The sequence below is a fragment of the Pinus tabuliformis genome, chromosome 6 (genome assembly GCF_031772625.1).
Source record: "Pinus tabuliformis cultivar Carrire ecotype Pingquan chromosome 6, CPIR1, whole genome shotgun sequence".
Classification (NCBI taxonomy): Eukaryota; Viridiplantae; Streptophyta; class Pinopsida; order Pinales; family Pinaceae; genus Pinus; species Pinus tabuliformis.
In genome coordinates, this window is record NC_142292.1 from 2,027,106,539 (window position 1) to 2,027,250,717 (window position 144,179).

The 144,179-nt window shown below is 38.2% G+C and overlaps 2 protein-coding genes and 1 pseudogene across 2 annotated transcripts; all 3 read right to left on the minus strand.

Annotated features, from left to right (window-relative positions):
* Window positions 1–26,869: 26,869 nt before the first annotated feature.
* LOC149267384 (peptide methionine sulfoxide reductase A1-like) lies at window positions 26,870–107,735 on the minus strand. Its single transcript, XM_089432437.1, has 2 exons — window positions 107,044–107,735; window positions 26,870–27,461 (listed from the first exon to the last, which is right to left on the minus strand). The coding sequence occupies exons 1-2, from the start codon at window positions 107,626–107,628 to the stop codon at window positions 27,210–27,212; spliced, it is 837 nt and encodes a 278-aa protein (XP_089288563.1). The 5' UTR covers window positions 107,629–107,735; the 3' UTR covers window positions 26,870–27,209.
* LOC149267385 (uncharacterized) lies at window positions 66,279–68,825 on the minus strand. Its single transcript, XM_089398659.1, has 2 exons — window positions 66,526–68,825; window positions 66,279–66,404 (listed from the first exon to the last, which is right to left on the minus strand). The coding sequence occupies exon 1, from the start codon at window positions 68,728–68,730 to the stop codon at window positions 66,556–66,558; it is 2,175 nt and encodes a 724-aa protein (XP_089254785.1). The 5' UTR covers window positions 68,731–68,825; the 3' UTR covers window positions 66,279–66,404; window positions 66,526–66,555.
* Window positions 107,736–123,033: 15,298 nt separating the features above from the next.
* LOC149267386 (uncharacterized) lies at window positions 123,034–123,551 on the minus strand (annotated as a pseudogene).
* Window positions 123,552–144,179: the final 20,628 nt, after the last annotated feature.

Below are 144,179 nucleotides of genomic sequence, written 5' to 3' on the forward strand. Positions count from 1 at the left end.
TGGTATCACTCTGGTATTTTTACAAGAGTAATATACTTCTGGTATTCTGGATTTCTCGCAAGTCAAGAGTATAACAAGTGGTATCAGAGCACTTTCCAGAGCCAGTTGTACCTCCATTTTTCATAGAATATTATTTTAGGCTAGAGACGTGTTCCGACATCATTAAACCACGAGATCTGTCATTGAGAGCATAAACCTACGGATTTGGGAAGGCATGCATGCAAGAACTACAAGAGGTGGTCACACTTGTTGGACTCCCTTGTAATCCCTGTGGGTACCCCTTCGATTAGTAGCACATTAGATAGAATTGCACGCATACTGCACTTCCACGTACCCTTGGGTATATCGGAAGCCCCCTATGAGACCCTGAAACCTAACCTTAGATAAGTCATCGGTCGTCGTGCTACTATAGTACATTGAGAACAACACTCAGGGAGATTACTCGCGCATACAATCAGGTAGTCGGGTATTATGGCTAAGGGTATAGTCGATCCTCCTTAGTTAGTTCCCTGGAAGATTGGGCCAAGTACTATTGTTGGACCCCTGCATATATTGCAATATGTAGCACTTGAAACTCCTTTGTGACCATAGTTCCCTTCGCTATCTGAAGATCACCCTATAGCTTGTCTACATATCAGATCTAGTTGTTGGGGTTCGACTGCCACTATCAAGATCAGATCTAGCAGTTAAGGTTCTTCTGTTGTTGTAGAGATCAGATTCAGTAGTTGGGTTTTTCACAGCACATATCAGACTCTTTGTGCAGTGATGTTTTTGGCTGCCATAGTCCACATCAAATTGTCGCAGCACATTCTGCAATACCAAGACCTTGGGGTTTCAACTACTACATTCCAAGCCCAATTTTCGCAGGAAATTTGGTAGTATCAAGATTTCTGGAATTTGGCCACTACAGTATTGATCAGTTGGACCATCCTGGGATCCTTTCAATAGACTTATCCCATAAGCTTCAAGACGGTGAGCTCTTCGCAGTGGTACCATTCACTTGTAAGCCCCCAATTTTCTGGCAGTCCCAAAAAAATTCCCGACGCGGCTTCAAGTGACCCACCCCATTAGAATCTCGATCTTGCCCTCTTTCCAAGCAAACTACTCTTAAGTGAGCTTAAAATTTTGACCAGGGATGGTGTATGCTAGGTACCACATCTCAAGTTATGTCTACGGAAAAATTCAAGAACCTTGAGAAAAAATTTGACGCATTAGAGGCGACAATTACCAGCAAGATCTCACAACTAGCAACCCTTATACAAACATCTCATAGGGAGGAGTCTAGTGTTGATGCACATAAAGAAGGAGAATCCAGCCATCACATTCACTTCCATGGAAATCACCACTCTTCGAGCCATGGGACACCCAAGTTGTACATGTACAAATTCGATGGCTCTAATCCTGCAGTATGGGTCGCACAAATGGAACAGTATTTCTGCCTTCATGGTATCGTCAAAGATGGAACTAGACTACATGTGGGATCCCTTTACTTGGACCAAGAGAGATGGCAGTGGTGGCAGTGGTGGCAGTGGCATCAGAAATGTTATCTAAGGAGAGAAACTTGGAACATGTTCTCAAAATCCGTATGTGCTTGCTTTGACCGAGAATCTAATTTTTTTGGTTGTATCACTAAGCACTGGAAAACAGGTATAGTAAAGGACAACATTGCAGCCTTTGAAAAATTGGCCATCAGAACTGACGACCTAGGAGATGACTTCTACTTGGAATATTTCATCAGTGGCCTAAAAGAAGCCATCCAAGCCCATGTCTGAATGCACCACCTAGCTACTTGGTTGGACACATGCCGCAAAGCCTTAGATGTGGAAATTACCTTAAATTCCCAGTCCAATCATCCAAATTTCGTCACTAACGCACGTCCCACCCAAGATTAGGGCCCCACCCAAACACTTAAGGTTCAAAAGGTGTCACCGGCCGAAATGGTTGAAAGAAGGAAACAAGTACTTTTCTACTATTATGATGACAAGTACTCCCCTGGACATAAATGCAAGGAACCAAAATTCCTTCACATTAATGCTACTGATAACAACTCAGTAGATGAAGCTCCATCCCTTGAGGTTCCTAAGGAAGAAGCGGGTGAAACCCAAAACGACAGTGATCTCACAGCTATGCCCGATGATCTGGTTATATCACTACATTCCTTGGCTGGTATTTCTTCACCTTAGACTCTCAAAATATAAGGAATTTATTAAAAATCAGCCAGTAGTGATATCGATTGATAGTGAAAGCACTCATAACTTTATCCATAAGAGATTTAGAGAATCAGTTCATTTCTTTGTATGATTGGTATCTAATTTCCAAGTCCTTATCGTTGATGGGGGGACCATGAAATGTGAAGGCCGCTGCAAAAATATTAAGCTTCATATGGGAGACTACCACCTAAAGACCCACATGTTTTCCATTGAAATGGGTGGTTGTGGCATTGTCCTTAGTGTTGAATGGCTTTGCACATCAGGCCTTATCACAATGGATTTCGAGGAGTTATATATGAGCTTTAAGCAAAATTCCCACATTCATACATTGAGGGGACTTCAGGCAGGTGCTCCTACTATCGTCAACTTGCATTGAATGGAAAAACTTTTTAAAAAGGGCCATCATGGAGTAGTCACCCAATTTAATGTCATCTAAGCCATTGAATCCACTACTCCGCATATTTATCTAAGATGCAACAGGTATTAGATTGCCACCAACAGGTCTTTGAAAAACTGAAAGAGCTTCCACCCTCTAGGGGTGAACATGATCATAGCATCCCTTTGGTCCCGGGTGCTCAGCCGCTTAATGTCCACCCATATCGATATCCTTTTGCCCAAAAGAATGAAATTGAAAAAATCATCAAGGAACTCCTCGAAGTCAATGTTATCCATCCCAGCATCAACCCTTATTCATCTCCAGTGGTCATGGTTCTAAAGAAAGATGGAGAATGGTGCATGTGTCCAGAATTTCGGGCCCTTAACAAGCTCACTATCAAGGAAAAATTTCCTATTCTAATTGTTGATGATCTGCTTGATGAACTACATGGTGCTAAATTCTTTACCAAGCTATACCTCCACTCGGGCTATCACCAAATACGCATGAAGGAAGTAGACATTCCCAAGACCGCCTTCCGAACTCATGAAGGCCATTATGAATTCTTGGTCATGCCATTTGGTCTCTGTAATGCACCATCTACTTTTCAAAGCCTCATGAACCATCTTCTGAAAAAATATCTCGGAAAATTTGTCCTGGTCTTCTTCGATGACATTCTCATCTACAACATAACCTGGGACATAAATCTTCAGCATGTTGACCAGATATTGCAACTACTCAAATATCACAAATTATTTGTCAAATTATCTAAGTGCTCCTTTGGCGTGGAAAAATTAGAGTATTTGGGACACATTGTGGGTCATGAAAGAGTGAAGGTTGATCTAAACGAAAATTCAAGCAATGTAAGATTGGCCCCAACCAAAAACCTTGAAGAGTTTGAGGGGATTCTTAGGTCTTACTAACTATTGTCGGAAATTTGTCTGCAATTATTGATGCATTTCTAGACCCATCACTAATCTTCTCACAAAAAAATCATTTCTTTTGATTGATGCATCTCAGTAGGCCTTCTTAGCTCTCAAACAAGCCATGTGTTACACACCCGTATTGACCTTACCCAAGTTCACCAAATCTTTTGTGATTGAATGTGATTCTTTAGATATGGGTATTGATGTTGTATTAATGCAGGAAGGTAGACCATTGGCTTTCACCAATCAACAACTCAGTGGAAAACATCTGGCTCAATCTACTTTTGAGAAAGAAATTACAGCTATCTTACATGTAGTAAACACCTGGCAGTCATACTTATTGAGGCAATGTTTCCAAATCTACACGAACCATCATAGCCTAAAATATTTTCTATAGCAATGTTTATTGTCGTCATGTTATGCTCCACAATATCCCAAGGTTGAGAAAGGAGATCGAAGGAGGTAACCTCAGACCACTTAGGGTTTAGCAGCGAGCCCTAACAAACTAGAGAGGGCTCTCTCTATGAGCTCACAGCCAATGATGACTGGAGTGGGAAAAATATATTAGGCTAGGTATGTTCAGCTTTAGGGTTTGAAGATTTTAGGGTTTTGCTGGATCAGGAGTAGAGGTCAGGGAACTAGGTCAGGTCTCAAGGGTTCAGTTGCAAGAGATAAAGAGGAGTAGGATAGTTATGCTTTTGTGATACTTTGAGGCTTTTTCAATGTAGTGTAGGGTGTAAAATCAAAGATTCAAAATGTGCATGGCAAGCATGAATTCATTTATCAGAAGATAGGTAACATAAACATGAAATTCCTAACAAAACAGAGCTTAAATTTAAGAATTTTGTTTAAAACCTCTTAGGAAAATCACTAAAGAGCATAGATATGGAAAGGAGATGAAATTATCATTCACATAAGCTATTAACAAAAGTAAAACATTATCACAAACTCATACCACAAGAATTCCTAGATAATAGTTGCAAATGGCCTTTGATTTCTTGTAAAAGATGATAAGTACAAGCTCCAAGCCTTTCACTCTCTGATGTCCAACCTACAATACTTCAAAATATGAAATATGTATACAATTATTTGCAAAAAAATATCTTGAAACAAAAATCACAAGGGACTTTTACCATGTTCCATAGTGCTTTACCGATGAACCAGACCTGATAGCCCATTAAGTCGTAATATATAAAATATTGCATCTGGCGGGACTTAACCACAAACTCAGACCTAAAGCTTTTCAAAATCCAATTAATAATCCCAGCAGGTCCAGAAAGGGGGTCATGTATTGTATCGCAATCGCAACTGGGAGAAGGATAATATGGGGGGGGGACTTAACATTGGTGCGATCACCGATTGCGGGGGAAATCGGAAGGGACTTCATCAGCAAGCGAGGCCAATTGCAGGATGAGGGGCTGATTGCAGGATGGGGGGGCAATTGCGGGATGGGGGGCCGATTGCGAGATATCATAATCGCAATCAGGAAGGGGTGAGGAGCATTGTTTTATTGTTCATGTAATATGTGTTGATTGTGGGCTCCGGCCTTTAAAGGGACTTCAACATAGTTTAAATGGGTGCAGTTAGAGTTAATACCAAATGGACTTTCGACTAGAGTTGGAATTTTAAAAGGGATTTCAGCTAGAGTTTCAATGTATAACAATGGAAATGTGGCTAGAGGAATATACAATGGGACTTTGGGATAAGGCTAGAGTTTGGGAATTTCAATATGGAATATGAGTTTTTTTTTCCAAGGAAAAATGGGTTTTGGCTTAGGATTTAAGGATCTTCTAAAAAAAAGGGGTTTTAGATGAAATGAGGGGATTTATGAGGAAAGTTTGAGGGGGTATATGGAGTATGAATGATGATGTTGAAACAAGCTGAAATCTCCTTGAACACATTTTTTCCCCTAATTACTACTTCCATAATGATTAACCATAAGTGATGTCATGACTCTTTTTGACCATTTTGATGACTTGATGTATTGATGACATCTAATGGAGTATGAAACCGACCATGAGATGAGATTGAGATGGTGATCAAGACATTTTACTGATGACTCTTCATAATGAGTGATGACACAACCAATAAGCAATTGGACCATGAAACAGAGGGAGTAGTAACATACCTAGACATAATAACTAGTGACCCAATTTTTGTTTGAAATCCTTTTGAAACCATAAAAATTTGACGTAGGGACCTATCAAAAAAACTTTGAAAGGGCACATTTGATCAATGGTGACTGGTAGGACTGACAGACACTAACACGCCACAAAAAAATAAATGGCTTTCCAAAATGTTGGGATATGATTATGAGATAATTTACAAGAAGGGGCATGATAATGTAGTGGTTGATGCTTTATCACACCAATTTGAGGATAAGAGCACCCTTCTATCACTCTCGCTACCCATATCGGATTGGATTGAAGAGTCTTACAAGGAATGGTTCTCCCATCCCTCTCTGTCCCAACTCATTAATAACTTATGAGAAGATCCAAATTCCTCAGCAGACTACTCTTGGAAGGATGAGATTCTTTGCTACAAGGACCGAGTGGTGTTATCCCCGACCTCCACCCTCAAAACCTGTAACTTGGATGGGTTTCACTTATCTCCAGTTGCAAGACATTCATGCTTTCAAAATACTTATGCTAACGCATGTCGTTATTTCTTTTGGACTGGCATAAAGAACAAAATTCTTACTTTTGTAGTTGAATGTGATGTGCGCCAACGCAATAAATGTGAAACAGTCAATTTATTGGGAACCTTACAACCATTTCCACTCCCTGCCTCTGTCTGGACAGATGTTTCATGGATTTCATAACTGGTCTCCCAAAATTAGGAAACAAATTATTCATCATGGTGGTTGTTGACATACTTTCTAAATATGCTCATTTTTGCACTCTACCACACCCATTTATCCCCACTTTGGTGGCTCAATTTTTCTTGGACCAGATCTTCAAATTGCATGGCATACTGACTTCCATTGTGTTTGATCATGACCCAACTTTAACTAACAAATTTTGGCAAGAACTTTTCAAGCTCCAGAGCACGCAACTCCAACTAAGTACCGCCTATCATCCCCAAATTGACGGTCAAACATAAGCGGTCAATAAATGTTTGGAGACCTATCTGAGGTGCTTCACTTCAGAAAAGAGGCATCAATGGGTATAGTGGCTACCTTTAGCTGAATGGTGGTATAATACTAACTATCATGAAGCCACCAAGATGGCTCCATATGAGGCATTGTATGGCCAAATCCCACCTTCACCAGTTTCTTATATCCTTGGATGTTCTAAAGTACAGGAAATTGACCAAATCCTCCAAAACCATGCCGCCATGATCGCTCATCTCAAATATAATCTACATCAAGCTCAGAACAGAATGAAGCAATAGGATGACCAACATCATTCTGAGCGCTCATTTCAAGAAGGGGATCAGGTATTCCTGCGACTCCAACCATATAAGAAAACATCTCTCAAAGAAAAGGGATTCCAGAAACTAACACAAAAATTCTATAGGCCTTATTAGATACTTCAGCACATAGTAGAAGTCGCTTACAAACTAGCCTTGCCACCTATTTCAAAAATCCATCTGGCCTTCCATGTATCATGCCTCAAGAAAGTGGTGGAGAACAATTGCAAGGTTCAAACAAGTCTACCCGAATTGGATGAGGAAGGCTCTCTTTGGCTCCGACCATAACAGGCCCTCAATACTCGCAAAATACATCTCCGCGGTCGCATGATCAAGGAAGTCCCCATCAAGTGGAAAGACACCTCTCCAGAAGATGTGACCTGGAACCAACCACTATTCTTCAGCAGTTTCCGCAACTTCACCCTTGAGGAAAAGGCTTATTTTGATAGGGGAGGGCATGTTAGGGTCCAACACTAACCCCTTTATTTATGTAAGTTAAAGTATCAATAGAGCCTGCATTAATAATTGTAATTGGTTGGCCCACATTATAGAAAAGGGACCACAATTAGTTGTAAACAGGCCATAGTTAATAAATAAAGTGGTTAACCCGTGCTATGCAAGGGACCACTAGTAGTTATGGTTTTGGATGTCATTTAGCTATAAATAGTCTTAGTTAGCAAGGAAAAGATCAGGGAATCTTATTGTAATTGAGATGTGTTATGTTGGAGGTTGACCGCTCGAAGAGGCAAGTGAGAATTGAATGTGCTTCTGAATAATAAAATACCTTGCAATTTTTCTCATTTCATGATCTGAAAATGAGATCTTAAATCAATATTAAGGTATTACAGACTCATGTGCAGGAATGCCTATATTACTTAGTGCAACGGATCGAAAAGATTGCAAATAACATAAATAATGAGCAGTTAGAAAACATAACAGACACACACATCAACACAGCAAATAATCAAGGAGTTCACCAGACTTCCTGGCTACGTCTCCTGGTCTAGCTTTCAGTGTCAACCTCTATATTATGTCTTCAAGAACAGAGTTTACAGGTGTGAACTCAATCAGAGCCATAACACAACAACAGTGATATTACACAGGTATTTCACTCAAAAACCTCGAGTCTAAATAGTGCACAGACTCTCCCTCTTAGTGCCTCTGATCAATTGTTCGTAACTGTGCGTTTCTCTGACTCTCTATCTTCCCTCTATCTCTTAAATTCGGCTTGTTTCTGTTCTGTTATGGGATGGCCTTTTAAGCCTATCAGCCCTGTCTGTTCGCCTTCCCTCTTCAGCATCTCTGTCTTCCTCTTCTGTCCGTTCACCTTCCTTTTGACATTGGACACATTTTGTTAAAAATGCTTAAGGCATAAGAACAGTTTCTTTTAGAAACGGAAGGATCAGCGGGCGCGGTGAAACTGACTATTCAGTCTTCCTTCGCACAAATCCCCCGATATAATACATATTTGGGCCTTATTTCATTTTATCGAAAATACAAAGAAATACATGAAAAACCCGTCCGAAAACATTTTATCAGAACTCAAAAAATATAAAGCCACATCTATAATCCTCTCAGGTCCGTAAAACAGCTCGCTCATCGTCCACCATCCGATCAGTGATCGATAATCCATGGCTGACGATCATTTCGGGTGGCCCACTTGCACGGAGATTACCCGCCTAAAAAAGTCGTTTTCTCTCTCCTGCAGTGTGCTACGTGTCAACCGGTGTATGGAATTGGGTGGAGCCTCTCCAATATTGTTTACCGCCTGAAGCCCGCCCGAAATACCACTTACCATGGAACTCAAACCTTCGTTGTTTTATTTCATAACTCCTTCGGGTCTGCCTGCGTTAAGTCCTCCCTTTGGTTCCATGCGATGCGATATTGGTAGTTGATCTGGACCGTTGATCTCCATGCTCGATCAATGGTTCATGTTGTTTCGCTGGATCACGATCACAATTCCCATGAGGCTGCCTCCGATACACTCTATTGACCTGTTCCGATGTGATATCCCGATTTAATTCGGGTTGTTGATCTGGCCGATTCGACGGCTTCAGTGCAACGAGACTTCATTCTTTGTTTAACTATGTTTTCCGCCATTCCTTCAATGTTTCCCTGTGATACTTTGTTTCTGATATTTAACATATATGAAGACTTAGAGGTTTCAAGATCCATTTTGGATCACGCCTTCCCACTGAAAAGCTTTTGGACCACCAAAAGTTGGTTTTAGGCATCAATCAAGTGAGGATACAGTTCCCTCACTTGTCCAATTTCTATCCATCATGCCTTGCCTGGATTTGAACCTTTAAGTCCCACTCTCAGGTACTCAACATCCCCTTGACACTTAGTTCTTACCTTCCTATCCAGAACTGTGTCTTCCTGTAACTCATTGAGATACTCAAGCAATAGATCCTCAGTAGAAGGCAACTGACTTTGCTCTTCAAGATCTTCAATCAATGAAGGTTCATACAATCTCAAGTTTTCTGCATTAACAACTGAATAGAGCTGCATATAAGCTAGCAAATCAAGGTGAAAAGCATTTTCACTAATTTTATCAAGTATCTTGAAAGGTCCATACCTATTGGTTTTAGCTTCTTGCCTTCACCTTGCATTTTGTCTTTGCTGATGTACAGCTAGACTTGATCACCAACTTGAAAATTATGCTCAACTTGATGCTTGTCATGTCTTGCCTTGTACTTGACTTGACTTCTTTCTAGTTGTTCATGTACTGCCTAGTGAATTTCTTGGATTTGTTCAATGAACTTGGTTGCTTTGTCTACATCATTGTGTCCATCAACTACTATGTCTTTACCAAAGGCAAACTCCAAGGGAGACTTTGGTATAAAACCAAAACAAGTCTCAAAAGGAGATCTCTGAGTAGAAGAGTGCTTGGCATGGTTGTAAGCATGCTACACATAACACAAATGCTCATCCCAAAGCTTGGGATGCTTGCTGCAATAGCCTTTGAGCAACTGGATCATTGTCATGTTGACCACTTCTATCTGACCATCTGTTTGTGGATGAAATGTTGTGCTCTTCTTCGATCTGGTGTTCATCAACTCCCATAGATTTGACCAAAACTTCCCAACAAATCGAGAATATCGATCAAATATAATAGAAGTGGGTAAACCAAAATGAACCCATACATTCTGAAAGAACAAATTTGTTGTTTGTTCGGTTGTAACCTGCTTGTTACAAGGTATCAAAATACACATTTTACTGAGCCTATCCACAACAACATACAAATAATCATGACCTTTTCTAGATTTTGGCAATCTCCCAACAAAGTCCATGGAAACAATTTCCCAAGGATGAGAAGGAATTGGAAGTGGAGTGTACAAGCCTAATTTTCTATTACTGGCCTTTTTGATAGCACACATAGTACACCCTTTGATATATCTAGAAACTATCTCATGCATTCTCGGCCAATAACAAAACCTTTGCAATTGTGCAACTGTTTTACTTACACCAAAATGACCTGATATTAGAGAAGTATGTGCTTCTGGGATTATGTTAACTCTTTCAGTTTGTGGAATGCATAACTTTTCCAAATGATATAAGAGTTGGTCCTTTACATAATAATCCAAATCTTATACTTGCTTGCCATGACTTAAAGTTGCATATACATCTTTAAAATCTACATCTTGAGCATATTGTTCAATGTAACTTTCATGCATTACTGAGTTACGCTTAAGTATAGTAGATGCATTTATGATTGGGCTTGACAACATGTCTGCAACCTTATTATGTATGCCCTTCTTATATCTAATGACAAGATGGAATTGTTGTAGAAAACCCATCCACCTATAATGTCTTGATTGCTGTAATTTAGTTTGTGAGTGCAAATATTGAAGTGGTTGATTATCTGTATGTATGATTGTTTCTTTACCCATTAATTAATGTTTCCACTTTTTCACACTTTGTACTAATGCATACAACTCTTTATCATATGTGGGATAATTAACTACTACAGAATTAAATGTCTCAGAATGATAGCATATGGGTTTTCTGTGTTGCAGCAACACTGCTCCCATGGCATAGTCTCTGGTATCTATCTCAATCTCAAATGGATGTTGAAGATCTGGCAGTGCTAGTATTGGTGTTGTACTGATTTTCTCTTTTAAGGTGTCGAAGGCTTTATGTTGTTTTCCTCCCCACTGAAACACATGTTTCAATCCTGTTAAAGCATTTAATGGAGCTGCAATCAAAGAAAATTTAGCAATAAACTTTCTCCAGTATTGTGCTGCCCCTAGGAAACTCCTAACCTCTGTAGCAGATTTGGGTTTATGCCAATTCACAATGACTTCAACCTTAGAGTGATATGTCTTCAATTCACCACCCCCTACAATATAACCCAAATAATTTAAAGATTTTCTGCCAAATTCACATTTTTACAGTTTTACATAGAGATTTTCTCTTTTTAAAACATCTAAAGTCTTCTTTACATGCTTTACATGGTCTTCCCATGTCTTACTAAAAACAAGAATGTCATCTAAGTAAACAATTACAAAATCATCAATAAATGGTCTGAGTACATCATTCATAACTCTCATAAATGTAGCAGGAGCATTAGTTAAGCCAAAAGGCATAACCAACCATTCATACAGTCCTTGCTTTGTCTTGAAAGCAGTCTTCCATGCATCCTGTTCTACAACTCTGACCTGATGATAACCACTTCGCAAGTCTAACTTAGAAAATTAAACTGTTTCTTTCAATTGATCTAATAAATCATCAATACGAGGAAGAGGATAACGATTCTTGATCGTTATTTTATTTAGTGCTCTATAATCAATGCATATTCTCCACGAAAAATCTTTCTTTCTCACTAGCATGATTGGAGATCCACATGGTGATGTGCTTGGTCGTATAAACCCTTTATCAAGCAACTCCTATACCTGCTTCTTTATCTCTGCATTCTCTAAAGCTGACAACTTGTACATTCCAATTTTAGGTAATGAAGCATCTTGCTGCAAATAAATATCATGTACTATTTCTCGCTTGGGTAGCAGACCTTTTGGTTCTTGAAATAGAACATCATACTCTGAAACAACTTTAACTAAATCAGCTTTCTATTTAGAATCAGAACCTTCAAATGCATTAGATTTTTCAGGATCCTTTGCCTTTACAACTATTAGCAAAACCTGCTTACTTGAATTCACAATTCTTTTCATCTGTCTTGAATTTATTAGAGAATAGTTATCTTTGAGTTTATGAGCTCTTACAATGTATTCTATTCCATTTTTAGTGAGTTGATACTTATTTTCAGCTCTATAGAAAATAGCTTTCCTATCATACAAGTATGGACTTCCCAAAACAATACCACATATATCCAATGGAACTATATCTAACTCAACCTCATCTACATATGTTGATCCAATAGCAAACCTAAGTTTACATTGTCTCGTTACTTGTAGCTTTGTTTTATCACACACCCAACCTAATGGATATGGCTTCTAATGAGGTTTTGTTTCTAATCCCAACTTCTTTACAATTGTTTCAAAAATAAAATTTACTTGTGATCCACTATCAAACAAAGTATCAATCTTATTATGCTTGGAAATTACTCTAATACGAAAAAGCTCATTTCTTTCCCTCTCATTATTTTCATTATCAACAGATTCTGCAGAATTACTTGGGGATGCTTTAGAATCTTTACCTTTAATACATGTGGTTGTAACTGTTGTTTCATCGCCTGAATCTGATCCCAAGTCCTACTAAATAGCTACAGCATTCTTCTTCTTCTTTCCACCCAACTTCTTAGGTCTCCGTTCTGGATGCAAAAACTAGCAGTGTGCCTCATCGTCTCCTTCTTCCTTGCAATGAGTGCACGAAGGTTTATCCTTCTTTACAGTGTTTGCTTTCCTCTCCTTCCATTTTAGTTTCTTCTTTTCCTTGCTCTTGCTTACAGAATATTTAGATGATCCCCCAACCTCTGGGTTTACATTCTTACCTCTAGCTTCTAGATGTGTTGCCTGAACTAATACATTATCTAAGCTAGTGGGATTAAACATGAGAATAGTATGCTTTAAATAGCTATGAAGACCACCTATATACTTCAATAATCAGGTGAATCTAATGATATGCCTAGAGTTAAAGCTCTCTTTTTGAATTCCTGAGTATAACTTTGTACACTCTAACCCTTCAACTCACAAAGAGTTTTCCAACTCATCATTGTCTGCTGCATGTAAGCTAAAGGATAGAATTGCTTTTTGATAGCAAAAACAAATTCATTCCAGGTAGAAATGATTTTACCATGTTTTTGCAGATCAGCTTGTGTCTTGGCTTCCCACCATACTAGTGCAGTTCCTCCAAGTCGAAGGCTCGCCAACTGAATCTTCTTCCTTTCTAAATCAACGTTCTATACCCTGTAATATACATCAATTTGTCTTATCCAATTATCTAGCTTTTCTGCATTGAGTTCTCCATCATAAATTGGCAAATCAAACATCACATCTAATTTGATTAAGGAATTTTTCTTCTTTTTCTTAGAAGAGCTAGAAGATGATGAGGATGACGAAGGTGATGATGGAGGAGATGGTGGAGAAGGCATTTCTCCTTTTCCTTTGCCTTCTAGAGGGGCAACTAGAAAAGGTTCCTCTACACCTTTAATTGGTTTAGGTGTCGAAGTGCTTTCACCTCAACCCTTCTTAAATTCCAAATACATCTCTTCCACCATGGCTTGCATGGCCATAAAACTGTCCATGAACTGAGATTCTGATCCCAGTGGAGCTTCTTCTTCCATTCTCCTATGAGAATAGACTCTTCCAATCTTTGGATTAACCTCAATAAGTTCTCCTTCTCCTAGTCTGATCTTTAATCTAGTTAGCATTCAAAATCCAGCACAAGCTTGTCTATCCTTAACAAAACCAAATCCAAATGATCTGATACCACTTGATCTGAAAATGAGATCTTAAATCAATATTAAGGTGTTACAGACTCATGTGCAGGAATGCCTATATTACTTAGTGAAATGGATAATATACAAGGAAGATGTCTAACTCAGTCAAGGGTGAGAAAAATATTGAAGGAGCATCTAACTTCAGATCCTGGAAAAATGGGATTGATCTAATCCTCGAGAAGAACAAGGTATTAGATTTGGTAGAAGGAAATGTAAAGAATCCTACTGAAGAAGTCAGTGATGCCAAAAAAGAGAAATTCATGGATCTAGAATTGATGGCTATGACTCAAATGGTAGAAGGGATAAAAGACAATCTTGTCCCATTCATATCTAACATCGATCATTCTCAGGAGATGTATGAAGCCTTGTCGAAGCTGTTGACTATTAAGAATGAATGGTCAAGTAGTAAGTTTAAAGAATGAATTTACAGGTGTGAGCTCAGTTAGAGCCATAACACAACAGCAGTGATATTTCACAGGGATTTCACTCAAAAACCTCGAGTCTAAAGAGTGTACAGACTCTCCCTCTTAGTGCCTTTGATCAACTGTTCATAGTTGTGTGTTTCTCTGACTCTCTGTCAAGTCCCCTCTGTCTCTTAAATCTGGCTTGTTTTTGTTCTTTTATGGGATGGCCTTTTAAGCCTATCGACCCTGTCTCTTCGCCTTCCCTCTTCGGCCTCTCTGTCTTCCTCTTCTGTCCATTCACCTTCCTTTCGGCGTTGGACACGTTTTGTTAAAAACACTTAAGGCATAAGAACAGTTTCTTTTAGAAACAGAAGGATCGGCGGGCGCGGTGAAACCGACTATTCGGTCTTCCTTCGCACAAATCCCCCGATATAATACATATTTGGGCCTTATTTCATTTTATCATAAATACATGAAAAACTCGTCCAAAAACATTTTATCATAACTCAAAATATATAAAGCTGCATTTATAATCCTCTCAAGTCCATAAAACAGCTCGCTTATCGTCCACCGTCTGATCAGTGTTCAATAATCCACGGCTGACGATCATTTCGGGCGGCCCACTTGCAAGGAGATTACCCGCATGAAAAAGCGGTTTTCTCTCTCTTGTGATGTGCCACGTGTCGGCCGGTGTATGGAATCGAGTGGAGCCTCTCCAATACTGCTTACCGCCTAAAGCTCGCCCGAAATACTACTTACCACGAAACTCAAACCCTTCGTTGTTTTATTTCATAACTCCTTCAGGTCTTCCTGCGTTAAGTCCTCCCTTTGGTTCCATGCGATGTGATATTGGTAGGTGATCTAGACCGTTGATCTGCGTGATTGATCAACGGTTTACGTTGTTTCGCTGGATCGTGATCACAATTCCCATGAGGCTGCCCCGATACACTCCACTGGCCTGTTCCGATGCGATATCCTGATTTAATCCAGGCCGTTGATCTCGTTGATCCGATGGCTCCAGTGCAACAAGACTTCATTCTTTGTTTAGCTCTGTTTTCTGCCATTCCTTCAATGTTTCCCTGCGATAATTTGTTTCCGATATTTAACATATATGAAGACTTGGAGGTTTCAAGATCCATTTTGGATCATTTCATTTGATAATTTTGTGTTCTGGTCTATATTTCTTCGTATTTATGGTATTCTGGATTTCTCGCAGGTCAAGAGTATAACACGATAGCCTTTTTTAGCATGGTGTATTTTTCCTTCGTGTCAGCCTATATGGCTAGGATAGGGGACATAGTGTGATGTAGTTTCGACATCTCCTCATAAACCACTGCCATGGCTTCTCTTAGGGTCTCAACTTCTTCCTTGATTGATTTATGTAGTTATTTTGCGCTTGAGTGAGCAAGGAGTTGGAATTTAGTTTCTTCTTCGATCATTTTCTTGTATTCTTCCACCTTGGAAGCTCAATGCTCAGATGCGTAGAGATTTCCTTGAATTTTCGTAGTTTACTTGCTCATTCTTCCCACATTTAGCTCAGTCGCAGATACAAAGGCAGTTACAGTTGAAGCAATCATCTCAGGATTTATAGTAGTTCTAGGAAAATTTATTTCTGTGTGGTCACGGACAGAGGTTCTGGAGGGTTCCTCGCATAATACTTTATTCTTTCCTGCATAATCTTACGATTGACCTAGTCAAAATTAAGTCTGGTGAGATCCAATACTTCTTCCTCTCCTTCATCAGGAATGCCCAATTCCTTAATATATAAGTGCCCTCCAGTAATGGGGGTGGACGAAGCAACATCTAGTGGAGAAATTTTAGCTTATGCATCAGACTCTTGGTGTTGTTGTTGTTGTTGTTGTTGGAGATCTTGCTTGTTTTTCTCGTTGATCTCCTCATGTCTTTTCTTCAACTCCTCTTCTTCCTGTTTCATTTTTTCCTCATCAGCCTTTCTCCTTTGTTCCTCTTCTATCCTATTATTTTCTGACTCTTCTTGCTCCCACCTCCTCTTGTTGCTTCTTCCTTGCCATATCTTCTTTCTCTCGTCTCTCCTTTTCCTTTTCTTCTTGGACCCAGTGCTCCTCTTCCTCCATTTTCAGTTGCTCTTCCTCTTGGTTTTTCTTCCTTCTTTCTTCTTCAAGTTGCTTCTCCTGAAGGTCCTCGAGTTGTTGATCACCTAATTTCTATGACCTCCTTAGCTCTTCTTATCTTTTCCTTTTCAGCTCCTAATTTTTCCTAGCCAAGTTCGCATTTCTCTGTTCCAGAGCTTCACCATCTTTCTCTTGCTCTTGCTCACTTGGATGGTCTTCTGGTTCTTCACTTATATGTTTTTTAAGCTTCCCACATGTCTTTTATCGCTCCCCTTTTCTCTTGATCAAGGAGGACCTGGCCTGTAGGCTTATGTTCTCCTAGGAACGCTCAGCCTAATCATCTTCCTTTTCTTGTTGCTTTCTTAGGCTAAATTCTCTGGTCGCATTATACCAATTTTTGACATTATCTTCATGACTTTTCTTGGTATGTAGGTATGACCAGTTAAAATTAGCCTTCTTACAATGCACGGCTACCATCCTTTTTGGGTCATAAGTATGGTGACTTAAGGTCACAAAATGAAATCATTTTATCGCCTCAGCTTCTACCTCAACTTCATTCAAGATTTCAACAGTGTATGCTCCAATAGTGAGAGGGAAGGCGGGCTAAGGATTTTTCTTCCCCTTACTTAGCGTCTTTGAAAACCCTGTAGCCATCTGATAACATACCTCCTACAGCAGTAATTTTTAGTGACGAACCTAGGAAGTGCGTGAGGAGGTTTTTACGAGCCAAAGAATCTGATGAATGTGCCCTCCTGAATGGGGAACCAATCCACTAGTTTGGTAATAGTCTCCATAGCTCTCTTCAACATGCAAGGAGGATCTTCCCCGAAGAGCAACTGGTACAAATGGGCGATGAATTTCTCATAGGTGGACTCATGCGCACTTTTATAACCTAGGTCCCAAAGATCTTATAATGATGGTGCACGGGTTCTTCCATTGTCCAATTATAACTCCAATTGTCGAAATGGCATCTTGCACATACTGCACCTAATAGGTACGAGGCCATGTAGAATTATTGTGGTTGGTCTACCTCTGGATACTTCGATGCATGTATGTTGGTCTTTAATGTGGAAGCGAGGATGCTTTCCGAGCTAAAGATTGTGCCTCTGGTGGAAACAACGTACATGATAGGGACCCATGTCCCGAGAAATTTATTGATGTCAGGCCTCACGTACAATTGATTCATCATTGCGGCAATGAGTTGGTAAACTTTCTTCATGCATTTCGTCATGTACACTTGATCATTTTTCACCTAGAACTTAGATTGGTTTTGCCACCAAGACCTTAAAATGTCCTTCGTTGGAGCTGGGAAATCTAACATTCATTTGGTATTAAATGATTCTTCCTTATTTGGAAACCTGTAATAAGGATAAATGTCTGCTAAAGAGAGGGTTGTGAAGGCTTCACCTATATGGTTCCTTACTACCCTCTGATGTGTCAGTGTTCTATATAATCCAATTGATGGTCTCTGCACACGGAAATATAGGAGGATGTGAGGCCACTTTGTGGAGCCTAGACCTCTTGACATTGAGATATACTTGGAATTCTTCCTGGTCCTTAGGGATGTCCTACTTATAAATTTGGCATATATGTCGAACCAGGAGAGTTTGGTAGTCTTATTGATGTTGCATGCAATGTCCCTATAGATCAGAGGTGGTGGGCCTTGATAACTTTCTTGGATGTTTATTCTGGTGCTCTTGCGGGAAGGCTTGACTAAGGTGCCATTTCTCTAGAGAAAGAAGAAATAGAGATTCAATTGATGTCAACGTCACCTGGCATGTCAAAAAAAAAATCCCACGATGAGAGAGATGGCATGGATGATGTAAAATTGAAATTGAATCACAAATCAAGGATTTAGAGTATTGGGCAAAGTCTTAGGGATGAGTCTTGTTCAGAGAGATCATTGGGTTGCACAAGATAGGAGTCGGAAGAAATGAGGGTAAAATAAGCGACTTGGAAACTTAGGTTGTCTAGGTCACAGATTTAGGTAAGTCGCAAGTCGAGGGAGTCACACAAGTAGGCAGGTCACAAGAGTCACAATAGTCATGAGGTCGCATGGGTCACTGGGTCGCGTGATAAGGGAGGTCATGAGGTCAGTTCAGTCGCTAGGTCGCACTATTTGACCTATCGCGTCTTTTGATTGCACCACATGTTCTTGAGAGCGGCTCGAAGGAAGTGTCAAAGCTCAAAATGTGGCCCTAGGGCTTTACTGGATCTAGAAACCTAGGTTACTGAGAGGGAAAACACGAATGGGAGAGAGATGGGACTAGATAGCTAGGCAGAGAGGGGTTTAGATGGGAAAATGCTTAGTTAGAGGGTTTTAGGGAAGAAATGAGCTAAGAAGGGTTGTGAAAGGGCGAATAAAACCCTCCTATCAGGGGAGGTGCAAGTTCGAAAGGGAGAAGGGGGAAAATGGAAAAGGCTAATGGTTGCATGGGAGAGGAAAGCTCACCTACCTAGAGGGATTCGCACGCCTCTCTGAGTCGCAAAGCCTATATATCTCTTGAGCACTCCAATGAAAATGACAATGAACCAGTGAAGAAAATTGTTTATACAGAAAAGGTTGCACATGTGGGGTCTAAGGGGGTCGATGTGTCGCATAGGTTGCAAGATCGCGAGGGGTATGTCCTTGTCACTTTGTGACTTAGCGACCTAGCGACCCATCGACCTCCAAGGACGAGGTCACATAGTCCTTCGGGTTGCGAGGTCACAAGAATGGGTGAGAAGTTGTGTTGTGACCTAGAGACCTAGTCGCATGATCGCAAGGTGATGAAAGGTCACAAATTCTAAATCGCAACCTTGCGACTTCACTTGGTCAAAGCAAGTCGCAGGTCATGGTTTTTTAGTTCATTAAATCTCATTTTATGTGACCAGTGACTAAGGCAAAAGATGAACCTTAATTCCAAGAGAATTGGGCTTTTGGAGGGACCAAGGATCCTCGACTTACTGCCAAGATGTCGAGGCAAGATTTTAGAGGTAAGTGAAAGGTACAAACTTGGTGCAGAGGTTCCAAAATTTTGAAGGGGTGGAAATTTTGGGAGGGTTGTTGTAGCGGATACAATAGAACACCTAATAAGGGTTTTAAAAACTTTGTGGGAGCATAAATTTCAAGCTAATTTGAAGAAGTGTGAGTTTTTCAAAGTGGAGATTTTATAATTGGGGTTCATTATTGGTGGAGGTCAAATTCCCATTGGATCCTAGAATATCACTATGGGAAACCATGGGAATACTTATTTGATAGTGGTAAAGTGTATCTCCTTCTATATGGAACCATTGTTCGTAATGTCAATGTCCCTTCTACCTGTCTAAGTGGACAAAATTATGGATCAATGCCATACATATACATGAAATCTAAAGTGACATATGCGTTATGCTACATCAACTCTAACAATGGCACCATTGGAGGCCTTGACAAAAAAATTGCAATCTTACTCTAAGCACATTTCATGGTCTTGATCACCAAATTGAATTGTTGTAAGTACATCTACTTGAATTGTCGAATTGATGCAATATGCACTAAGTCTGTGGAAATTGTGATGGTTGATGCCCTAAGGTATCATTATTTCCTTATAAACCAAAGAATGTCTTGAATGTTTTAAGTTATTTAATGATTGCACACAAATCCTTATCGTAGGTTAGGTAATTAATAATTTCTCCCAAAAGTGTCTCTATGTAAAATACAACATTGGCTTACCTTATTGCAATAGCATTATAGTGCCTATAGCATGCCACAAGACGTCAACTTCAATCTCAAAATAAAGTTTCAAATTCAAGGGTTGTATGACATTTTAGTGTGCATAAGACATTGGTTAACCTACAAAAATATTTATATTTCCCAATTACATCAAGGAGTCCATAAGGGGATGTGTAATGTGTAGCATCTCTAAACCTAAAAATAGAAAACCTGGGTTGTATAATTTGCTTAATATACCTCCATGCCTTAGTATATTGTCTCAATGAATTCAATTATATGAGTTATACAAACAAAGCCACACTAGGCACATGGGACTAAGGACTCCTATTTGTCTCTACTTATTTTTTCCATGTAGGTTTCTGAGGTCAACTTTGTGTTCCAATCTATGTGGATTTATTATTTTATGTCTTGTATCATCCCCATGAACACACCTAGCTACATAATGGGTAACCATTAAATAGGGCTTAAAATTTCTGACCTTCGAATACTATCTCTCCATAATCACAATAACAAAAGTATCTCAAAGAGGCACAAAATTAAGTTAATGTATATGAAATGCAAAATAATAAAATGCAATGGAATTAAGAAGTACAGTTTAACATAAATCCATGTTAAACAAATTCTCATGACCATGTTTAATCACACACACAAAATATGCAAAACACAATGAAAAAAGTCTCTAGGAGAGGCCCAAAATTAAGTAAATGTATAAACAAATTCAAAACAATAAAATGCAATGGAATTTAACAAGTATAGTTCAACATAAATCCATGTTAACCAAATTCCCATTACCGTGTTCAATCTCTCTCTGTCTCTCTCACACACATACACACACAAAACATGAAATTTATTTTCCTAATCTAAAAATAATAATAATTGCATATTCATAAGCAAAGATGTGGCATTCACCTTTTCATGAAAAATAGTTTAGGAAATTAGTTGCAAACAAGCAATTTTCCACCCAACTACATGCATCCACTATAGATACCAACCGCAAGCCAAGCTATGAGACCAACAAGTTGAAGGAACCAAGCTATATGTTTCTAACTAACTTAACCCAACATTTTCCCTCTTAGCTAATCTATTCATCACAAAGCACTCTAGGCATCAAAGCATTGTGGGAATCTCATACAGTGATCAAATAGTGATGGAAATCTCTTCCACTACCCTCTCAATACAAGGAATATCCACTCTTTCTCTAGTCAATAGTCTCTCAGGGATATTTTCCCCTTCCAATGCTCTTTAGTGTATGCAAAATAGTTCAATCCATTATATGTTTTCTAAAATAAAATTCCAATCAGAAACAAATATATAGTGGGTGAAGGCTTTTGAACTTTCCCAGGCTGTATTCTCTCCTACAACCATCTACCTCTCATCCATGATTTGCAATTACCTCTTTATAGCGTTGATTTGGTCAATTTCTCAAATTAATTCTTCATTGCTAATGAACAATAGTGCATGAAAATTATCTAACATGAACATGAGAATGTTCCCCATGAATGAATGACATATGAAATAATTGAGGAAAATCATAGTTAACATTCCTCTTGATAAGAGAAATAAAGTTCTATAACACTTACCATAATGATTTTACTCAATCCATGCTTCCTTAACTATATGGTCAAACTTCCCCACCTGCTTCTACATTCATTAAATGATAAATCAATATAGGTGGATGGCTTCATTTAGGGCACATGGAAAAGAGAAGAGTTAATAGGCTAACACTTGGAAATAGAGGATTATTCTCCCATTGGCCCCGTTTCCTATTCCCCTCTAGTGGAGTTGCAGCTTGTCTCATGCTTTCCACAACCATTTTAGACCACAATATCTTTACTTCACTCTTAGTATATACATAGCTTGAGTTTGTCATAGCAAGCATGCCACATGATGCATAGAAGTATAATTGCATCATTTACATACCTAGATATTTGGCCTTGTGCTCCGCATTCGAGATCCATACTACCGTATTTACATCATTTACATACAAGGTCATTTACATACATTAACATGACTTGCCTCTCATCATTATAACCATGTAGTTACAATTTATACATAATTTGATCAAAACAATCCAGGAATCAAAATTGAGGAATTACAATTATGCTCTATGTCATAGTTGTTAAAGAACTCCATTGGTGTTTTATTTCTATTGAAGAAAAAAAGTATAAGATAGTTAAGTATAGGCTCATTATAGTAGTTTTAAATTAGATTTGCTTTGTCATCCAATCATTGGAACATTTAAGGAAATTTACAAAGCATCCAAACATATGTTCAGGGGAACATGAAGAAGCCCAAGCCCAAAAAGGATAGACCATTCAAAATTTTTGAGCAAGAGAGTGGCAATACATTCCACCTAGATTTGTTATTTTATACAGGTATTTATTCAGTGTTGAACATCAATTTGGTGAATTTTTTTGAAACACTAATGTTTGAAGCCAATACGGGTGTCAAGTTGATTATATCTAGCATGGATGAGTTGATTCTATACCAATTAGTGTTAGATACAAATCAACCACTATATAGCATGCTTCAAAGGAGTCAATGGGGTTATCTAAAATTGTAGATAATTTGTAAAAAGGGTGGGTTGCTCGAAGTATCAAAGTGGTATAGTGCACAACAAGGTCAACAATTGTTTTTGAACTTGTGGATATTTGAAATTGATGGAAACTATCAACCCCCTGACTAGGAGGTTTGACATAGCAAGTCTTGTTGAAACGGCCTTGGGAAATTAGTTCAAGTCACAACATAAAAGCATTGGTCCTAGATTGATCAAGCAAAACCAAAGTATGAAATTCAATTGGAGAAGGTCGACAAAAAGGACAATGATGAGGAAAAGCCAAGTGAAAGTTTCAAGAAAGGAGGGTTTGACAAGAAACTTGCCAACAATAACTTCAACTATGCCAAATTCATCAACAAACTTTCGATTGAAGGGGTGTTAAGGGCATACCTTTGAGAAATGAAAAATCTTATCCATTCCAATCTTATCAATGTCCAAGTTGCAAGCTTGTCAAACATGATCACATCAATTACTACCACATCGAACATTTTGACACAACCATACAGAACTTAGACTAGTTATCATTGTTATTGTAAGGGTTCAATGTTTAAACAAGTGCAAGATCGTGATGGGGGATTCTTCTACTTCTTCCCACATGATTCTTTTTGGGTACTTGCAGTCAATTTGGTAATCTAATCCAATGGTTTCAATATAGTGCACTTGTTTCTTTGCAACACTAAATTTTATTTGCTAGCAACATTAGCTCTCCAGTGACTTGAGGATTTAATGATAGTTCAATTGTGCAATGACTTATATACTAGGATTCATACCTCTATCATACCTAATTTTTATGGTAACTCCTTTTTATTAATGAAATCCTAAAGTTGTTATTACCAAAAAGCATGCTTTCCAATTCTAAATATATATTTGTATCTTTCATGTGATTCTTGTGTTTGTTGGTGAGGTATGATGGTTAATTGAGCATGTTGGGTTTATTTCTAGTGGTTTCCTAAAAATCCCTCTACTACCAGTGTTTCAGCCCATACTCCAAACAACCATGATGATCTCCCTCGTAATGTGGAAATTCTTATTGAGTATTTCATATGTTACACTTGACACCTTGTTCATATTTATCTTTTATTCTTGTGATTATTTGCTCTCAAGGATTTTGATGTAAACCAACAAGGTTGTTTAATTTTGTTTATTAATACTAGTGCTAATGGTGGTTATTTGTGTAGCCCACTCATTTTGTATTAAAATGGTGGTTTAAATTCCATGCTATTAATACCCAAAGAAACTTCAAGGTCAAAATGCTAGTAAATGTTCTTTCTATAGACATTACCAATGAATAGAACTCTATGATTCTCCCTTAGTTTGCGTGGTTAGCTACAAAAATAGAAATCCCTAAGTTGGATCATGTTGACTTATTTGGTTTGATTTCTCCTTTTTAACTCCACTTCCAATACTTTTAAACAAGTATTTTGTGAAACAAGAAAAATATTAACTACTTTGCATTTCATTTTCTTATTTAACAACTTTAATTAAGAAAGAATTGAGGATCTCAAAAGGTAATTAGCTTAAAAATACTTGATATTTTTTTTACGTAGTGAGAAAATATATCATAACTCAATTATCAAACCATTAGTGAGGACAATCATTCTTGACTTGCTATCTATGAATGCAAGATGATTCATCATCGTTATTCAAAGAAAATCACGCCATGACCCACTAGTGGCGAGTGTGAGGGAAAGCTTTCAGTCCTCTCATGCCTCTAGAGCTTCGGCATACTCCATACCCAGTTAAAAATACTTTATATTACATCCACACACACACACATATATATAAACAAAACTAAACAAAACTAAAAACATACACTAACTAAACTAAAGGATTTATTAATTTTATTTGCCTATATACTTTTTATAATCAAATCAATTTTATTATGTTATTTCCCATTCTTTATAATTAAACCAATTAATTAATACAACAAAAAAAAAATATATATATATATATATATTAGGCTGAAAATGCCACTCTCAAGTAAAGACAAATGAATTAATAAATTTGAATATATTTTTAAATAAATTATTTATTTTGATCTCTAAATAAATAATATGTCCAACACATTTTATAGGATGGTCTAATTCTTATATGTTTTAGTTTTTCACTAGAATTTTGTTATATAACTTTTGGCTAGATTATAGTTTTAGTTTTCTTATTGTTTAAAATATATTTGTAAATGCCTAAATAGATTTAGCGCACTAAAAAGCTCCTAAAATACATTGATTATGTAAATTTAAACTTATAGTTTTTATAATTCCTTGAACAAAATTAATCAGAAAATATAACCCAACCACAAAAAATAGAACAATTTGGGTTACAACCATTTCCATTTTATATATATAAAATGATACATCATAACCACCACAAGTAAAATCCCACACACAAGAATTAAATCGAAACACTTCTTTTAACTCCTAAATAAATAGTGCAAGATGCATATTTTATATATATAAAGAGTCAACATAACTCATTCACATCTCTAGTATAAAGTGTATCTATCTATGGAAACTAGCACAGCCACATGAACTAAATAGACTCTTAAATAAATAGTGCATGATGGATTTTTTATATATAAAAATGACTAGTCAACATAATGCATTCATATTCCCAATAACCCAAGCATAAAGGCGTAGTAATATAAATTAAACCGTGGGTAAAGGCAAATAGGCATCAATCCATGATGGTCATCAAAACACTTACCTTATCTCACATTGCCAAGATCTAAAAACGCAAATAGGCATCAATCTATGATGGTCATCAAAACACTTATCTTATCTCACATTGCCAAGATTTAAAAACCAGTGTATATTCATCTCAACTCAATCCATGATGCCTATGATGGTCATCAAAACACTTATCTTATCTCACATTGCCAAGATTTAAAAACCAGTGTATATTCATCTCAACTCAATCCATGATGGTCATCAAAACGCTTACCTTATCTCACATTGCCAAGATTCAAAAATCAGGGTATATTCATCTTAAATCTACATCTACCCGCTAAGAGGGATCAAATTTCTCAAAATGCAAACTTTTTTTTGAATTCAAAACTTTGAGAAAGATTGCACTAAATTAATTTTAGACCCAATATATATTAGTTCTTAATAATATATATATATATATAAAACATGTTTAAAATTTTTTTAATTTTATTTTTAAATTTGATATACATAGTTATATAAATAACTTCCAAAAAGAGTAGCTTTTATATATTTATTAATTAAAAGTAAATATTTTCTAAAATATAATAATTACTGGTATAAATATTTATTTCATGTGGTAAAATAGATCTTTATCTATAACTATTATTTATATTTTATATATTTTTTACATTAAAATAATTAAATTTTTATATGTATATTAGATATATGTTACAAAATATCATGATTATGAATATCAATTATTTTGATGTAGTATATATATATTATGCTTATTTTTAAAAAATATCCTAAATTACTACATATTATGATTATTTAAAAAAATGATCCTACATTAAATTAATATTATTATTTGTATTATATTTTACAAAAATTAAATTCCTACCATCTATCTAATTATTAATTATGGTTAATTAGAATAAAATTTTAAAAACTATTTATTAATTATTGTTAATTAAAATAAAATTATAAAATCTATATTTTAAAATAAAATGAAATAACAACTGGTATGGGATGGGATGGTTTGTAATTTTCTATCAATATAAATAACAATTGAGAAATAAAATTCATTTATCTATTAAACTACCAACTAAGAAACAACACTTGATGGTTTCTACTTTTCTGCCTCTTGCAGTATTATAAATTTTGGAGTGCCTTGTTAAGGTTGATAAATGGCCCCGAGAATGTGCACAATATACAACAACTTATGCATGTGCTCGCTGAAAAACATTTTTAAGAGCAATTATAATGGTAACAGTAACTCAGTAATTTTCCTGGCCTTGAGAAAAAAATATTTAATTCAAATTATTTATTTATTTTCCCAGAGAAACTAGAAATAATATAAAATCATGTCTAATAAATTAGTGCTGTTAATTACAAATAGGAGATAGTCAATCTGGCTGCTTTATGAATATTGTGAACTTCAATCTGACTGCCTTTATGAACAATGTCAACTTCAATATTGTGAACTTCAATCTGACTGCCTTTATGAACAATGTCAACTTCATTTAATATCCTCACCAAAACAAACATTTTATTAGGAACAATAAAAATAATATAGAACACTTTCATATGACTATAAATAGAAAACATAATACACATGGGAGCCATTATTATACTCATAAATCCAATGCACATGGGAGTCATTATTATACTCATAAATCCAATGCACATGGGAGTCACTATTATTATTATTATGGGTTTTCTCTTTCAGAGAAGGGAATGTCACTCCCAGTGAAGTGCATCAGAGAAGGGGATGTCACTCACAATGAAGCATGCACTTCATTGGCATGGAAAGCATAGAAAAGCACAGTTACAAACACCTGTAGTGAAAAGCATAGTAGGAAGTTAAATGCACCCTAGTTACAGACGAATATTTTCCTCATCCAATGACTCGGTTAATTGAAAGTATACCATAAGCTACCTGATATTGATATTGTATCCATGGACCTTATCAGATATGAAAAAGATTTACATCAAACACTTTTAACCATAGCATCGAATTGGATCATTGCACCCTTTCGCTGCTGATTGTTTATAGCCAGATCGACCTCCTTTTGCAAGGTATTGTTGATGGTACTCTTCCGCTCTATAAAATTTCTTTGCAGGCAAAATTTCAGTAACAATTTTTCTGTTCAGTGCCTTTTCTTGCTTTTCCATTGATTCACGTGCAGCTTCCTCCTGTTCTGGTGTATAGTAGTAAATTCCAGATCTGTATTGTGTACCTACATCATTTCCCTGCCAAACATTTTCAGAAATAGATCAGGTTCTATACACAACTGTTCCTTTTTGGAGATTGAATTTAGTATACCATGCTATGGGTTATCAGCCAAAAGGCGAGATATGAAATCTGTATAAATCTTCATGAAGCATACACACCAAGAACACTGTTTGCAGGTGGCCATACCTATCAACTATAACCTAGGCGTCTGTTTCTCTGACAAGATCCATCATAAAACAATATCTATCAATATTTCCATATTTCTTCAGAATTTGGAAGATAAGATAGAGACCACTTGTGGCCAAATATTTGGAGAGACTTAAAATTATAATAAATTATATTTCCCCTCAAGTCTAATTTAAGAAAGAAATCTAAATAGCATTTTAGCAAGTCGTAAAACACATTTTATTCAGTTCAAATTAGATAAAACAAAACAACAGCAATAGGTAAAAAGCCGATACTTTTACGGTTGGAAAAGGTTGGGGAAGGTTTGACACTCAAAAGAACCATAACAAACCTACATACGCTTCAAGACTTAGGGTTTTAGATATGCGATGGTGATAGGTGTTCCCAAGATCAAGACTACAAGTGATGGGGTAGGACCTCTTAAGGAAGTTCTATGTGCTGCTTTGACACTTGTAAAACACTCTTCACTCCCTTTAAGAGACCAATAAAGACTTTCACAAGACCTAGGGTTTTTATGATTAATCGTGGGAAGAAATACTTCCAAGGTGCTCACAAAGTCAAGGCAAGAAGGAGGAAGGGTTTCTTGAGATTTATTCCCCCGATTACTATCATCATACAACCCTCAAAGAAGTCCCTTTCTCAAGGAACCATAACGAACCTACATACGCTACTTGGCATACTTGCAAACTGAATTTCAGTATATTCAAAATGACAAAATGATATATATATATAAGAGAGAGAAATGTACTCCCTCCTCCCCTTTCCTACCCAGATCGAGAAAATATCAATAACTTGACATACAAGCAACATATCAATCAAAGAGGCTTTGTTACCACACAATCTAGCAAGGCCCTAAGGAGGGAAACCTATGGGACGTCTACTAGATTAAGTGACAACAATGGAACAATGATCCACTGTCACCACAGTCAATGTCCCCTGCGCTTTACGGACTTTCACCGATGGGAGGAGTCCCAGTAGAAATGGAATCACTTGGAATAAGTATATTGATCATTAGGTATGATGTGATTACACAAAGCCCATTCAAGGAGAGACAGAATAATGGCTCAGTACTCCAAAGAAGTTAAAATGTTCTCCAAGAAAAGCCTTATGATGAGGAGATCAAGACTTAGGGTTTGAGATATGCGATGGTGATAGGTGTTCCCAAGATCAAGACTCCAAGTGATGGGGTAGGACCTCTTAAGGAAGTTCTATGTGATGCTTTGACACTTCTAAAAGACTCTTCACTCCCTTGAAGAGACCCAATAAAGACTTACACAAGACCTAGGGTTTTTATGAATAATCGTGGGAAGAAATACTTCCAAGGTGCTCACAAGGTCAAAGCAAGAAGAAGGTTGGGTTTCTTGAGATTTATTCCCCCGACTACTATCATTATACAACCCTCAAAGAAGTCCCTTTCTCAAGGAGAAGAAAACTAAGTTTTTCCTTCTAGGGCACACCTAGGGCACTGTTACCCACCATTTTGTGGGTGCTATGCCTAGAAAAAAAATTCTAGAAGATAGTCCTCAACTGCCAACCCCTTGCAGCCACCAACTAGCCCGTTGTGCCACTTCTCTGCCACCTGAGCTAGCCATGTGGTCCCTCACCCATCTGTTATGATCATATGCTTGAAGGTGGGCCTCTCAAACCTAAAGGTATGCCTTGTCATTTGGTAATTCAGTATTGTAGTTTACTTATCATGGAAACTTTTGGGCATGGATTAATGGAGGGATTCAGCGGAAAGAGTGGGCTAGGTCCGTGCTCTTGTCCCCTAGACCTCTTTTGGATGTTAACCTTGGACCCTAGTCCCGTGGGATCTCTTTTACTAACCTTTGAGCCTTAGGGATGGTACTACATGGGAAACCCCAATTTTGGTTGCATGATCCCGCTCCGTCATTCACACATCACTCCCCTTCCGCTCATTATAACCCCATTCATCATTTCTCCCACCTCGGTCCATATTCCTCCACTGGGTCTTGCGCACACCTTGTGTCGAGCCTGGAACGATGCCCCAAAGGTTGATGCAGCTAAAAAGAAAAGTAAAAGCATAAATGGCCACATTCAACAGGAAAATGTACCACAAAATGCAAAAGATGGTCGGGACAAACACATTTAGCACGTGAGCAAAAGCTAATACATGAGCTCTACCCCATCATCATGGCCATCACCTTGGTTCCTGTAGACCCTAGATGAATCTCCTTTATCATTCAAGAACCCATGATTGTCCCAACCCTTGGTGGGCAATGAACTTCCCTACCTTAAGGGGGTATCCATTGCTATACCTTATGCATCATGCTCTTATCCCTTGAGCCCCAAGCAATTGATTAAAAAAAATAATCATAAAAGAAAAAAGGCAAAGAAGGGTGGAAAAATCAAGGTCGGGACACCTCATGCAACACAATTGCTCCCTCCCATGCATTATATACACAAGAGTGGGCTTCCCTTTTATTAGCTACCCTTGTACCCCAGCATGTGGCCCAGAGTTGCCCCTTTCATTCCCTACTCCATTCATCTCTTCATCACATGCCACCACCCTTTGAAGGATGTACCTTGGACATGTTATCCCCTTTCAAAGTAAAAAGCACCTAATAGGATACTTGGTTAACCCCATTTGGAGCTTGGAAACATTAGCACATGCCAAAGCCCATTATGAAAAAGCATGTCATTATAAAGTGCCCACCAATTGTCCATGGTTTGTAAGCTCTTTAACTTGATTTCCTTTAATGACTTGTTGTATTGGAAGGCTAAGGGATGCATTGGATCTTATGCAAGATTGCAGATGGTCTCCATTTTGGGTGGGTTGGTCTCCCTATACGAGGTCTTAACCCTTTAGTGGGCTACATTGACACATATAGGGTGTGTGTTGAGAGCCATGGGCCTCCATAGTAGTAGACAGCAATACATCGATCCCCAGAGATGTTCAGAGTTTGCTTGAGATTCACCTATTGGACTAGGGAGATGCACCTAGTTCACCATGCCCAACCGGCCCTACAGTTGTACCATGCACTTGGCAGATGACCCAGGACTTGCATGCTAATGTGGTATCACTTACACCATCATCTGAGCCCTTACAGATGGTCTATAGGAATCTTCGACCTACTTGGGGGCCCATGAGGTTACTTGCGTGCCCTCACACCCATTGGGAGCACCATAGCTTTATTATTTGAAGAACAAGGGGCCAACCCCTTGTCTACTATTTTTGGGAGTCTTATTCATCATTGTGGCACTTATGGACTTCATCAGGCTTCTTAGAAGGCCCAACAACATGTATTATTGATCATTCGACCTCTTGAGAGGCTTATTCTTTTGTTTATGAGCTAGTTTGGTGGGCTTGTCACCAAAAGTTAGTTGTTTTGCACATTATTTTATTTTAGGGGCTAATGTAGGCCCAAGTAGCTAAATCAAACTCATTAGAAGTGTATAAATAGAAGTTATGAAGATTCATTTTAGCATCATCACTTGGATTTAGAACTAGTATCTCTTTATAGATTTTCGCTATCCTTCTTGGAGGATGAATTTTTGGAGCATGGAATGAATTTTGATGTTTGGATAATTTTCATATGTCTTGGAGCTTCTTGATGGCAAGTTTTTTAGATGGTTGGATATATTCTTATACATGTAAGTACATTTTAATGCTATTCTTTCTTTCTCATTTTGTCACCTACACTGTTGTTGGGATTTCTCTATACTAGGGCTTATTTGCTACATCTTATATGTGAAGTTGTGGAAATTTTGTTTCTGGATAGTGAATGCTTCATGTATGGGCCATGTATAATGAATGAATGTTCCTAGGGATGTTTCATTACTGAAATTCATCTTGACAAGCCATTTATCTTGCAAAACGAAGTATAAAGTCTTTGAAGTTGCTTTTGTTGTTGCCCTAGTGCCAAGCGAAGTTGTCTTTGAGGCCTCCTTGACCTAGAAAATTCAAAGGTCTAGAGTCATAATTCTACCAGACTCCAATCTCCCCAAAGGATTAGGCACTGGTCCACCGAAAGGTGATCACCTTAAACCTATTTTCCTTCTCCCCTTTCTCTAGGTCTAGTCCTCTAGGTCACCTAGGGCATCAATTATCTCATGATCTAGCCATCCAAATACTTCGATATTTGGTACACAACTGCATTGGTGTGTCCTCAAGAAGCCCTCCAAATTTCATGAGATTCCGAAAGTGGGATCTTGAAATATCGCAAACCCTAGATTGAAGACCAATTCTTTCCCATGGCTTCCCTTAGGCTAGAAACCTCATTGTGATCCTTGCATTGCCTTTCATTGAAAATTCATTCCTTGATCCCTTGCCCCGTTGAAGAATCAAGGGCAATTAGGTGTAGTGTGATTCTTCTTGACTTGATAACAATTTGTGAGGTCTTTTTACTTTTTCTTATTAGCTTAATCTTCTTCTTATTATTATTAATGCATGTGTGTGTACTTCATCAAACTGCTACCAAAAACATAAGAACAACAACACAAGATGTTGGCTCTCTGCCAGGGCCAAAACCTCTCTTCTCTTGAGAGAAAAACCCTTTACTAAGTTTCTCTTATTGAAGCTTCTATTGATAAATGCCAAACCCTAGACCCTTGACTAAAATGTCCTCCAAGCACAAATCAAGTCATTTCTCCTTTCTGCACTTTGTTCCCCGACACTTAGTCTTCCTTCTTCCGGCACTTTGTCCTCCTTCCAACTGTTGTTAGATCTTGTTGCACTTGCTCTAAAAGAGACACTTATCCTTGATCTTTGATGAGACCCTTTCACATGGGATGATGTCTTCGTCTTCTTCACCAACCAATGAGCTTGTATGATTGTAATGGGAGGGTTGTTATGACAGGAGAGACAGCCTCCTTCTCTTCGCATGTGTGACTGTAATAGGCTTTAGAACAGTCCTATTAACTTCGCTTTCCTTCATTGTTTCTTCGCTTGAGTGGGAGGCCTTTTAGGCCTATGTTTCTAGCCCAAGTGATGAGATATGTTGACTGTGAGTTTCTGTTGTTATGACCGCAGGCAGCCTTCCTTTCCTTGCACGTGTGATTGCAGCTTGCCCTAGAAATAATGCTCTTAGGCTCGGTTGTGTACCCTTCTTATTTGCTGCACTTGGAGACCCCTTCCTTATCTCTTTTTCACCCTTTACTCATTCCTTCACTTCGCTGATTTCAGAGGTAGATTGTGTTATCTTTAGAGGAGTGGTCAGCCTCTATATATAGATGATTGTCCCTCCTTTAGGCTGACTTGTAGACATGAGGCCAACTTGACATATATAATTCGGATTGCTTCTTTGGTGGCGTCATTGCATAGGAGACTTGTTGACTTTGCTTGGAGGTATTCTTTTGACTCTAATACATAAATATATATGGTGTAACATGCCCTTAAGGGCTTCCATAATTTCTTTTGACTCTTTGACTCACCTATAGCACTTTAACATGTGCTAGAACTATTTCAATGAGCAAGAAACTCATTGACATATATTATAAAAATAATATTTATTTTCTTGAATAAATACAAATATCAAAAGTACATTTATGAAGACCGAACCTAGTTACATTTCCTTCAACATTCCCCTCCCTAATTAGGTCAAGCATATCATTGGTTGCTAAATCTTATCCCCTTGGCCGAACCTCGGGTCCACTTGGTCTCATGTGATCCCATGCACTATCAAGGTTAATTCTTCAAAGATCACCTGAAACCCAAGTTTCCACAAGAATTCTAGGGCTTAATGATCTCCTTTATAAAACACATAAAACCTAACCCTAGAAAAATTCCCCACGCCCTTCCTAGAGAGCCTTCTGTTAAACACACATGGGCAGCAACAGAATCTGAAGGATAAAACATGAGAGTACGATTTTATTAACAAAACATATACATTTATAGTACATGGTTTGACCGTTGGGTTTCACATCCCAAAGTCTCTTGGACTTCCTTTTGTCTATTCGGCTTCCACACTAACCCATTTAGGATTAGGTGTCCAACATTCCCCCCCTTAATCCGAAGGGTTATGTACGAATCCAAGAAGAGAGCTGTAATACAAAATGTGCAAAAAATGCATGGTAGCACTAGGTTGAATGTGCTCTCTGACATGTTGGTATAAAGGGCGGTGGTTTAAGGATGACCACCAACACTGGAATGCTTAGTGCAATTCCTATAACTCTTCCAAAACTAGCAAGAAGCTGAAGTCTTTTGCTAGAGGAAGTGCTCCTATTGTTTTGAAGAGGAAAACCTTCAACCATGAAAGGGAGGTCTCACCCCGCATAAAAGGCAGAACTTCAACCTGAAAAGGCAACCTGTGATGGTTTAAGGATGACCAACAACTCTAGAATGCTTAATGCAATTCCTGGAACTCTTCCAAAACTGGCAAGAAGCTGAAGTCTTCTGCTAGAGGAAGTGTTCCCAATTCTATTTCTGGAATTCTTCCGAAACTGGCAAGAAGGTGAAGTCTTCTGCTAGAGGAAGTGTCCTAGATTACCAATCGAAGGCATGCTCAGGGGCATCTTTGTCTCTAGTTACAACTCTGAAACTGGTGTGACAGGTTGTGGCTCAGGCTCGCTTGATGTGGCTTTGAAGCTTGTAGATGACCATCATTTCCCCCCCTGTCAGATACAAGGTGAGATGATGGAGAAAACTCAACTGCAAGACTGTTCAATACTCTGGAACAAGTTTTGACATGTGATTGGAATATCTTCTTGGCTGTTGATGCCCACTGCCAAGAAGCGATCCATCCAAGATGAATCTTTGTTGTTGCAGGACATTTGTTTCTGAAGCATCTGTGTGAAGAATGGGTGGTTTTATGACAGTGCTTACATGGATGAAGATCAAAACAGTGATCTTTCAAATGGCCAACTTAGTCACAGTGTTGGCATTTCACAATGTATTGTTGTTGCTATTGAAGAGGAGCAGAATCTGGAACAGCCGGATGTGAACTGTCATTAAGGAATCCAGCACTCTGAAACTGAATGGGCTTTGAGTAGTCTGGAATATGAAAGGACACATCCTTGTCATATCTAAGACCAGTTATGTGTTTGTTGTGGACAAGCTCTTCCCAAGGTCTGATGATGGGTTTGGGAAGTTCACGCTGAGTTTCTGCATCTGCATGTACAACTGCTACTAGATCTGAATGAACATCAACAATATTGTCTTGTTGTTTATGGGAGTCTGTTTCATTGTTCTGAACAAAAACAAGTTCAGAATGACTCCTCTGTTTTAATTCTTCTTGTTGTAGTTGAGATTCGAGCTGCAAAAAATCAATTTTCTCTTGTGCATTTTGTAGGCAGACTTGAATGTCTATGAGAGAAACTTTGCTGACTTTTAATGTATCATGAGTAGTAGACAATATCAGAGTTTTGAAGAGCTCTAATACTTCATTGATTTTGGCCATTTTCTCCAATCTTACACTTTAAACCAACTATGAACCAATATCACTACAAGGTATTCTCAAAATTTGTTCTCCCAGAAAACTACAACAATCAAGTGATATTATTCCTTGAGGAATGAACCAAAAGCAAGATTTTAACTCTACAATTATTCTCCAAATCCACACACAACGATGGTTGGTTGCATTCATATACAAGGAAAGTATATTGTGCATTCCCAAACAATGAGACTCAAATGCTACAACAAATAAAATACTTGTTTCTCCATTATGAATACTCATAAATATATATCAACAAGGATGCAAACTTTACACAGTCATCTATTCAAGAAATACAGTGCACAAATTGAAAAGGAACCTGACCCAGCCACTTGTATAACAAATTCAACTTCTAGAGAGTCTGCTACAGCCCTAGGATTGCCTGCTATGCCAAGGGAATGATAGTAAACTTCATAAAATTGTCCACTGTTAAATCTGCACTAGAACTTGATAAATTTTGTCCCACTAATATAATAGCAATTAGCAGCCCATTTATCTGAGAATTATCTTCATGAAAATTATCCCCGCATTAGAGTTGAACTCGCCCGCTTTTTTTTTTTTTAAGAATACAATCTAGGTGCAAGAGGAAGTAAGACCCTGCTATTCTTTTCGCAGCCGCTCCAGCTCGAGGGGACTTTTCTGGAATCGCAGCTATGACAACTTCTCTGGAATCACAACTTAAAGCTATTGCCTCCACCCATGTGCAAGTTGAGGATTTGAAAAAGAGGCCTTTTACATGACCATCAATTCTTTTCGATCCCACTGAAGCAGCAGACATTCGTTGGGAAAGCGTTATGATATTGCTCTTAGAGGGCTTGATGAACTCTCCACAATTGAGATCCTTCTCTACATTTAAGAAGACTTTGTTCAATTCAGAAAGCCTACAGATAGACCGGGAGCTTCAGAATAGAGAATACAATGCAAAACTAGATAAATCTATTGCCACATTCTTGCATTTACTGTTTGGATATCTGCTTCTTGCACATTCTCACAAGACGCTGGAGTACTTGATTCGGCGATACAAGATATATGCATACAATGTAGATGATGTGATACTGATGAAACAAGCTTATTTGTATCGATTTAGGGTTTTTGCATTGTTGAAGCTAGTCTGAAAATGCTTGGTCCAGACTTCAAAGCCGACAAAGAGTTCTGCAAAGACTTCTTGAAGAATTTTGTAGCGGAGAATGGAGTTACGAAGTACATGGATCTGCTGCAAGATGTTGCAAATAGGAAAATCCATTCTGTTGATATTGAACTCGATGACATCAGCAACTACAAGGGGTTGGATGAGGAGTTCTTGGATAGAGTAAGAACAAATACTCGTCGATACGTCGGCATTTTTGCGGAAGCAATAGATGAATTGTTGCCCGAACCCACTGAAGTTATTGCAAGGGACGACGATTATGATATTCTAATGAGACAGAGATTGTAAGAAGCAGGTGAAAACGCAGACAATGTAGACCCTTTTCAAAAGATGCCACCAAAGGTCAAGCATTTCTTTGAAGTTCATATTAACGGCTTTGCAAAACAGAAGGTTTTCACACTGAGGGAAGTGAAGCCCTACCACATTGGACAACTTGTCAAAGTTGTTGGTATTGTTACTCGTTGTTCAGATGTCAAGCCATTGATGCAGGTCATTGTCTACACTTGTGAGGAATGCGGATTTGAAATATATCAACAAGTCACATCTCGTAGTTTCATGCCACTTTTTGAATGCCCATCAAATCGTTGTAGGACAAATAATGCAAAGGGCAACCTCATTCTGCAACTAAGAGCCTCGAAGTTCTTGAAGTTTCAAGAGGCTAAAATTCAGGAGCTGTCAGAGCATGTGCCCAAAGGGCATATACCTAGATCAATGACAGTACACATAAGAGGAGAACTTACGAGGAAGGTTGGGCCGGGTGACCTAGTGCAAATCTCTGGAATATTTCTTCCTATTCCTTATACAGGATTTCGAGCGATGCGAGCAGGATTGGTGGACTTGGTAGCAACGTTCCATTGCTCTCTCTGTTTGTAGCAAGCTCCATACGCTGCTCTCTGCTATCCAGTTTTGAATGCCCGGAGAATAGCAAGACAATCCAGTCTTCAACGCTAATTCCAATGCACCAACTGAGCTATGAAATGTTGTCAGCATATGAATGAATGCAGGTTGAAGCTGGTCTGAAAATGCCTGGTCCACTTGCCATGGCGGATAGGAACGTTATATCAGGCTATAATAAGGTGCAGCGTCAGGTGAAGGATTAATAGCTGTCAGGATTCGCTCTCAGGTAAATGTAACGTTTTTGCAGGAAGGACACTGTAGAAGGCAGGCTATAATAAGGTGCAGCGACAGGTGAATGATTAATAGCTGTCAGGATTAGTTCTCAGGTAAATGTAACGTTTTTGCAAGAAGATTGTATGGAGAGAGCCCAACTCAAAAATAGATGACAAAGCATCCAGAATGTCAGATCAACAGGACAGTGCAGCGTTCAGCATGGTATGCACACAGTGCGAGAATTATGTTATTCACCAGTCAATCAGAGAAATCACAAAACTCAGTTCAAGATGCTCGCTCGCTCAAAAACGCTTTTCCAAATATGCATAGAGAGACCACAAAACAAGTGGCTCAAATATGAGATTGAGTAGGTTAGGAAGGTACCCGCTCTGATACCATGTTAAACACACATGGGCAGCAACAGAATCTGAAGGATAAAACATGAGAGTATGATTTTATTAACAAAACATATACATTTATAGTACATGGTTTGACCATTGGGTTTCACATCCCAAGGTCTCTTGGACTTCCTTTTGTCTATTCGGCTTCCACACTAACCCATTGAGGATTAGGTGTCCAACACCTTCCATCTTGTCTTCCAAGACAAACAAGCCACAAATTTGATCCTCTCTTGTGAATAGGCTTCCAGGATCACCCCTCGCCCTATCATTGGTCCATCCATTTCGTGATCCTTATAATAATGGGGCTCCTCCCATCGGTGAAAGTCTGTAAAGAGTAGGGAGCCTTAGCAAAGGTGACAGTGGGTTATTGCTCCATTGTTTCCCTTAGCCTAATAGTAACCCTTCAAGGATCCCCTTTTAGGACCCCTGCTAGTTTGAGCAGTAACATTTTGGCGTCGTTGTCAGGGACACGAAACGTGTGTTTGGTTCCCAATATGACATATTGACATTGTTGATTTGTGTAGCTTGGGAGGTACTCCAAGCCCTAGGGTTCAGGGTTTGGAGGGCAAAGCGCCACAAGGGTCACTTGTGGGCTTGGAACACAAGTATAGGGTTTTGCACCTAATCGTGTTTGGGGCAATTCTAGAGGCACATTTCTACATATGATGGCATGAGACGATAGAGGGCAGAAAGACGAATCTAATGCTTCGAGAATCGTTGAATTCCGTGTTGTAGAAGTGGAGAAATGAATTTTTGAAGATGACAAATTAATTTTTGGTTTTTAAGTCATGTATGCTTGATGTAGATTACTCCAATAGATGGGTCTCTTCACTAATCCGTTAGAGCCCCACTTTAGGCTATAAATAGAGGGTGAATTGGATTCATTTGAGGCATCCAAGTGTGCACCATCTCATAGATCTCTCTCTGAAATTTGGCCGAGCTTAAGAGAAGGAGGACGAAGGAGGACGAAGGAGTTAAGGGTTTGTTTGGGCAAGAATACATCTGTGATAAGGTTGAGTTGCTACAGGAAGTAGGTCGTAGGCCTAAAGGAAAATCTGGGCATGATTTAAGGTGTCATTCTTCATTGTTTTGGGTACAAATTTGAGCAGGGAACAAGGCCAAAGATCTATGTAAATTCTGGGTTGTTCTGGTGCAGTTTAGGGTGGATTACCGCATGATTTTGTAGGCCGCAAATCTCGGTCGTAAATTATAGTGGCACGCGGGATTGTTTGGGATAGTTGTGGAGGGTCTTAAGGCCATACTCCTACAACAGATCCTTGGTATAGGCAGCGTAGGATAGCAACATTACTGATCCAGGTGGATATTAGTAGGCCACTCACCTATTCCACTTGGACCCCCACCATTGTTTCTTTCAGTTTTTCAGTTTCCTTATTTGTAGCACAATTTAGGGCTTGAACTAGTCGAACCTTTGCAAGACCAGCCTTGCAAATCCCGAGGCCTCCCATGGCGGATGAAAAGAAAGACGAGGGGGCAAGAGATCCTATCAAAATCTTCCTCGAAGAGGTCGTTGAGCGACAAAGGAAACACGATGATCAATAGCTTTGCCCAGATCCTTTAGCGGCTACCCAGGGGTGACACATCTACTTCCAGGAGCTACTCTAGAAGCGCCACACCCTTTAAGGTAAAAGTTAACTTTGACATTCCCATATTTGAGGGTCAGATAAAAGCAAACGTTGTAGATAAATGGTTAAATCTGCTAGAAGGGTATTTTTCTGTTCATGATTTTTCTAGTCGGGAAAAGATTATTTTCACTCTTCTCAAAGCCGCCCCCCACGTCAAGGACTGGTGGGAAACCTACTGCGAGCAGAAGGATGAAAGTACGGCCTCACTATTTTCAGCCACACCCACTTGGAATTCATTCCGGGATGTCATCAAGGAGCAGTACTACCCTATCGGAAGCTATGAGGATAAATACATAAAGTGGACTGCTGCGGCAGGGAAGGGACCAAGACGTGCTGGAGTTTACCAATATTTTTCATACCCTTCGCACAAAGTTGGGTATCAAGGATTCTGAGCGACATTTGGTACTCAAATACCGTGGCTGCCTACACAGGTACATCCAAGACGAGATGGAGTTCCTGGACATCTCCTCGCTCGACATGACGTACCGATACGCTGTCAAGATCGAGCAGAAGTTTAAACAAAAGAAGTGAGACTTTGGATCTGCGAATCCGAAGCAAGGGAAAGGTGCCCCCAAACCATTGAACAAAGGACAAGGCCAAGGTGGGGTGGCCCAGGACAACCCGCCAAAGTTGCAAGCAAATAACAACACCGCGAAGCCGAAGGACACGGGAAAGTGGTGCGAGTTCCATAAGAGCTCCACTCACAACACAAGTGAGTGTCGGGCCAAGCAGTCACTAGTGGCCGAGCTAAAGTCTTCGGAATCAGATGCATGTTCCGACTCTGAGTCAGAACCCAACAAAGGGAATGACAAAAGGAAGCAAATTATCGATGCGGAGCCCAATGCCACCGTTGCCACCACAAAGATCCAGAGGAGGAGGAGCGCCTCTTCCACTCCCAGATGTGGGTAAAGGGTTCCCCACCACAGTTCATTGTCGAAAGCGGGAGCCAAAAGAACCTCATTTCGGCAAAGGTCGTGAAGCGGTTGGGCTTACTGACCACAGCACATCCACAACCGTACACCATTGGGTGGCTTCACCAAGGACGAGATCTTCGCGTGAGCCAGCAGTGTTGCCTTCCATACAACATCAAACCCTTCACAGATGAGGTATTATGTGACATTGCTCCCCTTGATGTTTGTGATGTATTATTAGGCCAACCATACTTGCGGAAGCGACATGCTGTGTATGAGTCAAGACCTCGTGCTGTTATTGTTACTTTGGGCAATAAGTTGTACAGGATACCGGAGGTAGCACCACCTACCGTCATCTCTTTGATTATTGCAAAACAGTGCAGTAAGCTCATTTCCAAAACTGGGAAATTTGTTTCCCTGATGATACACCCTCAAGGAAAGAAGAAGGCGGTGGCCACGACCTCCAGACAGGGCCCCTCCGCACAACAACAACAAATGGACAAGGTCATGGAGGAGTACGAGGACATCTTCACCTCCCCCGCAAGGGTGCCTCTGCACTGTCAAATCAAGCACTCCATCGATTTGACCCTAGGGGCACCACTGCCTAATGGACCAATCTATCGGCTCTTCATTCTGGAGAACGACGAAATCAAAAGGCAGATTCAGGAACTGCTGCAGAAAGGTCACATCTGACCGAGTTCATCGCCCTGTGGGAGCCCGATCGTGTTGGTACAAAAGAAGGATGGGACTTGGAGACTTTGTATTGACTATCAGGCACTGAACAAGATCACTGTCCGGAATAGGTACCCGATCCCACGAATTAATGACCTTCTGGACCAACTGAAGGGGGGAAATATTTCAGCAAGATCGACTTGAAGTCAGGATATCACCAAGTACTAATCGAACCCTCCGATGTGTGGAACACTGCCTTCAAAGCCAAGGAGGGCCTTTTCGAATGGTTGGTTATGCCTTTCGGGTTGACGAATGCTCCTGCAACCTTCATGAGGCTGATGGATGACATCTTGTGGCCATTCACCAACTCATTTGTAGTGGTATACTTGGATGACATCCTGATCTTCAGCCAGAGTTGGGAAGAGCACCTCCATCACATCCGACAGGTTCTCCAAACACTGTGGCAACACAAGCTATGTGCCAATTTGGAGAAATGCACTTTTGGCATGACCCAAGTTCAGTATTTGGGATACATTATTGATGAACGGGGGGTGCATGTGGATCCAGCCAAGATCCAAGTCATTCGGGATTGGCCAACTCCAACCACTCTGACAGAGCTCCGCAGCTTTCTGGGTCTTGCCAATTTCTACTGCAGGTCCATGTTGGGATTCTCTCATATCACTTGGCCCTTGAGTCAAGTCAACAAGGGAGGAGCGAAAGCAAAATTCTTTTGGTCTGAATCTCAATAGAAGGCATTCACAGAGTTGAAACATCGCCTCTGCTCGGCACCAGTGCTCGCATTACCAAACTTGCAACAACAATTTGAGATCAAGACAAATGTCTGACTATGCTATTGGGGCAGTCCTTACTCAACACAGGCATCCAGTGGCATATCATAATGAGACACTTTCAGACAAAGTTCGGAAGTATCCCACTTATGACAAAGAGATGTATTTTATTGTGCAGACCTGCCGACAATGGAAGCATTACATTTTGGGAAAGGAAATGGTCATCCACACAGACCACTGGCCCCTGCAGTTCATACAGACACAAGGGAAGTTGCATAATGATCGCCATCAAAAGAAGTCCACATACTTGCAACAGTTCCATTTGAATATCAAGTATAAGAAGGGCAGCACCAATAATGTTGCAGATTGCCTCAATCGACCACCGATCATGGCGTTAACTACCGTGCTTAACTCTTGTGGGCACGAGACTTCTGATTGGCCACTTCTCTACAAGAGAGACCCAGAATTCGGCCACACATCCCAGACGCTCTTGGAGGGTCAGCATGTTCCAGATTTTCACCTCTAGGATGCCCTCTTATGCCACCTAGGTCACCTTTGTGTTCCTTCAAGCGAGCGTGCCAAGATGATTTGGGAAGCACACTACAGTCAGGCTATTAGGCATTTCGGGGTCGAGAAAATGGTGGCAGTACTGCAGAAGTATTTCTATTGGCCGAATCTTCGACAAGATGTCGGGAAGTACATCAGGTCCTGCACTGCCTGCGCCATTGCCAAATCAACCATCAAGAAGCAAGGCCTCTATACTCTGCTGCCTACCCCTAGTCGACCTTGGGAATCCATCTCCATGGATTACATGTCGGGCCTTCCTTCTACTAAGCATGGAAACGACTGTGTTTTTGCGGTCATCGACAAATTTTTAACGATGGCTATTATAGCGGCCTGCAAGAAGAATATCATAGCAGAAGCCACTGCTAAACTCTTCTTTGAACGAGTGTGGGTACACTTTGGGATCCCACAGTCTATCATCTCATATCAAGATAGGAGGTTCCTCAGTGCATTTTGGTCCAGTCTCTGGTCGATGTTGGACGCCAAGCTCACTAAGTCCACAATTTTCCATCCCCAAACTAATGGCCAGACAGATGTCGTCAACAGGATGATCGTACACATTTTGCGCATGTACAACTCAAAGCATCCACGCGCATGGGATGAGAACCTCCCCTATGTCTAGCACAGCGATAACCGGGCTCTCCACAGCTCGACTGGCCACAGCCCCTTTCAAGTGGGCTTGGGATTCCAACCACTATGTCCCATTGATGTGGCCATGCCATTTGCAACTGCTCAGGCAGATTCAACTCATGTCCAGCGCGAAACCGATAAGTCAAACAACTTCATTGGGCACATCCAACATATCTGCCAGCAAGTACACAACATTCTGGAGAAATCAAATGCTAAGTACAAGCAGCGACATGATCAACATCGGGTGCCACACAAGTTTCAAGTGGGCGATAAAGTCTAGTTGCATTTGCAAAAGGAACTCCCTACCGAAGCCTATCGAAAACTCGGCCATTCTGATATGGTCCTTACACCATTACAAAGGTTGTGGGAGACAATGCATTTGAGCTCAGCATTCCCCCATTCCTTGGCCTGCACCCAGTGTTCAATGTGGACCGCCTTCGATCATACTTCCCACCATTGCTAGACACATTAGACATTGTAGAACAACTCACATCTATAGAGTTAAATTCAAATTGCATGGAACAGGCCACAACTGATCGAATCATGGACATGTAGATCAAGAACACCCGACAGCAAAGGATCCAACTATATCAAGTTGTCAAAGCAGGCCAACTCCTTCACCAGGGCAAATGGCTCACCAGGGACCAAGTTCAGCAAAAGTTTCCTCATCTCATGGAGAAACTCAACGCAATGGGGACCATTGCTTCCTATGGGGCGAGGAATGATCTAGTTGGATATTGGTAGGCCACTCGCCTATTTCACTCGGACCCCCACCATTTTTTCTTTCAGTTTTTCAGTTTCCTTATTTGTAGCACCATTTACTATCTTGGGCAGTTTTTTGGGTCCTCAACTTCCAGAGTTGTTTTGAGGCCCCAAACGACGTTTTTCGAGAAAACTAGGAGTAACATGGTTCTATAAATTGATGTTGCTCACTCAAAAGTTGTAATCCTTGGATAGATCTTTCTAACAAGGTATTGTGCACGTCAAACGGAGATCGTATGCCAAAGTTACGACCCCGGAAATTGATATACCAATTTACCCAAACAGGGCCCATAGTTTGGCGCTTCATTTCCTAGGGTTAGGTTTTTGGATATTTAGGGTTTTCCATTGTTTTTCAACAATAAATAGGCCTTCGAGCCTCATACAGCTCAGAGGCATGTAGCCGCCACATCTCTTCTTAGAGATAAGCTACCATCATCTGAGCTAGTTTATTTCTATTTCTGTTTGTAAGCATATTTCAGTGTTTTATATCAATGAAATGAAGTATTATTTCTGTTGCATCTTTGTATTTATGGTTATATCTGTAATTTGTTGTGTTCCTGTTTAAATCCGAATCAATTACAAGGGAGGGAAGTCACACTCTTATTGAGGATTGTTCCAACGTTTAGAGGTGGTTGTTAGTCAATATGTTGATGCCTTAACTAGAAGTGCAGGACTGCAATAGTGCACTAGTATTCAAGTATGAGGATGTTGGGTCAAAGGTGATGACCAGTTTGGATCATTCTAGCAGCCTGTGGGAGCCAAGTGTTGGAGTTGTCTTGGATGTGAAGAAACTCCAACTAGGAGCAGATCTTGTAGTGACGTGATTGGGTGCCATTGATCTGATTAGAGGACAGTGTGTTAGTGTCCAAGTTGGAGCCTAGTGAGCAACACCTTGATGGACAAAGGTAGTTGTGAGAGAGGCAATTGTTGAGATCAAGGGTTTGATCAACCAGGAGCAACTTGTGGAGCCCGAGACTTGTGTGTGGAGAAGGACATCTACAACAGATGACGGGAAGTCCTCCTAGCCCATGGTCATTGTGGGAGATGGACATCTTACAGTGATAGGTGGCAACCCTCCGTGCCCTATGTTGTTCTTCATCGGAGCAGCGCGGGAAGACCATAGTGCGCTGAAGTCCCTGAGTAACTAAGGAACAGCAGTGGGCATTGGAGAGTTGTTCACAAGTGGAGCTATGAACAATTTGACAGGAGTCTCGATGTGTTGATGCATTGATGGACAAACGATCAACTAGTGAGTAGATTGGATAGTCGAGATTCAGTGGTTAGATGGACTTGGAGCATTGATAGAGGCAGGAGTTGCAGATCGAGAGTCGAAGGACTGAGCAGGTACAGGGTACAACTGAGGGGAGTTAAGAGAGTCAACTTCATCAACTAAATGGTCAGAGTATCTTGTTGAGGGTAGATTGGTTGTCAATTGACACTAAGCCCTAGTTTGTATTGTTGTATCAGTGGATGTATGAGGGCCATTATCCCTGGTACGGGAACCCTAGACTATTGTATTATATGTTGTTTAATATAACAAAGTTGGGTGGAAAATTGTAAAAAGTTGTCTATATTCTATGCATGTGTGATTTACTGTTGTTTATATTCCACTATGCATAGTAGTATAGTTGAGATTCTTGGTTTGGTAGCGTCAGAGATTTTAAGATTCTATCTGAGATCCAAGATCATGGAAATTCAACATGGAATCAAAGCGATTCTGAGCTACTTTGGAAGTAAGTAAATCAGAGTTGTGTGCAGCGAAGTATAGCATACATAGAGGGAGTTGGTCACATTGTAAGTGAAGGGCTCACTACAATGTCGAAGTTGTAGGCAGAGGCGCTATTGAGATTGTCGGATTCATTCTACAGGTTATGTTGCAGTGATGGATGCTAGATGGGCTAGTGTTGCCGGATGATGAAGGTTACTTCCTAGTCTTGGAATATCTCCCTCACTAAGAGGGAGTGTTGATTTTTGTAGCTTGGGCAGTACTCCAAGCCCTAGGGTTTCAGGGTTTGGAGGGCAAAGCGCCACAAGGGTCAGTTGTGGGCTTGGAACCCAAGTATAGGGTTTTGCACCCAATCATATTTGGGGAAATTCCGGAGGCACATTTCTACATATAATGGCATGAGACAATAGAGGGCGGAAAGATGAATCTAACACTTCGAGAATCGTCAAATTGCGAGTTGTAGAAGTGGAAAAATGAATTTTTGAAGTTGACATAATTGGTTTTCAAGTCATGTAGGCTTGATGTAAATTACTCCAATAGATGGGTCTCTTCACTAATTTGTTGGAGCCTCTCTTTAAGCTATAAATAGAGGGTGAATTGGATTCATTTAAGGCATCCAAGTGTGCAACATCTCATAATAGATCTCTCTCTGAAATTTGGTCGAGCTCAAGAGAAGGAAGATGAAGGAGTTAAGGGTTTGTTTGGGCAAGAATAGATTTGTGATAAGGCCGACCTGCTACAGGAGGTAGGCTGTAGGCCTAAAGGCAAATCTGGGCATGATTGAAGGTGTCATTCTTAACTATTTTGGGTCCACATTTGAGCAGGGAACAAGGCCAAAGATTTGTGTAAATTCTGGGTTGTTCTAGTGTAGTTTAGGGTGGATTACCTCATGATTTTGTAGGCCGCAAATCTTTGTGGTAAATTAGAGTGGTACACAGGACTGTTTGGGATAGTTGTGGAGGGTTTTAAGGCCATACTCCTACAACATATCCTTGGTACAGACTGCATAGGACAGCAACATTACAAGGGAGGGAAGTCACACTCTTATTGAGGATTGTTGCAGCGTTTAGAGGTGGTTGTTAGGGTATATGTTGATGCCCTAAACAAAAGTACAAGACTATAATAGTGCACCAATTCTCAAGTATAACTATGAGGATGTTGGGTCAAAGGTGTTGACCAGTTTGGATCATTCTAGTAGCGTGTGGGAGCCAAGTGCTAGAGTTGTCTTGGATGTGAAGAAACTCCAACTAGGAGCAGATCTTGCAGTGATGTGATTGGGTGTCATTGATTTGACTGGAGGACAGCGTGTTAATGTCCAAGTTGGAGCCTGCTGAACAACACCTTGATGGACAAAGGTAGTTGCGAGAGAGGTAGTTGTTGAGCTCAAGGGTCTAATCAACCAGGAGCAGTTTGTGGAGCCCGAGACTTGTGTGTGGAGGAGGACTTCTACCGCAGATGATGGGCAGTCCTCCTAGGCCGTGTTCATTGTGGGAGATGGACATCTTATAGTGATAGGTGACAGCCCTCTGTGCTCTCTGTTGGTCTTCATCAGAGCAGCGCAAGAAGACCATAGTGGGTTGAAGTCCCTGAGTAGTTAAGGAGCAGCAGTGGGCAGTTGAGAGTTGTTCACAAGTGGAGTTGTGAACAACTCGACAAGAGTCTCGATGTGTTGATGCATTGATGGACGAACGATCAACTAGTGAGCAGATTGGATAGCCGAGATTCAATGGCCAGATGGACTTGGAGCATTGATAGAGGCAGGAGCTGCAGATCGGGAGCCGAAGGACCAAGTAGGTACAAGGTACGACCAAGGGGAGCTAAGAGAGTCGACTTCATCAGCCAGATGGTCAGAGTATCTTGTTGAGGGTAGATTGGTTGTCGATGGATTGACACCAAGCCCCAGTTTGTATTCTTGTATCAGTGGATGTATGAGGGCCATTATCCCTGGTACAGGAGCCCTAGACTGTTGTATTATATGTTGTTTAATATAACAAAGTTGGGTTGAAAATTGTAAAAAGTCATCCCTAGACTGTTTTATTATATGTTGTTTAATATAACGACGCTTGGTTGAAAATTGTAAAAAGTCGTCTATATTCTATGCATGTGTGATTTACTATTGTTTATATTCCGCTATGCAAAGTAGTATCGTTGAGATTCTTGGTTTGGTAGCATCAAAGATTTTAAGATTCTATCCTAGATCCAAGATCGTGGAAATTCAACAGACAACATTATCGGCGACTCCATAGGAAGAACGAAACCCTAGTTCTTCATTGAACTTTAAGGTCGATGCCTATAGGGTGAAGCAAGCATTTTTTAGGCATTTCTAAATTCACCCTGGCGACTCCTACATATTTTCATGTATATCTCAAATAGGTTGTTCTTCTTTGATAAATTTCCCACTTTAGACATTGCTAGCATCCCTGGGCACCCTAATCATGTCACAGGAAGGATGGTACGTGGGGTGCCCGTGTTTGATGGTGATCCACTCTCCGCAATTGACCACGTAGAAAGATTTAATGCACATGCTTCAAGAGAGGAGGTTGTTCACCAAGATGTCCTTATGTTGTTCATGGGATCTCTCGGTGGTCATAACTCATGGTTGCATGATCATGAACCTAAGAGCATCTCATCTATTGAGGAGTTTGTTGATGGCTTTCTTAGACATTTTCAAGTATGCCCCACATTAAGCATCCAAGAGGAAGCCTTCATTGACCATCATCAAGACATTGAGAATCTAAGTAATGAGCAAGAAGACGAGTCCTCCTCGGGTCCACATGACGAAAAGGATGATTTTGAGAACACGTGTTGGGAAGGATGAAGTTGAGACTAACCTTACCTTTCTCAAGGATATTACTCCTAATGACTCTCCTTTTGAGAACCTTGAGGAAGGTGATCCCATTTGCCCCTTAGAAGATGATATTGGAGATTACTTCCATATTGAAAAGGAGAAATGGGAAATTGTTGGTCCTCAATTTGATTGTGCTCCCATTTACGACACCGACAAGGAGGATGAGGCTGAAATTGGTCCTCCCTTTCTCTCGGGTATTATTTATGATGACATATCCATTGATGCCCTTGGGAAGGAGAAATTTTATTTTCCCTTGCATAAGGAGGGGTAGTTGGAAGTGATCAATTTCCCTGTTAGGAGAGGCCCAATCTATGATATTAAGGAAAGAAATAAGGCTCCTCCTTATGATTCTATATTCAAATCACCTGAGCCTTTAGATTATGATTTTGGGGAAGAGAAACCTATTGGATATAACACTCCACCCTCCCCTTTGCCTTCTTCTCTTGTTCATCATTTTGAGAGTGATTCCCGCGCTTGTTCTCATATGATCTCAAGTGACCTTGATCCCTTTCCCCTTTCTGAGTATAGTGTCAAGGAAGAACCCCTCATTGAATATTCTTTATCTCCTTGGGCGCCCCCTCAAGATCATGATCAATCTATAACCTCCCCTTTCCAGTGTGACCAATCAAAGTCCCGTTCTTGGAGCGTCTTGATGGCAAGTTTTTTGGATCGTTGGATATATTTTTATACATGTAAGTACATTTTAATGCTACTTTTTCTTTCTAATTTTGTCACATACATTGTTGTTGGGATTTCGCTATACTAAGGCTTATTTGTTGCATCTCTTATGCGAAGTTGTGGAGATTTTGTTTCTGGATAGTGAATGCTTCATGTATGTGTTGGAAAATGTAACTAGGTTCGGTCTTCATTAATGTATTTGAGTCATCATGAAATGTACTTGTCAAAAGAATAAAGAAAAGAATTTTTATTATTATATCAATGACTTATTAAAGCATGGGTTTCATGCTTGGGTCATCATTATATTAGTCAAAGTCCCCATTGTGGACTCTTAGGATTGATATTGAGTTTATAGAGTCATTGTACATTCAATGAGACCCTTCTTGGGCTTTTGAATCATGTAAAAAGGTTTAGTATTGAGTCAAATATAATTTATGTATCCTCTACACCAAGTCGGCCTAAGGACACCAATTCGACCTCCCTTGAAGCTTATAAATAGAAGCAAGTCGAATTCATTTGTACATCTCATCTCAAGCTAGTTTGATATCTCTAAGGAAGTTGGAGAAGTGCGAAGTGGGTCTAAGGAAGAAGAAGGAAGTGTGAGTTGGATGAAGTCTAAGGAGAAGAAGAAAATCAACTTTTGGTGCCTCTCTCTCTCTGTGTTTCGTGCCCTAGTTTGGGTGATCGAAGTCTTCCAAGTTTCGTTGCTGCCTGATGCCGGAAGCTACTACATAGTCGAAGTTGCTAGGAAGGAAGTGTTGTTGGAAAGAGGTTGAAGATCTGGGAGGCTGACTTGGTGTGGAGGGAAGGTCTGGTGTTTGTGTAGGGTGAGGAGTCTTAAAGAATACTATTGAAAGCAAGAGAATTTTGACTAGGTTTTCTTCTCGAGGAGGGTTTTGCCCTAGCATAGTGCCTACATCTTGTGTCTCTTGTTTTGTGATCCTCATACACACATAATATGGTAATTGTTTGATGAAAGATAAGATAATAAATAAGTAAAAGAAGCCAACATAACTCACGAGAATTATCAAGTAAAGGAGAATCAAACCCTAATCTATTTGCATTGATTTTCCAACATGGTTTCAGAGATAAGGTCAGGAAAAGTTGAAGATCACTTTGTTGGCATGGATTCTCCCTCTTTGATGAACTACATAAGAATGGGTATCAACATTGCTGGAAGCTGGGTCAAGAAGGTCATCCAGTGCTTATTCAAAAAGATCAAAAGTCAAGGATTCTTGGCTGCTCTTACAGGTTCTCTTAGTGATGACAATGCATGGATTATTGATGGCAGAGCATCACGACACATGGCAAGAGAAAGTAAACAACTTCATACACTATCAAAGGAGCCATCTTCTCATGCAGCGGAATTGGGTGACAACAAAAGCTATATTGTTAGACACCTGGGATCAACATTGTTGAAGCTGCAAAATGGATCGAAGCTACACCTCAACAACATTCTATATGCTCTAGGTTTGAAAAAGAATTTGCTTGTTTAGAAGATAAAGGGGAAAGAGTTGCTTTTGTTGATGAAAAAGTATTGGTTTGGGGAAAAGACTCTAGAATTGATAAAGCTAGGGTTATTGGAGTTCGTGAAGGAAGCCTTTATAGAGTCATCACACCACCTCCTCAAGCTTTGGTTCATATGGAAATCAGTCCCATTGAGCTATGGCATAAGAGGTATGGTCACCTACATTATAAGGTCATCCCTACTCTTAGTCAGTTGGTTCATGGTATCCCCAATATCAAGTTAGATCATGAAGGTGTGTGCAAAGGATGCTCTTTGGGAAAACATATAAGAAAGTCATTTCCGAATAGTGAAACTAGGTCTAAAGAGATATTAGACCTCATCCATTCTGATGTGTGTGGGCCCATGTCTGACAAATCACTTGGAGGCCATCTCTACTATGTAACATTCATTGATGACCATTCTAGAAAGACATGGCTCTACCTTCTCAAAACAAAAGATGAAGTATTTGATAAGTTCAAGGAGTTTAGGTTCGAAGTGGAAACCCTAACCGAAAGAAAAATACAAACTTTAAGGTCTGACAATGGTGGGGAATACACTTCTGACGAATTGATTGCTTATTGTAAGGAAGTAGGTATTACGAGGGAGCTCATTGTTCCCTATTATCCCGAACAAAATGGATTGGCCGAAAGGAAGAATAGGTCAATTGAAGAAGGCATTCGAACTATGCTCCTTAACCAAGATCTACCAAAATTCTTATGGGGAGAAGCAGCAATGACAACCGTGTACGTTCAAAATAGAAGTGGTCATAAGAGTCTTGATAATACAACACTTGAAGAAGTATTCACAAGAAAGAAGCCGAGTGTGGATCGCCTCTGAATCTTTGAAAGTCCAACATACATCCATGTTCCAAAGGACAAGTGAAAGAAGTTGGATGCTACAAGTATCAAGGGAATATTCGTTGGATATAACCTCTCCTCAAAAGCATATAAAATCTACATAAATGAAGGAAGACACATTGAAGTAAGCAAGGTTGTCATATTCGATGAAAATCAAGCATACAAGAAATTAAAGGATATTCCTATTGATTCTAATGACGAAGAAGTTCCCATATTTGAAGAAGAAGGCATTCATCATGAAAATCCTACTACAAATCAAGAAGAAGAAGGACCAAGTTAGCCTATTCAATCAGTGGTCATCCCAACCACAAGGAAAAGGCCAAATTCGTTAAAAGCTACATTAGAAGATGTTGAAGGACATGACACTATGAAAGGAGCCTTCAAGGAAAGTAATGTTGAAATTTCTAAGTCTATCCGTTAGAAAATTTATCTAAATTCTTTTGGTTTATTTCTCCTACTTGTTAATTACCAACAAGTTATTTAACTACATAAACATCGAAATAAACACAATACAGTCTCAACCATCTACAGATCAACAGCTAAAAGAAAGAGCAAACACACAAGTGACACCATTATTTTTGGACAACTTGTCCCCGGAAAAACCCAACTTGGGAAAACCGGTGCAACAATTCTGAGAGTTATATTATTATGCAGTGTTTCCTTAAGTACAACTGGGTGCCACACTGGCTCACTCGACAGAGAAAAATCACTGGCAGCAATACCTCTCTATTCGAAAACATGTATTCCGAAAACCTGTCCCACGAAACCCTCTCCAACGACTCTAAAGCACTGTGTTGGCCCTTCTGGCCTCTGCGTTAGCCCCAAACCCCTCTGCGTTAGCCCCAAACCCCTTTGCGTCAGCCCTATGAGGCACTGCGTAGCCTCTGGGACTCTCTGCGTCACTCCAGCTACTTTCTACGTGGATGACGCAGTCCCTCTGGGCTTTGCGTTGTCTCTATTGGGCTCTACGTGGCCTGCTCTAGCTGTTGCTTCTCGCTCTCTACCTCTGCACTGGTCTCTTGGCAATGTCTCTGCCTCTCTGTCCATTACTCACTGCCCCTCACTGTTGATAACTGATTCGACTTTGCTTAGCAACCCCGCTCTAGCAAATCGAATGACTGATCACTCTGGTGTATCTTCCAACTGACCCTCAAGCTTCCCCTTATACTTTTCTCGTTGGTCCTTCAACAACCGAGATTAAATCTCTAATCAACGATTAAGATTAAATTTGGCCTGATCCATGACTTTTGGAACCTTCTAACCCAGTTTTATATTAATACCCATTAATATTTTATTTTTCCTAAGTTTAGACTTAGGAACTCCATTAAAAATATTAATTATTTTAATATCTCCCAAACCGGGTACAATCTATCCAAACCATTTTTGGGTCTTCGAAAACTCATGTGCTTTAGCCTCTCCACCAATTTTTATGGCTAAAGCACATCCGATGCTACCCCAAATCAACACTCCCTCTTAGCGAGGACTGTGCTCTAGTATTACTCATCACTGAGCATTACACTGATTATCCGCCATGGGTACCTATGCTGATGCTAGGCCTCCCTGCCCAACATCCTCTGCACTGTTGCATCCTATATTGTTGCCCATGGCCCTGCCACTGCCACTGTTGCATCCGTACAGCAACTCCCTCTGCATCCGTGATGTTGTTGGTCCATCCTCCCAGCACTGCATCTGCATTGCAACCCCCTCTCATCATGTTGCATCGTGCTACTGCTAACCACTACTTCACTGCAACTCAGTTACTCAGAAGTAAGTAACTGATCCACCCAACTTGTAACTGATCTTTTTCCATCTTGTACTTGTTGTAGAATTAGGGTTTTAATGAAATTTTCACAAAAGTGTTGTTGAAGATTTTACAGTTCTAATATCTCCTTGACAAGATTATCATCAAGTTTCTATTGAAGAACCTAAGCATAGATTCCTCCCATTTTGTCTCCAATAAGATTGAAAGGTGCTAGGGTTTGAGGAATTGAGAAACCTAAGTGTAGCTTTCTCTCTCCCCTTAAATTGCTCCCATCAATCTTCTTCAATAGATTTTAACCTTGGACTCCAATAGCCCTTGATTGAGAAGTGCATCAGTACACTCTTATGTCAATTCCATAAAATAACAAAAAATTAAATCTTAAATTTTTTTATTTAATGTTTTCCAAGGTAAATTAGGGTTAGGTTATGAAAAAATTGCATTTTTCAACATTATTCACCTTACACCTTATAGTCCTAAGGTTAGACGTTACATACACTGAATTGGAAAAGTATAATATTACTTTTCATGCAATTTTCAGCCATTAATTAGGGCTGACGTCTAGGGTTTTTCTTGTTGTTTTATGTGTTTTGGGCCATTGAAAATTGCTGTAATATATTTTCTAGTTCACTCATCAAATATTTGTTATTTCTTACTTGTCTATTATAAATTTTGGGCTATATTGTTATTGTTGTTATAAATATTTGCATGTTGCAATTGTGTTAATTAAAAACCTAGTTTATAACAGCAATTTGTAATTTATAGATAACATGTGTTTGGGAAACTATTAGAGCCTCTCTGAGACTTACTAAGCCCTCTAGGTTAGCCATAGGGTGCTTTGAACTTGTTGTCTTGGAATTACATCTTATCTCACCTAAAACCCTAATTATTGAACATTTATCCTTGGGTAAACTTTGTAGTAGAACTTTGAAAGGCCATTTGGCCTAATAGCACTTGGGTTATCTAATCCCTAAGAATTGTTGGGGAAGACTCCGTTGTGGGAATTACAATTAGATCATGGAACAACAAGAGAATAGTTACTAAGGTGACAATGGTGACTAATCTTATTGTTGCTCTTAATCTAGATTGCTTAGTGAATCTTTGCACTAAAATGATGGATTTTGCAGTAACGAGTACCATACACTATAGTGCTCTTTTGTTCTTAGGTTTTATTTCTCTATAAAACACCATTACGGATGGTTATGCTTCGCCCTCTAGTGCACTAGTGTTGTCTAATCTTTTTTCCTTTTCTTTTTTTTTAATTCTCTCCAAACTTTGCCCTCCTCAAATACCAATCTATGTTGTTTGCCTACCATGCACATTGCACAGATATCCTCCTACTACTACTTAATATCTAGTGACCTAGTCACTATTCTACATGAAAAAAAAGATATTGAAAATATAAATGCCATAGAGAATTGGTGTTGCCCCCACTACTGTTAGGATATTCCGACACATAGGAAATAGTTAAGTATAACTTGGTCTAGTGTAGAGTTAGGTAAAATGTGTTTCTTTACTATGTACTTTTGTAACTGACAATCTGACGGTCACGATATGTTCTAGACATGAAGTGATCTAACGGTTCATTCTCTCCTCGGTATTACGGATACTTGATCCGTGGCTTAACACTCGATTGGTCCATGATCTTTATTTAAAGAGCATGAAGGGTCAATTGTAAGGTGACCATTCATGAGAGAAGCTTGTGTAAATTTTGTTTCATTTATTAATAAATTGCCTGAAGTGGCTGCGTTGGCTCAGGCCGTGCACTGTTTCCCGCTTTGAGGGCTTTAACCACATCAAGAAAACTGGTGTATTGATCTGTGATCAGTTTGTGAGCGGTGTCCTTTAGTATTCTATCTGAGGAACTTAACCTGTAAATTCCTACATGGTATCAGAGCGATTTAAGGGATGCATCCATTGGTGATCCAAATCCGAAGCTGATACCACTGCATCCGACTGTCGTTTCCTAGATCTATTGTTTCTGACCGCTTTCGGGCCGAGAGGATTGCTCTATTGTGTTAGGAGCATCTGTTCCAGTGAGGAACTCCTTTCGTTTCACGCGAAAAGGTTTATGGTAGCCTTAGGTACGTCATTTTTAAGATCTTGAGGTATACAGTGTTTATTTGCAGTTTTAGTTATTTATCGCTCTGTTTATTTCGGTTGATTTATCTCTCTGTTTTTTATTACCGGATCTATACCTTTCATTTCTGTGTATGCTCTTTGCCCCGCAAGTCTATGCAATCTGGGCAAATCAGAGACAAAAATGAAGAATTTTTCTCATGCGTATGCTCTTTTCCACCGCCCCTTAGTGTGATATCGGAAAATCAAAAACATTGAGGAAAATATTTAGTTTCTAGCAAAAGTTGACTTCAAGCCATAAGATTTGGTTTAGTTTGCATGTCTGTGTTGGGTTGTGTGGTTTTTAGTTTTGTAGGCAAAAAAGGTTTTTTCAAGTAAGCACGCACCCTAAAGTTTCAGTGACTAAAAAAAAACCCTTCCTCTTTTCCAAAAATTACAAACATTTTAAACTAGCTCACTTGGTCCAAAGTTACATTATGAGAATAGAGGTCTTGGGTTCAAGTCTTTCTTTTTGTTGAGTTACTTTTTCAAAAAGCACATGTAACTTATGTTTTAAAGTTACTTTATGTAAAAGTATTCTCAACCATTATAAAAAGTGAGTCACTTATAATTCTAAAGTCTCTTTGTCTTTTATTTAAGTTACAATTTAGTGAGCAGCTCATAAATTACCATTGTGAAAGTGACTTTCACTTATTTATAAAACTGGGTCACAAAATCTTTTTTTTAAGTGAGCTAATTAGATTAAGTTTGAAAGGGGGGGGATTTTTTTTTTAAATATAACATTATCATTCACGCACTTCGTCAGCATCTTCAACAATTTTTTTTCAAAAAGCCATAACTTTTTCATCCGGAAGCTGTTTTTTTTAATCAACCTAATTTTTCAAGATCTTTCCATTGGAACATTCAGTTTCAGCATCTACAGCTTCAGTTTCTGTTAAAATGGAAAGTCCATGCCAAGTTATTCTTGACAACACCAACTACTTTCAATGGGTGTCCTACATGGAGGATTTATTTAGAAGTAAAGGTCTTTATACAATAGCCTCAGGCCAAGAGTCTAAAACTAAAGATGAAGATAAGCAAGCCAAATGGGAAAATATGCAAGATCAAGCATGTGCGTTGATAGGGATGTCTATTTCTCTAGACCTTAGATTCCATATCACAGAACTTGATACCCCTGATGAAGCAATGAAATGGCTCAATAAAGTTTTTGGAATCAAAAATGAAATTAGAGCCCATCAACTCGAAAATGAGTTGATTACGTTGGACCCTAATATTTTTTCTTCCACTAAAGATTTTTTGTCCAAGTTCAAGACCCTTAGACTTCTCTTGGAAGGTGTTAAGGTTAAGAAATAAGATGGTAGCCTTATCTATTTCATTCTTACTAAGTTGGGACCAGCCTACTCTATGTTTGTTTCCACCTTCCATTCTATTAGAGAAGCATTTATTTCTCAAGGACAAGAGTACAAGTCCCCCTCTTTTGATGCCTTTAGTGATTTTTTAATAAGAGAACAAGAAAAACTCTTACGTCTTGGTCTTCTTAATCTTAGAAACTCTTCTAAGAAAGCGTTAGCCGCCCAACAACAACCGAATTCAAAGAATGCTAAGAAGTAATATCCTAAAAAGAATGGTCCTAAACCAACCAAGGGTCCTAAGCACTTTCAGTCTCAAAATGAAAAATCAATTCAACAAAATGATAACTCAAATAAAAACAAAGGGAAAAAGACTAATAGACATTGCAACTTTTGTAATCGAGATGGCCACTTAAAATCCAAATGTCTTAAGAAGATGAAAGTCTTGGAAGCAGCAATGAAGAAGCATAACATTCATTTGGAGCACTTTTCAACTTCAACTTCATCTTCAAGAATAACACTTTCTGCATGTGGTTGTCAAGCATCTCAGTCTAGTTATACACTAAATGTATCTTCTTCTTCTCATTCACATGAGTGGCTCATTGATTCTGGAGCTTCTTATCACATGGCCAAAAACAAAGCCATGTTTTTTACTTTAAATGATTGTAACACCAAAAATATATATGTTGGTGATGATAGATCTCTTAGTGTTGTAGGGACTGGAACTATTCATCTAAACAATGGTCAATTTAATGATGTATTATGTGTTCCAACCTTATCATGCAACCTTCTATTTGTATATCAGATAACTCATTCAAGTGAAGGTAAAATTGTTGAATTTTCACCTCATGATGTTGTAATTAAGGACCTAAGATATCCTAGACAAATTTTAGCTATTGGAATTGCTGATGATTCTACAACGTTGTATAAGTTTAACAACTTTGGGTCATCAACTCTTCTCTTGGTATTTGTTGCTCATAATGATGAAGTGAGCAAACTTTGGCATGAGCGATTTGGTCACTTAAACTATTGCTCCCTTCAAAATATATTAAGGAAAATACGATGACAGGTCTTCCTATGGTATCTTGCAGAGATAGTGTTTATTCCGGATGTGTACTCGGAAAACATCATCGGGATAGTTTTGAAAAATATGCCTCTTGGCATGCCTCATCCCCTTTACAACTTGTGCACAGTGATTTATGTGGTCCACTTCTAGTTGTTTCATTCTCTAGCTACAAGTATTTCTTAACTTTCATTGATGATTTCTCCAAACGCAACTGGGTATACTTCTTAAAACTCAAGAGTGAAGTCTTTAACATGTTCATGGCCTTTAAGGCCTTTGTTGAGAAATAATCTGGACATCTAATTCTTAAACTAAGATCTAATAATGGCAGAGAATATGTTAACAACAAATTCATCAACTTTTGCACAGAGCATGGAATTCAAATGCAACATATTGTTCCATATACTCCACACAAAAAATGGTGTAGCTAAAAGGAAGAATCGCACCTTAAAGGAAATGGCTAATTGTATGCTTCAATCTAAATGACTTAGTCTTAATTTTTGGGTAGAAGCAATTAACTGTGCAAATTACATAATAAATCGCACTCCTACTAAGGTTTTAAAGAATATCACTCCAGAAGAAGCATGTAGCTCAATTAAACCAGATGTAAGTCACTTTCGTGTTTTTGAAAGTGAAGCATGGGCATATTCTTGATGAGAAACATAAAGCCTTAGAACCTAAGAGTGAAAAATGTATTTTTGTTGGATATTCTGAAAATGTCAAATAATATAGACTTCTTACACCTAAATCCAAAAATTTTATCATTAGAAGAGATGTAAAGTTTACTAAAAATATATCGGCCTACGAGCCTAGTTCGACGGATGTGCCACCTCTCTCTATCCCTTCTACTTCTGAAAATATTTCTTCTTCAGATGATGACAGTGAGGATGACAATCCTCCCCCACCTTCTCAGGATCCTCCTTTAGCTCCTCATCTTCCAAAATGTGTCCGCACTACTCATGATGCAGCAGGTAATCCTACATATCAGCGTCGCAAACGTTCTCAGTTTGATAGAGCCTCTTCTTTCCTGGCTCAAGCTTCAGCGAATTATGATCCTGACACCTTTGCAGAAGCTTTAGACCATCCAGATTGGGACGCGGCTATGAATGAAGAATATCGTTCATTATTGGCAAATGATACATGGGATCTTGTTCCTCTTCCAAAGGGACAAAAACTTGTTAGATGCAAATGGGTTTACAGAACCAAGTTTGGACCACATGGAAAAGTTGATAAACATAAAGCTCGTCTTGTTGCTAAGGGTTTTTCACAAGTTGAAGGCATGACTATACTGAAACCTTCTCCCCTGTTGCCAAAATGAACTCTATCCACCTTGTTCTTTCCCTTGCTGCCTCTTTCAAATGGGAAGTCCATCAGATGGATGTTAAATCTGCCCTCTTGCATGGGGACTTGCATGAAGAAATCTATATGGAACAACATCCTAGCTTTATACAAACAGACTCCAGCCTTGTATGTCAGCTTAAGAAATCCCTTTGTGGTCTCAAGCAAGCCCCTCGGGCTTGGTATGCCAAAATGGATAGTTTTCTTTTAGATACTGGCTTTTCTAGGTGTCATTCTAACAATACTGTCTACACCAAGAAAGTGGATAAGTCTCTTATCATTCTTGTTCTTTATGTTGATGATCTTATCCTTACTAGTAGTGATCCCAACCTTATAAACCATGTGAAGTCCGGCCTTAAAAAGCAGTTTGAAATGACAGACTTAGGACACTTGCATTATTTTCTTGGTCTTCAAGTCTTGCAATCCAATGAAGGTATTTCCCTTTCCCAGTCCAAGTATGTTTGTGATCTTCTTCGCCACTTTCACATGAAGACTGTAAGCCAGCACCTTATCCATTTCAGTCTGGAGCAAAACTTTCAGTCACTTGCACTTCCCCTAAAGTTGATGCTACCTTATACCGTTAGCTTATAGGAAAACTTTTGTATCTGACCTATACTCGTCCTAACCTTTCCTTTGTTGTTGGCCTTATTGCTCGGTTTATGCAAAACACACATGAAAGTCATTGGAAGCAGCTAAAAGAATACTTCGTTATGTTCGAGATACAGTTCAGTTTGGGATTCATTACAGTGCAGAAGCATCTCTATTGGTTGGTTTCACTGATTTCGATTGGGTTGGTGACCCTAATGATCGGAAGTCCACTACAAGTTATGTCTTCACTCTTGGTTCTAGACCTATTACATGAGCTTGCAAGAAACAAAGTGCCATTTCTCTTTCTTCAGCGGAAGCAGAGTATCATGGCATCGTAGAAGCTAGTAAGGAAGCCCAGTGGCTTCGTCAAATCCTGTCAGAGTTTGGCTTTCAGCAGCAACATCCAACTACACTTTGGTGTGATAATCAAAGTGCCATTCAACTATGCAAAGATCCCGTCCAACATCAACGCAACAAACACATTGAACTACACATGCACTTCATCGGAAAGCTCATTCATGACCATGTTCTTGAAATACAATATTTTTCAACAGATAATCAAGTTGCAGACATCTTTACAAAGGCTCTCACAGAGGCGAAGTTTACTAAACTTCAATTTATGGTTGGAGTTCAGGAAGTTGACACTAAGGGGGGATAGGCTCTAATGCCTCCTTCCTTCTCCTATTGTGTCATATTTGTACATCCTTCAATCCTATCCCAAGTTGTTCTTAAAGGGGGATGTTACGATATTCCGACACATAGGAAATAGTTAAGTATAACTTGGTCTAGTGTAGAGTTAGGTAAAGTGTGTTTCTTTACTATGTACTTTTGTAACTTACAATCTGACAGCCACGATATGTTCTAGACATGAAGTGATCCAACGGTTCATTCTCTCCTCAGTATTACCGACACTTGATCCATGGCTTAACACCCGATTGGTCCATGATCTCTATTTAAAGAGCATGGAGGGTCATTTGTGAGGTGACCATTCATGAGAGAAGCTTATATAAATTTTATTTCTTTTTTTAATAAATTGCCTGAAGTGGCCGCGTTGTCTTAGGCCGTGGACTGTTTCCCTCTTTGAGGGTTTTAACCACGTCAATAACACTGGTGTATTGATCTATGATTTGTTTGTGAGCGGCGTCTTTTGGTGTTCTATCTGAGGAACTTACCCTGTAAATTCCTACTGAATATCAAAGCATGTGATTCTTTCACCTCATGATCAACCATCTTGTATAGGCCCTAATCCTTTACACCTGGTGCAATCTTCTTAATGCTTTTATTATTTTGACTTGGTCATGTTTAGCAATTTTTATTTTTAGAAACTCGATCTTTTTCAACAGCAAATGATAGTATTGGAGACCTAGTATTGAGATCATCAACTAGGTACTTTGGTATATTTTAGACCTAAGTTGCACTGAAACAGATACGGATACGGGGTTTGAAATGGATATGGCATATTTTCAAAAAATCTGGATACAATACGGCAAGGAAACGACACACAGATACACACACACATATATAGATACAAAATAAGAATTTCATATTACCATTCATCTTTTAGAATCTAGATTCTATATCTAAAAATACATAATCAATTATCATCATCATCAATTCAACATATGCCATAAACAAATCTATAGTATTCATGATTCAATATATCATCAAGTTTTTGTTTCAAATTTCAATCAACATCATCACCAAAATTAATAATGCACACTAGATAGTACAAAGTACAAAATGAACTATGACTGGCAATCTACTATCATTATTCATATGGCATATTATGGTATTCAATGTTCATTGTTCAAAAGATTAAAACACCATCATAAATTACATTTACATATCATCAAATATGTCTTCATCCACATTATTAAGAACCACATCCTCTCCAGAAGTGGGAGCATTGCTGCCATGTCCACTTGAAGATCCACCTATTGGTGCCTCCTCATCAAACAAAGTCATATGAGACCTGGCATTCAATGTCATATCCAAGTCAGGCAACTTTGGTTCCACATCCCATAGTTTGGTGGGCCCAAATTTGTATTCGTCACTCTTGTGTGATAGAAGGCGAAGGTTTGAATGAACATACACTAGTTCCTCAACCTTTTTGGAGCCCAATCTGTTTCGCTTCACCAAATGGATGAAGCCATATGTACTCCAATTCCTTTCTATTGAAGATGAACTAGCAACTTGTGACAAGATCTTGATGGCCAATTTTTAGATATGTGGAAGTTCCCCACCATAGTAGTTCCACCAATCAATTAGACTTATTCTGGGCTTGTCTTGCATATAATCAATATCAGCGCCCGAACCCTCTGATCCCACAAAATAAGAAAACTCTGAACGAATCTGAATCCCAATTTCAGGATTTACAAAAAGCTTACTAAAAGCTTTTTAAAATCCTTGTGAGACTTCTGGGTCTTTGTTTGATGCGGTTCTTTCTGGATCACTTAGCAAGCCTACAAAATAATATTTTGTATTCACTGCATAGGCCAAAAGGTGCAATGGGGTGGTCATCTTGTTCCACCTTTTGGTCAATATATCTTTTACTTATTTGTGAAAGAATTCATCTGGGTCCTTCTCCTTGACATTTATAACAACCTTTATTTTTTCTATCATGGAATCAATGCTCTCATACACCTCTCTCAAATTAGGCATATCTATGTCAAACATGCGGAGGAAATACACAATTAGCTTAGTAAATGCCAAGAAGTACTCCACCTTATCCCACCATTTATCATCAACAACCAACCTTTTCACTACTTGTGCTCTTTTAGATTGGGATTGCCTCCATTGATTCCAAAGAGAATTGCATACCATTGATTGTAAGTAATGCTCTTTTCACTTGCATAAGCCTTGTTAAGACTATAACATAAGAAGCAAAACGAGTCTCGCCAACCTGCAAGTGCCAAATTGCCAATGTTTCAATAAATTAAAAATCATAATTTGATTGAATAATCATTATGATTCACCAATGTTCCACCGAGTTTCCGAGACGGGGAAACGCGATAGCGGGGATACGCACAAGTGGGACATATATAAGCAACCCCAAAATTTAGGGAATTTTCAGGGAAACAGGGGTGATGTCATAGTCATAAAAATTATAAATTATTAAAAATTTAACATATAAAATAAAAAAATAAAAATAAAATCCCAAAAATATGTCAATAACTAAATAGAAAATCTTAATAATTATGAAATGTACATCTAAAGACTAAATATGCTTATTAGACTATTATCATTTATGAATTATCATTTGACATTTCTAGATTGTAAATCTAAAAGTAAATTAGTAAATTGAATCCATCATTTGACATTATGCAATGTTCCTTCTAAATTCCTCATTTGGCATGATGCAAGGTGTTGTCGCGCAAAGTGTCTAGGCAGCGCGACAACGCTCAGAGTAAGGGTTGTCACTCTTAAATCCTTACTCACTTCGTTTAGACTCTCTCCTAGACAAGTCAAGGGGGGGTAGTCCCTAGGTAAATGAATGAGAAAGCCTGTGAATCACGGGCTCTAGGAGATTTTAATGATGGACAACTTGATGAATCTAAACGATTAAATCAGATTGATAGATTAAACGTCAACGTAAACAAGACACGACCACAAGATAGAAAGAATTATAGACCAGTGCCTTCGATATTTGAATTAACCATCAATAAAACAAGTTATCCAGAACGATTTTCAATATGTGATGAAAAGTGACAATCATAAATAATCCACAAAAAACGCCCAACACTGTATCATGCAAGATATTCCAGATTTAAGACGATTATCGTTAATAACCAAGATCTAGATTCGATTATTTTTCTCCAATAGTCAATATAACTTAAAACATTTATCGCACTTTTACCATCATAAAAATGCATTTTATGACCAAATGACACTAATGAACTTAAGGTTAAATTTATTTTTTTTAAATTATTCCTTAGGCAATAATTTTAAATCTTTTGACAAAAGAATGAATAAAAGGGCTTAAAAATAAAAAATTTAATGGGCCATAGGCCACATTTAAAATTTTTAACTTTAAAGCGCAAATCCTTTTAAATTATTTCTCTAGCCACCAAAATTAGATTTAAGATTTAAAGTTTTTTTTTTTTAATTTTGCTTTTAGAATTTTTAAATGTTTTTGGATTTTTTAAAATTTTTAATTTTTTTAGACTTTAGATCACAATAAAATCAAAACCATAAATCAAAAATAAGAAAATCAATATCAAACCAAAAAAAAAATCGAAATCAAATCAAAAAAGCAAATCGAAAATCAAAATAAAAATTAAAATTAAAATCAAATTTTTAAAAAAAATGTAAAATTAAAATACATTCTAAAAACTGACTTTTTAATGCATATACAAACCTATATGTAAAACGAAAATCAACTAATAAAAACCTAACCTAACGGACGTGCATTCATATAAGTGAAAGTAAAAAAAGGAAAATCAAATTGTATTTGTTGTGGTAGCCGCAGGTGAGACTGAAACCTGGATGGGCGACAGAAGAGGGAATATGTGGGGAGGCTCCAGGACGTCGGGGATAGTAGCATTGAGGGATGCAGCGACAAGAGCAACAATGACAGTGGGAGATAGGGTTCGAGCTGCGGTTTAATGGTTACAGGTCTGCGAAGGAGATAGCACGCTAAAGGGAAGAGAAGTTGCGAAGGTGCAACAATGGACATGGACCACGCAAATATGGAGTTAGAGCGTGCAGGTAATAAATGCGTAAAGAGAAAGATGAGCAAAGGGAAAGGGCCTTTTTTTTTTGCAGGTTTGATGGATGAGCAGCAAGGATGAGCGGATTCGAGGGTAAAAGGAGACTGCGTGAAGGAGATCGATGCAAGCGTAGTGCGATGGATGGAAAAGAAACCACGTGGAGGTTGGGCAGTGGAAGGCTGTGGATAAGAGAGGCAGCCTAACGATAGAGAGATGGGATAGAACATGCAGGTTAGGTAGTGTGAGGAGTTTAGATAGCGAAGAAGGACGGAAATGAGGGTTATGTGAGAGTTGCAGGCTTGAAGGAGATCGCTGACAGAATGGAGTTTGAGAGCAATTCGATGGCAACAGCGTACAGTAAGGAATGGATACGCGGAGAGGTGTGGATCTGGACAGAAAACACAAGAATAAACCCCAAGCAACAGATAATCCATGCCAAAATGATGCTGATGAAAACCAGGAATCCAAATCTTACCCTCCAGGGCCTAGATCTGGACTTTGCACAACTTTCAGCTTCAGATCTGTAGCTGCAATACAATAGAAAACACCCAAACGATATACACAATGACCCAAAAAACACTAAAACCTTGAAAACCAAAGTCAAAAAACTAAAATTAATTACAGATCTATGTACATAAATGGCAAATCTATCAGATCTAGGGAGTGTGAGTCCGACTTTGCTCCCAAACTTGATGATCTGAGGCTCTCAACAGCCAAATCTAATGATTTAGCACAAAAAAAATTAAGTTTTTTGAATTTTTAAAGGAGGTACTGAGCTCAAAACCCTCATGCATCACCCATAAAAATATCTTATGATAAGCCCGGGATCAAATTCAAACTGGGCTCTTCAGAAAACATGGATCGGGAGTTGGCTGGTTCAGCCGAGAACTTCCCCGAACGCCCGATGATCTAATAATCAAGGATTTTCCTACAAAACTCAATTCAGCCGTCAACATAGAGCAAGAAAACAATAATAAAATTCAGATCTAATAGAGATACCTGCTATTATATTCAAAACTTAAATTATCATTCAAACCCCAGCAACTGAGCAAGATACCTGTACTCAAATTGCTCTTCAGAAGCTATTATTAATGGCAAAAAAGAAATTACGGATGAAAATAATACATCTTACAGCATTTCCATGAAGAGTAACACCGGCGAAATTTAACCCCAAAGTCTTTCTTTATTGCTCATAAAGAGATTACAAGAGAGAGCTTTTCACTTAATACACAATCCAAAGATTGGATGACACTGACTGACAAATGACCTATTTAAAGATAGGTCCTCCAACGACTAGTTCGAGTGATCCTTGTCAAAGTGATCTCGACCGTCGATGAGGATCAAAATTTCTTTTAATCTCATCCGTTGAAATTTTAAATGTCGAGGAAATTTCGAATTTTTCAATTAATTCCTCAAAATTTTGACTTTGACTTAACCGCAGGGACCAAAGGCATAAAATTTAGCAAAATAATTAATTAACCTTAGTCCCTGGACCAATGTTGCACGAAGCAGGAGCGAAGCGGAAGTGTTTTTTGGAAGCGGGGACGCCGAAGCGTCATTTTCCAAAAATCTAGGAAGCGAAGCGTCCGCGGAAGCGTCTGCTATATATATATATATATATTTTTTATTTTTTTGCATTTATACTCAAAACAAACATCCCAAATACCAAATTAATTGTAGAAGACATGAAAACATGCATATTTTTGCATAAATCAAGATAGATATGGCATCCATGATTCCATTGTAGTTACTAGTATGTACAACAATCATCTATATTCTAGCTATTACAAACATACATCAAATTTTTAAGCATATTATAAAACATAAAACATTTAAGCATATTATAAAACATAAAACATAGAGCATATTATGATTTATCTAGCAAGTGAGCAACTGTCAACATTTGTCATGTCCAAAATTCAAATAATAATGTTTACAAAATATGTCACTTGGTCACCGCCAAGCCAAAAAGGTTCAAAATTCAAATTCACAAGTCTACAAGTCTAATGAGTAATCTATGACAAAAAGTAGTAGATTGTGAATATATCTACTAATCTCTCCTCCTTCCACCACGAATAGAACGTGGTGGCGGGCCTCCACGTGGTGGCAATGAAGAAGATGGTGCCTGTGGAAGTCGTGGCACTGACACTGATGAAGAAGAACCCCCTGCTGTTGGTGTTGAACCATGGAACCTAGGAACCAAGGGACCAGATGGGGGTGGGGGTGGTGGCATATCAACACGGTCATCATCATCCTAGAATCGCTCAAAAAATTCATGCAAAAAAAAAACACTAGTTAACAAAAAAATTAAAAACATGAATTAGAGAAATGCTTTATAAGGGAAAATTGGAAAATTCATACCACAATGGACATACCTGGATAAGAGCATCCTCTAATTGCTCTAGTCACAACACTCCATCCTCCAAATTGGGCTCCTCTGGATTCTTGTCCCAAATCAACAAGTCTTTATTAGACTTTGCATCTTCACAGTAATGGGACAACAATCGCAAGTTGTAATGAACATAAACCAAGCTCTCTGCCCGGTCTAAATTCAACCTGTTCCTTTTAACACTATGGATGAAAGAATAAGAGCTCCAACACCTCTCTGCAGAAGAAGTGTTTACCACCTGTGATAGCACCCGCAATGCCAAACTCTGTAGAAGTGGAGTACCCCCTCCATGCATGCTCCACCACTCAAGAGCAGAAAAAGTCTCTCGATCTTTAATTGCATGCATGCTCCCAAATGGACCAGTGTTGAGCGTATAGTTGCTCACCTGTCTCCGTACCAATGCAGCCTCCTCCTCATCAGGGATTAATTTACTCAATGCAGCCATATATTTTTGGTGAACCTCTTGATCTTGGTGTGGTTTTCTCCTGCTTCCCCCCCCAGGTGCTGGTGTTGAAAGCCATGATGGATGATAGTATTTAGGTGTCAAAACATATGCTAATGCATGCAATGGAACATTTAGCATTTCCCATCGGTTTTGCACCTCTACACGAATATAATTGTACAAGTTGATATCTCTAGGCTCAACAATGTCTTTAATCTGCCCCAACATGCTATCCATTTGCTCATACACCTCCCCAATTACTGGTCGATCTGAATCTGCAAACTTGATCATGTAATAAATTGGTTTGGTGAATTGCAAAACATATTTAACCTGTCCCCAAAAGTAACTGTCAAGAACAGTGTCCTTGACTGCATTAGCACCATCTATGTCAGTGTTAATTTCATCCCATGTTTCAGCACACACCAGATTAGTTAAAGCTTGTCTCACCTTCACTAGCCGCCTAAAGGTGAGGTAATAACTAGCAAATCTTGTCTTTGCAATTTTAAGCAATTGCAACTTGGAGTAAGTGCCATAGAAGTAGTTTACCCTTGTATGCCCTGTGATGAATTTAATGAGCTGCTTCCCTCTCCTGTAAACCTCAGCAATCCACCCACATTCTTTGTGTTTCACAATATCATGCATCAAAAGGTTCAATGTGTGAACCAGGCACCCAGACCAAAAGATGTGTGGATGAGTACGCTCAATAATTTTTCCTGCTGCCTTACAATTTGCTGCATTATCTGTGATCACTTGAACCACATTATTCGGACCAACATCTTTGATTGATTTCAATAGGAGATCTGCAATGTTTTGTGCAGATGCAGTGATGGAGGAGGAGTCATGACATGCAATAAATACTGCACCACTAGAAGAAACACCAAGAACATTTATCAAATGTTGGTTTCTAATATTTGTCCACCCATCTGATACAATGGATACCCCAGAATCTACCCACTCATTTGTAAAACGTGTCAAAGCTCTTTGAACCTTAGCTTTTTCTCTTTCTAATAACACTATTCTAGCTTTCTCATAGTTGGGGGCCTTGTATCCTTTTGGGGCTTCATTGATGGCCTTTACCATTTCATGCCAATAGGGAGAGCGAAGCACATTGAATGGTACACCGCAAGCACAAAGAAAACGGACTATCTTTCCATCCACATCATCCCTCCCAGCAACATTAAGGAAATCCCCTATTGTTCTTCTACCTCCAGAGCTTGTAGAAGTACCATGAGGAGATGAGCAACTACCAAATTTAGAGGTTGCACTTGATTCAGAATGAGTTTTTTGTTTCTTGTTTTTTTGTTGTGCAGCCATCTCTATTTGGATGTATGTTCTTCTTTCTTCAGTTGAAATGTTTGGGCAAATTTGTACCTCCACAGAACCCTTTTTTTCATCACTGTCCAGCACCCCACAAAGATGCCTCCTCAGACGGGTATATGAACCACAATATGGTTTTCCTCCATGACAACCATGAGGGCACACAAATTTGTAAGATCCACCACCCTTTCCCCCATCAAGTTTGGTCACATAGTTCCACAAGGGTGTTGATGTAGCTTTCCCATCTTGTGTTTCAGTGTCCCCTTCAAGTTCATCCCCTTCCTCTTCAAACACTTCCTCCTCATCATACATTGGGTCACTACTATTAGGACCATCACCAATGTCCTCTTCTGTTTCTTCCCTTCTATTCCTCACCCTTGCCATCATTAAAACCAAGAGTGGAATGATACATAGAAGCCAAAAGAACACCATCTTGGAATATGGATATAGGTGGTGGACAACGGCAACCTGTAAATAAAGGAGCAAGTAGAAACAATGGGAAAGAGTAGGAGAGGGAGGAGAAAAATACAAAAAAAAATTCAAAAAAACAAGGGAGTTTGGGGTTTGAACTTACCTCTTTAGCTCTTGTAGATGAAGTCCTCCAAGCTCTTGCTCCAAGCTTCTCCTCCTTCTCCTAGCTCCTCCTTCTTCACTCCTCCAAGCTCTCCTCTCTTCTCCTCTCCTTTCCTCTCTTCTCTTCTCCTCTCCTCTCTTTTCTTCTCCAACTCTCATAAACTCAAAGTGAGAAAATGAGGAATGAATGGGGGCTTTATTCTTTTCATTCCTTACCTTAACCTCACTCTAACCTCACCCTAACCCACCCCCTTAAGGTTGAGTGAACATAACTTAAAAAAAAAATTAAAAAAAATGTGTTTTTCTCCCTTGGGCGCGCCCCTTTCCGCCGAAGCGTACGGACGCTTCCTGCTCCGAAGCGCCACGCTTCGGCGGCCCGAAACGCCGTACGAAGCGCGCTTCGGAGCCGGCGCTTCGGAAATTCCAGGAAGCGCTAAAAATTTCACGAAGCGCGCTTCGTACGGCACTTCCATACGGGGCGCGCTTCGGAGCTTCGATCCAGGGGGGGGGCGCTTCGTGCAACACTGCCCTGGACCTCTTAAAATTTAATTTTTTAAAGGACCCACGAATTTTGCCTTTGGAAAATTTAAATTTACCTAGGACCTATGACCTATGAGGGGATAAATTATTTTTCTAACCCTCAAGACACTTTACATCATGATTTTTACATCTCAAGGAGGAAAACTCATTTTCACAAGACCCTCAAGACCACCCAGTTCTGCGACACAAATATAATCTAGCAAATCAAGCAATTTGTAATAAAATAACCTAACCAATAATTAGGATTATTCCCAAATCACTTTTACATAGACTCGATCTAGAACACTAGGACTCCCTTAAGATTCCAGTGACAAAATCCATTCCGGCTTTGGGATAAGGCTGAAGGAAAACTCTGCCGACCATCCAAGAATGGATCAGTGAGACAAAAAACCTCCTGCAATGTAGATCGTCACCAGAAAAGTAGGTTTACCTAGATGATTACATACACGACACGGATTTGCTGAGATTATTTATATTATACACATGCAGACTGAGTTTACATTATAACATGATCAAGTTGATGATGATAGCTGGACCGCAGGAACACATCGATCAAGCGTTATCCCTTTTGTGAAAACGGGGGTGTACTGCTATGGGTCATTGACACGTAGTGGTCAACATCTGGCTCTACTTGGGGACACGTTGTTGCATTGGAGGAATGTGAGAATCCAGAATCTGCATCCACGCAACACACAACAAAACATAAGTAGCGTCCATCCAAAAATCATCATATAACATTAAGCACAGAAAAGATATAAGCTCTTCATTTATTAACATGAAAAACACAAATCTAACTACAAAATGAAATACTGAAATAAAATGGCATAAAGTTAGAAATACAATACAAAGATGCTCCATGGCATCAGATGTGTTCAATATAGTGTATACTGAGCATTTGCCTGCTTTCGGGCAAATCTGTTGGCTGTTTCTCGGATGTGCCATGTCCAATTCTGCATACGCTATGACTTTTTCCTATCTGAAAATCAAGCTGTTCGCGGCCATCTGATGCATCAAATCGCTTTCTCATTCTCTTTCTCTTGCGCTTTTTCTTTGTGGCAGGGTGTAGCACTGATGACATGGAACATTCTGCTTCAAAACTCTCAGATGAAGTATGTAAGATATGCATGACATGTCTCTCTTCATTTTGCATCTGCTCTGCCAAGAATGATGGATCAGTCTCACAGGTGTCATGAGTTATAACTTGATCTTCTATAATTGGTGGATTAGCCATGTGAGCATCAACCTGATTTTTATCAATTTCAATTTTATCCGGGTCACCTTCAATTAGCCACTTTTCAATGGAACAAAGGACGTCATGATAAGATGGAGCTTGTTGCAGCAGATAAGGAGGCTTATGATCTGTTGACATTTCCTTATTTCTTTCATCCTCTGGCCAATGTTGAAGTTTCTGTACCTGTATAGTTATGGCATCCATCTGGCTAGAGTGTTCGACCTTCATAGTACTGACTTCCTTGGCATGGTTTTCCTCCATGGTCAATAACTTATTTTGAAGACATATCTGACCAACTTCCATATTTTTTATTACTTTGTCATTATCTTCTTTTATGATCATCAAGCAATGTTGCATAAAGTTTATCTCTTTCTCATGATTTACTTGTATGACATCTAACTGATTATTATAATCGAATCTCATGATGGTCATTTCTTCATCCATATTTGACATCTTATTCTAAATCGCACTTATTTCTTCCTGATAACTTGCTTCCATGCAGTGTTGCGGGGGAGCCCCCCCCCCCCTTATCTTCTTTTATGATCATCAAGCAATGTTGCATAAAGTTTATCTCTTTCTCATGATTTACTTGTATGACAGCTAACTGATTATTATAATCGAATCTCATGATGGTCATTTCTTCATCCATATTTGACATCTTATTCTGAATTGCACTTATTTCTTCCTGATAACTTGCTTCCATGCAGTGTTGCGGGGGAGCCCCCCCCCCCCCCGATCCCACTCCCAATCCGCGCTTCAGGCGGGAGCGTGTCGACAGCACGCTCCCTAAAAAAATTCCGCTCCCTGCCTTTTCGAGAGCGTTTTTCCTTTTTTGCAATTTTTTTTTAAAGAAACAAATAATTTTTGAGTGGGGCAACTTAATGATCGAGTCTATGTCCCTAGTATTGATATGTTATTCATGGTAATGTTAAATTCTTAAAGTAAAAATATGAAAATGAAGATTAAGGAGAATGTCACTTTTATTCTCCTTAATTTTCATTTTCATCCTTTTACTTAAATTTTTAACATTACCATGAAATGACTCAGGATGTTTGAGAGTGGTTCCGGCCTCATTGGATTTCATATGGAACTAGTAGAATTTTAGATTTCATTCAAAATCCAGCAAACTTATCAGTTTTTCAGGATTGGGGGATTGCAATGTTTCCATTGAATTTTGTCATGTATTAGGGTATGGAACTCATATTTAATCAAGAGCACCAATCCCTCTATGTACCTTGATGTTAGTGACATTGGTTTTCGAACTCCTCTATCATGACCCTCCTAAAAATGTACGCATCACTCAAGCAAAATCTTGACTTGACATGCTATGCTTTTTCTATCTTATGTTAATGCTTAGAGGGTGATATTAATGACAAAGATCCCTATACAGATACAAAGGTAATGACAAAGATACCTCTGGATATTAATGCTTGGAGGGTGATATTAATGACAAAGATCCTGATTTTCCAACAAGACTAAAAAATTAGACATTTCTCGTGGTGGCAAGAGACCCAAGCATAAGAAATAGATAATAGATTTACTTCTCTTTTCTAGTTTCTAGTAGTTTTTATAACTATTGACTCTTTCATATTTATTATGATATTTTTTTAAATAATATATGACAATTTAAGTTTGAAGTTGGGAATTATAACTCATTAGTAATGAATTATGAATATGATGCTTCTTGAAAGTTGTTTCATTTCACTTCATTTTATAACATTTCATTTCATGTTAGATATTATTTGTTGTAATGGTTACACTTAGCTTACAAGTACAACTTTGGTGATCGATGATGATAAGTGTTATATATTGAATTTTGAAAGCTTGAAACTTTAAGATTGATGAATCATGAGACTCAATATGTTGTTACTATGTTACTAACTTGTGCACGTGGTTGATGAAGATTATAACTTCTAGATGATTTATGTTATATGATTCAATCTATGTTTTTTTATGTTTTTTATATCTAATTCGTTATTCTACATGTTTTTGTTGACATATATATATCAAAATATATATATATTATATCAAAAACGCTTCGGGATTCGCTCCCAAACCGGGAGCTTCTGAAAATGTCGCTCCCGCTCCCAAGTAACACTGCTTCCATGGCAGTCACTTGATTTGAATGATTGAATTCCATGATCATCATATTTTCCTCGAGGGCCAGTAACTTGCTCTGCATAGAATTAATTTCCCTGACATGATTAGCTTTCATGGTTTCCATTTCTTTAGCATGTTGACTTTGCATGTCGGTGTATAAAGTTCTCATATCCTTGACGTAATCAGTTACAAATTTCTCTTGATTAAGTTCCATATTTTTTACCAGCTGCGTTTGACTGAACTGCATGTCTTTAACCAACAGTTTAGTTCTTCTATAATTTGCTTATCATTTTGCCTTTCATTGTCGACATTGATTTGATAACTTGTCCCTGTTTTCCCACTATGATGGATTTGATCTGCAACGGTACAGGTGGATGGCACATTCTGATATGGAGAATTGTCTTGAAATCTTTCATCGACAGCTGGATCCTTCACAAAATCACTTTCATTCTGTTGCATAATTTTAGGGGCACAAGGCGAGCTGCCTTGATAACCATATCTATCTTTAAAAGCATTGACGATGTCTTGTAAAGAAGCGAAAGAATCTTTAGGACAATTATTAAACCAATTCAAAGCATCACCCTCTAAAGAAAAGGCAAATAGACGCATTTTGACATCTTCATGATCATACTGGGGAGAACTACAATATATGAGCATTATACGAGTAAACCTGCATAAATGCTTTCTAACAGTGACTGAATCACCACCCGAGAACAAAGACAATTTATGAATGGCCACTTCCGGAATATCATGGAGAACATCAGTAAAATGACATGGGGTAAACGAATAATCCATGATGAATAATGAGGGACCAAATGGATGATAGAGAGAGACCTCTGCTCAAGAAAATCAAGAGATCCACAAGAAGCGAGCTTCTAGTAGAAATTCTTGTAGAAATGAAAGAAGTGGAGTCGCCACTTGAACATGAATCTAAATCTAAGATCTAAAAGGCAACAAACAACCGAATATAAGGGAGGGCTTCTTGTCTGAGAAAAAATAAATGAAAAGAAATGGAGTCGCCACCCAAACAAGAAACGAACCGAGATGTCCAAGTGCTAAAAGTGCAGATGAAATGATTAACGAGATGACGAAAGATAGGGTGATGAAAAGATCAAATGACACTAGGAAATGTTATGTCACTTGACAGGTTAGTGAATGGCGGAAAAGATGAGATGATTAAAACAATGTCAAGAAACCAAGGACAGAAAAACTCTATCCCTGGCAATGGCGCCAAAACAAGTCAAGGGGGGTAGTCCCTAGGAGTGAGTAAGGATTTAAGAGTGGCAGCCCTTACTCTGAACGTTGTCGTGCTGCCTAGACACTTTGCGCGACAACACAAGGTACATCTATATTAAATTAATAAATTCATCATTTGACTATTGAAATTATGAATTGCGCATCAAATTTTCAAAAACAATAAAATGTAAATTCATCATATGACAATGACATTAACATTATGTTCAAGCCTAAAATAGCCATAGAATACTAAACTAAAAGTAAAAATAAAAAGCACTGAGCAGTGAAATACTAGTAAATTTCTCAAAAAGTACTAAATAATATTAATAAATACTAAGTCTTAAGTTTTAATATACTTTAAGTTTTTTATTTTTGTTATTGTTTTTATTTTATTTTATAAGTTTTAAATTTTAATATAATTTAATTTTTATTTTTTTTTAAATAATAAGTTTGAACAAGTTTTAAGCTTTAATATAGTTTCTTTTTTTCTTTTTTCTTTCTTTCTTTCTTTTTTCATATATTTAAATTTGTATTTTTTTTAATTCTTAAGGCTTTATAGAAATTATTAGACAAAAAAATGGGGGGACGCATACGTCCCCCTTGCGTTCCCCCGTCCCCCCTACAAAGGAGTCACGTTTTGTCACCAGAAATTGTCCTCCCGAAGTTTCCCCAAAAAGGGGACGTGGGGGAAACATTTACCCAGGAGTTTCCTCGTCCCTGGAGCGTGGAGGAGCGTCAAGGTGTGTCCCCCACCCTGAGGAGCACGTCCCAGTGGAACACTATGATTCACGAATCAGGATATTTGAGAATCCAATTTACATATTTGAATTTAGAGTCATAGAAATTAGAATTTATGAAATAAACTTTAAACTTTAAAGTTTAGGTACCTTAAGGAGCTCCAACTTCGCAAATTCCCTAGCCTTGGGACATGTGGTGGTTTGTGATGGAGGCTTGAATTTATTTCGCCTCTTCAAAAATAATTTGAATCCACTCAATTTGCTTCCCATCTTGCTCAATATGAGATTCAATGAATGTACAGCACAAGTGATCTAGAAGATGTGTTGATATTTGCCTTCAATAATTAGGCTTGCTTCTCTACACATCGTTGCATTGTCAGTTATTACCTGAATAACATTTTCTGGCCCCACCAATTCAATTGCTTCAATCAAGATGCCAACAATGAATTGGGAATCTTCCAGTTGCCCCTCACAATCCACTACCTTCAAAAACATTGCCTCTTTGGGCTCTGAGAAATCACATTGATCGAAGGTTTATTCCTTTGATTTTTCCATCCATCAGAAATGATGGACACCCCTAAAATGCGCCATGAATTACGAATGGGGCTTAATTTAGCCTCCAAATCTAACTTCTCAACACTCAACATTGTAGTGCGGACCTTCTCATATCTAGGGCTCTTGTACCCTTTTGGGGCTTCATTCACTGCTTTGATCATCTTTGTCCAGTAAGGAGATCGCACAAGGTTAAAGGGAAGGCCATTTGCATAAATGCATTGACCTATAGCTGCATCTGCCTTCTCTCGAGCATCATTATTAAAACTTTTTTCAAGTGGTCCCAAATTAGACTGCTTTGAACCAGGGTTGCCAATTCCATAAGAGGGAAGTGGAGGCTTTGATGAAGATGCTCCCAACCTTGTTGGTTGTTTGAATTGAGAGGCAGGATTTGCCTCATTTGCTTTAGCATCTGCCTCGTCTTGTTCTTTCTGATATTTTGCAAGTTTTTCCTTGCTTAAACCTTTTCCATCTATCCCATCCGCTTTAGGTGGGCCAGTGCATATTCAAATCCCATTGCCTTTTAACCCAAGTAAATGTGCTTAACACGGGTGTATGATCCCTTAAACTCCTTTTTACACTCATTGCAAACCCATGCCAATGATCCCCTTCCTTGGATCTTCCCAACAATAATTACATATTTCCAAAGTGGTGACTTTGGATCAACTTTAGGGGTAGATTCAATTTCATGTTCCTCTGTCTCACGAATGGCTGAACTTGAAGTTGCCATGATGATGATGTAAATGAATTATGAAACTACAAAATAAAATAAAATTAAAAAATCTTGAAAATAGAAGATGGCAAATAATACTAAATAGTCTCCATTCCAAATATTAGTCTATTATGCACAATAAGTTGATGGCAAAAAAAGTGGAATCATATGAACCACCACTATTTAGTATTTAGTATTTCTATGAAGCAGTTTCATCCAGCCCATAATCCATAGTCCTGTGGTGCAGTTTAAAGAATTAATTATTAAACCCTCCCTTAGAAGATAATGAAGAAATGAATGTCAGGAATTCCCACTAGTGGAAGGGCATTGCCAATAAAGCCCTAATAGAAGGTATGAATGATTCCATGAATGTCACTGTTGACAACTCTAATTTTTGATAAAACTTAAATGTGGCCACCTACACAAATTTTGAAATCAAAATTCTGATCTATAGTTAATTTCCATGGATTCAAGTCAATAAAAGAAAGGGATAAAAAAATTTAAAAGTTGAAACCACAGAAGTTTTCAATGTTCATATCCATTCACTGTCACAACTAAAATTTGGGGTAAAACATAAGAGTCTAAGACCATAAGAGAATGGAAATTATATGGTAAGTTTGGTAACTTACCTTAGTTTATTTCCCTCTGACGCTTTGGTTTATTTCCATATGCTTATTTCCCTCCAATGTTGTGGTTATTTGAATTTTCATCCGGCTCCAACTCGATCGGCGGTCTAGCTCGCTATGTGTTGGGCGTATCTCCCTCCAGCTCGGTGGCTCCAAGTTCCAACTTCTGAACCCCGGTCAGTGGACTCAATGCTTGGTCGGTAGTGGAATGTTATTGCTTGGTCAGCGGTCACACGATGATTCCAAATCGAACTCCAGTCTCTAGTCTCCAAGTCCTTTGTCAACGACTCGACGATTCTCACGATCTCCGATCTCAGCGACTCCAACAAAATGACAAAATGCAAATCAAAATGCAAATGGGATTATGGAAGTAGGCCCTAGGGTTATACCTTGTCAAATGACAAAAGGAAAATGCAATAGGAGTGGGTCGATCGTTGGGCTCTCCAACTCAAATGACAAAAAAAACATGCTTTGTTCCCCCAGCAAATAACCTTTTTTGAGGTGGCAAAATAAATTGAAACCCAAAAAACGTTTCCAAAACCGGATCTGTCATTTCCGAATTGGTGGGATAGCTCAAATACGTTTTTCTGGTGTTTCCAGATGAATCGTATAAGAATTGTATCCGTTTCCATTTCGGAAACGGGGAACGGTGTTTCCAAGAAAATCCTTAGCCATTTCCGGTAACTTAGTTTTAGATATGAGATTTCTTGGGATATGGCCTTGTTTTTGGAGACCCTATGTTGCATATAGCAATTGGGTTAAGTTTCATGTTAGTTTCACGCCAATCTAAGAAGTTTGGCTTTTGGTGAAATTTCAAGGTTTGGATCACATTCGAGTATGGTAAGAGGTGCTCAGTGGGCCCCACTTGAGATACCATTGCCATATTTAGAGACCTAAGATGCACTAACCTAGGGACCATCTTTCATCAAATTGACCTAAGACCATACGTGCAGGATGTGAGGAAGCTTTCTCAAGCTTCTAGGTGACTTTTATTACTGCGATTTATGGTCTAGGAGAATGCACCTTACATGAGCATGACTTGCTATCTTTGAGCTCTAGTTCCACTCCAGTTGACTCCATTTCATGGTGGACTGCTATATTTCGGAGATATTCAATGTATAGATTTTATTTCCTTCGAGCAAGGCACACTTGATGAGGAATCTTCCTTTGCTCTACTTTTGGTCTTCTTCATGCTATTCTTGTCCTAGAGAGGTGTGCCGCTTTTGAGATGATTTTGTTAGTTTTAGATGCATATTCTTACAGTTGGACTCATGTTACACTTTATTGCTATCTGTCAGCGATTTTCTAAACTAGGATATTTGTGCTTACCTAGGGCACACTTCTTGAGGAGACTTATTTATGAATGTCTTTCACAATATATTTGACCTATGAGAAGTGCAGGCAAAGGTGGAACATGCTATTTTTATCCTAGAGGCTAGGAGGATTCACCCTAAACAAATCCTCTCACTTTACCATGTAGTATTCTCTTCAGAGATATAGTATATACCACTTGATCTTTATTTGGAGCAAAGTTGTTGGGAGCAATAGTGACCTAAACTAATCCTCTCACTTTACCCTCCAGTGTTCTGTTTTGTGATATGCCACTTGGTATTTATTTGGAGAATGATTGTTGCGAGCAAGAGTGACACAAGAAGTGAAAGTGCGAAGTGCCAATTTCCAAAAGGCTCCCAGAGTAATTTTTATATAATAGATATTTTTACATATTTTGATGCATATGTATTCAAAACAAGCATGCCAAATGGTGAAATAGTTGCAAAAAATATGAAAACATAGATCTTTGTGGTAGATTAAATCGTTAAAGCATTAGATCATTGTTGTTATGGTTGATCCATCATTTTATGACAATGCTATAAGTTGTTGTTATGGTTGATCATCAAAATTTAGTACACAAATAACAACAAAGAACTAGTAGTTATAGCATTGTCATAAAATGATCAACCATGACAACAACTTTCAACAAACAACAAACAACATCCATCATCAACAAACTGTAAAAGATAACAACAACCATGAAATGACATAGGGCATCATGACCAAGGAGTTGTAGTATGCAATCAATGGTTCAAATTTCAATTGTCATGCATTATTTACAAATAGGTCATAATGAGTACTGTTGTCGCACAAAGTGTCTAAGCACCACGACAATGCTCAAAGTAAGGGTTGTCACTCTAATCTTTACTCCTTTTAGACTCTCTCCTAGACAAGTCAAGGAGGGTAGTCCCTAAGGTGAATGAATGAGAATAGCCTGTCGAACAAAAGCTCTAGGAGACTTAAAGATGGACAACTTGACGAATGTAAATGAGTCTTGGTTAATTGAGATGAATAGATCAAACATTAACACGACCAAGACATAACCACAAGATAGAAATGATTATAGACCAGTGTCTTTATACTCAATTAACCATAGACTAAGTAAAAGCAAGTTATCCAGAGCAATTTATAAATGTGACAAATAGTGACTATCATGAATGATCAATGCTCAAAACTTTATCTAGCAATTAAATCTTGTGAAAAATTATGAAATTTAAATGCTAAGCAATGATTCCAAATTTAAAATGATTTTCATTAATAACCCAGATCTAGAATAATTTATCATTCTCCAATAGTCAATGATTTTAAAACATTAATCACACCTGACAATAGAGAAATCACTACCACGAAAGGACACCAAAGAACTTTAGATTAACAATTTAATTATTCCTTAAGCAATTAATTCAATGTGGTAAAATGAAGATATTAATTTTTTTAATGTGACCAAAAATAATAAAATCAAAAGGACTATAATAAATTAAAAAAATTTAATGGGCCATAGGCCACATAAATATTTAATTTTTTTAATGCAACAGTGTGGGTCCTCTTATGATTTAATTCCTTAGTAATCTCATAGTCACAAATATATATATATATATATATATATATATATATATATAATTTTTTAATTTAAACAAAAAGATAAAAAACAAAATCAAAACAACAAAAAATTAAAAATGAAAACAAAAACAAAAATAAAAAAGGAAAAGAAATTAAAAATGAAACCTAACCCAAAAAGTAGATTTTTTAGTGTTTTTTAAATTTTTTAAAACAAAATCAAGATAATAAAGAATAACAAAAAATAAAACAAAAAGTAAAATAAATGAAATTGAATTAAACGTGAAACCAAAACCTAACCTAAAACAAAAAGAACAAACAAAAGAAATGAAAGTTCGAAACTAACCTAATGTATATACAAATAAAAAAAAGAGTCGAATGCTTTGTTTTTTTTTGCTGTGCAGGTAGACTCAACAGCCGCAGCAAGAGGAAGCTCGAAGGAGCTCGAGAGCAAGTCGAAGAGCAACGATCCGACAGCAAGGAAGGATGCAGGGATGCGAGGAGAATGCACGAGAGCAGAAGGAGAGGGTTGTGGGTAGGAGGTGAAATGAGGGGGAAATGAGGGGGCCAAAAGTGGGGAAGTAGTTGCAATTTCGAATAATGGCAGCGTTGAAGGTTTTGCAGGAAGGGAACCACACAAAAAATGCAAGCAGAGAAAATACTGCGGGAATGCTGCAGCGAAAGGGTTTTGCAAGGATGATGAAGACGCGGACAAGGGTTTGAGTTGGAGCAATGTGCTTTAATGGAATTTCGAGGGCAGCATTGGCAGCAATGGAGCTGTGAAGGGATTTCTTAAAAAAAAATTGAATTTTGCAGCAAACCCAAAAACCCAGGCAGCAAATCGAAAAAACCAATCAGCAAAGAAATGGTAGCCCAGAAACTTAAAAATTTCAGAAAATTTTTTATTAAATTGTTGAATTCTTGAAACCCTTATAAAGATGTCCAGATTTAAAATTTTGGAACCCTTGGACTGCAAAATTTTTTTAATAATGTCCCTGCAAAATTATGTTGATAAACCCCAGAGATCCAGATCTTACCCTCCAAGGCCTAGATCTGGACTCTACACAAATTTCTTCCTCAAATTTGTAACTGCACGACAACAAGAAAACACCCAAACGATATGTACAATGATAAAAAAACTAAAACCCAGAAAAATCCCAAAAAAAATTACAAATCTATGTACAAGAATGGTAGATCTATCAGATCTTAGGAGTATGAGTACAACTCCGCTCCTAGTTCTGATAACCTAAGGCTCTCAACAGTCAGATCTATCAATTTCCCACACAAAAATTAAATTTTTAAATTTTAAGGAGGTGCTAACTCGAAACCCTTCGTGCATCACCAAAAAAAAATCTTTTAATAAGCCCGAGATTAATTTTACTAGGCTCCTCAGAAAACATGGATCGGGAGTTGGTTGGTCCAACTGAAAACTTCTCCTAACACCCAAGGATCTAAAATCAAGATTTCCCTGCAAAACTCGATCCAAATATTAAAAATAGAGCGAGAAAATAATAATAAAACTCAGAAAAATAGAGATACCTGCTATTACGTTTAAAATTTAGATTATTATTCAAACTCCAGCAACTGAGCAAGATACATGTACTCAAATCACTCTTTAGAAGCTATCATCAATGGCTTTAGAAAAAATTATGCATGAAAACAACACATCTTACAGTATTCCCATGAAGACTAACACCAGCAAAACTTAACTCCAAAGTCTTTCTTTATTATCCAGAAACAAAAAACAAAAAAAAAATTTAAACAAGAGCTTCTTGCTAAGCACATGACTCAAAGGTCGGATGAATCAACTGAAAAATTACTCATATTTAAAGATAAATCCACCAATAGCTAGTTCGAGTGATCATCGTCAAAGCAATCTCGACCGTTGATGAAGATTAAAATTTCTTTTAATCTCATCCGTCGAAATGTTTAATTCTTGAGAAAATTTGAATTTTTCAATTAAATGCATTTTAATTTCCCCAAAAATTTGACTTTGACTTAACCCCGGGGATGAAAAGTTTAAAATTTATCAAAATAATTAATTTACTTTAGTCCCGAGAACTTCTAAAATTTCATTTTTAAGGACCGACAAATTTTGCCTTTGGAGAATTTAAATTTACCTAGGACCTAGAATTAATTAAATTTCTGGCTTAGGATTTTAATTAATTTTTTGCCAGAAAATTTAATTAACTAACTTATGAGGGGATAAATATTTTGTCAACCCTCAAGACACTTTACATCATGTTTTTCATATTTTTTACATCATAAGGAGGAAAACTCATTTGTAATAGACCCTCACAGGCTACCCATTTCTGGGACACAAATATAATCCAGCAAACCAAGCAATTTGTAATAAAATAACCTAACCAAATAGTTAGGATTATTCCCAAATCACTTTTACATGGACTTGATCTAGAACACTAAGAGTCACCTAAGATTCTAGTTGCAAAATCCATTCCAGCGTTAGGGTAAGACTGGAGGAAAACTCTGCCGACCATCCGAGAATGGATCGGTGAGACAAAAAACCTTCTAGAATGGAGATCGTCACTAGAAAAGTAAGTTTACCTAGATCGTTACATACATAACACGGATACGCTGAGATTATTTACATTATATATATGCAGAAAGGGTTTACATATCATCTTGGAAGCCAAGTTGATGATGATAGCTGGATAGCACGGACACATCGATAAAGTGCTATCCCTTTTGCGAAAAAAGGGGGTGTACTGCTATGGGTCGTTGACACATAGTGGTCAACAAGTACAAACAATTCTAAGTTCTTTAATTTAGATTTAAAACTGAAGAGGAAAATAATTACACTATCTACGATGCTTTCTTAAGGTTCTTGCCACAAGCAATTCCTGATTTCTTCTCTCATGGTCTAGCAGCATCAAGAATAGTTCCAGGAGCATGGGAATTGTTTCGAGAACATGGGGAATTGTTTCAAGAGCAAGATTGTGAAGTGGGGGCAGAGGCAAAGCTTCCCCATAGCTAAGATTTGGAGGCAGGATTTCTATTACAGGAATGCTTAGAAAGGCACTTTACTTATTTTTGGCAAACTGGAGATGTATCTTCACACCTCAGCTATTCTGGAACATAGGACGCACATATAGAAGCTTATTATTGGCAGGATTTTGTCTATTATGGGGCATTCTTCTTCTTTCACTCATGCACCCTACCTAATAGCTTTTTGTCTTTGAATTTTTACTACCTTTGTAATGTTCCTGGGAAATTAATTGCCTAAGAGACGAAATAGCCTATCAATCCCCATAGGCTATAGTCTTCACTAAAGGGGAAAACCCCAAAAATCGTCCCTCGCTTTGTCTCTTCATATCGGCGAACAAAGAGAAGATCATATGGCTAGTTTTCATGATTCAATGAGTAAAGGGCTAGTAGTGAGGATAGAGCTAGTTTTCATGATTCAATAAGACGCGGTGAGTTGGGTTAGTGGCTTTCTATAGGTGAGTAGGAGTTGCTCTCTGCCGGCCATCCATCTCTAAAGATCTAAATAAAGAATCTATCTATATGAATCTCTCTACTATGAATAATAGTTTGAACGCTCACTATTCATATATCCTATGTTGGGCAAGTTTTGGGGCAGCTGTGCAAAGAAACCCAAAATTGGGGTGGAGTAAAATTTACTCAATCAATTAAGAAAAGACCCCTCTAGGAAATCTATAAATACAAGAGGGTTGAATTCATTTTGAACATCATTGGATTGGATCATTTATCTCTGTTTTCTTTGAGCCTGAGGCTCTGAGGGTTTTAGGGCCCCTTTCCTCCTATCAATTTCGGTGGTGAAAGATTCCACCCTCGTTGATAAATTTATTTTTTCTTTATTTTCCTATTTTCTACTTGTTCTGGCACAGGATTGCTGAAGGAAGGTTCTGGTCTGAGGAAATCAAGTCATATTAGCTCTCTGTGGCATAGTGACGGATCCCCTGAATCAGATGAGCTCTCTGTGATGCAGTAAGCTAGGTTTTGTGCCCCCGCGACTGGATCTGGTCAAAAACTCAAAATTCAGGGCAAGGAAAAGTCATTTGAGGCTGATCACATGAAGTTCTGGGTAGATTAAATATACCTCCTGCAGCTAAGTGTGGGTAATGCAAAGTGCACTTGAGGGTTTTCTGAGCGACAAAATCCCTGAAATTTGCTCCTATAACCACACCCGAAATTACAAGCCCGAATTACAGACCCGCATTTTGGAATCGAAAATCAATTGTGGACCTGAGGCAACATAAATTTGCAGAGGGATTCTTGCTTGTAGATTGGATGGATTCCTGGTTAGGGCAATTACTACACTGTTGAATTGAGTTGGTTTTGTCACTGTTGAATGTGGATCTTACCCTGTGGAACCATAACGTTGAATTGCCATGAATTGTACAGTTGTTGAACAGTGACATTGTACTGTTGGTTTATTGCATTACTGTTGATGAATTAATTTTATTGAATGGTCTGTGGAATTATTGCATTATTAAGAAAGCTAGCCTTGTCATTGAAGAATACATTAACTGTATTAACTGTTGAAGACATTTGTTGGAAACCCTAGTGTCTCCCAGGAACCCTAGGCAGTATAAGGAACCCTAGTGGAAAAAATTGCCCTAGGTCATTACAACCTTGACTGATATTTTTGTAGGAATACTCTTTGTGCATGTTGGACACCTAATCCTAAAGGGTTAGTGTGGAAGCCGAAAAGACTAAGCAGTCCAAGAGACCTTGGGATCTGAAACCCAAGAGTCACAACATTGTATTATAAATGTACATCTCCTGTTAATAAAAAAATGAACTCACATGATTTATCTTTCATATTTATTACTGTCCATGTGTGTTTAACATGGTATCAGAGCCACTTGTGTTTCTGTGGCCTGTTATGTGCATGGCAGTCCTGCCCCTTTGCCATATTCTTTTCAAGCGCTGCCTTATAACGCCTTTGTCTGCATAAACGCATCTGTCCACAATATTCTCTGCGCATATGCCTGACATAGCGCTGCCACTGCTGAGTCTATCGCCCTCTGTCCTGAGCGCCTCTGACATTATCTGCGCATCAGTTTTTTTTCCTGAGCGTTCTCCTACTGTCCCTCTGAGCATGAATCTTTGAATGTATCGCTGCCCATTATCTGCGCATCAGTTTTTTCCTGAGCGTTCTCCTACTGTCCCTCTGAGCATGAATCTTTGAATGTATCGCTGCCCCTTTGGAAAGAATACCGCCAGCAAGGAATACCATCCAACGCTCCTTGGGGACGTTTTTGCCAGGACGTTTTTTTTTTTTTTTTTGCCAGTCCGTTGCTCATCCAGAGGCCTATCTCTGGTATCTCCTTCTTCGAAGACTCAAATCTCTGCACCATTTGAGTCGCTGCTGCAATACGCTCCAGGAACAGCCAGCGCATGGAGGCATGTGGCCCAGCTGGAGAAGCCGGATGCGTTGAAGCGTTGAAGCGTTGAAGTCTGGCACGCCCGGTGGGACACGAACCCACAATGGAGGTCCTCGGCTGTGCATGGGAAAAGAATTCTCCTACCTGCAAATGAAATACGTAGCGGCATCCATGTTGTGTCGGTTTAAGATCTCTTATCAAAGTGTCTGGAAGTCTTAAATTCTGCTACTGGAAGTCATGCGGGAGAATTGAAGATCTTTGATACAAACAGTGGAAATGTGCTAGAAAGTCATTCTTGCCATCAGTCACCGATAACTTTGGTTCAATGTACATCACGTGAAACTGGAAGCTGGTATGTTTGCATTAGATAGCGAACTTCCTTCTCATATAGCTCCGTTAAACGTTGAACATTGAAAAATTGAAAATCATGCAATTGAGGCATGCGAGGAATGCGAGGCTCTCTTGGTTTTGCTGGCCCGCCCTGTCGCATTGCTTGTTTGAAATAATCTGACTCAGAGTAGTTGCGTTTCCGTTCACGCTTCGGAGGTTCAATCCAGTTATCAGCGACCACTTTCTTGAAGTCAAACTTTTCATCCTTTTCATCGTCAAAATCATAAAGCTCAGCATTGTCATCCATCTTGAACTTGATTGCATCTTCTGTGAACTTCTTCATCTTTGCATCCAGCTCTGGTTGAAAGGAAGAAAATAAAAGCTGAGGATCCTTTGCATTAGGTTCTAATAGAAGCTGAGGAAGATACATTTCAAATATATTCACCAGATCGGTCCCTGCAGACCATTTGTCCTGGTCAAGAATGTTAACACAAATTTTACCCATTATGTTACCGCCAATGTTGGGATGGTAGATCAGATTCATAAAATATATAGCGGGTGGTTGGTATGGATAATCAGCTGGTAATTCCGCATAAACCGTCTACTCTCCACCTTCGTAAAGACTGTTTGAATCATTTACGGTCTTCACTTTAAAGTCTTTCATCATAAGAGCCATGAGATCTGTATTCCTGCGCTTGGCTCCTGATGCAGTGGCCATGGTATTCAATTGAATTCAAAATGTATTGAATGCAAATACCCAACAGTGCCTTTCATTAGTTTCTTTTCTGTCTTTGATCGTCCGAGGTGTTCAAGATATTGTTGGCGCGTGCAGCCTATAATCCACCCCAGCAGCTTCTGAGAGCTCCCGAATAAATTCTGTAGCGGTGGGATATGTGTAGCGGTCAGTCCATGAAGGAGCTGCGCAAAAGTATATCACTGGTCTTGATGCTAGACGCATCGCAAAGCAGCCAGAACTAAGTGATTCAAGTGAAGATGATATCGTTGGCGCTTGATGTAAATACAAACTTTGTTTCCAATATTTTGTTTGTAATTTATTATTTTTGGGAATAGTGGCAACAGTTCATGTGTGAGGGAAATAATAGCGGCTTTTGAGTGTTAAGCATCATTCGTATTATAAAGTGCAACACTTATCTGCAACACTTATCTACAGCCACTGTTCTTCCTAACATTTGCTGAATTTAAAGAACAGAATCTCTGAAAGTCTGGTGATATTTGTATAATTTTGACAGTTTCAAGATATCTCTGGTTGATTTTTCTCTTTAAGCTATAGGGCTCTCTTGTGCAACTTGAAGATATTTAGCAGCTTACATTTTTCTGTGGGATTTGGAGGATTTTTAAGGTGTAGAAAAATGGCTAAGCTTGAAAGAATATTAGAGTTATTGAGAACTCTAATCATGTCCACTGCTAACAGCACAGTCAAAATTAACAAAGCCTCTCTTTCAGACATTCAAACATGTCTGCAATATGCACAAGAAAAGATAGAGTTTTTGCAGCTTGAATCACAACTGCAGCAGGAAGAATTACAGCAGTGGAGTCATCATTCTGAACCTGTTTCTGTTCAGAGGATTGAAACAGACTCCCATAAACAGCAAGTCAATAATGTTACCATTCATTCAAATAAAGCAGCAGTTGTACATGCAGATGCAGAAACTCAGTCTGCACTTCCCAAGCCCATCATCAGACCTTGGGAACAGCTTGTCCACAACAAGCACAGAACTGGTCTTGGATATGACAAGGACTCGTCCTTTCATATTCCAGAGTACGCCAAGCCCATTCAGTTTCAGAGTGCTGGATTCATTTATGACAGTTCACCTGCTCCTTATGACAGTTCAGTTTCAGCTGTTCCAGATTCTGCCCCTCTTCCACAACAACAACAACAACAGATTGTAAAATGCCAACACTGTGATCGAGTTGGCCATTTGAAAGATCACTGTTTTGATCTTCATCCATGTAAGCACTGTCATAAAACCAGTCATTCTTCACACAGATGCTTCAGAAACAAACGTCCTGCAAGAACAAAGATTCATCTTGGATGGATCGCTTCTTGGCAATGGGCATCAACAGCCAAGAAGATATTCCAAACACATGTTAGAACTTGTTCCAGAGTATTGAACAGTCTTGCAGTTGAGTTTTCTCCATCTTCTCACCTTGTATCTGACAGGGGGGGAAATGATGGTCATCTACAAGCTTCAAAGTCACATCAAGCGAGCCTGAGCCACAACCTGCCACACCAGTTTCAGAGTTGTAGCCAGAGACAAAGATGCCCGTGAACAGATTGAGAACACTTCCTCTAGCAGAAGACACCAGCTTCTTGCCAGTTTTGGAAGAGTTCCAGGAATTGCATTAAGCATTCCAGAGTTGTTGGTCATCCTTAAACCATCACAGATTGAGAACACTTCCTCTAACAGAAGACACCAGCTTCTTGCCAGTTTTGGAAGAGTTCCAGGAATTGCATTAAGCATTCCAGAGTTGTTGGTCATCCTTAAACCATCACAGATTGAGAACACTTCCTCTAGCAGAAAACTACAGTTTCTTGCCAGTTTTGGAAGAGTTCCGGGAACTGCACTAAGCGTTCCAGTGTTGGTGGTCATCCTTAAACCACCGCCTTTTTTACCAACATTTCATAAGAGCACATTCAGCCTAGTGCTGCCATGCATTTTTGCACACTTTGTATTACAGCTCTCTTCTTGGACTCATACATAACCCTTCGGATTAAGGGGGGGAATGTTGGACACCTAATCCTAAAGGGTTAGTGTGGAAGCCGAAAAGACTAAGCAGTCCAAGAGACCTTGGGATCTGAAACCCAAGAGTCACAACATTGTATTATAAATGTACATCTCCTGTTAATAAAAAAATGAACTCACATGATTTATCTTTCATATTTATTACTGTCCATGTGTGTTTAACAGTGCACACCCAAAGCTTAATGTATTTGAGCTGGAAGGGTACAGAGGATCAATGATTTGATTCATTACTTGAGTTTTCTTGTCTTCTCAAACCATTATTTCAGATTGAGTAGTGTCAGAGAGCATATTATTTAGTGAGAGTTAGAGGTCACTCTCATCCTCTTCAAGTGATTTCATCCTTGGACTTGGTGAGAGAAGGTTCTTTGGAAGCAGTGTGACATCACCTGGACTGCTTTGAAGTTGAATCCAATATCTCCAAAACATGTGATAATTGCAGCTTCGGAATAAAGATACCATCTTGTTTGCCAGCTAAATCTCAGTTGTTTTATGTGTTTGTTTAAATCAACAATGGGAATTAATTCCCTTCATTAATTTTCTACTTCATCACATAGAGAATTCAAGGCACTGTGGGTCAAAGTTACTAATTTACAGACTTTAAGCTTGCTGTTTTTGGTTCTTTTACATGCATATCTGCACTTTTTAAGTGTTTTACAACAGATTTTCAAGGTTCCTAATATAGGATTCATCATCTAGCTGTAAATCTGCATTATAGCTTACTGTCTGGATTTATTTCAAGCAGATTTCAGGTCTGATTTTTAGAAATCAGCAAGTTTTCACAGCTTGGAAGAAGATTTTATTTTCCAGGTTTATATTCTATCTCCAAATTGCATAGGGACACCCCCTGAGATTAGCACGCACTACACAGAGAGATCGTAAAAGATGATAGTGTACTTTCTCTCATTACCTTCGGAACTTTTCTAGTTTCAAGCACTAACAAGGTTCACTGCCACTACATCAAAAAGCACATTTAGAATAAGGAGATTAAATTGAACTATTGTAGGTCTCAACATGATCTGTAACAAATATTTTTGCTAAGAGCCTAAGGCATTAAACAAGGACAAATTCGAGAACCCCAAATTTCAAAGATCCAATGAGATGTTTGGTGTGAAAGAAAACAAATGCCCATTAGGGGGGTCGTTAAAAATTAATGCCCAATTTTTACACCGGTTCCAATGTGAACACTGCCAGATCAACATTTGAAAAATCTTTATGTTGACATGAGATTTAGAAATTAGTTCAGTAAATCTAGCGTATGCAATATTGGTGAAAAAAGACATGTGCACAAATTGCATGAATTGTAATTAGCTTTGATATGGTTCTATAAATGATAAGCACTAAAAACATACTTTGTGCCTATTTAAGTAACTATTTTAGCACGAGATTCACGGTTTTCTTTGTGTTACTCGTGTAGGCAAATTTATTTCTGATAGGTCATTTATTTAGGCTATATTTACAAGAAGCTGAAGACCTATTTTTGTTTTCAGACTCTAATTTTGTTGCAAATTTATTTGTGATAAGTGAGTTTATTTTAGGCTAGATTTACAAGATTCTGAAGACTCTAATTTTGTTACAATTTTATACTGTAAATATCTGTGTTATCGTAAATAAATTAAACAATTCAGTATGTAAAACTTTCACAGTGCATGCTCTTTCTTTCATCTATCGATGTTTTAAAATTTATTAACTATTGCCACAAGATGTTGTATAAAGACCTAAATAGTCTTTAGAATGTTTAAATAAGTCGGTATAAGGCAATAATACCTAAACAAGGCCTAAAAACATCTTACGCCTTCTAGCCTCTTATTCGGAAAGACCCAATTAATATGCCTTAAAAAACCCTAAATGTTTTTAAATGGCCATAATTAAGCCTTAGTTAAATGTAAACGTTGATTTCATGCTAATTGGCCTTAATTACATAAAAAGAGGTTTCTTTTCAAAGGCTTGTCTTCAGACCTAGAGTGGCCTCTTAAAAGGCTATAGACAAGGCATTCTCTCCTCTCATGAGCCATCTTTCAAAGGTTATGTTGTTTAAATTTAGAAATAAAGCACACATTTTTTTCACAAATATTCTCCCCTTGTTCAATACATGTTATTTTCTTGCATATGTTCACTTTGAGCATATCAAAATGGTATTAGAGTGAGCTCAAACCCACAGTTAAAAAGAAAATATGGCTACTGACACAGAGTAGTAAGGTGGAAAACTAAGAGGAAGTTACTAAATGAGAAAGCATTATTAGCAATTTCCAGTAAAGAATGCATTTAGAATTAGATGGATTAAGATATCATATATGAGAAACTAAGAGCAAGCTAAGTGATGGGAAAGGTAGGCCAGAAAAGGCACAAGATGACCTAAAGGACGAAGGTAAGAAGATGCAAGAAGATACAAGGGATATGTTCACTCAATTCATTGCAGGAAAAGAAGCGATGAATGAAAACACCTTCCTATTCAGCCATCTTCCCGGGTTTATTTCTACTATATGTAAAAAAAATAAGCATAATATTTCTCAAAATATTTTCCCCTTGTTCAATACATGTTATTTTCTTGTACATGTTCACGTAGGGGCCTGGGCATAACTTATAAGAAGTGGGTATTAGATTCGGCCCAAACCCAAATCTAAAAAATTAAAAAGCTACTGACAACCATAGTCGTAAAACAGCAAATTGAGAGGAAGTTGCTAAATGGGAAACAGCTATTAGCAATTTGCAGCAAAGAATGTATTTGGAGCTAGATGGATTAAGATATCACATAGGAGAAACGAAGAGCAAACTAAGTGATGGACAAGATAAGGTAGAAAAGGCACTAGATGACCTAAAGGACGACTGGAGGAAAATGCAAGAACATATAAGGAATATGTTCACTCAATTCATTGTGGGACAAGGAACCATGAACGAAAACACCTTTAAGAACTAGCGTGAATAAGCAACGAATTCTTAAACAAAGGAACCCAAAACGAAAATGGAAAAGCCCCAAACTTTGCATGCACGCTCCACCATTGCATCTTTTAAAAATTGATAGCTCAGAGCTTGATGAGCGATAGTAGTACTCGCCATAAACACAATTATTGCAAGGGCCTAAAATTGTAGGAATAACCATGCCATACCCTGATTCAAGGATTTTCCATTTATGCACTATAAATAGGAATCTAGTTCAATAAAAAATTTGAAATACATAATAAAAATTTTTAACAGTAAAGACTAGTAGAATTATATTAATCCACGCGCAGTCACGGCAAAAAACAGGAGATTACATTTCATTTACATTGTCATCCAAGGGCATCACTGTCTGCAGATTGGCTGTACAAGCCCATTTTCCTTTCAAAATTTCAAAATGCGACTGAGCGTTTACATATATACTAGGATAAACCTTGCAGTACTGCCCTAAAAGCAAAATACATTTAAAATTCGGCATAAAACACAAACAAAAAAGGTAGACTAGTCATCCAATTCAGCTGGTCGGTTGAGGTCGATTCCAGTTGATTCCTCAGCGTTCTGAGAGTTCTGCATTGCCAGTTGAATTTGGAGATCCTTGATTTGACTACACAGGGCATCCACCTCATCTTCCAGCTGACGAATCTTTTGGTTCTTCTCTATGTTCCTCTCTTGCATTTCACAAGCTTCCTCACGTTGCTGCTGATAACACTTCTGAAGATCAGCCAAACCCGCCCGCAATTCATAATGCTCTCTCTCACAAGATCCACAAGCTTGAGGGGAGTATGAAGCCAGAGGTGGGCACTTCTCCCATTTCCTATCATAATGGCCCGCCATCCTACTCGAGCGCGGGCGTCAGTGGCCCTGGGAGCCAGAGTCCATGTTGTCGAGGAGAAAGAGATGCACCCAGGGAAAAGACTCAGAGGGACAATGACCCAATTGCCAAGGAGGAACAAAAAAGACAACAGCACCCAAAATCACACAAAAGCAAGACTCAAAATCACCCTCACCGGCAATTGTCTCTCCCTGATCCACCAACTTTACTAACAAATGGCACTCACCAGTCTAAGGGAAGGGGCAACTCTCAACAACCAGAATTGTCCACAGACCATCCTGACACTGCCAAAGAGTCCTTCCACTAAAGACCTTTTGGACAGGTCCTTCCTTTTGCAAAATTTAAGACCGTTATTCCACAATTTATAGAAATTTTTGAGCCGAAGTCTCGTGTGGTTTTGAGAGATTGCATGCTTACCTCTGGGGTCCCAATTCTCTGCCATGATTATCTTGAAGCCTGAAACGAATTTCGCCTTAAGAAAATTAACCATCACTCGCGCGAGCCATCTGATCCAGCCCAGTGGAAATAAATGTGGCTCTCACTCTGAGGTATCTCGCATGGAGCTGGTTTGATTGTTCTTGCTATGGACCCGAATACGAGAATCAACATGTAGAGTTCTCACACTTATCCTTTGCTTCATGCCAAGTGTCCTGGCCTGCTGAGGTATGCCACCACGAGTCAAGTGTGAGGTAAGGATTATGCTCGAATGATGCCAGATGGGGGGGAAGAGGGGGCGCCAATAGGGATGAAGGATGTGATGGGGGCAGCGAGAGTGGGAGGAAGGGAGGGGGAGGGGGAGATGAGGGAGCGGGGGAGGTGGTCGACAGAGGGGGATCAGAGAGGGGGTGGTGAGTTGGATGAAGAGGGGGAGAAGAAGAAGGGAGGAGGGAACAAAGGGAGATAAGACTAATACACCCCAAGGGAGGGAAGGGGTAAAAGGGATTATTATAACTTTTAAATCCAAGATATGTGACTTTTGTGCCCAGTCTTTGGTGTAGGAGGAGAGATTTATCATCAAAATTAGGACTTTCATGCTCAGATTTAGGGGATGGGAAGATAACCATCAATTCCATTTACCTTGTTGCAACCTTCTTTCATTTGGCAAGCCATATTGGCTTGCATGTCTGCATCCTTGTTTATACCTCTTAAAATATGAAAGAATTGCAGATTCCCAAAGAGAGGGAGCAAGCCAAGGGCTCTCTTTAGTATCTGATTTAGCTTGTTATTCTAGGTTGCAGTGTTTGAGTTCATGTGCTTTATAACTAAGAGAGAATCACCCAAGATATTCATTTCCTTGATTCCTTTTTGCTGAGCTAAAATGAGACCAAAATATAATCCATAGGCTTCCGCTTGGTTATTTGTCTTCCTACCCAAACCCCAAGCATACCGATCAACAATTATTCCATCGGGATTAATGAGAATCCCTCCCCCTCTTGCCACCCCAATTCGCAATACATAATTGACATCCTAGAAGCACTCTTTTGATTTAATCTGAAGACACACAAATGATTCTACCATTTTGTTCGCTACATTTAAATGATCGATTTAATAAAAAGAGTTATATATAACCTCACAAATAGACAATGTTCTGCCAAAATTAAAATTGTTTCAAACATACACATGGGTTTTTACTTCTAAAATAGTGTATCTTAAGTATATAGTTGAGATCTGAGTTGCAAGAAAATTTAAAATGAGTACAGGTTTTGAAAACAGGAACACTCGTAGAAGATTTCTGGATAAAACTGTGTATAGGATTAATATCTTGTCCAACATTTCGAGTGGACCCTCCACCCATCATTGGGGACCAAAAAAATATATATTGACCCAACATATATTCTTTGGTCCCAAATAATGGGTGGAGGGTCCACCTGAAACTTTGGAGAAGATATTAATCCTATAGACAATTCTATCAGGAAATCTTCTACGAATATGAATAATTGTGGAAATCTTCATTCTATTATAACAGGAACACTACCAAACAAGTATGTGGGAGAAAATTATTAATGATCATTTAGAAAAATGGAGCTAAACGAAGTTAGGGTTTCACTGTGTGGAAATGAGGGATTTGGATCAGCCGCCATGATCTGTCCCTTGGATGGCTCACATGGCAGCCAAGGATCCAAGGCACCTGGTCGCTAGAGGGCTCTGAACTTTGGGTGGGCGTATACTGAATCTCCATATTGGCGTGATCAACCCAGATACTAGATCGCTGGGGACCTAGAGTTTACAGAAAAAGGAGATCAATGCCCTATGGGTCGTAGTGGATTCCAAACTCAGGGCATCAAAAACAATATCATTTTGCCGCATTCAGTTCCACATTTTTCTTGGGCCCATAGGAATTGGCACACCCCGGATGGAATGGTTGAAGAGGGCTCCTTGGACATATTTTGCGTAGCTATTGTTGGAGTCCATAAGGAAGGCGGAGACAGCAACTTTTTCAGTGGACAAAGCACACGACAAACACCGGAACTGCGACATGGATCCTTGTTGTGGTCACAGTCTCGCATTTGGCACTGAAATCACAAGGGGAATAACTTCGTGTCGCTCACAGAGGAAGAGATACAGGTTTTTTGGCACTGATGTGGAGGCGGGACTATTGTTACAACCACACCAACTCCATGTCACTGAGTTGGATGGGAGAATAGCAAAACTGGGTACTCCGGGCCCAGAACTTATTGGCACTGAAGGCAAACAGGATAAAGGCCCTCTACTCCTGGTGCGACACACCATCATCCGCTCTCACAAGACAGAGTCAGAACAAGCGCTGAAATTTGGCACTGATGGGATGGCCCCGGTTTCGACCTGCGCCAACAATCGCGCCATACCGAGCACTGAGCCATATGGGATACCTGTAACAAAGCGGCCTATCAACAACAAGTTGGATTATGGCTCCTGGAACCTGGTAAATCCTCTCCACTTTCAAATCTTTCTAAAACCCCTGCTGAGATTTCCTTATTAGTCTGGGTAAATAAAACAGACAGAGTGATACAACTGAAGCACAACATCTCGCATAATGTCGGATACCCTGCTCATATGCAGAATTTGATATATGGGGGCAGAAAATTACAGGATAACCAGTCTTTGAAGGATTCTCATATCCTATCAGCATTTTCCATAACCCTCAATCTGAGACTAAGAGGTGGTGCTACGACAGCAAGTAAAACAAATAATGCAGGAGGAGGTTATGGGACCAGTACTTCGAAAAGCACAAAAACAAAATAGAGGCAAATAAATGGAGGAGTCTCCTTCAAGAACATCCTACAAGGAAAAAGAGCAAATTCAGAACCAACAAAACAAGTAGGTACTTCCCCTAGCTCGTACATAGTGGAGCAACTGAACTCCATTCCAGAACTAAATATAGACAATATAGAAACAGATGAGCATTGTGCTACATTTGAATCACAAGCCATTATTTGTCGTTTCAACTGTTTCTGACCAAAACTAGTAGAGCTTTTTTATTGGAATTTGACCATATGGACATTAAATTGTGAAATACACTTTTGCTCCAAAGGGTTCTTCATTGTAAAATTCCCAACATCGGAGGCAAGAGACATTATCTTACGGGAAGGACCATGGTTCTGGGAATCGACGAGCCTTTTCATCACACCTTGGTTCCCTAAATTTGATGCAAACACCATGGTTGTTACCAGAATGTCGATTTGGGTTCGACTGCACAATCTCCCTATACATTTCTAGGACAATCATGTTCTAGCAGATATAGGGAACATCATAGGGAAATATATCAAGACAGACACCCAAAAATTGGAGGAAAGGATCTACACATACGCACGGATATGTGTGGAAGTAGATCTCAGCAAAGGTTTACCAGATCGCATACAACTGATCCACAAACAGCGAAATTGGACACAGCTTATAGATTATGAGAACACAACTTTCAGATGTAGAATTTGCAGGCAAACAGGGCACCTTCAAAATATGTCTTGAAGCCAAGAAAGACACTGGAAGAAAGAAGAAGAATGGGAAACATACCAGAAGCAATGGACACCAGACAATTCATCAGACAATTCAGATTTAGACAAGGACAATGCAAGACCTGAAATTGGAAATCAACTTGCTCTTGTCACTTCTTTGCTGTCTCAAAGGGAATGGCGCAAGGTTGAGAAAAAGAAAGGGAGAAAAGCCTAACTTTTCTCCTCAAATGTATATTAGTTTGATTTTTGTATGTTTTTTATTATCATCAATCATGGACTTGTGTTTTTGATTATCATCAATCATGGACTTGATGATGCTATGTTTCTTAGCAAATGCAACATGTAATTTTGTTTTCACTAATAAAATTACGATTTTTTCCTGGGAAAAAAAGGTATGTGGGAGAAATGCCATATATATAATGTTATCTTGCAACAAAAGAAGAATGATAGGTTAATATGTAGGTAGGTTTATAAACAAATTAGAGGTTATCTTGTCTTCATTTTCCATAAATTAGGGGTTTAGAGACTTCCTAACGAGTCCCACACACCTCCTGGGCATTTGGGTGGGCCTGGAGAACTTTAAAAACACGCTGAAATGTGGGGGTTTCATGCCAAAACTCCCCAAAAACACCCTGAGTTGTACCATATGGTGTTTCCAAATCATGAAACGTCGTATGGTACAGTTTTGGGTATTTAAGAGGCATCTTGTACCTATTTTTGGCATTTTAGTGGTTTTCGGTACCAGTACATGTGTGGGTTAAGCATTTCCTGCAACTTAGCTTTAGATACTTTTTCCAAGATAGATAAATAGATACATGCACACGCAACCATTTCCAACTTGTCCCAAATTGAAAATGAAAGTAACTTTATGGTGGCATGAGATAGACCCCACACAGATAGCATAATCCAATGTTGAATTTAAATTTCTTCTGAAATGCAGACAGGAATGCAATTATCAGAGGAATTTTGATTCAAAGAATACAATTGCAGCATTCATCACTCTACAATTGTAGGGAGAGAAACAAGGTGCATTCTACAGCCTCGGTGAGGACAGGGATAGGGATGGATCATGTATGTGCCTGTGTGGGAGTCATCTAATCATGTAGCAAACAATGCCCTCCTTCCAGCAACTTGATGGAATCTAGTGATGAAAATTTGCGATAATGATAATGAAAATCTGTAATTTTGTAAATTTTGACACTGCAGATGGATTTCTGGGCTCAATTTTCATGGGAACACCTCCATCTTGTCATTTTAGTAAATCCAAACAACTGAAATTTGCAAATTTAAACAGAATTTTAAATGGAAGAATGCCCAAAAAAGAGGTGGAATTGCTACAATATTAGCTTATTCCACTCATGTTGGGGGAGGGTGTGTTAGCCCTGAGGTTCAACGCTGACTTTTGGAAGGTCAAGGAAGGGCTCGGTCTGCTCTGCTGCTGTCAAAAGGGGCCCCACCTGGGTCATTTTCCCCTTCTCCCCTTACCCCGCTCACTTTCTACCCTTCCCGTTCCTTTATTCACCTTCTAAACCCGACAAAACCCCCCTTTTCTGGCCTTAGCCCCAAGCGCAAAGCTAAATTACCCATAAAACCTTACCCATATGCCTTACGCGCTCATAACTCATCGCACAGCATCTCCGCCGTCGATCTTCTCCCGCCGATCCAATGGCCCATATTGCACCCGATAAAGGCAACCTACCCGATCAGCCTCCACCGTCAGATCACCTCCGCCAGATCTAACGGTCCTCGCACATATCGCGAGGACAACTAGCACAGACAATACCCGCGCGATATGGGCGGTTTTTTCTCTCTCATCCACTGCTACATGTCAACCGCTGAATGGAATCACGCGACTTCTGACACTTACCATTTACCGCCCGATGTCCGCGCGATGAAAACCATTACCGCCCAAGCTAAACCACCCCGCCCGTTATCGCCCGCACATCTCCACCGCCCGATAACCATCTGATCTACCCACTGAAGATCTAACGGCCCGGACACATCCTGCTCTCACCACGATCGCTAGCCTCTGTAAAACGATCTCCGCCACTCATCTCCCTTGATCCGACGGCCACCATCCACAATCATCCCAACCATTCATCTGCCCATGCACTCCATGCCCCACGTTCTGTCTGTTACCTGAAGGAGAAGATGGCCGACTCCGTCAATCTGGCGACAATTTGACCATGAAACTGAATTAAATGAAAAGCATGGCCAAAGGATAAAAAGACACAGCACGACTCAGCAACCGAATTAAACAGTCACAAAACTCCACTGCCGTGAATCAATCCGACCACCTAAAGGACAACAAAGTACCAGAACCGATCAGGTTTTCGTAGTGAAGAAACCAACTGCGATCAAAGACGCTATCAGACAGTTAATGGTAGTTGGTGGTCAATTAAGACCACTCCATCACTAAAACGGCTAAGAGCCATTGTAATGATAGATTATAAAGAGCCAGAAGAAAGATGTAACGAGGGTTGGCATTTGATGTAAGGTTCAACTTCTGGACACTGTAAACATTCTGTAACTTGCAGCGTCTCATCTTCATTTTCAGCCATGCAAGCTTCTTTTGTTGTTACAAGTTCACTGCCCATTTCTTCTCTGTTCTAAGCTTGTGCCTGTGGCGTTGTATTCATGATTGCTTCGATGTTTAATACTAGATAATTGTCATCTTATCTTTTTATTAAAATATTGAATGTATCAGTGAGTAGGCCACTCAGGTTTCTTCTGTGTCTAATGCAAAACAACTGTCATCTTGTCTTTGCATTGATAAATTAGATCTACAAGTTTCTTTCCTGGTTGCAGCCGACCATCACATAGTTGTGTGTATCTGCTGGTATGGTCAGTATTCTCTATATTCACCTAATTCCTAAACTGTTGAGCATTGGCGGTCTAAAGCCTTGTAGTTTGAGGGTGTTCATGCATGTCTAGATTGAAAACAAAGTAGAAGTGGTTATCTGGCTTGAACCAAACCATCATCCCTTCCAATAAACTTCTGCAAAAATAGTTTAATTTATATGTTACCAAGCATCTCCGAGCTACAACCTAGGAAAGTTTCCTGGAGAGCTAACATAATTGGCGCCACTGACGGGGAGAGGAGATTGAAGCTCAGCTTCCCTGGGAAAACAACACAAATCCAGCTTTGATGATAGACAAAGTCTGGACACATTTTTGGTTGTAATCATCTATCTGGCAACTCTATTGGAGGCCGAAACTCTTGGCGACTCCACATCACAGTTCTGGCTCAGTTAATGAGGCACACTCGGAGAAATCCTTAGAAATCACTAGCTGACCCAATACCTGACCCTGAGAAGATTATCAAGGAAAGAAAGACATCACAAAAGGGAGCATCAGAATCACGGAAGCTTAAACAATATTATGCATCTCTGCAAGAAAGGCTTGTAACAGAACAAATACAGATTGAGAATATAGCCTCTAAAATTATCAGTGATGAGAAATTTTCGGAGATTCATAAAGCTCCTTATTCTTTAGGTCCTCCTTTGGATTTCAGCCCAAAGGAAACCTCCCCTCCTGTCCATCATATTCTTTTAACCCTGTAAGTCATTTCTCAACTCCCTACCTTTTAGACTGCCAACACTCTTTCATCTGCCCCAGTCATGGCAGGCCCACAAGCACCCACCAAAATGGAAAGAATCATAGCTGCTAGGTATGGACCCTTGGTCTTGCCTACTCCTTTGAATGCTATGCCTGTAGGAGAATATCAGAAGTACATGCCTAAGTTCACTGGGACAAAAGGAGTCACAGCAGAAGAACATCTTGAGTCCTTCTATAGCTATGCTGATAATCTAGACATTAGTGAAGATGATGTGTGGATGAGAGTATTTGTCCAAAGCCTAGATGGAGAGGCTAGAAAATGGTTCAGAGAATTAACCCCTAGGTCTATAACAAACATTGAGGCCTTAGATGGTGTGTTCCTAAAGCATTGGGGGGATAAGAAAAATCTGCTCTACTATCATACTGAGTTTGGGAATCTGAAAAGGGAAAATGGGGAGTCACTTTCTAATTTTAATAAAAGGTTTAACCGCATGTATAGCAAGATACCAGCTGAAGTGAAACCTACTCCCACCTCTGCCAAGCTCACCTATGCCAATGCCTTTGATTCTGACTTCTGCCTGCTATTGAGAGAAAGAAGATGTGCTTCTTTGGCTGAGATGTAGGATGCAGCCTTGGAGGTAGAATCTAATATCATAGCTGCAGAGAAACTCAGAGGACATGCTAATCGAAGGAGACAGAGGGGTGAATCTTCTTCATCTTCAAACCCCAAGATAGACAAAATGACCAAGATGATAGTCATTAGCCTCTGAAATCTCCAAGTTGAAGGTTGAGCAGCATTCAGGAAAAGGAAGGGTTCCTAATGCATTTGCTCCTAGAAATCCAAACCCATATAGGAGAGCAAATGAACAATTGCAGATCATGCAAAGAGGCAAAGAGGCCAATGAAGAACAGAAAGTGAAGACTCCTTTCCAAAACATAGTCATGGAGGAGGAGCAGTTTGATGAAGAGGATGAGATCCACTGCATGGAAGACAAAGGCAGTGCTTCCTTTTTGACATTAGCTGCCTATGAGGAGTCATTACTCAAGGACCAGACCAGCCAGGAGTGAGACGGAGAAGTTGTTCTGCAAACTAAAAATCAGCAGAGATATAACCTGAGGTCACGGATGAGTAATGACAAAGAAAGCCCTGTCCAAAAGGCCGATGTCCCTGCAGAACAGTGAGCTAACAAGCAAAAACGACCAGCAGTTGATCCAAACATCCTCAAAGCACCAGCTCAAGAGGTCAGAGGTCCTGACAAGTCCCCTTCCCCTTTTAGTTTTGAATCATAAGTCCAGAAGTTGAAAATATTTGTGCCTCTGATAGAATTAGTAAAGAATGGGGCCTTTAAGAAACCCATTCTTGACGCCCTTGAGCTCAAAGTCACACAAGCATCAAATGACTGTATCAATTTGCAAGATGACAAACCTGCAATTGTGCTTAGCCTAATGACTGAACCTACTAATGACAGTTCCCCATCATTTTATGTCTCCTTGACCATTCACGACAAAATCCTTCACAACTGTCTGCTAGACACAAGTGCCAGTCATAATCTAATGCCCAAGGCCGTCATGGATGAGTTAGGCCTTGACATCACTAGACCCTATCATGACTTGTTCTCCTTCGATTCTAGAAAAGTGAAATGTCTGGGGTTAATCAAAGACTTGGCCATCACCTTATCTCAGCTGCCCATGAAGAGCATGATGATGGATATTGTGGTAGTAGATGTCCCTCTTAAGTTTGGCATGCTACTTTCCAGAGGATGGATTAAAAGGTTGGGTGGGACATTGCAAAATGACCTATCCTATGCCACTGTCCCAGTTTTTGGGAGAGAAAGCAGAAGGTTATACAGGGAAGCCTAGCTGGCCTATATCATTAGCAATGAAAAGAATCACACTAATCATCCCATTTATGCTGTGGACACTGATTTTGGAGCATGTATTCTCCAGATTGAAGAATCCCAGTTGGCCTCAGTACAACTCAAGAAACTAGTATGCCAGGTCATGGGGAAAGAAGGGCCACAGATTTGGGATATGTTCTTTGATGGAGCTTGCTCTAGGGAAGCTGCAGGAGCAGGTGTGGTGCTAGTATCCCCAACACAAGAATGCATACATCTGTCATTCAAGCTGACTTTTCAAGTCACCAACAATATAGCAAAATATGAGGCTTTGATATTGGGCTTAAGTGCTGCTAAAGAAATGGAAATCAAAGACATAAAGGTGTTTGGAGATGTCAATCTCATCATTCAACAAGTGAACAAAACCTTCCAAGCAAAGCACCCAACACTGAAAGCATACAGAGATGAGGTGTGGAGGCTCAAAGATTCTTTTAGTAGCTTTTGTATCTCATGTATTCCCAGAGTCAAAAATCAACTTGTTGATTCCCTTGTTGTGTCTGCTAGCATGTCCATTCCTCCCATGCCCCCTAAATTGGCTTATGAAGTTCAAGTAAAATATAGACCATCTCTACCTGATAATGTCAAGTACTGGAAAGTTTTTGAGGATGATGATGAAGTCAATAGGTTTCTACAAGTCATTGATGAATTCTCTGAAATACAAATTGATCAAGAGAATGAAGCCATGGAGGAATGTCACCAGTCTCAGCTAAGAAACAAAATTGGCCAGGACAGCATTGTACAATTGCCTAGTAACCATATACCTAAGGGGTTGGTGCCTCTAGAAAAGCTGTTTGACCATAATGATGTGCCCTATAACACTGCCCAAAAATAAAATAAGTCTGCAGTCCATAGGCGTAACATAGGAAACCCGGATCATCCAAAGTATATAAATATATCCACTCACTTGTCTACGGCCCAAAGTTCCGAATACTGCACCCTAATGAAGCAATTTGCTGATGTCTTTGCCTGGGAATACAGTGACCTTAAGACTTATGACAAAAATATCATCTAGCATAAGATCCCACTGGAGAAAGACACCATCCCTTTCAAGCAGAAACTGAGACCCATAAGCCCTCTGCTGCTCCCTTTGATTGAAAAGGAAATCAAGAAATTGTTGGCTGCCAAGATCATAGTTCCACTGAGGTATTCGAAGTGGGTAGCCAACTTGGTAGTAGTGAGGAAGAAAAGTGGGGAAATCCGGCTGTGTGTCGACTTCAGAAACCTGAACAAATGCTCTAAGAAAGACAACTATCCCCTGCCCAAAATGGAACATCTGCTGCAAAAGGTTTCAGGGGCTAGAGTCATGTCTTTCTTGGATGGATTTTCAGGGTACAACCAAGTTGTTGTACATCCAGAGGACCAAGAAAACACTGCCTTCACCACTCCTTGGGGCACTTTTATGTACTCCAAAATGCCTTTCGAACTGATGAATGCTGGGGCCACCTTCCAGAGGGCCATGGATATAGCTTTTGTAGAAGAGAAGAACAAGTTTGTCCTTATCTACCTTGATGATATAACAGTTTACACCAGCAGTCATCAAGATCATTTGCAGCATTTGAAAACACTGTTTCTGAAGAGCAAAAAGTTTGGGATTTCAGTAAATCCTAAGAAGTCACAATTTGCTTTAGAAGAAGGCAAGCTTTTAAGACACATTGTTTCTACTACAGGTGTCAGGATCGACCCAGAAAGAGTCAAAGCAATACAGACATTGTTTGTTCCAAGGTCGAAAAAGGACGTTAAAACCTTTTTGGGAAAGATCGACTTTGTAAGGAGGTTTATTCCCAATTTTGCAGAACTGATAAAACATATCACCTCCATGTTGAAAAAGGGATCAGAGATTAGATGGACCAATGCAGCAAGAAGATCTTTTGAAGCTATCAAAAGAGCTATTATGGAAGCTCCCACTCTAATCAACCTAGACTATAGGAAGGGGTTCCATATCTTCTCTTTTGCCTCCTGTGACACCCCTGCAGCAGTCTTGTTGCAGAAGGATGCTGAAGGAACAAAGCACCCAGTGGCCTTTTTCAGCAAAACTTTGAGGGATGTTGAACTAAGATATGACATTATTGAAAAACAGGCTTATGCTCTTATTAAGTCTTTGAAGGCATTCTGAATCTACATTCTGCACTCCAAGGTGATTTCCTACATTCCCTCTACTTCAGAAAAGGATGTCCTAACGCAACCAGATGTTGATGGAAGAAGGGATAAATGGATTGCAAAGCTCATTGAGTTCAACATAGAATTGAAGCCCACCAAGCTCATCAAAGGCCAGGGCCTTGCTCAGCTGATGGCTGAAGAAAATTGCAGAATGCTGGACATAAATTGCATGAGTGCAAATTCAAATCTTGGACAGACAAGGGAAGCAACAGTGGAACAAGGACAGAACCAGTCTTTGGCTGAAAATCTGGCTTCTTGTGAATGGTATTCTAGAATAGCTCACTTCCTGTTGAAGCTAGAAGTTCCTTCAGGCCTTAGTTCAAGCCAAGCCAGGACCATTAAGCTCAAAGTAGCCAAGTTCTGTATCCATGAAAACTTGCTTTATTGGAGGGACCCATCCGGAATCCTCTTAAGATGTCTAGACAAAGAGCAATCTATGGAAGTCATGCACCAGCTCCATTCCAGCATCTGTGGAGGACATCATTATTGGAAAACCACAGCCCACAAGATCCTGAGAGCTGGATATTATTGGCCCACTCTATTCTCTGATGTGTTTTCATTCATGAAATCTTGTGACAAGTGTCAGAGGTTTGCAGGGAGGCAGCAGCTGAAATCTTTGCCCCTGAAGCCAATACATACCAGTGGCCCATTCTAGCAGGGGGGTTTGGATTTCATAAGGGAGATTAATCCACATTCCAGTGGCCAGCATAGATGGATTTTAGTAGCCACCGATTATTTTACTAAATGGATCGAGGCCATCCCCACTAAGAAAGTTGATCACCAAGTTGTCATGAAATTCTTGACAGAAAACATTTTTACCAGGTTTGGCTGCCCAAACAAATTGGTTACAGACAATGCAGCAGCTTTCAGGGCAAAAGAGTTGGTGGACATGTGTGACTCAATGGGCATTAAACTAGTGCATTCCACCTCATATTATCCTCAAGGCAATGGCCTAGCAGAATCATCCAATAAGAGCCTGGTAAGGATAATCAAAAAGTTGTTGGAAGACAATAAAAGGAGCTGGGATTCCAAACTGAAGTTTGCATTATGGGCTGACAGGGTTACCACCAAGAAGTCCACAGGGAATTCTCCATTCAAGTTGGTATATGGCACTGAGGCTGTATTCCCAATCCAATTGACCCTCCCTGTGGCCAAATTCTTGCAAGAAGAGCAGAATGAGGAAAATGACATGGCAAGGAGGATTAGTGACTTGGCTGAAGTTCATCAGATCAGAGATCAATTGATTGAAAGGTCTGCAGTACATCAAAGGAAAATCAAGGAAGCTTTTGACAGAAAAGCAAAGATGGACAATTTTTAGGTTGGCGACTAGGTCCTCAAATGGGATGCACTGAAGGAAAAGAAAGGCAATCATGGTAAATTTGATGCTCTATGGACAGGACCTTTTTTCATCTCTCAGGTCCAAGGAAACAATACTTTCATGCTGCAAAGTGTGGAAGGGGAAACAATTTTTGATGGCCCAGTAAATGGGCGGTTTTTGAAAGTTTATTTTGTTTAAGGCTCTCAGGCCTCAGCATTGTAAATATGTTATTTTTACAAGTTTTAGTGTAGGCTTAAATAGACTCCATGCCCAATGGAATACTAGGCAATGTTTTTGATCTTGTTTTATGTAGAAGGCAGTGGTCTACGGTTCTTGAAACCTCACAGGGAGGATTTCATCCCCAGAAGGAGCTAGTGTTAGCCCTGAGGTTCAGTGCTGACTTTTGGAAGGTCAAGGAAGGGCTCGGTCTGCTCTGCTGCTGTCAAAAGGGGCCCCACCTGGGTCATTTTCCCCTTCTCCCCTTACCCCGCTCACTTTCTACCCTTCTCATTTCTTTATTCACCTTCTAAACCCGACAAAACCCCCATTTTCTGGCCTTAGCCCCAAGCGCAAAGCTAAATTACCCATAAAACCTTACCCATATGCCTTACACGCTCATAATTCATCGCACAGCATCTCTGCTGTCGATCTTCTCCCGCCGATCCAACGACCCATATTGCACCCGATAAAGGCAACCTACCCAATCGGCCTCCACCGTCAGATCACCTCCGCCAGATATAATGGTCCTCGCACATATCGCGAGGACAACTAGCACGGACAATACCCACGCAATATGGGCGGTTTTTTCTCTCTCATCCGCCGCTACGTGTCAGCCACTGAATGGAATCGCGCAACTTCTGACACTTACCATTTATCGCCCGATGTCCGCATGATGAAAACCATTACCACCCAAGCTAAACCACCCCGCCCGTTATCGCCCGCACATCTCCGCCGCCTGATAACCATCTGATCTACCCGCTGAAGATCTAACGGCCCGAACACATCCCGCTCTCACCACGATCGCTAGCCTCTGTAAAACGATCTCCCCCACTCATCTGCCTTGATCCGACAGCCACCATCCATGATCATCCCAACCATTCATCTACCCATGCACTCCATGCCCCACGTTCTATCTATTACCCGAAGGAGAAGATGGCCGACTCTGTCAGTCTGGCGACAGTTTGACCATGAAACTGAATTAAATGAAGAGCATGGCCGAAGGATAAAAGGACACAGCACGACTCAGCGACCGAATTAAACAGTCATGGAACTCCACTGCCATGAATCAATCCGACCACCTAAAGCACAGCAAAGTACCAGAACTGATCAGGTTTTCGTAGTGAAGAAACCAACTGCGTTCAAAGATGCTATCAGAGAGTTAATGGTAGTTAGTGGTCAATTAAGACCCCTCCACCCCTAAAACGGCTAAAAGCCATTGTAATGACAAATTATAAAGAGCCAAAAAAAAGATGTAACGAGGGTTGGCATTTGATGTAAGGTTCAACTTCTGGAGACTGTAGACACTCTGTAACTTGCAGCGTCTCATCTTCATTTTCAGCTATGCAAGCTTCTTTTGTTGTTACATGTTCACTACCCATTTCTTCTCTGTTCTAAGCTTGTGTCTGTGGCATTGTATTCATGATTGCTTCCATGTTTAATACTAGATAACTGTCATCTTATCTCTGTATTGAAATATTGAATGTATCAGTGAGTAGGCCACTCAGGTTTCTTCTGTGTCTAATGCAAAACAACTATCATCTTGTCTTTGCATTGATAGATTAGATCTACAAGTTTCTTTACTGGTTGCAGCCGGCCATCACATGGTTGTGTGTATCTGCTGGTGTGGTCAGTATTCTCCATATTCACCTAATTCCTAAACTGTTGAGCATTGGTGGTCTAAAGCCTTGTAGTCTGAGGGTGTTCATGCATGTTTGGAGTGAAAACAGAATAGAAGGGGTTATTTGGCTTGAACCAAACCATCATCCCTTCCAATAAACTTCTGCAAAAATAATTTAATTTATATGTTACCAGGCATCTTCGAACTACAACCTAAGAGAGTTTCCTGGAGAGCTAACAGGGGGTATTGAATCTGTATTGAATATGGACACCACAAAACCTAGTTTTTATATACACATAATGGTTATGTATCTCAAGTTTCAAAGCCCTTCGCGTCGTAAAACAGTGCAATGATATTAGACAACGTATTAGGTGTATTGATTATGTATAGTAGCGCAAACCCATCTAAACCCAATTCTGATATACACGATTTTCAAACTCTATCAAATTCCAATATTTTGTAGAATTGATCATTTGTGTCTATTTGAGATATGCATGTTCAAGCTTCACAACCTGCTGATCCGGGCTTAGATGCGTTCTTGTTAGTATCGACTTCAATCGGATTGAACTCTATTAGGCAACTGAATTGAATTCAATCATAAATGAAATCTTAGGCATACCTGGCGGTTGAGAGTGGTGGGATCATGGCGAGCCCAAAATACATCCAACAAGTTCAGATAGGAACATTCCTTAGGGTCATATTGAACCCTCACGACCTCAGAATGCATGGTGTTCCCAGAGCAAACATCCTCGTATGTGGGTTTATGCACAAGACCCTGCGAATATCCGACCTCTGTCTTGGTGACGCCCGCGACTCTCTGGAACGAAAGTTCGACTCCCCAGAAGCATCCTGCGCCGAATTGGGCAAACTGTTGGCCAGGGGCTGGGACATCATCGTCCGGCCCCTGGGCAATCGAAGCCCCCTCTGTATTAACTGCACCGCTGCTCCTCGAAGCTGCTCCGCCCCCAAATCCGAGCTTGTTCAGCCACCTATCCATGAGATTATTGACAGGGGAAACTGTGCTAATTCTTCTTCGTGGGCTCAACGGAGAATAGTTGTATGACTTGAGAGAATCCCAATTGTGTGCAGAGACCACTGAAAGGAATGGGTGGACGGATTTTATGGAAGAATTCCCTAAATGGCTCGTTGCAAGTAAGAGATAAGATGCCGTGAGGAGAGACCCCGCCTGCGCAGCTGAGGACATTTCTTCTGGTTCTAAACTTTAGGCAATATTTTCAACGCGCCAATCAATAAAAATACTAGCTGTTCCATAGTTGATAATCTGTGTGCCTATGAAGTGTGTGTGGCGTACTTTTGTCCACGGTGCCACAATCCTAAATGTAGTTCATGGAATACAATGAGACTATTAATCCCATGTAGAATGGAGAAAACTACTAGAATTCATGGACAGAAGAAGTCCACCATCAGATTAATTAAAAGAAAATGGAATATTTATTGTGTAAATTTGGGAGGGAGCAAGCTGAGAGGGGAAGAAAATGGAAAAGGTATTGTGTAAAATGAAGTTTGGAAGGATGAGAGTAAATTACTAAGTTACATTTTAATTATTATTAAAAAGTGTATATAGCCAAGAACATTTATTGTTTAACTAAGAAGTAATTTTTATTAACCATATTTTGAAATTGGGTATTGGAAAAGATTTCAAAAAAAAATTGAGAGAAAAAGTATATTTTTTTGCATTTTTGTAGTGAAAGCAAAAATATATTTTAGAATGTAAGGTCTTCACAGACATTTAAAAAACATATAACATTAAAAGATTTTTATTAATACTGGTCAAAGTAATATTGATTATTATTAATTCAGTGTTGATTAATGTAAGTTATAATATTTAATTTTGAGAAAAACAAGTCAATATTATTATAAAATATTTTTTTTCAAATATGTGGTTGTAGTTATTATACAATATAATGCCATATAAATAACTATTTCATGGTTTTATTACCATGATTTGTGGATATAATTGTAATATTCATATTTTCACCTCATAACTTTATTACCATGATTTATAGATATGGTTGCAATATTCATGCTTTGATTTTTGATAAATTGTTCGTCAATATTAACATTCAATTCAATTAATATAAAACACACCCAGTCAAATTATTTGTCCTCTGAGGGTCCATCTATCCATTATCCATTTCTTGATAAACAAAGTGGGTTGCGAAGCAGCAAGTCCCTGCCATTGATGTGGTGAGAGTTGACGTGCATAAATGTCTTTCTTAGAAAGAAAGTACCGTGTTTTTTGGTATATGCCGCAATTATTTTGTGTTTTTTAATCAGTCCCTAAGCTTTGGCAGAAATGTTACGCCTCGAAGGAAAATGACATGGTAGGCTTGTTGCCAATGCAACGTACATTGCTACACCTAGGAAGGGAATTTTAGTGGCATATGAAAGCATATTAAAAAAAGGCTCAATGTTGTAATTTGTAGCCCATAAGAGAAAATTCAAAGTGAAAAGGTGTGTCGAGGACTTAACCCATGCAGTTTCCGTAATAGCAATTTGAGAAAAGTTTGTGGTATTGGTTGTTGAAATAGGATTTTTCAAGCCTACGTTCCGTGAAGTAGTTGCAGAATTGAATGGTGTCCAAACACAGTTGAATTTGTGTTTAGGATACATGCTCAATTAACCATTCAAAGATATATAGGTTAACAATTAACAAAATTTAGCACAACTGCATTAAATTTGGTGACATATCAATAATTCATTTGGGAGATAGAAGTGGAAGCCTTGGGTCTATTACAATCAATGTTGAAATTTATTACAAGTTGAATTGAGGCTTCTGTGATCCATAATATTTATAAGAATAACTTCGGCGTAAATCACATGTAGACAAACATTTGTCTACATGTGATTTACGCCGAAGTTATTCTTACAATTATTACAAATTATTATAGTAAATACTTTTGGCTAGATTTTAGTAAATACAACCAGCAAGGAAGAGGAATCAAAAGGAAGAGAAAATGGATGTCTCGCGTAAATCAATCCTAGATTTCATGATGTGGAACCACATTCAAATCAATCCAGTTCACTGATTTGAATAGTATACGATATTTTCACATTATAATTATCTAGATATTGTATGATATTTTAGATTTTAATATTCGGTTGTTTGTCCTTATATATTTTTTATTTAATTTTGCTTAAAATTGCGTGACAAAATTATTAGAATTGTAAATTAAAATGAAGCATTAGAATTGTAATCTCATGGCAAGGACTTGCGTGCTAACTCGTACAGTAAACCTCATCATACTACTCGAACATGGGTGGTTTAACTAATAGTAATCTCATGGTTAAACCAATAAACACAATACCATATATGATTGATTTGTTCACTTGCATGAGGAGGTTGTTGAATGAGATATATACATATTGAATACAAGGTCAGTGACAATAGAAAATAATAGGAGCCAACTATCAAGAGGAGTGAGACTATAGAGAACAGAAAATTGGCTCAATCTGAACCTGCAACCAAAGGAAAGCGACAAGCCTATTAAATAATTAATAAAATCGATATATTTAATCTTATTCACTTCGGTAGGTCGGTTCAAGAGGAGAGTGAACCAGTTCTTAAATTAAATCAATTATCAATCGATGATTACAAAGTTTCGTATATGACGTGTTTGCATGAACCACAAGTGTCTTCTGCATTGCAGGTGTCAAGCAGCACAAATCCAGTTGTTATTATAAGTATGCTCCCATTTTGCAAATTTTTAGTATGGAGGTGCTTCAACTTGGGTTTGGAGATAAATGTTTTCTTGCAAATAGCCTAGTAAGCAGTCACAAAGCCACTATCCAAAGTGGAAACAACACCATCAACAGTATTGAATACAGAGGCGCGATATGAGAATGTATTGCTATCTCATTATGTGAGTGTAGATTCGTGTACCGAGCCCAGCGAAGCGACTTGATGAGGGATGAGAATCAGAGTTGCCTCGACCGAAGCTGGAACTTTATTAGATGCGGGGTCTCGATCCGGAAGGGATGCAGCTTCCACTGCTTTCTGTGCAGGTTATGAGTAAACTGCTATTGGCTCTGCCTTTACCTCTTATGCTTTACCTGCTGCTTTTATTCCTGTTACCTTTCCCGTTGCTCCTGCCCTTGTCTCTGTCTATGTTTTTGCTCCTGTAGTCTCTGCCTCTCCTGATGGTGATCATCGAACTAAAGGATCTTATGCTGTGTAAACAAAAATAACATACATATTGCTCTTTCGATCCTAAAGATAGTCATATCATTCAGAACATATATGATTCTCAAGACCTTACAGAAGCTACTTGGTGGAATGGTCAGTTGATCTTGTAATTAAGCACATAGCTTGCCTTCATGGCTCTCCCTGTTTCTTCTTACTTTCCAGCTCTATCTATGTTCTATGGTGTTTAGTTGTCGAGAACTATCATTGTTCAGTTTCATTCACTATTGTTGTTTTAGGTTTACATTGGATCGACTCCATTATTGGGTGCAGTCAAATATGAGTCGGGTTGAGTTTGGCTCGCTCTTTCTCCTTCTTATAATTAATAAATAGAAACTTTACACTGTGTTGGGTTGGGTTGGTTTGGTACGGAACTCGATTTTGAGAGTAAAATATCTATTTGGCTTTGTTGGAAACATTTGGTTTTTTCCATTACAGGTGCTTCTTTATTGGGTCGATGATGGAGCATTGGAAACCGTTAGATAAATCTAAAGCCATGTTAGCTTCTGTTGAAAGCTGCAAGTTGCTCTAAAATACACAACAGGTTTTGGATATAGTCAATTTTTCATTTCATTAGGCTTATAGATGTTCGAATCTGAATCAATGACGCTCTAGAAATTTTGAAACTTAGGGTGTTTTTCTCTCTCTATCATTCGTGTTCATAGTGGACAAAAAATAAAGAAGAATCCTCTTTCTGTGGGAAAATTCCGCTGGATTTGTGAGGGAATCCTCTTTCTATGAGAAAATTCCACTAGATTTGTAGGGACAATTCAGTCTATTTTTCAAGGGCTTACATTTTAGGGCACTGACTACATTTGGATATGGTTCATCAAGAGCACATCTATGTGGATGTATCTATTAGTAATAATTTTTCCACTAGTGTAAGCAGTGAGCTTTCAATACTGAACATAATCTTGCTTGCTTTTCAACATGTGAAGGGGTAGAAGTGATGGAGTTCAATTTCAAAGGAAGCCTTTGGTTACTTGTCTATTTGTTATGTTGTTTTTATTGTGTCCTCTTTTTGTCTATTATGGATCTTTCTTTGGGTCTGGAATGCATCAAAGTACTTCAACTCAAGTTGAAAGATCATCTAGAAAGCTTGGAGGGGAGAAGGGTGACAATGATGATGAAGATAATGGATCAAATCTCCAAGAGGATATACTCATAAGGGGAAAAAGACGAAGAAAGTGACCTCAAGCTTGAGAACGAGATCCCAAACGAAGAAAACGACCAAATTACATTGAAAACCTTCCATGTAAGTATTCAATCAAAACTTTTGTGTGGAATATTTGTTGTTGTTGTCCTCGAAATCATTATACTTTCACTTTTTCTATTGTAATTTACTCAGTTGCTAATATTGGACGAGAATTTACTCATTTGTTTTATAGAAGTGCGACAGTAAGTACTCAAAGTTAATTCTTGATTCTTGGATCAAAATCTTATCTACCAATTAAAGCTTAAACTCGAATTGGGTCTTATGGAGCACTATGAAAGGCACTACCCTCCTACATAACGATGCCTCAATTGCTTGATCCCTCCACCAGAGGGATCTAAGGTCCAAATGCTTCTTTCACCTGTAATTTTATTTTGTGTTTTGTTCACAGTTTATTCCTATATATTCAATTTCACCCGAATTTACAGTTTTAGTTTCACTTTCACTTTGTAATCACTTCCACTAGGTATTGTTTTTAACACCAACCTTTTCACTTTAAAGATTTTGGATGACTAATGTTCTGGGATCTGAGGTCTTAAAGATTTTGGATGACTAATGTTCTGGGATCTGAGGTCTTGTGTTGGTAGCAGTCACAAAATTATATCTATATCTTATTCAGGGTCCTATCAAATGGCCAGCAAGTAGGGATGAAGTATGGAAAGTGAATATACCTCATACACAACTGGCAGAGTAAAAATCAGATCAGAATTGGATGATAATGAATGAAGATAAGATCAATTTCCCTAGTGGTGGTACTCACTTCCATAATGGAGTTGACATGTACATTGCAACCATTACAGATGTATGGTATTTATAATTTTTAATGAACCGAGATGGCATCTTATTAGTATGGAATTTTGAACTTGAAAGCTTAGATGGTTGAACATTTCGAATATATATCGTTTCACAAATGAGAGTTTGTATTTTATAATCACCATGCATTTTGAATTTCTACCCTTGTAATGTAATTACACGATTTTGTGAACAAATGCTGAAAATTCCGGGAGGGAATATAAGCAACAAAGCCAGCGACACAAAGTCGGCCTAGGGTTCAATCTCGCTTTGGCAGTGGGCATAGGGAGGGACGAAGGCCATCTTTTATTATTGAATTTTCCTCAAGAACATCATAGGTGGCAACACCCCACATTAGCTTAATGTGTTATACCTAAATAGTGAAATCATTAGAGGAGAAGTTGTCAACCCGATTTGGGGGTTGTGGGGTTGTAGATGGTCTGATGTATGTTGCGAGAAGAGGTCCCTCACCATGGTAAACTCGTATTTCCAAGTCAGCCTTAAAAAAAAACTGACATTTTTATTAATTTATTCTATAATCAGCCTGCATGTGAAGCAACTAAAGCATATCTCTATATAAAATATACTTACCCAGATGCTTGTGATCGTGTATACTTACCCAGATGCTTGTGATCGTGATTCAGATGTTCATAATAGGGATTCACAACCAAATGTTAGGGATGAAGCACCAAATGTTCCAAATGAAGAACCAGATGATCCTGGTGGATTCTCTCCCAACAAACAGCAACCATCCGTGTTCGATCAGCCCTCGCTTCGTTCCTCCCTCCGCTTGAAGACCCTTCGCTTGAGGCTAGCAATAACAAGTAGCTAATACAGAGCCTGGTTCCTCCCGTAAGTTCTCTACTCCAATGAATTAGCTATGTAAAAGAACTATTGTTAATGCAGAGCATCGAGGAGGTGAAATCTTGTTTTTCTTGAGGTGTTTTTGAGCATCGAGGAGGTGAAATCTTGTTTTTCTTGAGGTGTTTTTGTTTTCTTCTAGCGTGGGGATAGATACACAACGCCGTCAAGCGTATGAGTTACATGTAAACAAAAGAGTTACATGTAAACAAAAGTGATGACACCTGATACATCTAGACAGAAGTGTGGCAGGAGTACATGTAGCCGTGGACACTATTAGTGGTGGAAAATATAGTTTAGCAGTGGATAATACAGTTTGATAAACATAAAATGTTTGAGATTTAATGCTAGCATTAGTTCATTTCAGTTTTGATTTGTTTCAATTTGTTTTTCATTATGTATTCTTATCCTAAGGTTTGGCCTCATATGCCCCGGTATGAGGCCAAATAAGACGATGACCTCATATGCCCCGGTATGAGGCCAAATAAGACGATGATTATGTTGATTAGTCCTCATAAACTAATACATAAATTTTTATAGCATTAGTCCTCAAAAACTAATACATAAATTTCATAAGCTATAAAAATTTGAGGGCTTAAAAACTTTACATTATATGTCATACTAACTAATGCTAAAGGGACCATTTCAATTACTATGGTCCCATGCCTGACAACGGGGACTAAAAATACATAATAATAATAAAGAGAAAGGATTGTTTGTATTAGAGGTGGAACTAGAAGCAATGGGTTTACCCTAAACATTTATGTTGTGTCTGACCGATCTTAGCAATTGATTCTTTATTTTTTCCATTTGTATTTGTTTTGTGCATGTACATGCGTTTGATTTATACTTATTTTTTACTACTTCTGTGTAATCTTTAAAAAAAGGAATTGTGAAGACAAATCAATGAATGTTATTCTAAGCCTTCAGTTTACTTCTTGAATCTGTGCCAAAGTAGCAAGATTATAACAACTTTTTCAAAGTTGGCTTCAATTGTAAATTTTTCAATGCCTTTTTGGCATTTATTTATATTTTTGTTAATGTGAATCAGAAATTTTATTTTAAAAATTAAAACTTATTCTTAGTGAATTTGAGAGATTAAAACTTATCATTTGTGAGTTTATTTTTAAAAGTAAATGTAGAATGTTTGAAATATGTTTTTCATATTGTTCTTTTTTCAGAGAGAAAATCGACATGATATTATATTAAGGAAATATAATAGACTTCAGATACATATCGGACCATATTGATTTACAGAGCAGAGCATTCCGGATGAGCAAATTGATTTACAGAGCAGAGCATTCCGGATGAGCAAATTGAATACACAAGAAGACCCATAACAGTCCAACAAAATGAGGTCCATCAAGGACGGCAAAAGAAAACCATCAGAATCAGACAAGAAGTAGACAAGAAGTACCCAGACCCATAACAGTCCATCAACAAGAGATCCATAAAGGACGGCATTAGAAAACCATCAGATTCAAAATTGATCGAGCATAGCAGAAATATGGATCGGGATCGGAATGGAGGAAATGGGAGCCATGGAATCCTGAAAAATGCGCGCGTTCCTCCATTTCCACAAGAGCCAGCACGTGTAGATGAAAAGGGATCTCCATTCTGATCGTTGGTCGGACCACCATCTGAAACCATCCATCCTCAACAGAAGCGAACACCTGGTAAGGAAAACCAAATGATAGGGAGAGATCATACAAGACTTGGGATGATGCCGGACATTGAAAGAACAAATGGACATTTGTTTCAGACGCCTGGCTTGGCCTTGGCTTTTAACATTAAATATCTAATCCTGGTAAAAGCACATTAGTGAAGTCATCGATCAACAACGAATTGTGAAACACTAGCCAATAAGGCTAAATTACCTTGCATGATACGTTTTTTTTTCCTCAATTAGTCTACTCTTATTATTTATACAATTTTTTATAAAAAAAATTTCCTCAATTGGTCTACTCTTATTATTTATACAAAAAGTATTTATACAAGAAGTATTACAGCAAGGGAGCGGCCTTGAAGATTCTTGCTATGAAGTTGGCATTTTACAAAAAAATCCTGCTATAAAGTTGACATTTTACAAAAAAAAAAAACCTGCTATGAAGTTGGCATTTTACAAAAAAAAATCCCTACGATGGGGTGGGCAGTACTGTGGTAGTTTTTGAAACGTTAATCAGTGGTAAAATTGAAGTCTATCATCCCTAAGAATTGAAAATCTAGCCGAAATATAGGCTTTTAAATAATGAAATGTTAATTTTGTCCATAAATGTGAAGCAAAATCGTTGTTTGTGTTCAATGTTCCATATTTAATATGGAATGTTAGTTATGTTATTTTTCATTTATCAAGATTATATAATTAAATTACATTAGTAAAATTAACTTGAATATTAAATAAAAATATATATGAAATTATTATAAATAATATTTTTTATTTAAATATATATGAGAAAATAATGGGAGTAATATGTTTTATAATTAAATATTTTTATATAATAATAAAGTGAAAAAATATTGTTAATTAATTTTTAAAAAATGGGTTTCTATCTTATTTTAAATTTTCATTTTATAAAGTAAAAATAGTTTATTTTACTGAAAGAAAATAAATAAATTAGTATTTTGTGGGAATAGGCTAAACCGTGATGGAGTGGACTGTAAGAATAGATTGTGATCGGATGGACTCTTAAATTACTTTGAAAGTTATTTTGAAGGCTTAGATGCTTCTAGGTGGTAGCTCTTCAAGCCAAAGATTAAGCTTGTAGTTATCTTTGAAAGACACAAAAAAACTTGACAAAAAAAATATTTTGAAATATATATTTGTTTATTTAACTTTGATTTTTTTAATTTTTAATATTTTTAATTGAATTATGTTTTAAAAGTTTTATTTTTACCATTTAAATTTATTTCTATGGAAATCTATATTTTAATAATATTTTTTATTAAAAAAATATTTTTATATGTATAAAAATAAATATGAGATTTATTAGTAAAGAGGTAAAAGTTTTTCACCATGTATAAAGTTCAATATCCATGAAGATGAAAGTGTTTTCGACACTGATAAGGTTAGATTCAATATCCATGAAGATGAAAGTGTTTTCGACACTGATAAGGTTAGATTAAGATAGTAATGTGTCACAAATAAAATGATTGATGATGATGATGATTAATATTTATTAAAATTGAAAGTAATTTATTTGGATTTTAAGAAAGGTGAGAGATGAAATTCCTTTAAGATTTTATTTTTGTATCAAAAAATATTAATTGAAGTATTTCAAAATCACCATAAATTTAGTGATTTGATAGGTTAACAAGGTTGGTATTGTGACTAATATTTTGAAATGATGATTGAGCCAGTGTAGAGGTGCATTCTACAACCCAATATGAGGGTGATATGTAATTCCTGATATGTAATTCCATATGCCTTTAACATGGAGTTGTGCCCTTTTAAAATAAAAATAAAATATATTCTAAATAAAAAACAATATAAGCTATAATAAAAAACATAAATGAATATATATATTTGGTTAGTTTTAATTAAAAGCATTAATAATATCACTTTCACTATTGATGGTTATATTACAACTTAGTACAAAGAAAATGTTTCATTAAAAAATATATATTTAAATATCTATGTAACAATATATTATTGAAAGAATAAGTCATGATTATTAATAATTTTATAATTTTTCCTCAATCTGAACTTGACATATTAAAATTCTTAATTTTTAAATATAATTGTGTTTATAATATACTCATATTGTACTATCATTTGGCATTTATAATTTTTTTAATTATCCTAATGCATTTGCTTATATTTTAATGATGTTGAAATTCTTGTTTTTTAAATATAATTATATGTTTATAATACAATCATACTGTACTATCTATTGCCATTTATAATTTTTTTAATTATCATAATATATTTGCTTACATTTTTATTCATAATCTATTTAAATGATCGCAAGTAGGATTTTTTTTACATGTATTTAAAAAAAAAACAATTTTCTCGACATTACTCCTTTCCTTTACGAAGAAAGATGTATAATTAACATTAATTTATTAATTTATTTTGTGTCTAGAGGAGGTACATTTTTTAAATGATAATTATTTATTAAAAATAATAATTTAAATATTTTCAATTTCAAGGTTGTGGTACTTTAAAAATATTTTATAAATTTTAGGTAAACCCAAATTCTTTAGTCATATTTACATTGTGTGTCACTTTGTTTGACAAAATAAATTTTGTCATCTATATAATTAAGTAATTTTTTTTAATTAAAATTATGCATAAGTTTAATTTTGGGTAAATTTGATAGATTATGTATTTTTAATGATAATGTTTTAGTGAAAATGTATTTAATAATGTTTTGTGTATAAATTATTTTTTGCAAATAGGGTTAGGTGAAAGTTTTTAGCAAATCTAGTAAGATATATATCTATAATGATAACATTTTAGTCAAAGTAAATGTGGTGTTGTTCTTTCTCACATAAGTTATTCTTTGCATTGAATAAAGCTAAATGCAAGTTTTTAACAAATTTGATAAAATGTATTATCTAGAATGCAAGCTTAAATATTTTATTATAATAATGTAGGAATGATTTTTTATTTTTTATTTTTATAAATTTTAAATAAAATAATTTAATAAGGAAATTTTGAAAAAAATAATAATAAAATCTTATTTCTTATTTTTGAATTAAAAGTATTATTAAAAAATATGAAAAATATTTATGAAATAAAAATATATATATAAATTTATTATTAATCCTTATAGAAGTGAGTCTTTCCCCTATCGAGAGCCTAGCTATGACTAGGCTTCTATTGTACAAGCACAAACTCAATAACATAGAAGACCATAGACTTCCTAAGCTAGCTTTAAATTCTAGCCAAAACCACCTAAGGCTCAAACGAGGTTGGTATAAAGACACCAGGGCCTGGTTATACCATTGGGAGATCGAGGAGAATGTTGCATTGCAAAACATTAATAACATTAAAAATATTGTTACTTCTAAGTTCAAAGAAAAAATGTGGTGTGAGAAAGATTTAGTAGCTAAAACAAAATTAAGATATTATAAGGAGGTCATCAACCCCACCCTAGAAGATCAAAAGCATCTCTTTGTTTTAACTAGCTCAAAGAAGAAAATTAATATAGCCAAGATTAGAGCGAACTCTCATGAGCTCCATAGTGAAAACGGTCGTTTGCCCAGTGCCTAAAACACCATGGATGGAAAGATTCTGCCATCTCTGTAAGAATAGGAGGATGAAAATTACTTCCTTTTAGAGTGCCCCATGTACAACCACATTAGATCTTAGTTTCAAAATCTTTGTTGCAACACTGGCTGCTTCTCTCCAAGCTTTTTGAACATAGGAATAAAATCTTAAATCAAACTAAATAGTTTGTTTCTTTAGGTGCGATAGACCAAAGTTTGGTCTTAGTGGACGTTAACCATCATCATCATTAAAAATTATGAAAAATATTTATGAAATAAAATTTATTATTATTAATTATATTTTAATTTTAATATGAATAACTTTTTTTAATGTTATTCAAATAAATATTAGAAAAATATTTATTTTGAAGAATTTTCTTTCTTTATGTATATTTCAATGTATTTTTTGCATAAGTTTTCAAATACTTTTGTTGTTATCTAAAATTAATTATTTTAAAGTTGTAGATACTTTTAAAATAAAAATATAATTGAAATTTCAAATATATAATTTTTAATGAAGTTTTTTTTCTATAATTTTATGTTCACATCTATCATTTCAACCAAATAATTTACATATATAATTTCAATCAAATAAATTAAATATACACGATTCATGTATATTATTTTAAAGTTATAGATACTTTTAAAATAAAAATATAATTGAAATTTCAAATATATAATTTTTTAATGAAGTTTTAAAAAATTCGAACTCTCTTTATTTTTATTTTTTTCCATATTTCACATTAATACAATCACCTATTTTTCATTAATGCAATCACCTACATTGTCAGGGAGACATTATTCTTGTTAAATGGAATCTTGATTAGTAGTAAGGGACTACCAACTTTTTCACCTCAAACGTAAAGTGAGCATTGGATTTAGGACTTGAGTTTTCCTATACAGAGGGGAAAGGTTATTTTCTATTTAGCCATTCTTTTATGTTAAAGGCACAATGCATGTTTTCACTAGAGAAATCTATCCATGCAAATCCCAAGCCCACAATAAATAAATCAAACATATCCATGATTGTTTTCTCAACCATGCAAATCCCAAGCCCACAATAAATAAATCAAACAATCATGGCTCAAAGTCATGTAGAATAAACTAAATAGGGTGGCCATATTATTTTTCCAATGATTCTAAAGTTCTTAATCAATGTTTGAGAGTCAAAATAGTGCCTTGAGATTGTTTCGAAATTTCATACTTCTTGTTGCATGGGGATTTCTTGAACAAGGAGTTTCCCCGTTCTATTGATATTGATGAAACACAAATCAACATGGTCTTCAATTTCATCCAATGTCGCGGCAAAACTGAAATCAGTTTTTCGTAATTGCTTTACAACTTCTTGAATATGATATCTGCCATCTTTTATGTGCAGGCAAAATCTGATCAGGACTTTATTAATATCAACCTCGTTGTGCAGACGTGCAACAAGCCATATCACAGTGTCCAGATGTTTATTTAAAATATAAGCTCCCCTGGTTTCCGTATCCGGTTGTGCACTGTGTCTCCTTAGTAAATTCATAGACTCACATTGTAATTTCTTGATAAAATTAACTGGAAAAGTAACCAGAACAGGGGCTGCAAATATTGCAACGAGGGAACGAGTTGCAATAACCACAGCACAAAGAACAATTGAAATGCAAAGCCCAATAAGGCCTAAAGAAGAGCAACCTCTTTCAATTTCCCCTCCTTAAGCATTCTACAGATTTCCTCACTTCCAATGCAAAATAAAACTAGCATTTGCACCTTATGTTGCAAAGGAAACGCCGTAAGGCATAGAGTGGTGAAGAATAACATAGAGTGGGGAAGAATAGGGACATGTATAGAGTGGGGAAGGATAGGGACATGTGAATGGACATTGTTGAAAGTAAGGGTGGATGATAATGAGTTACAATTGCAATAGTTAGTTATGTGTATTCGTAAAATGGATTTATTTTAAATTTGTTGTTGTTGGTCTTTTTTTCTTTTCTTTTTTAAATCCCCGAGATGTAATTTTTCCATATGCCACCTATTTATGGTGTTATTAGAAAATACTATTATATTGTAATGGAAGAGGTGAAAGATACGATACCACATTGTGAACAACATCATGGTCGTCATTCCATATTTGAAAATGCATGAGAAATTGTTGGAGCCATCATGATAATAATAAAAATTCCAGCATGATTTTGAAAAAAATTAGCTAATTTTTTTCAAAAAGTGGATTATAGTTGTCAAGTTTTAGAATTTTGAGTGCCTTAATTTTGCACAAAAAATGATAGAAATTACAGCATGATTTTGAAAAAATCCAACTAATTTTTTTGAAAATGTCAATTACAAGGGTCAAGCTTCAGTATTTTGGGCACCTAGGCATTCATGATGGATGCTAAATCCATTTCTACCATCCAAAAACAATTTAAACACTCCCACAGTCAAATTTCAGAATTTTCCGTCCAGACAAAATTGTGACCTCTTTCGATATAAACCATGAGGATATTAAATGTCCTTAAAAACTACAGCATAGAACTTGGGAGCTTCAAGACCCAGGAATGGAATTTGGTAACATTTTTAAATGTAGTTTCCAATACAAACCAATGGGAATCACCCACAAGCTTTCAAGTTCATGGCCCCTAAATTTTTGCATTCTTGATAATGTTTTCGCACTATTTCAATGTCAATTTCATGATGCTTCCAAAAAAAATTACAAAACAATTTTATAAGTTTTAATTTCTATCTATAAAATAGCTACTCCATCATGAAGAACAGAGATTATTGCTACTCCATCACGAAGAATAGAGAACTTGCGAGCTTCGAGACCTAGGAATGGAATTTGGTAACATTTTAAATCGAGTTTCCAATACAAGCTTTCTCAATCTGACAGAATCACCTACAAGCTTTCAAGTTCATGGGCCCTAAATTGTGCATTCTTGATGATGTTTTCTCACTGTTTCAATGTCAATTTCATGATGCTTCCAAAAAACTATAAAATAGTTTTGAAGTGTTAGTTTTTATCTATAAATTAGCTACTTCATCATGGAGAATACACATTTATTAGGTATTATTTTGCATTTCACGTCATGTTGAATTATGAGTCATTGTGTAAGTAAAGCAACAAATGTAACCCGCATGTCTAATTCAACTCCATTACCAGTAGTTCATTCTATCAATTTGTGATGCTTATATGACATATTTTGTCTATGAATGGTGCAAGCATAAAAGTTCAATGCAGGACTGCAAGCCTCCTGCTCTGGTTGAACTCATTCTGTCAATTTTTTATTCTTATATAACATATAGTCTTTAAGGAAGCAACCAAGAAAACTTTAGTATAGTCCCGTAAGCCTCCTGCTTTAATTGACATTCCATTCATTTACATTCTAAGGAAAATTGTAAAGTTATAACTAAAATTGTAAGTTGGTTTGGATGGCCTAAGACCCGACATATCAAATCAACAAAGGTAATTACTAAAATTCAGGTTATAAAGGCCCAAAGCCGTTGGCATTGCTCCACTATGAAAATTATTGATCTTAGTGAAACCGCATATTTATGATACAAAGAAAGTGTAGACACAATATGATCTTTGGATGATAAGCCTTTAGGTAAAGGCTAAAGTGTCAACACATCCTTAGCCTCAGATATCTCTAAATAGAATGGACACAATAAGCTTTAGAACATGGCATTCATTAAACTTGTACTTTGAAACGAATTTCAAAGTATTCTCAGTTATTAACTTGCATTTCTACAAGCATATAATGCAACAGGGAAAGTATAAATAGGGCAGGCCACAACAAAAAAGGTCTGAAGCTGATGCAGCTTCTCCTGGTTACAGAGCCTCTCTTCACTTTGTCCACTGTATGATAAGTACATCTAGAAAAGCTAGCAAATTGATCAATTGGAAGTCGAATAGTTCTGTTGGCGCATCCTGGCACCCCAAGATGATGCTTGACCCGCATCTCTAACATTAGCTCTCTGCTTCAAATTGTAGAGTTGGTCTTCCCATCTTGATCTCCATTCTTATTTTGCAAGTTCCTTCCAGAGGCCAAGTAAAATAGTCAAAACAAAATAGCAAGCAATGTATGTGTTAGCCACACATTTATCATGCTAAAGAAACCCCTGGTTAGCACATTATACGAGTCATGGATCACAACACAATACCAAACGACACGCACGTCATGACATGCATAAAAAAGAGGTGAATGAAGTTTTCTAGTCATTGTTTATAATACAAACCTAACATCTACACAACCTCCCTCAACAATCTAACACCTTAGAATACAAACTCTGCCTAACATATAACCTTTGGCTAAGACTTCAATTATGCATTCATTTCAAATTTATTTCTTTGCTTTTCACAGTTCAAGCACCTTCACTTGTTGCTGCAACTGCTCCAGTAATCGCGCCTCGGCCCACTGCTTAGGACAACCCTTAGCATCAATGTACTCCAACGACATACAATGTTGGATACCTGGCAACCCTTCTAACTTGGAGCATCCATTGAACATTTAATACCCAAAGCTTTGTCAGTTCGACCAATCCCCGTATGCTCTTCAGCTTCGCACAATCATATGTCTGTAACTCTTTCAAAGATACCAATGTTTCAATACCTGGAAGCTCCTCTACATTTTTTGCACCGACTAATGTCCAGCACTTGAAGTTTTGGAAGACCAGAAAACCCTGCTATTTTCCTCAAGTTAGAGTAATTAGTCAATTCCAATTTTATCAGAGTCTTTGGCAATGTTCCAACCTCCACCAGATGATTACAAAACCTAAGGGAGACATATTTAAGGATGGGGCTGACACCTGTGGCAAATGATACCTCTGATAATTTCGTGTTATAAACTTCTAAGACTTGCAGTTGAGGCATGCAGTTGTCATTGGGAGATTCTAAATTATTCAATGCTTGCAACTGGAAATTCAGTACTCTCAACTCAGTCAACTAAGTCAATAGTCAAATAGTCACCGGAAAATGTTTCAATTCATTGCACTTCTCGAGCCCCAATTCCTGTAAGATCCTCAAGTGACCAAGTGAAAGTGGTAGACTGTCCAGTGAAGGGCTCCCTATTTCCAGAACTTCTAAATCGCCCAAGTCTCCAATTTCATTTGGAAATTCTTTTATGTTTGTACCCCTAAGATCTAAGTTTTTTAGGTACTTTTGATATGCTATTTGTGGAGGTAATATTTCAATGTTCTTACAATAGGAAACATCTAAACATTCAAGTGTGCTGATGTTCCCTAGTGTTTCGCTAGAGACGGTTAAATTATAACACCAACTCAAATCAAGATATTTAAGACGAATTAAATTACCAAAAGAACCTAGAAGCATCTGCAACTATAGGGAGTGAGACAGACCTATGTATTTCAGGTTTATTAAATTACCGAAAGGCTTTGGAAGCACATGCAAATGAGAAGAGTGAGACAGATCGATGTAATCCAAGTTTATTAAGCACCCAAAGGAATTTGGCAGAGAATTTAGATTTGGGCAACTTGTTAACTCCAATCATTTCAACGACAACAGATGACAAAATTCATCCAGCAAAGTTTTAAGATTAATCTTATGGAGGACAATCAATTCGAGGTGCTTAAGGTGCCCTATTGATTTTGGTAAATTTAAGTTGGCTCATCAATTATCCATATTCTCCTTTGCCAAAGCTCTCAGCTCTCTCTTTCAATCTCAGTTATCATAGATTCACAATCTCAGTTAGCATAGATTCACAGACACATGACATAAACATCCAAACATATACACAACACACAATACAAAAAAACAAATATAGCAGTACATGGGTAGGTAGTACATGGGAATATGAATGATAGAGAGTATATTTAAAAACCTTATTTAAAAAACATAAATGTAAATGGCTTTCTTTTTTAAGATACTAATATTTTGGAATCTATTTGTCTCAAACTATGTGTTTACATTTCTTCCATAATAATCGCTAAATGTGAAGCTTATTATATATGCTTTGTCCCTATCCAAAAAGGATGAGTCAATCAGAGACCATCCATTCAAACACAGAACAGCAAGCAAATATGTGTCATGTCTTGAACTATATGGGTAACGTTCATCAGAGAATCTACCAAGGCTATATGCTAGGCAGACCTTACACTTTCTCCATAATGTTTTAATTTGGATTGTCGAAAGGCAACTACACAACCTCCGTCAACAATCTAACATCTTAGAATACAAACTCTACCTGACATATAACCTTTGGCTAAGACTTCAATTATGCATTAATTTCAAATTTATTTCTTTGCTTTTCACATTTCAAGCATCTTCACTTGTTGCTGCAACTGCTCTAGTAATCCTGCCTCGGCCCACTACTTAAGACAACCCTTAGCATCAGTGTACTCCAACGACATACAATGTTGGATACCTAGTAGCCCTTCTAACTTGGAGAACCCATGAACATTTAATACCCGAAGCTTTTTCAGTTCAGCCAATCCCCGTATGCTCTTTAACTTCGCACAATCATATGCCTGCAACTCTTTCAAAGATACCAATGTTTCAATACCTGGCAGCTCCTCTACATTTTTGCACCGACTAATGTCTAGCACTTGAAGTTTTGGAAGACCAAAAAGCCCTGCTATGTTCCTCAAGTTAGAGCAATTAGTCAATTCCAGTTTTATCAGAGTGTTTGGCAATGTTCTGACCTCCACCAGATGATTACAAAACCTGAGGGAGACATATTTAAGGATGGGGCAGACACCTAGTCAAATGATACCTCTGATAATTTCATGTTATAAACTTCTAAGACTTGCAGCCGAGGCATGCAGCTGTCATTGGGAGATTCTAAATTATTCAATGTTTGCAATCGGCAATTCAATACTCTCAACTCATTCAACTGAGTCAACAGTCAAATAGCCACCGGCAAATGTTTCAATTCACTGCAATTCTCGAGCCTCAATTCCTGTAAGATCTTCAAGTGACCAAGTGAAAGTGGTAGACTGTCCAGTGAAGCGCTCCCTATTTCCAGAACTTCTAAATCACCCAAGTCTCCAATTTCATTTGGAAATTCTTTTATGTTTGTACCCCTAAGATCTAATTTTTTTAGGTACTTTTGATATGCTATTTGCGGAGGTAATATTTCAATGTTCTTACAATAGGAAACATATAAACATTCAAGTGTGTTGATGTTTCCCAGTGTTTCGCTAGAGACCCATGAACATTTAATACCCGAAGCTTTGTCAGTTTGGCCAATCCGTGTATGCTCTTCAGCTTCGCACAATCATATGCCTGCAACTCTTTCAAAGATACCAACGTTTCAATACGTGGCAGCTCCTCTACATTTTTGCACCGACTAATGTCCAACACTTGAAGTTTTGGAAGACCAGAAAGCCCTACTATTTTCCTCAAGTTAGAGCAATTAGTCAATTCTAGTTTTATTAGAGTCTTTGGCAATGTTCCGACCTCCACCAGATGATTACAAAACCTAAGGGAGACATATTTAAGGATGGGGTAGACACCTGTGGCAAATGATACCTATGATAATTTCATGTTATAAACTTCTAAGACTTGCAGCCGAGGCATGCAGTTGTCAATGGGAGATTCTAAATTATTCAATGTTTGCAACCGGAAATTCAATACTCTCAACTCAGTCGACTCAGTCAACAGTCGAATAGTCACCGGCAAATGTTTCAATTCATTGCAATTCTCGAGCCTCAATTCCTGTAAGATCTTCAACTGACCAAGTGAAAGTGGTAGACTGTCCAGTGAAGGGCTCCCTATTTCCAGAACTTCTAAATCGCCCAAGTCTCCAATTTCATATGGAAATTCTTTTATGTTTGTACCCCTAAGATCTAATTTTTTTAGGTACTTTTCATATGCTATTTGCGGAGGTAATATTTCAATGTTCTTACAATAGGAAACATCTAAACATTCAAGTGTGCCGATGTTTCCCAGTGTTTCGCTAGAGACGGTTAAATTATAGCACCAACTCAAATCAAGATATTTAAGACGAATTAAATTACCAAAAGAACCTGGAAGCATCTGTGACTGTAGGGAGTGAGACAAACCTATGTATTTCAGGTTTATTAAATTACCGAAAGACTTTGGAATCACCTGCAAATGAGAAGAGTGAGACAGATTGATGTAATCCAAGTTTATTAAGTACCCAAAGGAATCTGGTAGTGGCTTTAGATTTGGGCAACTTGTTAACTCCAATCTTTTCAACGACACTAGATGAAAAATTCATCCAACAAAATTTTAAGATTAATCTTATGGAGGACAATCAGTTCGAGGTGCTTAAGGTGCCCTATTGATTTTGGTAAATTTAAGTTGCCTCATCATTTCTCCATATTCTCCTCTGCCAAAGCTCTCTGCTCTCCCTTTCAATCTCAGTTATCATAGATTCACAATCTCAGTTAGCACAGATTCACAGACACATGACATAAACATCCACACATATACACAACACGCATTACAAAAAAGCAAATATAGCAGTACATGGGTAGGTAATACATGGGAATATGAATGATAGAAAGTATATTTAAAAACCTTAGTTAAAAAACATAAATGTAAATGGCTTTCTTTTTTAAGATACTAATATTTTGGAATCTATTTGTCTCAAACTGTGTGTTTACATTTCTTCCATGATAATCACTAAATGTGAAGCTTATTATATATGCTTTGTCCCTATCCAAAAAGGATGAGTCAATCTGAGACCATCCATTCAAACACAGAACAGTAAGGAAAATATGCATCCTGCCGTGAGCTATATGGGTAACATTCATCAGAGAATCTACCAAGGCTATATGCTAGGCAGACCTTGCACTTTCTCCATAATGTTTTAATTTGGATTGTCGAAAGGCAACTACACAAACTCCCTCAACAATCTAACATCTTGGAATACAAACTCTGCCTGACATATAACCTTTGGCTAAGACTTCAATTATGCATGAATTTCAAGTTTATTTCTTTGCTTTTCACATTTCAAGCACCTTCACTTGTTGCTGCAACTACTCTAGTAATCCCACCTCAGCCCACTGCTTAGGAAAACCCTTAGCATCAGTGTACTCCAACGACATACATGTTGGATACTTGTCAACCCTTCTAACTTGGAGCACCCATGAACATTTAATACTCGAAGCTTTGTCAGTTCGGCCAATCCCCGTATGCTCTTTAGCTTCGCACAATCATATGCTTGCAACTCTTTCAAAGATACCAACGTTTCAATACTTGGCAGCTCCTCTACATTTTTGCACCGACTAATGTCCAGCACTTGAAGTTTTGGAAGACCATAAATCGCTGCAATTTTCCTCAAGTTAGAGAAATTAGTCAATTCCAGTTTTATCAGAGTCTTTGGCAATGTTCCGACCTCCACCAGATGATTACAAAACCTGAGGGAGACATATTTAAGGATGGGGCAGGCACCTGTGGCAAATGATACCTTTGACTATTTCGTGTTATAAACTTCTAAGACTTGCAGCCGAGGCATGCATTTTTCATTGGGAGATTCTAAATTATTCAATGTTTGCAACCCGCAATTCAATACTCTCAACTCAGTCAACTGAGTCAACAGTCGAATAGTCACCGGCAAATGTTTCAATTCACTGCAATTCTCGAGCCTCAATTCTTGTAAGATCTTCAACTGACCAAGTGAAAGTGGTAGACTGTCCAGTGAAGGGCTCCCTATTTCCAGAACTTCTAAATCGCCCAAGTCTCCAATTTCAGTTGGAAATTCTTTTATGTTTGTACCCCTAAGATCTAATTTTTTTAGGTACTTTTGATATGCTATTTGCGGAGGTAATATTTCAATGTTCTTACAATAGGAAACATCTAAACATTCAAGTGTGCTGATGTTTCCCAGTGTTTAGCTAGAGACCCATGAACATTTAATACCCGAAGCTTTGTCAGTTCGGCCAATCCCCGTATGCTCTTCAGCTTCGCACAATCATATGCCTGCAACTCTTTCAAAGATACCAACGTTTCAATACCTGGCAGCTCCTCTACATTTTTGCACCAACTAATGTCCAACACTTGAAGTTTTGGAAGACTAGAAAGCCCTGCTATTTTCATCAAGTTAGAGAAATTAGTCAAATCCAGTTTTATCAGAGTCTTTGGCAATGTTCCGACCTCCACCAGATGATTACAAAACCTGAGGGATACATATTTAAGGATGGGGCAGACACCTGTGGCAAATGATACCTCTTATAATTTTGTGCTATAAACTTCTAAGACTTGCAGCCGAGGCATTCAGTTGTCATTGGGTGATTCTAAATTATTCACTGTTTGCAACCGACAATTCAATACTCTCAAATCAGTCAACTAAGTCAACAGTCGAATAGCCACCGACAAATGTTTCAATTCACTGCAATTCTCGAGCCTTAATTCCTTTAAGATCTTCAAGTGACCAAGTGAAAGTGGTAGACTGTCGAGTGAAGGGCTCCCTATTTCCAGAACTTCTAAATCACCCAAGTCTCCAATTTCATTTGGAAATTATTTTATGTTTGTAGCCCTAAGATCTAATTTTTTTAGGTACTTTTGATATTCTATTTGCGGAGGTAATATTTCAATTTTCTTACAATAGGAAACATCTAACCATTCAAGTGTGCTGATGTTTCCCAGTGTTTCGCTAGAAACGGTCAAATTATAGCACCAACTCAAATCAAGATATTTAAGACGAATTAAATTATCAAAAGAACCTGGAAGCATGTGCAACTATAGGGAGTGAGACAGACCTATGTATTTCAGGTTTATTAAATTACCGAAAGACTTTGGAAGCACTTGCAAATGAGAAGAGTGAGACAGATCAATGTAATCCAAGTTTATTAAGTACCTAAAGGAATCTAGCAGTGACTTTAGATTTGGGAAACTTGTTAACTCCAATCGTTTCAACGACACCAAATGAAAAAATTCATCCAGCAAAGTTTTAAGATTAATCTTATGGAGGACAATCAGTTCGAGGTGCTTAAGGTGCTCTATTGATTTTGGTAAATTTAAGTTTGCTCATCAATTCTCCATATTCTCCTCTGCCAAAGCTCTCAGTTCTCTCTTTCAATCTCAGTTATCATAGATTCACAATCTCAGTTAGCACAGATTCACAGACACGTGACATAAACATCCACACATATACACAACACACATTACAAAAAAGAAAATATAGCAGTACATGGGAATATGAATGATAGAGAGTATATTTAAAAACCTTATTTAAAAAACATAAATGTAAATGGCTTTCTTTTTTAAGATACTAATATTTTGGAATCTATTTGTCTCAAACTGTGTGTTTACATTTCTTCCATAATAATCGCTAAATGTGAAGCTTATTATATATGCTTTGTCCCTATCCAAAAATGATGAGTCAATCTGAGACCATCCATTAAAACACAGAGCAAAAATGTTTTTTTTTACAACAATCCCAATCAAGGAAACCGTCATGGTTGATTTTATTCAGTCCAACCAACAACACTTCCTGAGAATTGAATTATCCACTTTGTAGAACATTATACAATTTCAACTATGTCAAGTATTTCTTCATTATCATCTTGAAATTACTTATACCTTCAACAAGTCCAGTAAGTAATTTTTCCGTGAGCAGACGGGGGGCTAAGAAAGGTAGATTGCAAACTCGAAGTCAGTCATCATGGGTTAAATCCATCTTTGATGGAGCATCCAGGAGCAAACCAAGCAATGCATAGGCAACGGAATGTTTAGAAATGAACTTGATCACATTATGCAGATTTTAGCCAAGATTTTGGAATCCTTATCTAACAATCAAGCCGAGATGGAGGGCATCCAAGGGCAAGCCATGCCTTCCACAGACCAGCCCTGGGGAAGGGACATTGGAGGTTCAAAGATGAACATGGTCACAATGGAGGAACATTAGGCATGCTTTAAATTCAATATTAATGGAGCATCCAAAGGGTAACCCAAGCCTTGCAAGGGCAGGGGAGTGTTTAGAGATAAACATGGTCACATTCCACTTATGTTAGGCAAGTTTTTGGATAACAAATCTAAAACAATCAACTAGAGTGAACAATATACAAGGGTAGGCCATATTGCTCAGGGCAACACTGAGGAAGCTGGACATGGGGTTTAGAGATGTGCATGGTTACATTGGAAGACTGTAAGCCAAGTTTTTCAAAATCAGGCAAAGATGGAAGGCATCGTATTTGGGCATAGCAAGGAAAGGATGCAAAACTCAAAATGGTGATTTTATATCGGGAATAGAGACTTATTATAACCAATAGCAATGGGAAAATATTTAACTGCTGGTGGGAGGTGGGCAACAAGGTCTCTTCAATAAAAGAAGCGATGGATTCACAAACATCCAGCATTTGTTTATCTTTTTAAATTTGACAAAATTTGGTATTTGCAAGCTACGCAACTAGGTGAGTTTTACCCTATTGTCCATCTCTGCTATTTCGTTCATGACCCCCTTGAACCAGTCGAACGAGCCTTGCTCCCTCGTAACCTAGTAGAAATAAGCATTTGTCGGACCCCAGTCCTTCCTTTACGACATGCAAACTTTACAACTGCACACATCACTCCCATAATGTATAGCCACCCATCACAACAGATTGTCGTGAGCTATAAAACATTGAGTCTTTGGGTGACATTAAACACGCAGAATTATCCTACGCAATTAAGCAAACAAGCCTCGAAATTAGGTTTCCATTTGGTTTTCATAAAGTTCTATTTTGGTGTTAATTAGTAAATATTAAACACCATACATTAAGTTAATGATGGGCTTACCTTTTTTTACATCTGGTCTATTAGTCTTTTGCATTAGACTGAATAATATTCACAATGGTGTGAAGTCTATATATAGAGATATCTGAGAGGAATTTAAGTAGATTATTGAACTCAGAAAGGCATTACGAATCACCAAAAATACTTCACCTTGTTTTCAAAAACAAATCAAACAGTTGCCCAAGTCAACCGGAAATGGAGATTAAAAGAATTATTCGCACGCAAGAGGATCGCCACCGAATCCTCATAAACATGCAACTCAGTCATGCAACAGTTGCCCAAGTCAACCGGAAATGGAGATTAAAAGAATTATTCGCACGCAAGAGGATCGCCACCGAATCCTCATAAACATGCAACTCAGTCATGCAGCTTGTTATGTAATCTGAATCCTTTAAGGTTGAAATATCAGAATTCAATTCTTCGCGTCATGCCAAAGAAAAACCAAAACGTAGTCATATGCCCGCGACGGACTCCTTATGAATAAGGATTATCACGCCTTGTGAAGGCCATGATTATTTTTAAAATAGGTTTACAAAATAGGTTACATATTTTTTTGTGAACTCGCGGTTTAGTCGTTGACTTTAGAGGTTTTATATGATTTTTTTTGTAACGGAAATGTCTTACATTGCTAGAGATTCGCAGTGTTCGAATCTTGATGGACAAGCTCGAATCTTGATGGACAAGCAATAGAGAAATTATCCAACGAGTCAATGATTCGAATCTTGATGGACAAGCAATAGAGAAATTATCCAACGAGTCAATGATTCTGATAATGATAGAGACAGTAAACCGAATAAATATAGCTGTGACGGTTCGAAGGGTTTTGCTTATCCACGCTCCGATTTTTTATTTTTTTTTCAGATGAAAAACACGACTGGATTTGTGTTAAATATAGAACCAGTTACATATTTAGCAGAGTCATCTACCTGCATTTTGGAGAAAAAATAACCATACATAGTTCCGAAACTTACATAAAATCATGTTGTACAATAGTTTAAAATCTGATTATCTTGCTGTCCCATGAACATGAACATGAACATGAACATGAACAGAAATAAAGAATATTTCAAAAAAATAACAAAAATTACAACATGTGCCTCCACCATGTATAAAAAACAAGATATAGTCAGATATATTAAGGAATTGCAATGCATCCCTCCACAACGGGTTCTCTATTAGAGAAAAATGTGTAGTGTAGGATGCCATCAATATCTTCCATCCACTGTTAAGATAAGTTGTTAGTGGTGATATTTTGCTTTCTGTAGATGTGCTGGATGTTGAAGCTTGTGAGATACCGAATGAGTGCATCCACCCTCTCCCGCCAACCCCTGAGCTTTGTAGGATCAAATGATGTAGTACCCAAAATGCCTTATATAAAAATCATGGAATCCCATATATATGGATGCTATGTATTTGCATTTCCATAGCAAACCATGGCAGGGCCAATAATGCCACGAGTTCCACTCTGGTATTTGTTCCTAAACCACCATACCAGTGCATTTGGTAATGGAAGTGTTTAGTGATTCTTATCCCAGCATCACTATCGCATGTCCCCTTTGTGCTGCTCCATCAAAAAAATTCAATAGGTGGCATGATCATCATGCTTAAATGCCTCCCCATCATATCTTTGTGATGCTTCTCTCGAGGGTGAATCCCTTCCGTCCACACAATGATCTTTGAACTAATACTATAAGCTTTAAGTTGTTTCCCTATGAAGATTTGATGATTCCTAGCCTTCAATATTTCCCATATTACAAATAGAGGGATATAACAATATATTCCTCTCATGCCCAACCCCCATCGAAGGCTCTGTTCCAGTGAGGTGACGAGTTTGCTACCAAATTTGAAATATGCAAAAATAGTTTCCCATATTCCAGATGCAATCCTGGAGAGGAAGAAGAGATGTGAAATCGTTTCCAGCTCCTCACCATAGAGAGAACACCTCCCCGGACGCTGCAAGCATCTTCTACATAGATTATCCCAAGTCAGAATACAATTCTTCCAAGCCAGCCAGCAGGACAGTATGATTTTGAGTGGGGCCTTCAATCTCCACAACATCGGGGACCAATCCACCAATGTGGATTCTCGTGCTTCACTCATGATCTGATGATAATTTTTTGCAACCACAAGTTGTGGTTTCTTTAGTGGACAGTTCCAAGTTGGGTAATCGCCTTTCATGTTTCTACATAATCCAACTCCTTTGAGGGATTTAACATACATATCCCATTTTTGTGAGTGTGGCCCCTGCAAACCAAGTTGAGATGTTGATATCTAGATAGGATGATTGCCATTCCACCCTGCGATGGCCTAGTATAACATTAGAAGTCCTCGTTGATGTAATGCCTCTATTTTTTCAGCTGGTAGAGAAATAGAATCCAATGTACCAACAATCATTTCCCTCCCTGTTGTAAGTGCATACTCGTTCCCAAATGATCACTGAACTCTATGCATGAACCACTTCTTAATTTTCTGAAAGCCCCTCCATATGTATGAATCCGTTTTTATTCCAGTTTCTTGTTGCTTAATCTAATTTTGGATCAATCTGTGTAAGTGAAATTTTACTCAGATAATTTGTGCCTAGATCCCTTGTCCAAATAATGCTCGCCACAATGATTTAGTAAGAAGGGATCTGCCAAAATCCATTGTATGCAATATCCTCCAGCCTCCAAGGTCTTTCAACTTTGCAACAGTATCCCAAGTGATCAGGGGATACCCTAACCCATAAGAAATGAACCATAATGGATTTGATCTTAGATAAAGTGTGAACCAAAATGATAAGCATATGCATCCAATATGTGGCAAGTTGTTGTAAGGAACTCTCGCCCAGAGCATTTAAAATTGCAAGCTCAGTGACAATGTCAAAGCCTTAATTGAAAAAATGTTGAAAATTTTGCAAGGTCGGCAGGAATCGTCCAAATTTTAGCCTCTGAAGCAAAATATCTTTAATTCCTGAATCTACATCCACGCTGCTAAAAAGGACAGAAATATCTTACATGTCAAAGAAAATTTGCATGCGAGAATCAAAGCTTTGAGTGGAGATCTGCAGGCAGAAATCACGAAGCTGCTCCTTGTTAATGAACTCCACATCATGCCATCCTCATCTTCAAGCGAGAGCATCAAAGAGCTCCAGTGCAAATTCATTTGAATCCATCATACCTGCCAAACAAACAGAACATTTCACAAATGCGGAGATTCGAACCGAGGTATTCTGTGTAAAATTGGAATCAACATCCAAAGACTCAAGAACCTTACCGATGCAAAGGCCAAAGTCAGCACAAGAAAGCCGTAATCCATCCGGAGAAGCCAGCTGATCGAAACGCGCTTCGACGGCTTTCCAAAACGCTTGAAAATCCGCGTTCGAATCTTCTGTTGTTTTACTATTAAACCTTAACCCCTGCAAAGCATTCTGCGCTACAAATTTTGCAGCTTACCACCGATAATTGCAGACGAAGCCCTCGGGGTTCTACTCGGAGTGCTACGAACCGACAAAACCTTCGCAGTAATTGAAGTGGCCGTTCCAGTGATCCGCTCTACGTCGGCCTTCAATTCATGAGACAAATGCCGAAACAGCCATAAACTCCATGAAACCGTAAACTGAAACAGCAATAAACTCCACGAACTCTCCCGGCGCACAGATGTCAAGCGGAAAGGGAAACGTTTTTTTAAGGTTTTAAAACATTTTTTATTTATTAAATCAAACGGCTGATTTTTGTTCAATCATCTAACAAAAGATCTAACGGCTACGATTAGGACAGAAAGACATTTAGGGGAGTTCATTTCAGAGGGAAACGCCTTACGGCGTAATAAAATATTTTTTAATATAAAATAAAATATTTTTGACCTCATTTGTATATTGTATAAAATAAAATAAAATATTTTTTGAATATAAAATATTAGATATTTTATTTTTATTTTAAACATAATATATTTTTTAATAGAGTAAGTTAGATATATAATTTTTATTTTAAATATAATAAACTTATATATAGAAAGCTAACAGGTTAATTATAATTCAATTATCAAATTTTTGACCTCATGTATATATAGTACAAAATAAAATATTTTTTTGAATATAAAATATTAGATATTTTATTTTTATTTTAAATATAATAATTTTTAATAGAAAAGTTAGATATATTATTTTTATTTTAAATATAATAAACTTATATATATAAAAGGCTAAAAAGTTAATTATAATTCAATCATCAAATTAAAGATGAAATAGGATACTTATTAACAAGCATTATTGATTAATGAAAGATTATTGAAACCATTAATTGATGATCACATCACTTTAAATAACTTAATGTTCCATAATTGAGTATGTTTTTACTTTTATCAAATACTTTTTTGAGTCTTCAATTGTTAACATATTTCTTTACAAATCAATTTATATGTAAATTTAAAAATTAATCTCAATTTTATATAATAAATCGAAATTTAGAAGTTAATTGAAGTTATGTAGGACGGTTGAGGTAATAGTTGTTATCTTCCCTACCCAAATTCAAATCCCAACTAGTTATTGGCTTCTAGTCTTATGAACTCTAAAGTGACTAAATCTATGAAGTGGTTCGCATCTTACTATTCCTAGCAACAATCTTTTTACGCAAACAAGAGCAGTCTGCAATTCCTCTTCGATAGCAACAATCTTTTCAGAGAAACAAGAGCATCTTTCTATTCCTAAGAACTAAGAACCAACAAATAACTTGTTGAGGACACAAGCAAAAGCCTAAAAAAAAGAGTAGTCTATAATGAGACTTTTTAGAGATTCCGATCATCCAAAAAATGCATTATTCCGGACATCCACCCCTCCGCTACTCCGTCACCTCCGTCTCCGTCATGGCGCAAGAATACTTCTCCGTTACCTCCGCCAACTCCCAGCATTAACTTCACCCGGTCACCAACTCCCAACATTAACTTCACCCTATCACGGTGTCAACTCCACTCATACATCAACCGCGCCAACTCCATTTGAATTTTTCCCTACGGCGCTTCATCCCCTTCGACTCTGGCCGCAATTGCTTCATTTCCATCTTATCTATTATAACCACTTGTAACCAAGAATGATCCCTTGAATTCATTCCTCATTAGAAATAGACTCTTTTTTGTTGCAACAGATTCAATTGAATTTACCAGCCTGGGTTCTACATAGTGGGCATACAGGATGTTGTATTTATTCAACGCCTCGTCCATGTATAGCCCAAGTCCCTCAGGCTGGATTCTGAAAAATTTGTAAATGGTGAGAGTCGTATTCCCACTCGCTCTGCTCCAATTTCATCTACCATTGCTTCAACAACCTCCAAAGGAAACCTGCACAAAATGTGTTAATGAAAATGTGTTTACGCTGAGAAGATCCCACTAGCAATCCATAGCCACACAGTCACCCATCTAAACAAGCAGAAAATTGCTTGGCTTTCTTGGCTAAACGTCATGCTCTCTCGAAGCCTAGAAAACCCATTTTTGGTCTTCAATTTTATATAAGATATCTAAAAAATTGTAGCTTTTTTCTATTTAGAAAGATAGACAAGCTAACAAATCTCACTGTAAGCATTCAGCTGGGCTCTGTAAATTCCAATCTATAGATTTAATATCGTTTATGTATTAAAATTTTCCAAAAACAGGAAAAAAAATATCCAGTAATTATCAATAATACAAGCCAAAAGCCAAAAAGTACTTAAAATAGCTACAACGTTAAACTTGAATCTATAGGATAATGAAAACGATTAGAATAAAAGGAAAGCAATTTGTAGTTATTTAAAAGATCCAGTGTTTAGAAGGATTGATGTACCAGTTTTTTAATCATTTTTTTAAAGTTTTGGACGTTTAAAAATCTGGATAAACTCTTTCTCATGTTAGTCTAAATTGTTTTTTAATCAGCTTTTTTTTTTACTGTTTGGACGTTTAAAAAGCTAGATAAACTCTTCCTTACTTTATTTTAAAGTGTTAACCACAGAAACTCTTCCTCACTTTAGTTTAAAGCCTCACCCACAGAAGAAAATCTTCATCACTTTAATTTAAAGTGTCACCCACAGCAGAAAATCTTCATCACTTGAGCCTCTTAGATACAGACTTGATGTTTAGTTTTCTCGGCATGCTTAGCTAAGGCTGAGGACTTGGCCCTACCATGCCTCAAGTCTGCTGCATGCTCACTGATCCTTTGAATTAAGATGTATAAGTGTTAAATAACAAATTTTATATTAAGTTTATATGAGTTTGGTAATTGAAATAAAAAATAATAGTGTTTTTAGTGTTTTGTGTTTTGGTTGTGCAGATACTAAAATAAGCATGAACTCCAAAATAATTTACTAAATTAACTATTACGAGATTTTTAAGTTTTAAATAATAAATTTCTGATTAAGTTTGTAAGCACAAGTTCCAAAGAAAGTAAGGAAAATAATTTTCTCTAAACTATTTCTTAAAAGTTCATAGATAAACACGAGAAGAACTACCATTTCTTAACTAAAAGAGGAGGCTAACATATAGAGGGAGAATTGGAAGTTAATAATATCAATTACCTATCTAAGAACAATTGAGTAAATCTCTTTAATTTTACTTCTATAAATATAAATTGATAATGGGTATATAAATTTCAAAATAATAGTATCAATATATTTTGAAATATTATTGATGATGGCTATATTATTGAAGAGTCTATTTTTTGCAATATTATTTATATAGATGAATCTTATAAGAAGTTTTAATTCACCGTATCGAAGTATTTCAAGTTTTTTCAAGCTACATATTGGATATTTTCCCTTTGCAAAATTTGTCTAGTCAAAAAGTGAAACAAATAGATGCCTAAAGTGCAAAGGTACGACTCTTGAGGAAAGAACAAAGGTACGACTCACGAGGAAAGAAGAACGTTAGAGGAAAAATATTGGATTTAATAATGATTTATTCTCTAGTATTAATTTAACCTTATTGGCCTTATACCCAAAAGTTTCTTTATTTTCATCATGCCATGTGTAGTGCTTAATCCATGAATGTCTAAGACTTTGAAGATTACAAACTTGCTCTAATGTCAATTTGTAATATGCACTAGGTACCTTTTCAAATTATACATTACATCCTGTGTGCCATTGATGATGTTATTTATTATCCCTATTGTAAGGCAAGGATATTGCAATCAGTACATAACTGACCTATTATTAATTTAGTGAAACCTCCTAAATCATATTATAACTACTTTACAATCTAACATTTTAATGCATACTTAGTCAAATTATAAAAATTCCAAATCTAGGCCTTTCTTAATTTTAAATCTAATTATTATTATTTATATTTATTTTTATAGTTTTTATATAGAAATAAAATCTAAAATTTAAATTTTTTAACTACAATTTATATTATTTTATTTTTTATAATTTTAGAATACATGTATTTTTGTTGAAGTTATGAATATTTCTATATACACTTTGTGTCATCTACAAACTAAATTTTATATTATTTTATCTTTTGAGATTTTAAAGTAAAACAAATTATATTGTTGAAATTATGAATATTTCTATATGCTTCGTGTCATTTTTATGTCCAACATAGCTACCTGAATTCAATTTGTACAATAAAATTTCTATCGAGAAATTCTTCCACTTCCATGTAACATTGTTGCGGTGGAGATAGTTATGCAATCATGGAATTTTAAACGATATTCAATCATTTGGCTTCTAGATAATGATGACCATATGACATCATGCATTGAACACCATTGCATAATGATCCTAAGTAGGGGCCTATTCAATTGTTTTGGTTTACAAAAAATTAATTTTGATCTATTGATTGCCTTGTTGCTTTTAATGCTAGCCTATAAGTCTTTCTCCAACAAGGCAGGACGCTTTTGATCATAGTCTCTCAAATGGTAATGCGTTGGATCCCTTTCATCAAAACTCTATTAGCATATTCTAAAGTCACATCGATCTTTCCTATTAACCTCTCTTCCAAAGTCACCCTACAACGTTCGCGTTCATCAACTTTGGATGCCAACGGAATATTTCATCCATAGCCTTCCCATTGACAACCTATGTTTACTAGCCTATAATGAAATTACAGGCAGGTGCCACTGTCATCATATGTTAAGAGTTTCAAGAGGCTCTTTATTTCATTATGACATTCTTTTTGTTGGAATTTGTCTTCTTAGTTATGCAGGTACCATTATTTATTAAGAGTAAACATGGCTCTTTATTCTCTATACTTCATTTTTTTCATTGAGCCTTCTTTGCATAAGATGTTCCTCTTTAGTAATGCATGTGTCGGTTGCCCTTGTTTGCATAGAACAACCCCATTGTTTCCATACAATGGAGGCTTTTCTTTTCTCAAGAGTTTTTTTTTCTATATAACATGCCTCCAAAGTAGCGATATGCCTATGTATATACCTGTATGCAAAACTGCCCCTTGAAACTCATGCTATACTCAATGTTTGGTGGAATTGTTTACTGACTAACCCTCCGTGCACCTGATCATAAATGAAATGAATCAGGAAATATTTTTCGCTACAATTGTAGATGGAAAGATTTTGTAGAAATTTTGAATAATTTAACACTTATTCACAGAGATTATCCTGATTATACACTATTTGCAGAATGCATGCATAATACATAACCTCCTCTACGTTGATCATCAATTTGCGGAATTAAAAACAATCGCATGCGCACATTGAAACATCAATCACACATATCAACACAGTATGTAATGGGGAAAGCATACAGCTGAAAACCCCCAACTATCTGTATATTATAATGATAGAGAACATGTAACAATACATAGTACAATACTCCTCACAAGTACTCAGTACTATCTCCACCTGCTACACACAAACTAGCTCAGATCTGAATCAAGTCACAGGTTCAAATCTCCTCCACTGTTTGCCTGCCTCTACTGCGCAATCCAAGTTGAGAATAGATCTGATCCAAGCTCGTTTTCCCTTGGCTTGTACTGCACAATCCTCATTGGCAATCTCCATCAATGATTGTGCAAATCTCATGCACAGCTATAGTCACAACTGATAGTAGTCTCACCCTTTCACCCACCTCTAACACTTGTCTCCACTGAACTGTCCATGCACTGAGTTAACTGATGTATTCTTTAGTTGATTTATGAGTTAATAATTAGTGAATTAATTAATAATTAATTCACATCACTCATCACTAGTGTATTTGGCAGTTAGACTAAATACAACTAGTTCAACTAAGTCAAACTGAACACAACTCCATCAACTCCTCAATCAACTCCACCAAACTCAATCACTTGAGTTCTAACTGAAGTCCATCATGCAATAGCTCATCTAATCCATAAGAAAAGCATATTTCCTTCTGGCAGTTGCATGTGCCACATTCGTAGCTCGAACTGAAGTGTTGCAAGAGGATAAGATAATGTTTATAGTCCAAATATTATTAAGAGCTAATAATATTCGGCTGTTCTATTTTTAGACTAGCATTCTAAAAATAGACTTCGCCCATATGTCTAAAAATAGAAGTCCAACTATATTTACCAACATGACCAATCATCCATAAATAGCATCCTGCAACTCATAGACCATGATCCATATGTCTAAAAATAGACATAGTCTAAAAATAGACTTTGCGCCAAAAATAGCCTGTTGGCCCACTTAGTGAAGGCGACTTCTTTTCACTAAGCTCCATCATCTTGTTGCATTTTCAACACTCCCTCTCAACATGATATGGATTATCTGCAACCCCTATCTTGCCTTTGTGGTATTCGAATTTGCTCCTGGTGAGCGCCTTCGTCAAGATATCAGCATCTTGATCCTCCGTGGGAATGTATGAAAGTAACATGATTCTCCGCTTCACAAAATCTCTGATATGATTATACCTGATGTTGATGTGCTTGGATCTATCATGAAATACTGGGTTAGCCGAGAGTTTAATGCAACTCTAGTTATCGCAATAAATCACAGTAGGCTCCAAGTGTGACCCGAACAACCCAACCAGGATCTTCCTCATCCATATAGCCTCGCATGCAGCCAAACTTGCTACCATATACTCGGCCTCTGCTGAACTGAGTGCCACGGATCTCTACTTCCTGCTGTACCAAGAAACTGATGTCGACCCGATACTGAAGACCCCTCCAAATGTGCTCTTTCTGTCCGTTGGGCTCCCTGCCCAATCTGTATCCGTGAAGCCACATAGCTTCACTTCATCCTCCTGTCTGTACCACAATCCATATCCCGATGTGCCTCTGAGATAACGCAATACATGCTTGCCTGCCTTCCAGAAGAGCTTGGTTGGCTTAACCATAGCTTGTGAAAGCTGGTTAACAGCATAGCATATATCGGGTCGTGTATTGACCAGATACATAAGCGACCCCACCAATTTTCGATAAACAGTGGCATCCACTACCTCCGCTGAAGTAGCATCCTCCTTCCTCCAACCTCCAAGAAGAGGAGTATCAACAGGCTTGCAGCCATGCATGTTGAACTTCTCTAGTATCTCTCGGGCATACTTATCCTGAGAAACAAATAGTCCATCACTGCGCTGCCAGATTTCCAATCCCAGGAAATAATGAAGGAGGCCCAAGTCCTTCATCTCAAACTCTCTAGTAAGATCCTTCTTGCATGAAAGTATCAATAGCTCATCTCCCATCAAAATCAAATCATCTACATAAAGTACAATGATCAACAACTTACCCTCCACCACAATCTGGTATAGGTTAGGATCCGCCTCACTCTTGGAGAATCCAAGTATGGTGAAATAACTGTCTATCCATGTGTACCAAGCACAAGGTGCTTGTTTCAACCCATACAGCGCTCTCTTGAGCCTGCACACATGCGACTCGCTGCTGAAGATCTCGAAACCTTCGGGCTGCTCTATGTACACCTCCTCCTCAATGACTCTGTTGAGGAACGCAGTCTTCACATCCATCTGATGGATGTGCCACCCCATTTGTGCTGAGAGAGCAAGAATCGTCCGTATGGAAGAATACCTTGCGACAGGTGCAAAGGTCTCCTCATAATCAATTCCCTCTATCTGTGAGAAGCCTCGGGAAACAAATCTTGCCTTGTACTTCTCCACACTCCCGTCAGCTGCCTGCTTCACTTTGTAGATCCATCTTGAACCCACCATTGATTTCCCCTCCGGTCTTGGGACAATCTTCCATGCACTGTTTCTGATAATCGAATCATACTCTTCCACCATGGCATCTACCCATGCAGGATCCTCCACAGCTTCCTCGAAAGAGGATGGCTCAGTCACGACACATTTGCTCACAAGAGCCATGTATTTAGTGTACCAATCAGGTGACTGTCTCTGTCTGTGTTGTGCTGTAGGTGGTCCTACAACCTTCTTTGCATCTTGAGCCAGTCGCTCAGCTTCTGTAGTGCGCTTTCGCCCTCTGATGGTTGGCGCTGCATGAGTGATCTCTTCCACTCCATGAAATTCATCTTGTGGCTGATCCACATCCTGAAGCTCATCCTTAGGAACTAATAGCTCCTCATTTGCATGCAAGTGTGGCTCCCTCTCAAGCGAACACTTCATGGCTTTCTCCTCCTGAAATTTGATATCCCATCGCACAACAGTCTTGCGACTGTCTGGCAAATACACACGATAGTTGTGGGGCATATCAGTGTACCCCACAAATATCCCAACCTCTGCGGTCGGCTCCAGCTTCTTCCTGGCATCCTTCGTCACATGCATGTAAACAGGAGAACCAAAAATCCTCAAATGGGAAATATCAGGCCTCTTACCAGAATAAGCCTCCTCGGGTGTACTCATGCCAAGTATCTTGTGAGGACAACGGTTATGCACATATACTGCAGTATTGCATGTCTCTACCCACAAGTGAAGGGGTAGGCCCTGATCATGCAACATCGCCCGTGCAGCACCCACGATCGTTCTGTTCTTCCGCTCAGCAACCCCGTTCTGTTGTGGGTTATGGGGAGCTATGAGCTCTCTTCGAATCCCTTTTGCGCTGCAGAAGTCCTTGAACTCGCCAGAGATGAATTCACCACCATTGTCGCTCTCAAGAGCCTTCACCTTCTTCCCCGATTCCTTCTTGACCAGTACTTTGAACTCACAGAACTTTGAGTATGTCTCGCTCTTCTTCTGCATGAAGAAGATCCAACACTTTCTAGAGAAATCATCAACAAAGATCACATAGTACTTGTGCTTTGCAGCCAAACCTACTGAGAAAGGTCCACACACGTCTATGTGAATTCTCTCAAGGATCGTCGTGGCACGACTATCCTTCTCGTGAAAGGTGGCTTTCACAAATTTTCCTAAAGTACACCCCTTGCACTGATCTGACTGCGCAAGAGTGCCTTTAGGAAGCCCAATAGAAATCTACTACAGTATCTTCAAGGCTCCATGGTGAAGTTGGCCCAATCTCCGGTGCCACAGCTCGCCATCATCCCGGCTCACCAATCCTTCTGCCTTGCATGCCATTGCTGCGCAGCCATCTACATGCAACTGATAAAGGTTCTTGACTTGAACCCCTATCTTCCAGGTTTCTCTAGTTGTCTTACTGTGCAGGAAAGCCTTTCCCTCACTGAAGACAACATCATATCCCTTGTATTCTAACATCGCCACAGAGATAAGATTCTTCTTCAATCCTGGAACATGCATCACTTCCTTCAATACGAAGGGTTTACCAGACTCCCTCTCAAAGGAAATGGTACCGATACCGGTCGCACTGTATCTACCATCATCGCCCATCTCGATGTGCAGTCCAAGATCTTTCTCATTCAGATCAGAAAAAAAATCTCAATCTCCTGTCATGTGAAAAGACGCACCACTATCCAAGAACCATACCGATCCCATCACACTTGATACCAAGCATGCGATCAGCGAAAAATCC

Coding starts and splice junctions, on each gene's coding strand:
- LOC149267385 (XM_089398659.1), bottom strand. CDS start 68,730: ATGGTGTTCTTTTGGCTTCTATGTATCATTCCACTCTTGGTTTTAATG.
- LOC149267384 (XM_089432437.1), bottom strand. CDS start 107,628: ATGTCCTCAGCTGCGCAGGCGGGGTCTCTCCTCACGGCATCTTATCTC. Junction 27,462..107,043: donor CCACCACTCTCAACCGCCAG/GTATGCCTAAGA, acceptor AATGTTTGGCAG/GGAAATGATGTAGGTACACA.